Below are 142,187 nucleotides of genomic sequence, written 5' to 3'. Positions count from 1 at the left end.
AGTTCCTCTCTTTTACAGACGAACACCGTGCTACACCCGTCCAGGATACGGCACAACGGATACACAAGCGCAGACATGCAGTAGGGACCCGTTTCAAGAATTCTATTCAGATTAAGACCCTGTGTAAACCTTTTTTATTGTCTCTTGTCGATAACATCCCCCGGGTTTTGCTATAACCGAGAGGAGGCTGGCGTCTTGGCATGTGGCCACGCCAGAATTTTGCGCGTACCTGGACACCAGGGGCTTCTCACCAAGGGCTTTTGTTCAGCCCATTTTCATAAAGACTGAATACCTTAGGGAGTGTTCGGCGTCGCGAGTTTGGCCTTATATGCATCAGCTCCGAATCATGTCTTTGGTCAAATGTTGGGTTTGCCCGGCTCCTGCGTTTTGCTGCCTTACGTTCCGCTCTATCGGCTAAGGCGGCACCAGGAGAACTACTGCGATTGTGCCCCGGTTCGGCCAGGCGAGCACCTCAGTAGAGAAAGCCGAAAACTGACTGTCATGATATAGCGAGAGACTGGTCAACCACTCGATGACTTGCCAGAATCTTTAGGATTCCTCCGCATTAACGAAGGGTCGTTTCCCGATCAGGCACACACGTGCCCCGAATTCGGGCGAGCACGGTGCCCCTAGGGGCTATTCAGTAGCCCCACTGTCAAACTCCTATGGCTAAGTGAAAGTGATAAAGCATTATAGTCTGGTTGCCTAGTTCGCTGCGCTATCACCTCCTTTATAGGACCAAGACATTGGATCAAGTGTGAAAATGCGCCTTCTGCGAACACCCCCGAATTATATGTGTGGGGGCTGAAGCCAACAACTGCCATCTTTCAGGTTATATACACATATACATTAAACGGCCGCACAGGAGGTATTCTAATTCTTGAAAGCACAAGTATAAAAAGCTTTTATATTTCGTCAAAACATTGTTTTACAATAGTACATGTTATTCGAACATAACATCCTTCGAGCACTGCGTCTCTATTAAGCGAGCGCCCTACAGAACTTCCTCAAAATAGTGCTCGGCAGGTACTCGGCTTTCGTCCGAATCCTGGGATGCAACAGCACTGGCCTTCATCTCCGCCCAGTATGTCTTGACACGGGCAAGAGCCATCTGTGCATCCTCTATGCACGCTGACCTCTTCATTGCATCAATATGCGGCACGGCACCAAGGAACTGTTGCACCAAGCTAGAATAACTCTTCAGCTCGGGCCCTTTCGGCCATAGATGACTCACGACATGCTTCATGGCGAGTCCGGATAACCTGTTCAGCTCCGCCCATGCGGCCAAACGATAGGATACCGAAAGTGGGCGCTCTGGATTGTGGAACTGCGACCAAAAAAATTCTTCCAATTTGTGGTCATTTAGACCCCGGAAGTGTTCGGTCGCGTCCGCGACACTCGCCGCCAAATCCAGATAAGTGTTCGCCGCACTCCACTTCTGGTCCAACGGAGCATACTTAGGATCCCCGAACTTCATCCGCAGCATATAGGGCTTTCCAGCCGTGATATCTCCGGCCTGACATAGCTCCTCCTTCATAGCTCTCATGGCAGAGCGAGTGTCCTTGGCCTCGGCAGTGACCTTTTTTAGGTCCTTCTGTGCCACCCTATCTTCTTTTTCAAGAAGCCTCCAACGGTCGGCGGCATTCTTCAATTTTACAGCCATCTCGGCCATTTCCTTCTTGCTATGGTAGTGAGCAGCCTGTTCGGCTTTTAACTCTTCAGTCACCATTAAGGCAGCCGCATCGCTTTTCCTGGCTTGCTCCTTGGCTCGGGCAAGTTCCGCCCGAAGGTTCTCCATGGCAGCGGCACCATCTGCATTCAGCACACATGTTATAAGGTACGAGCATCAAAGCTTCTCTTACCAGATGTCTTCGGAGATATTACATACCTTGTGCATCGTCCAGCCGCTCATTGACAAGCGCGATGTCGGCATCGGCAACGTTAAGTTTCTGCTTTAGCTTGGCAAATTCATCAGTCCGGCTAGCCACCGAACACCTGGCCACCTATATAGGAAAGGCGACATATTATACCTGGGATTATGATCCTCTGTGCGCCGTCATTTTTGACAACGCACAGAGTCTTAGGGGCTACTATCTATACAGGGCGCATTTTATATATGCGGATTTGTCAAAAGGTACATCATTTCGCGTACCTCAAAACCTGTCAGTAAACTCCTGGCGGCCTCGTGCAATCCGCTTTCCGTGGATGAAATCCTTCAAATCACCGTGTTCATCAACACATGGTGTTCTTCTGAGATAGACGCTCGCCCGAGCAGATCCTTCAGCTCCTCCGACCGTGCATCGGACGGTGCCGGACTCGTCCGAAGACCTTTTTCGAGGTCCGGATTCGGAGAAACCCTCCGAGACGACACCTCGGGGTCGCCCGCCTCGCAAGAGGTACAGCTGGGGGAGGCATTCCGCTTTCCATCATCTCCGGATGAAGATCCCCTGAAGATGAGCTCTGCTGAGAAGGGTTGAGACCCGAACTGCAAGGTAAAATTTCGGTTATCTTCCTCAGAAATAAAACAGGGATGTCACTCATTTTAAAACCCCTCTCTTTACTTACGGCTCGGTGGAGAGCTGATCCCCTTGGGGGCGCAATGCGGCCGGGGCACCCTCCGGCGCCGGACCCTCTGACGAAGATTTCCTCCCCCGCTTTGAGGCCATCACCTCCGGGTCTTCAGAGGCGGTCCTTTTCTTTCCCTGGTTAGGGGAATTCTCGATTCCTCCTTTCCTGGCAGCCTCCTTCGCGGAGGCGGTAGCTTCTTGGTTCCCCTCTTCGCCTTCTTTCGAAGGTGCAACCTCCAGCATCTTGGTTAACACGGGATCCGGCATGGTCTCGGGGAGGGGGGCCGGACACCTGATAAGCTTTGCTTTCGCTATCCACTCCTGTTTGAAGGATAGCTCTTTTAAGGGCAATTTTATGATAAACATATGGGTAGCGTGTCCGGGTACAGGGCTACTTACTTGAGTGTCTGGGCGATTGGAGCTCAGACCTGCGTCCTCGGACGAGTCCGGACACATTTCTTGTGATCCGAAGAACAATTTATACATCTCCATGGGCGTCGTGCCCATAAAATGTTGGAGGACTCGCGGTCCTTCCGGATTCAATTCCCACAGACGAAGGGGGCGACGTTTGCAAAGCAGTATGCGACGAATCAGCATAACCTGCGCCACCACGGCCAAATTGATATCTCTTTCTAGGAGATCTCGAATGCGGCCCTGCAGCAAGGGCACGTCCTTGGACGGCCCCCAGTTAAGCCCTTTATTGACCCATGACGCTAGCCGTGGTGGGGGACCCGAGTGAAAAGCAGGTGGCGCCACCCATGTGGTGCCCCTGGGAGCTGTGATGTAAAACCACTCTTGTTGCCATAAGCCGAACTCCTCTTGAATATAGCCCTCGGGCCATGGAGCATCGGCAATCTTGCTTATCATAGCACCTCCGCACTCAGCATGCTGCCCCTCGATTATCTTCGGTTCTACCTTGAAGGTCTTAAGCCACAGTCCGAAGTGAGGAGTAATATGGAGTAAGGCCTCACACACAACAATGAACGATGAGATTTGGAGGATGGACTCCGGAGCTAAGTAGTGAAATTCCAGCCCGTAATAAAACATGACCCCCTCACGAAGGGATCGATCGGGAAGCCTAGCCCCCAAAGGAAGTGAGATGTGAACACCACGCTCTCACCGGGCTGGGGAGTGGGAATAGCCTGCCCTTGAGCAGGCAGCCTATGCGAGATTTCGCCGGTTAGGTACCTGGCATCTCTCAGCTTTCGCACGTCTTCTTTCGTAACGGAGGAAGGCATCCACCGGCCTTGGAGGTCGGAGCCAGACATCATCGAAGGTCCGAAGCGCCTGAATCTGGAGCTTTGGGTGTTGGAAGTCGAGGCGAGAGGCGGATTTGATGGGATTGAAAGAAAGGAGTCGAGCATTGGTCTCTTTATAAAGAGGTTGAATACCAAGAGCCCTCCCTGTGACCGTTTGGGACTCACTTTCAATTAAGAAGCCATACCAATGGCACGGTTGGGTTACCCAAGCCCGTATTGATGAGAATCCCGGAATAAGGGGACATGATCTCTGCTTTGACAAGACGTGCCAAGGAAACCGCCTTGCTAAACACGCTGAGGTGGGACAGTAAAACGATTCAAATAAAGGCTTGGCCGTGGCGTGATGTCACACTACGGAATACGTCAGCAGATTAGATTTGTGTAAATATTATTCCCTCTACGGTGGTATGTGGAACTTATTTTGCAGAGCCGGACACTATCCTTGTGTTTGAACATCTTCTATGAAGTATTCGGAGGAGGAACCCGCCTTGCAATGCCGAAGACAATTCGCGCGCCGGACTCGTCGTCATTGAAGCCTGGTTCAGGGGCTACTGAGGGAGTCCTGGATTAGGGGGTGTCCGGATGGCCGGACTATGACCTTTGGCCGGACTCCCGGACTATGAAGATACAAGATTGAAGACTTCGTCCCGAGTCCGGATGGGACTTTCCTTGGCATGGAAGGCAAGCTTGGCGATACGGATATGTAGATCTCCTCCCATTGTAACCGACTCTGTGTAACCCTAACCCTCTCTGGTGTCTATATAAACCGGAGGGTTTTAGTCCATAGGACAACAACAATCATACCATAGGCTAGCTTCTAGGGTTTAGCCTCTCTGATCTCGTGGTAGATCTACTCTTGTAACACACATCATCAATATTAATCAAGCAGGAGTAGGGTTTTACCTCCATCGAGAGGGCCCGAACCTGGGTAAAAACATCATGTCCCTTGTCTCCTGTTACCATCCGCCTAGACGCACAGTTCGGGACCCCCTACCCGAGATCCGCCGGTTTTGACACTGACAAGCACCGACGACTAGAATAGTGTGTGAACATGAATGTAAAGTCGGTGAGAAATACGTACTCCCCCAAGCTTAGGCTTTTGGCCTAAGTTGGTCTAATGCCAAGGGTAGCCTGGCTGATATCCGTAGTTGTAACTGGGGTCGTACTGAGATGCAGCAGCAAATGCCTCCTAAGCTGCGGCATGTTGGTGAGACACCTCCGCTCTCCCCTCGTGTTCAGCTGCTTCCTCCCTGGTAACAACATATCTTCCTTTTGCCTGGTAATCAAAAAGGAAAGGAGTAGGAAGAGTAACATGGACAGCGCTACGTCTGTCAAAGATTAGTCGATACTGGAGGAATTGTTCATTCCTCTTAAGAAAATGATGTTGGACCATAGTCATAATCTAAATAAGCAGGAGGCAACATCATATCCCCCTATCGTGGGGCTATACCAAGATAATTTGCCACACGGGTCGCATAAATTCCTCCAAATAAATCTCCAGCTCTACCGTTACTATGCAACCTACGTGCAACTATTGCCCCCAAGTTATAATCTTTATAACCTAACACAGCAATCTTGAGGACACAAAGATCAGGCACACACATATGACATGCTTCATCTTTACCGTTAATGCATCTACTAATGAAGAGAGCAAAATAATGTATAGCAGGAAAATGAATGCTCCCTATGGTAGCTTGTGCAATATCCCTAGATTCTCCCACAATAATACTAGCAAGGAAATCTCTAAATTCAGATTTGTGGGGATTATTAATATTGCCCCACTGTGGAAGTTTGCAAGCAGTTGTAAAATCCTCCAAGTCCATGGTATAAGATGTATCATAGATATCAAATAGGACACTAGGAGAATTACGTGTACATTTATATTTAAACCTTCGCACAAATGAATCAGTCAATTGATAGTACTGAGGACACTTATCTTGTAAGAAGTCGTCCAGATCAGCATTACGCACATAAGCGTCAAATTCCTCCTTCAAGCCTGCTTCGACCATAAAATCGTCGGATGGCCACTCACAAGCTCGTACTTCTACGTCCCTCGGTAGTTCAACGTCTTGCTCACATATAGCAATCCTGGGTCCTTTCTTTACTGAGGAACCACCTTGGTACATTCTCCTAGACATAATTATTTTTCTGAAAAATTTCTGAAATTTTAGTAACTTCGAAATAAAAGTGAATGAAACTAAACAAGATTGATAGCAACTACTCCTACAAGTGCCTAGAGCCTATATCATGCATTAGAATTACTTGGAACCTCATAATATTGACATGCAAGCTCAAGAACAGGGTCACCTATGAAGCAAAAATTTGCAATGAATAAAGCACTAGAACAAAAACTAATTGGACCAATGGAGGAGTCACATACCAAGAAACAATCTCCCAAAGCAGTTTTGTGAATGGAGTTTTGAGCAAGGAGATCAAAAATCGCAGCAAAATGAGCTAGAACTCGTGCTTGAGCTGGATGGGGATTTTTTTGGGAAGAAGATGGAGTGGGTGGGTGCTGGCATAAGTGTAGGGGGCCACCACGGGCCCACGAGACAGGGGGGCGCACCCAGGGGGTGTGGGCGCGCCCTCCACTCTCGTGGTCTGGAGCTTGCCCCTCCTGTAGTGATTTCAGTGCCTAAAATCCTCAAATATTCCATAAAAGATCATACTAAATTTTCAGCGCATTTGGAGCACTTTTATTTTCGGGATATTTTTTATTGCACGGATAATTCAGAAAATAGACGGATAATACTATTTTTGCTTATTTATTCTAAATAATAGAAAGTAAAAAGAGGGTACAGAAGGTTGTGCCTTCTAGTTTCATCCATCTCATGATCATCAAAATGAATCCACTAACAAGGTTGATCAAGTCTTGTTAACAAACTCATTCCGAATAACACGGAACCAGAGAAATTTCGAATAATACTAAGTTACCTCAACTGGGATATGAACAGCCCCAACAATAAGAATATCATACTTTTTCTTGGCAGTAGGGAGAGGAAATTCAAAACCTCCAATAATAATAGTTGGAACCTTTCCAATAGAATTGATGCTATGAACTTGAGATTGTTTCCTCGGAAAGTGTACTGTATGCTCATTACCATTAACATGAAAAGTGACATTGCCTTTGTTGCAATCAATAACAGCCCTTGAAGTATTCAAAAAGGGTCTACCAAGGATAATCGACATACTATCGTCCTCGGGAATATCAAGAATAACAAAGTCCGTTAAGATAGTGAGATTTGCAACCACAACAGGCACATCCTCACAAATACCGACAGGTATAGCAGTTAATTTATCAGCCATTTACAAAGATATTTCAGTAGGTGTCAACTTATTCAATTCAAGTCTACGATATAAAGAGAGAGGCATAACACTAACACCGGCTCCAAGATCACATGAAGCAGTTCTAACATAATTTCTTTTAATGGAACATGGTATAGTTGGTACCCCCGGATCTCCAAGTTTCTTTGGTATTCCACCCTTAAAAGTGTAATTAGCAAGCATGGTGGAAATTTCAGCTTCCGGTATCTTTCTTTTGTTTGTAATGATATCCTTCATAAATTAGGGGTTTACTTTAAGCATATCAGTTAAGCGCATACGTAAGAAGATAGGTCTAATCATTTCAGCAAAGCGCTCCAAATCCTCATCATCCTTTGTCTTGGATGGTTTAGGAGGAAAGGGCATGGGTTTCTGAACCCATGGTTCTCTTTCTCTACCGTGCTTCCTAGCAACAAAATCTCTCTTATTATAACATTGATTCTTTGATTGTGGGTTATCAAGATCAACAGTAGGTTCAGTTTCTACTTCATTATTTTTGCTAGGTTGAGCATCAACATGAACATTATCATTAACATTATCACTAGGTTCATGTTCATCACCTGATTGTGTTTTAGCATCAGAGATAGAAATATCATTGGTGTTGGGGAGGGCCGGATTACACTCACAAGGAGTCCTGTATAAGAGCCCATGAAGATGAAGGATATGGCGCTTTAACTATGGAGGCTTAGAGGCCCAAAGCCCAGTGGCGGATTAGGACCCATAGTAGTAAGACGCCATAGATGTATAACTTGTATTGTAAGTTAGGGAAAGGAAGAAACCGAGCCGGACACTTGTATGAGCCGGCCTCGGGATTCTATAGACCGGTCGGGCGTCAACCTATGTATATAAAGGGACGACCCGGCGGCGGTTCAGGGACAAGAAACAACAGCTCGAGAGATAGGTAAAGCGGATTTGCTCCCTGCTCATCGAGATCAATCAATCCCACAACAACTGGATCGTAGGCTTTTACCTTCACCACAAGGGGCCGAACCAGTATAAACTCCACGTGTCCTTTGTTCCGGTTTAACCCCTTCAAGCTAATCTCGTTGCGATGGATCCACGACTAAGTCCTTTTGCTAGGACATCTGACGTGATAATTCCACGACAGTTAGCGCCCATCGTGGGGCTATCGCACGATGGTTTCGAGTTCTTGAAGGGCAGCTTCGAGGGACTCAAGGGATACGCGGTTGGCCGGATGACCAAGAGTCGTCGTAGCAAGCTCTACATCGATGACGCAGGGTGGGGCCCCGACGCCAGCTCAATTGAGTACAGGTACCGGGTCCCCTTTGGAGGAATTCACGTCTTCATCAGCAAGATCGGCTAACCGGGCCCTGAGCCGGACATCTGCACCGACCTCGTCGAGACGGCTCAGCGTGCAAACCCTACCCGGGTTCAGCCTGCCATGAAGCGGGCGTTCGTAGGATTCATCCATGGTACCGAATCTAAACTGGTATCTGATGGTGAGATGGCTATCTACTCCGGTGGTGGATCATCTACCGGAGAGACTGAGTCGTTGTATCAAGTTCAGGATGGCCTGTTTGGGGGTTATTCCGATGGCAGCGGTATTCCAGACTCCTTTGAACTGCCAAACCGGGTTGCAATCTTCATGGTTGGTACACAGCTCGCACCTCAATCTTCAACAGTGGCGGCGATGATTTCCAAATCGGTAGCCAGGGCAGGAGGCCCCGCGTGCCGGCCAGCTCAAGTTCTGTCTGGTTTATTGGATGCCTGGACGACGTTGCTGACTACGACAGTTACCCCGGTGACTCAAGATCACCATAATGCGGAGATCACAAAGCTGCGGGATCAGATAACTCGGGCCAAGGAGGATTTGGCAGCTGAGGAAACTAGGATGGCTAAGGAACGGGTCGCTTTAGATGCCCAGTCACAGAGGATTCAGGCCGAGAATTATCGACTCCTACTGGATCAGAATGCTTCGAATGAGGTATTGAGGAGGAGGCATCAGTCCTGCCTGCCGCCGGATTACAATGTGATGAATCTCTTCAATACGCCAGGAGCGGGGACTAGCAATCTGGTAGCGGTAAACCAGATTGTAGTGCCTAGGACCGGAGCGCCGGATCAACCACGGGTGATGGGCCTGCCTCGACAAACAGATAATCCGCCGCAGTACATGACACCCCCGCCAGGTCACTTCTCCACCCCTTTGGACAACATGATCGCTGTGGCATCTTGTTTGGAAGCTATTCCAATGGAGGGTGAGTCTCCAGCGGTGGTTGAGACGCGGCGGGCCAGGGATCTTCTTCAGACTGCCATGGTGCAGAAACAGGCTTATTCATATAGCCGAGACAGGATTCACTCAACCCCTCGCCCGAGCAAGAGCTACAGCAGGCACATTGATGAACCGGCTGTGTCAAGCAGTGCGCGGAACCGCGACGCCCCTCGAGGGCCTAATCCGGTGCGTGGTGGTGCAAATGCTTAGGACATGGTGGATAATGGCAAAGCACGAAGGGAGGCAGAGTTAGCGGCACGGTACGCGGGTCATCATCAGCCCGCCCCGGTTCAGCCAGCGGCGTCAGTAGAACGAGGACTTGCTTTCAGCTCCTGGTGAGTGTCGTGTATCACCCTGGCTCTACGCAATGTGCGGTTACCCAAGGATTTCAAGGGCCCGCGTAAGGTGCCTAACTACACCGCCGATTTACCCCCTGAGTCATGGGTTGAGAGCTACGAGATGGCTATGGAGATGCTGGATGTAGATGAAGCGGCGTGTGCAAAGTACTTCACCATGATGTTGGAAGTAACAGCTCGCACTTGGTTAAAGAGCCTGCCCGCTAACTCCATTGGTTCATGGGATGAGTTGAAGGCCCGGTTTATAGCAAACTTCAAAGATACATGCAAGCAACCCATGTCAAGTGTGGATTTGGCTGCTTGTGTCCAAGGGGAAAACGAATCAACAACTCATTGGGTGCGTCGGGTTTTGGAAATTCTGCATTCATCGGACCGTATCAGGGCTGATTCGGCAATCCTAACATTGGAGGGCAATTGCCAGTTTAAGTCACTGAAGATGAAATTGGGACGGCTCAAACGCCACAACAATGACATGGGAACACTTATGGCAGCCTTGGTTAAGTATGCTGATTCTGATAATACCAAGGATCCCGATTCTGACGAAGAGAAGCCGGAGAAGGGAAAGAAGAACGGTGGTGCAAAGGGACAGCAGCATAACCAGGCGGGATATGGGAACAATGGTAAGCGTAAAGCAGACAATTCGGATTTTTTGGCTAACACCAATGTGCAGGGCAATGCGCAGCGTCGTAAGGGTAAACCGCCCCAGCATGGTGGAGGCATGAATTTGGAGCGCCTGTTAAACCAGCCCTGCCCAAAGCACGGGACGAAGGAGGTTCCGGCCACGCACCTCTGGAAGGATTGCTTCATTATGAAGGAGTTCAAAAACTCTGATCTCTTCCGGTACGATCAGGGTCCGTCTGGCGGTTCAGGTCCAGGATCTCACGGGCCGGGTTACGGCGGCGGCGGTTCAAATTCAGGATTTCAGAATAATCAGGGCAACCAGAAAAACCAAGGTGGTCACAACCAGCAGAATAATCAGGGGAATCAGCAGCAATCAGGTTTTCAGAGTCACCCGAAGCAGTTGAACGGCGGGCAGTATCACGTTTTTACCACTAGCTCGTGCAAGTGAGACCAGAAGCTTCACATGAGGGCAGTTAACACTGTTGAACCGGTAGTACCCCGTTAATTGTGTTGATCCAAGCAGCCCATTGTGTGGAGCAGAGAAGATCATCTTCCCTGGTTTGATAATCCGGGTCATCTGGCTTTAGTGGTAGCACCTCAGGTGGGGGGTTATAAGTTCACCAAGGTACTCACGGATGGAGGGAGCAGCATAAACATCCTATATTATGAAACCTTCTGTCGCATGGGATTGACGGATAAGAATCTTAAACCGTCAAACATTGCTTTTCACAGTGTAGTACCAGGTAAATCAGCATATCCGGTTGGCAAGATAGCTTTGGAGGTTGTGTTTGGTGATGAGCATGATTCCAGGTCAAAAACTTTGACCTTTGAAGTGGTGAAAATCCAGAGCCCATATCACGCCCTGTTTGGACGGCCGGCTTACGCAAAGTTCATGGCAAGGCCCTATTATATTTTTTACAGCTCAAAATGTCGGGTCATAAGGGGACCATCACGGTGCATGGGAGTCGTAAGATATCTTTGGACTGTGAAGAGGGTGATGCGGCCTATGCTGAGTCAGTTTGCGCAATAGAAGAGTTGAAGTTCTACAAGGACAATGTTGATCCGACAGATATGACTCCTCTGAAAAAGCCCACCATAGAGCATGACCCGACCCTGAAGTTTAAATTGGCTGATGAGACTAAGTTGGTAGATTTTGTTCCTGGCGATTCATCCAAATAGTTTAGTATCAGCAATACTCTGGATCCGAAATAGGAAGGCACGCTCATCGAGTTCATCCGTGAGAACCGGGACATCTTTGCATGGAAACCTTCTGACATGCCTAGTGTACCGAGGGAACTCGCTGAGCACAATATCAATATTGATCCTAAGTTTAAACCGGTCAAGCAGTTTCTCCGCCGCTTCAATGAAGAAAGGCGCAAGGCTATTGGTGAGGAGGTAGCCCGGCTCTTGGCAGCTGGGTTTATAATTGAGGTTTTTCATCCGGAGTGGCTGGCTAATCCAGTACTAGTGCTTAAGAAGAATGGCACTTGGCGCATGTGTGTGGATTACACAGACTTGAACAAGGCTTGTCCGACTGATCCTTTTTCTCTCCCTCGTATTGATCAGATCATTGATGCTACGGTGGGTTGTGAGCGTTTGAGTTTCTTGGATGCTTATTCTGGTTATCATCAGATCAAGATGGTAGTTAAGGACTAGGAGAAGACAGCCTTCATCACTCCCTTTGGAGCCTTCTGCTATGTATCTATGCCCTTTGGGCTCAAGAGTGCCCAGGCGACTTATCAGCGATGTGTGCAAAATTGTCTTCATACTCAGATTGGGCGCAATGTTCATGCTTATGTGGACAATATTGTGGTGAAATCCAGGAAAAAGGAGACATTGATAGATGACCTCAAGGAGACCTTTGACAATCTTCGGGTTTATAAGATGATGCTCAATCCAGACAAGTGCGTTTTCGGTGTTCCGGCAGGCAAGCTCTTAGGTTTTCTGGTATCTAACAGGGGCATTGAGGCTAATCCGGAAAAGATCAAGGCTATTATTTCTCTGGCTAAACCGGCGTGTATCAATGATGTTCAACATCTGGCGGGTCGTATTGCGGCTTTGAGCTGGTTTATCAGCAGGTTGGGAGAGAAGGCGATCCCTCTGTATCAAATGTTGAAGAAGACAGACATTTTTGTCTGGAGTGATGCTACTAATGCAGCGTTTGAGGACTTAAAGAAGCAGTTGGCTGAACCGCCGGTTCTTGCTGCTCCGGTCGATAAGGAGCCGCTGTTGTTATACGTGGATGCCAATGCCCGAGCTGTCATCCTAGCTATTGTGGAGGAGCGCAAGGAGGCTGGGAAGGAATATCCAGTTCAAAGGCCGGTTTATTATATCAGCGAAGTGCTCATTGAGTCGAAGCAAAGATATCCACATTGGCATAAGCTGGTGTATGGGGTTTTCATGGCAAGTCGGAAGCTTAAACAGTACTTTCAGGGCCATCCCATCACAGTGGTCAGTTCCGCTCCTTTGGGGGATATAATCCAGAACAGGGAGGCAACTAGCCGGGTTGCTAAGTGGGCTATTGAGCTTGGACCACACGGTTTGAAATATATGCCTCGAACAGCTATCAAGTCCCAGGCTCTTGTGGATTTCATCAATGACTGGACAGAGTTGCAGGCACCGGAAGACAAACCGGATAGCACATACTGGACTATTCAATTTGATGGGTCCAGGCAATTGGAGGGCTCGGGGGCTGGAGTTGTCCTTACCCCCCCTCGAGGTGATAAAATTTGTTATGTTCTCCGCTTAATGTTTCCTTGTACTAACAATTCAGCTGAGTACGAGGCCTTACTCCATGGTCTTCGAGTGGCTAAGGAAATGAACTTAAGCCGGGTACGATGCTTTGGGGACTCCGATCTGGTGGCTCAGCAAGTTTCAGGTACTTGGGATTCCAAGGATCCACTCATGGCGGCTTACCGACGAGAGGTGGATATTGTTGCTGGTCATTTCAAGGGTTATCAGGTTGAGCACATTGATCGGCGCAAAAATGAAGCAGCTGATGCTTTAAGCCGGCTGGGATCTCAACGTAAACTGGTGCCACCCAATACCTTTCTGGATGTCTTGCATAACCCGTCAGTTAAGTTGCCTACAGAGGAGGACCTGGCTATTCCTGATCTGGAGGCACAATTGGTGGCCGCTTTACATATTATTCCGGATTGGACGGTTCCATATTTGGCGTATATGAACTGGGGCGAGTTGCCAGAAGATGCAGTTTTGGCCAGGCAGATAATCCAGCGATCTAAGTCAATGGTTATTCACAATGGCGAGTTACACCACGGTAGTGTCTCAGGTGTGTTCTAGCATTGTGTTTCTCCTGAAGAAGGCCGTGAGATTCTACGTGAGATCCACGAAGGAGACTGTGGTCACCACGCCGGTTCAAAATCCTTGGTTGCTAAAGCTTTTCGTCATGGCTTATATTGGCTGGCGGCTCATGCTGATGATGAGTACTTGGTGAGGCGGTGCAACGGTTATCAGAAGTTCTCACGACGAGCTCATGTTCCGGCTCAGGATCTAAGGATGATTCCAATCACTTGGCCATTTGCTACTTGGGGGCTTGATATGGTAGGGCCTTTTAAGCGCTCCAAAGATAAGAAGACCCACCTGTTGGTGGCGGTTGACAAGTTTACTAAATGGGTTGAAGCGGAGCCAGTAAGCAAGTGTGACGCAGCCACGGCGGTTCAATTCATCAAGAAGGTGATCTTCCATTTTGGTTTTCCACACAGCATCATCATAGATAATGGCACGAACCTCTCCAAAGGCGAGATGGAGGACTTCTGTTAACGAGAGCACATCTGGCTTGATGTGTCGTCCGTGGCTCACCCCCAGTCTAATGGTCAAGCTGAGAGAGCTAATCAGGAAATCTTGAAGGGTATCAAGCCCCGGATTATGGTTCCTTTGAAGCGAACGCTGGGTTGTTGGGTGGAGGAATTGCCATCTGTGTTGTGGAGCATAAACACCACCCCAAATTGATCTACGGGTTATGCACCTTTCTTCATGGTTTATGGGGCAGAGGCGGTACTCCCAAGTGATATTCGTCATGACTCGCCCCGAGTTGCCAATTATGTTGAAGCGGACAATGAGCAAGCACGTCAAGAAGCACTAGACCTGTTAGATGAAAAACAGGACATGGCGTTGGCTCGTTTGGTGGTTTATCAGCAAGACCTGCGGCATTATCACAGCCGCCGGGTTAAAACAAGAACCTTTCAAGAAGGCGACTTAGTGCTCTGGCTCATCCAGGATCAGACCGATATGCACAAGTTATCCCCACCTTGGGAAGGGCCCTTTGTGGTCATCAAGAATCTGCACAACAGATCATACTACCTCATCGACGTTCGAGAGCACAAAGACTCACGCAAATTGGAGGAGGAGACTCGTCGGCCGTGGAATATAGCTCATCTTGGGCCTTACTACACCTGAGCCATAGGATCCCATTATGTACATATTTTGACAATTTATATATTATGATCAATATAATAAACCAGCATCCTTGCTACAAGCAGGGCCTCTGCCGTTCTTCCAATATTTCTTGGTTACAAGGGGGCTTCTGCTTATAAAGTGACGTCCTATTTGTCCATTAAACCGGCTATCATGCCACAACAAAGCTTGGGAGCTTCACACCCAAGGGGAAAAAGAGAGTTTTGTTGCTAAGCACAGCTCAAACATAGGCACCCATTGAGCACAGCTCACAAAATTACTTGGGGGCTCTTTGTGCAAAGCAACAAAGAGTTTGAAAGGACCCTTGTAATAGGCTATCAAGCCACGGCTTGGAAGCCTGGTGTATTCACCTAAAACCCCGGGTTAACCTGCCTTCATCAAGTAAGCCACTCATGTCCAGGTAATCCTGGTATGACCCGCCGAACGTTTGACAAGTCAATCTTATACAGACCCTGAACTTGTCGAAGTTAAAACGACGATTGGTTAATTGGAGGCCCGTCTTAAAAGGCTTTGTCAAATGGTTTAACTCAGTGGCCTGGAAGCCCATGAAAAGCCTCGAATTTGGGCCTGGCAGCCCTTGAAAAGCCTCGACTACAAATTTTTATTTGATTTTGTTTTTGCAAAGTTTTCTCTCCTTTGATAAGGTTTTGAGTTAAACCGGCATCTCTTGACCCGGCCTGACTATAAGTCATTACATCAACCCGGTGTTTCTTAACCCGGCATAGCTTTCAACTATCAGTTGTTAGCACATAATCAATTATGAACCAGCATTTCTTAGCCCGGTCTGGCATTGACTATAAGTCGCCAGGATGATCATCCGATGTTTATCATAACCCGGCATGGCTTATTATGCACCAGCACAACATGGTGGGAGTTATCAACACTCAAGATTTGGGTTATCACCCTTAGTACGCAAGTTGGTAAGCCAACAATGTGATTCAATATCACAAGTATGATATATTTCATATTTTATTACTTTACAGCCTTAGTTATAAAAACTCTGGTTCTGTATTGGGTATTATAACCCGTCCGGCGGTAAACCGCCAGGGCACATTTAAGTTTCTCAAATTCAGAAAGCAGGATTTTATGAAAGCACTAAGGCACATGAGCAAGCATAGCAACAATCATGACGGACTACACAGTGTCATGTAGCAGTGCACGATGGCAGAAGATCAAAGTATTTCAACTAGCCTATTACAAGGCGCTTTGATGCCCAAAAGAATAATTGTTTTTTGCCCAGAACGCAATCTGCGGAAATAAAGCCGGCTGTCGGATTATGATTCGTCGCTAGGTTGACGTGAAGTTGATGGCTCATCTCGCGTCGGTTCAACCTCCTCCTCCCCACCCAGTGGCTGGAAATCCATGGTGGCCCAGTCAATCTCGGTTAAAGCTTGGAAGACAGCTTCGTTGCTTATAACATTGGACGGTTCAACGTCAGGGGCATAAGTGTGCTTACGGATTGGCGGGATAAGATTCTGCACTTCATTTACAGATGCCTCAATCCGCTTGTTGTCTGCATCATAGTTGGACCGGTAGACAGACAAGTCAACTTCGTCCGCCAATTTGCTGGCAAGCAGGCGCATCTCTTTTGTCAAGGCTTTGAGGGCCTCATTGTCAAATTCTAACCCGTATTCTTGTTGGCTAGGATAGCCATCTCCAATGTCTACTGGGTCAATATCAGCTATCCAAGCCTTGTCCCGAGTCAGTGTAGATAAAGCGCCAGCCCTTGCAGCAGATCTCTTCATCTATTCTAGCTGAGCAGGAGTCATCGATAACTTGGCCAACGTATCCTTGATTAAATTTGGCGGCAGTTTGTTGTATGAGGCTGCGGAGATGACTCGTTGGGAGCCGGTATACAGTTGTTCTATCAAGGTATAGGCTGCTTTCAACTTCTTGCGCATATCCGAGCCTAGATATGCAACACGACTACCTACAACGGTTTAAGAAATTGCTGTTAAACCGGCAGTGTCAAAAATGTTTACTAAAAGTTGAAGAAGAGTACTTACCAAATACAGCAGAAGTCATCGCGTTGATTTGCCGCTTTAAGCCACTCGGCTCTTCTGCTACCGGTTTAAGTGCCACTTCAGCATCTTCTGCCCGTTTCAGCAAAGCGGCTTTTTCAGTTTCCCATCCTGCCCGCTCGTTTTTAAAGCCATCCTTCAAGTGCTCCATGGCTGTTAAAGCGCCTTTCAGTTCATCCTTCGCCTTGGATGTTTCGGCTTGCTGGGACTTGATGTTTTCTTGGAGATCGGCGATTTGAGAATTTTTGCTGGTTAAATCAGCCTACAACACACAGAACAAGTAAAATTGGTAATATTTTTTCAAAGTCCCTAGCACATAACAAGTTATGCACTTGGCACTTGGGGGCTAATGCGGATTGCTTCTTCATAACTATTATTTGAAGTCCCAATACAAGTATTCATCTTGGCACTTGGGGGATAATGCCTAATTGATCAGATCAACCGGGTGTGGAGGAATTCAACAAAGTTAAGCTTTACAACAGGAAGTCCCGGTTCATCTTGGAAAGATAAACCGGCCCTTGGAAGTTATACAGTGGAAATTTTTCTTATCAAAGTCCCGGTTCATCTTGAAGAGATAAACCGGCCCTTGGGAGCTACACTGGAGTTGATATAAAGCAAAAGGGAAGAACTCTATAAAATGTTCAAACATAAGTTACCTCATAGCGCTCCTTCATCAAGTTGACTAAACCGGCTTCATAGTCATGACTTGTGTACACGCAGTTTAGAAATCCAGAATGGAGTTCCTGAGCATTGAGGTTAACACAGCTGGATAAATCTGTTTTCCACTTGCCTTTACCCATAGCAGCAAATTCTTCCTTGGCACTATGCTTGGATAAGGCGACCGGGTTGCCAGGAACAGTATGACCAGTACCAATAATGACAACATCAACATCACCACCTTTGGCTGGGCTTGGCGGATTGTCAGTATTCCTGGCTGGGCTTGGCAGATCATCTTCATCCTTGGCTGGGCTTGGCGGATCAGTAGGCTGGTTCATGACATTTCTCTCGTCTGGTTCAGCAAAAGTATCTTGAACCGGAGGTACTGGATCTTCTTGGACAGTATCGACATTCGGATCATGAGGTTCAGAGGTTCTCTCCGGTTCACGGGTCTGATTATCATCAGTTGGAATAGTCAGCTTAGCTTTCTTGCTAAGTCTGGATTTGGCACTAAAAAGAATAAAGTACAGATATTAGTACAGTAAAACCGGAGCAACATATAAAAGTAAGTCTATTATGCTTACCCAAGAACGGTTCTGAGTGGAGGCATTTGTGTGGTTGATGAATCGCCAGAGGATAAATTGGAAGTTCCCTGATAATTCGAATCAGACGGATTAAGAGGGTATCTGAAGTAACCCGCCAAGGGATAAGATGTATTAGAAGTACAAGGGACCTCTGGACCGTGTTTTCGAACTGGGGTATCTGGTAAACCAGAGGAAGTAACTTGTTGGCCACTATGCCGGGTTGTGCAACGAGCTTAATGTTGAAGTCTTCAAAGAAAAGTGTGGATCCAAATGAGCAAGAGGGTGTGAACCTTTTACTTTCCGGACTACGCGGGAAAGTTTTTGTATTGGCACATGATCTCAATCGGAGGAAAGGGAGATTACCTCTACGTGGTCAGCACGACTGGCTTCCGCATCATCCTGATAATGATCATTGTCAATAAGATGCATGAAAAATGAACCAAGGGAGTCAAGTTCTACCTATGGTTCCGAGTCATCAACATCTTCGGTGGATCAAAGGACTCGGCGGTTTTCTTCTTTGCTGGCCTCTTTGTGACCTTGGTCTTGTTACGAGGTGCTCTCACCGGTTTGTCTTGTGGTTTTGTCGATTTGTCTTGAGTTTTTCTCTTCCAGAATGGATCTTTGTCCTGCAAGGATAAACAGAAGGCTATAAAAAATGTTAAAAGGGGGACGAATTAAAGCAAAAAGATAAATTCTTATAGCTGGCGGTTTGTTGGAGGCATAAAAGGGACGCAACCCAGTCTTGCTGCACTCAGATATCGGTTCATCTAACATCTTTTTGACAGACTCAGTGATCTCATCATCAGTCAGTTGTATATCAGTGTGCCGTTGAGGATCCTTGGTATCCCCAGAATATTCACACATTAATCCGGTGCGACGGCTTAAGGGCAAGATACTCCATGAAACCCAGCAATGGACAAGGTCAATACCGGTTAAACCATTTGCCATAAGAGCCCGGAGCTTAGACAGTTGTGGTGCATATGCTGATCGTTCTCTGGCACTAAGCCATTGAGGCAGTGGATGTTCATTGCTGAGCCGGTAAGCACGATAACCCGACAGAGGATTTTCATCATCAGGAGCAGTGTTCCAGCAGTAGAACCACGTCTGGTTCCACTCCTTGGGGTGGCTCTGATGTTTGGCATGAGGAAAATTGACTTCTTTTCTTTTTTGAATCGATACTCCGCCAAGCTCTGTATTGGGGTCGTCGGTGAACTCAGTACAGCGGTTCAAGTGAAAGAATGATATGTCTCCGTCGTATCTATAATTTTTTATTGTTCCATGCCAATATTCTTCAACTTTCATATACTTTTGGCAACTTTTTATACTATTTTTGGGACTAACATATTGATTCAGTGCCCCGTGCCAGTTCCTGTCTGTTGCATGTTTTATGTTTCGCAGAAACCGCATATCAAATAGAGTCCAAACGGGATAAAAACGGATAGAGAATTATTTTGGAATATTTGTGATTTTTGGGAAGTACAATCAACGCGAGACGGTGCCCGAGGTGGCCACGAGATAGGGGCCCACACCCACTCCAGGTGGGCGCGCCCCCACCCTCCTGGGCCACTCGTAAGGCATTTGATGCCCTTCTTTGGCCGCAAGAAAGCTATTTTTTGGAAAAAGATTTGGGCGAAGGTTTCAATCCAATCGGATTTACGGATCTCTGGATATAAAAGAAACGGTGCCAGGGCAGAATTCCAGAACGCAGAAACAGAGAGATAGATCCAATCTTGGAGGGGCTCTTGCCCCTCCCAAGCCATGGGAGCCAAGGACCATAGGGTAAACCCTTCTGCCATCTAGGAAGGAGGTCAAGGAAAAAGAAGAAGAAGAGGGCCTCTCTCCCCCTTGGTTCCGGTGGCGCCGGAGCGCTGCCGGGGGCCATCATCATCACCGCGATCTTCACCAACACCTTCATCATCTTCACCAACATCTCCATCACCTTCCCCCATCTATATCCAGCGGTCCACTCTCCCGCAACCCGCTGTACCCTCTACTTGAACATGGTATTTTATGCTTCATATTATTATCCAATGATGTGTTGCCATCCTATGATGTCTCAGTAGATTTTCATTGTCCTATCGGTGATTGATGAATTGCTATGATTGGTTTAATTTTCTTGTGGTTATGTTGCTGTCCTATTGTGCCCTTCGTGTCGCGCAAGCGTGAGGGATTCCCGCTGTAGGGTGTTGCAATACGTTCATGATTCTTTTATGGTGGGTTGCTTGAGTGACAGAAGCATAAACCCGAGTAAGGGGATTATTGCGTATGGGATAAAGGGGACTTGATACTTTAATGCTATGGTTGGGTTTTACCTTAATGAATCTTTAGTAGTTGCGGACGTTTGCTAGAGTTCCAACCATTAGTGCATATGATCCAAGTAGATAAAGTATGTTAGCTTATGCCTCTCCCACATAAAACTTGCTATCAGTCTAGTAAAGTAGTCAATTGCTTAGGGGCAATTTCACAACTCCTACCACCACTTTTCCACAGTCGCTATATTTACTTTATTGCATCTTTATCTAAACATCCCCTACTTTTTATTTACGCGTTCTTTATTATCTTGCAAACCTATCCTATCACACCTACAAAGTACTTCTAGTTTCATACTTGTTCTAGGTAAAGCGAACGCCAAGCGTGCATAGAGTCGTATCAGTGGCCGATAGGACTTGAGAGAGTATTTATTCTACCTTTAGATCCTCATTGGGTTCGACACTCTTACTTATCGAAAGAGGCTACAACTATCTCGTATACTTGCGGGTTATCAAGACCTTTTTCTGGCGCCGTTGCCGGGGAGTCAAAGCGTGGGATGAATATTCTCGTATGTGCTTGTTTGCTTTATCACTAAGTAATTTTTATTTATTGTTCTTAGTTTTTTTCTATCTTTAGTTATGGGTAGGAAACGCAAAATACCAAAAAGTTTAGTTGTACCTACTACACCAATGGTTGAAGAACCACTCAAAATCTATCACACTACTGAAGCTTTTTACTTGGATCATCTTCGATCCCTTTGTGCTCGTGCTGAAACCCCCACTAGCTTAGTTGAGGGCAAATCTTTAGATGAGCATGCTTGTTATGTGCGACACCGTATATCTGAAAAAGGGAAACTTTTACTGGATCAAATTCATCGTTTGCAATGCTATGCTTGGAATTTATGTGAAATATATGATGTTACTTGTTGTTCTGAAAACCCTAAGAAACACCTTCCCTACCAATGTGAGTTTATTTATAATGGAATCGTATCTTTGTATGCTAAGGGTGCTTATAATTACTATGATGTTCAACAAATTGAAGAATTTGTTGCTTTTAAGGGTGCTTATGAAATTGCTTCTTTGATTGAAAAGTATGATGCTACTCTCTACAAATCTGAAAATTTTGCCATACTTGAATATTGTTATTATAATTATGCTTCTAATGCCTATGTTAAACTATATATTGAGAAATTCTCCGCTGTCCAAGAAGAGACTAATGTTTTGTAGGAAGCTATGGAAGAAGAAATTGATGAAACTATGAGCTCATTGGATGAAAAAGATGATGAGGAGAGCAAAGAACAAAAGGAGGAAGTGCGGATTGATCACCCGTGCCCACCTTCTAATGAGAGTAACTCTTGAACTCATACATTGTTTAATTCCCCTTCGTGCTTACTGAAGGATGATTGCTATGATGATTACTATGATGATTGTTATGATGATTGCTATGATCCCGTTGATTCACTTGAAATATCCCTTTTTGATGATGCTTGCTATGCTTGTGGCCAAGATGCCAATATGAATTATGCTTATGGAGATGAACTTGCTATAGTTCCTTATGTTAAACATGAAATTGTTGCTATTGCACCCATGCATGATAGTCCTATTATCTTTTTGAATTCTCCCGACTACACTGTATCGGAGAAGTTTTGCGCTTAGTAAGGATTATATTGATGGGTTGCATTTTACCATTGCACATGATACTTTTGATGAATGTAATATGCATGTGCTTGCTGCTCCTACTTGCAATTATTATGAGAGAGGAACTATATCTCCACCTCTCTATGTTTCCAATACGATAAAATTGCAAGAAACTGCTTATACTATGCATTGGCCTTTACTTGGTGTGCATGAATTGTTCTTTTATCACATGTCGATGCATAGGAAGAGGGTTAGACTTCGTCATTACATGATATATCTTACTTTGTGCTCACTACTAAATTACAAATCATTGTTAATTAAAATTGGCTTTGATATACCTTGGGATCCGGGTAGATTCATTACTTGAGCACTAAATGGTAGCTTAATGGCTTTAAAGAAAGCACTGCCAGGGAGACAACCCGGAAGTTTTAGAGATTCATTTATTTATGTTGAGTTCTTTTATATAGTCTAAAAACAACAAAAAAATAAAGAGGGGAACCGAAAACTTTTCAAAAAGGAAAGTGAAAGTGAGAAAGACAAGCATTGTTGAAGTGGGAGCTAGCCTTGAACTTTGTTCATGCTCACGGAAACTTTGCAAATCTTGATTACAGAAACTTTTCATCAAAAATAATTATCCCCTTGTACAATTCCATTGTATTATAAAAATAATGTGCCAAGGTTTGCTTTTAGGATGTTTACAATGCTTGTTGGTTTGTACGGTGCAGGACAGAAACTTTGGTTGTAGTGCGCGATTTTACATTTTTTATCTGGAACGTCAATTGGTTCCGATTCTTTTTGCACTGCCTTTCTAGACAACTTTTTTATTTTTCCTAATTTTGGTAGAATTTGTGGGGTACCAGAAGTATGGTGGATCTTCAGATTGCTACAGACGGTTCTGTTTTTGACAGATTCTGTTTTTGATGCATAGTTTGCTTGTTTTGATGAAACTATCAATTTACATCAGTGGATTTAATCCATGAAAAAGTTATATTACAGTAAACACAATGCAAAAACAAAAGATGAATTGGTTTGCAACAGTACTTAGAGTAGTGATTTGCTTTATTATACTAACGGATCTTACCGAGTTTTCTGTTGAAGTTTTGTGTGGATGAAGTGTCTAATCGAGGAGGTCTCAATATGAGGAAAAGGAAGAGAGGCAAGAACTCAAGCTTGGGGATGCCCGAGGCACCCCAAGTAAATATTCAAGGAGACTCAAGCGTCTAAGCTTGGGGATACCCTGGAAGGCATCCCCTCTTTCTTCAACAAGTATCGATATGTTTTCGTATTCGTTTCATTCGTGCGATATGTGCAAGTCTTCGAGTGTCTTTTGCATTTAGTTTTCACTTTTCTTTTATGCACCATGCTGGTATGATATATTCCTTGGTTGATTTATAGAATGCTCATTGCACTTCACTTAAATCTTTTGAGTATGCCTTTATAGAATGCTTCATGTGCTTCACTTATATCATTTGAAGTTTGGATTGCCTGTTTCTCTTTACTTAGAAAACCACCATTTGTAGAATGCTCTTTTGCTTCACTTATATTTGTTAGAGTGTGGGCATATCTTTTGTAGAAAGAATTAAACTCTCTTGCTTCACTTACATCGATTTAGAGAGATGACAGGAATTGGTCATTCACATGGTTAGTCATAAAATCCTACATAATATTTGTGGATCACTGAATATGATATGTTTGATTCCTTGCAATAGTTTTGCGATACTGAGAGGATAATATGTGGGAGGTACTAGTAGATGGTTGTGTTTAGTAAGGATATTGGTGTTAAGGTTTGTGATTCCCGAAGCATGCACATATGGTCTATTAACTATGTAACCAAATTGGCGCGCATTGTATTTTGATTGTTTATCTTTGCGTGAAGGTCGGGGGTGCACGATGGTTAACTCCTACCAACCTCCCCCCTAGGAGCATGCGCGTAGTACTTTGTTTCAAATGCTAATAAAATTTTGCAATAAGTATGTGAGTTCTTTATGACTAATGTTGAGTCCATGGATTATACGCGCTTTTACTTTTCCATCATTGCTAGCCTCTTCGGTACCGTGCATTGCCCTTTCTCACCTCGAGAGTTGGTGCAAACTTAGCCGGTGCATCCAAACCCCGTGATGTGATACGCTCTATCACACATAAGCCTCATTATATCTTCCTCAAAACAGCCACCATACCTACCTGTTATGGCATTTTCATAGCCATTCCGAGATATATTGCCATGCAACTTCCATCATCATCATATACATGACTTGAGCATTCATTGTCATATTGCTTTGCATGATCGTAAGATAGCTAGCATGATGTTTTCATGGCTTGTCCGTTTTTTGATGTCATTGCTATGCTAGATCATTGCACATCCCGGCACACCGCCGGAAGCATTCATATAAAGTCATATCTTTGTTCTGGTATCGAGTTGTAATGTTGAGTTGTAAGTAAATAAAAGTGTGATGATCATCATTATAGAGCATTGCCCCATGAAAAAAATGAAAAAGAAAAAAAAGGGAAAGGCCAAATAAGCCTAAATAAAAAAGAGGGCCAAAGAAGCCCACCGAAAAAAAGAAAAAAGAAGAAAAAAATTTTAAAAAGGAAAAGAAAAGGGGCAATGTTACTATCCTTTTTCCACACTTGTGCTTCAAAGTAGCACCATGTTCTTCATATAGATTGTCTCCTATGTTGTCACTTTCATATACTAGTGGGAATTTTCATTATATAACTTGGCTTGTATATTCCAACGATGGGCTTCCTCAAATGCCCTAGGTCTTCATGAGCAAGCAAGTTGGATGCACACCCACTTAGTTTCTTTTGTTGAGGTTTCATACATTTATAGCTCTTAGTGCATCCGTTGCATGGCAATCCCTACTCCTCACATTGACATCAATTGATGGGCATCTCCATAGCCCGTTGATTAGCCGCGTCGATGTGAGACTTTCTCCCTTTTTGTCTTCTCCACATAACCTCCATCATTATATTCTATTCCACCTATAGTGCTATATCCATGGCTTGCACTCATGTATTGCGCGAGGGTTGAAAAAGCCGAAGCGCGTTAAAAAGTATGAACCAATTGCTCAGCTTCTCATTGGGGTTGTGCATGATGGGAGTATTTTGTGTGATGAAAATGAATCATGGCCAAACTATATGATTTTGTAGGGATAATCTTGCTTTGGCCTTGTTGTTTTGAAAAGACATGATTGCTTTATTGGTACGCTCGAAGTATTATTGTTTTTATGTCAAATGATAGACTATTGCTTTGAATCACTCGTGTCTTAATATTCATGCCATGATTAGACATATGATCAAGATTATGCTAGCTAGCATTCCACATCAAAAATTATCTTTTTTATCATTTACCTACTCGAGGACGAGCAGGAATTAAGCTTGGGGATATTGATACGTCTCTGTCGTATCTATAATTTTGATTGTTCCATGCCAATATTCTTCAACTTTCATATACTTTTGGCAACTTTTTATACTATTTTTGGGACTAACATATTGATTCAGTGCCCCGTGCCAGTTCCTGTCTATTGCATGTTTTATCTTTCGTAGAAACCCCATATCAAACGAGTCCAAACGGGATAAAAACGGATGGAGAATTATTTTGGAATATTTGTGATTTTTGGGAAGTAAAATCAACGCGAGACGGTGCCCGAGGTGGCCATGAGATAGGGCCCACGCCCACTCCAGGTGGGCACGCCCCCACCCTCCTAGGCCACTCGTAAGGTGGTTGATGCCCTTCTTTGGCCGCAAGAAAGCTAATTTTTGGAAAAAGATCTGGGTGAAGGTTTCAATCCAATCGGAGTTACGGATCTCCGGATATAAAAGAAACGGTGACAGGGCAGAATTCCAGAACGCAGAAACAGAGAGATAGATCCAATCTCGGAGGGGCTCTCGCCCCTCCCAAGCCATGGGAGCCAAGGAACAGAGGGGAAACCCTTCTCCCATCTAGGGAGGAGGTCAAGGAAGAAGAAGAAGAAGAAGAAGAAGGGGGCCTCTCTCCCCCTTGCTTCCGGTGGCGCCGGAGCGCTGCCGGGGCCATCATCATCACCGCGATCTTCACCAACACCTCCATCATCTTCACCAACATCTCCATCACCTTCCCCCATCTATATCAAGCGGTCCACTCTCCTGCAACCCGTTGTACCCTCTGCTTGAACATGGTGTTTTATGCTTCATATTATGATCCAATGATGTGTTGCCATCCTATGATGTCTGAGTAGATTTTCGTTGTCCTATCAGTGATTGATGAATTGCTATGATTGGTTTAATTTGCTTGTGGTTATGTTGCTGTCCTATTGTGCCCTCCATGTCGCACAAGCGTGAGGGATTCCCGCTGTAGGGTGTTGCAATACATTCATGATTCTTTTATGGTGGGTTGCTTGAGTGACAGAAGCATAAACCCGAGTAAGGGGATTGTTGCGTATGGGATAAAGGGGACTTGATACTTTAATGCTATGGTTGGGTTTTACCTTAATGGATCTTTAGTAGTTGCGGACGCTTGCTAGAGTTCCAACCATAAGTGCATATGATCCAAGTAGAGAAAGTATGTCAGCTTATGCCCCTCCCACATAAAACTTGCTATCGGGTCTAGTAAAGTAGTCAATTTCTTAGGGGCAATTTCACAACTCCTACCACCACTTTTCCACACTCGCTATATTTACTTTATTGCACCTTTATCTAAAAAGCCCCTACTTTTTATTTACACATTCTTTATTATCTTGCAAACCTATCATATCACACCTACAAAGTACTTCTAGTTTCATACTTGTTCTAGGTAAAGCGAACGTCAAGCGTGCGTACAGTCGTATCAGTGGCTGATAGGACTTGAGAGAGTATTTGTTCTACCTTTAGCTCCTCGTTGGGTTCGACACTCTTACTTATCGAAAGAGGCTACAACTATCCCGTATACTTGCGGGTTATCAAAGAAGTCTCTGAACAATTCAACAGTTGGTTCTTCTTGCAGGTAAACTTCACAAAACACTTGGAAGTTACAAATGTTGGACACAGAGTTTGGTCCAATATCTTGAGGATGGAGTTGGAAGCTGGCAAGCACATCACGGAAAATTTTTGATCCGGGAGGGCTAAACCCTCGGTCCAGATGCCGCATAAACACAACTACTTCTCCATCTTGAGGTTCAGGAGGACTTTTAGTACCCGGGACTCTCCAATGAATGATCTCTTTCTTTGCTAAAGCGCCAGTCACAACATACCCAGTAAGTTGCTCTTCTGTAATCCGGGATGGAACCCAATTGCAAGAGGAGAACTGTTTGGCCATTTTTGATGACAATCTGTAAAGGAAGTTCAAATGTCGGTTCACGGTTCAAGATTGATATGCATAAACCGGTGTCAAACCGGGGGATTTAATTAGAGCATGTGTGCATGTTAAACCGGATACTGATGTTCAAGTAAAGATGAAGGTTTACGTGAGGGCCAATGGTGCCTAGCGGATTATCATTTTCTAAAGCTTAAACCGCCTATAGTGGTATGGAAGAAAACAGATCTGAAAATTGCTAAGTGCTACGCAAACAGGTTTCACAAGCTAAGATTATCATTATGGATCTAGCGCACTTCAGGAAAAGGAAAAATATCAAAGATCTAAAATGGCAACAGCAGCATAGCAAAGGTTCAGATGGGATCTGTTCATGAAAGAGGGGATACTATGGCGAGGCAAAATAAAACTATAGCTTCGGCCGCAAAGGGAAGATATCAAGTTTGTCTAGATTCGATGAGATAGTAAGGGAAAGCAAACGAACAACGATGAACACTGATGAACACCTTCGAAGGTATGAAACCCTAATGCAGATATAGGGTTGAAGAACGAAGGCTTACCGGCTTCACAGGAGCGGCGGAGAAGTGCTGCAGTTTTCTGGTACGATCAGGTTGATGCAGGGCCAGTGGCGGTGCAGAGCTTGAAAGTCGAGGGCGGCGGCGGAGCTGTAGGGTTCGGGAGTCACGAGGAGGAAGAAGAAGCACGGAAGGGGAAAAGAAAAAGACCTTCCGGTCATATTTATAAGGCGAATGGATAAGTAAGGCAAGCGCGGGAATCGAGGAGCCCGAAACGGAGAAGGGGCATAGCTGTCGCCTCGGTCTTCGGAGATCAATTAATAAAAGGGAAATCTTTATGAGTTTTTTACGCAGATGACGTCACAGCAGTTTACGGTGATCTCAGAAGATGATGTCATGGCAGTTTACAAGGTCAACACGAAGATGTTCAAATCAGAATTTCTCTAAGTTGAAGATTGACATGAACAGGTTCAAACCAATCTGGGCCCTAATGTTGGGGATATGACTACTGAGTGTAAACCATCCAGGAGGGGCCGCATTACACTCACAAGAAGTCATGTATAAGAGCCCATGAAGATGAAGGATATGGCGCTTTAACTATGGAGGCTTAGAGGCCCAGAGCCCAATGGCGGATTAGGGCCCATAGTAGTAAACCGCCATAGATGTATAACTTGTATTGTAAGTTAGGGAAAGGAAGAAACCAAGCCGGACACTTGTATGAGCCGGCCTCGGGATTCATTAGACCGGCCGGGCGTCAACCTATGTATATAAAGGGACGACCCGGCGGCGGTTCAGGGACAAGAAACAACAGCTCGAGAGATAGGTAAAGCGGATTCGCTCCCTGCTCATCGAGATCAATCAATCCCACAACAACTGGATCGTAGGCTTTTACCTTCACCGCAAGGGGCCGAACCAGTATAAACTCCCCGTGTCCTTTGTTTCGGTTTAATCCCTTCAAGCTAATCTCGTTGCGATGGCTCCACGACTAAGTTCTTTCGCTAGGACATCTGACGTGATAATTCCACGACAGTTGGGATTCTCAGGTGTGTCTACAATAGGTTCACTAGAAGCATGCAAAGTCCTATCGTCTTTCTTTTTCTTCTTTTTGGAAGAACTAGGTGCCTCTAAATTATTTCTCTGAGAATCCTGCTCGATTCTCTTAGGTTGGCCTTCAGGATACGAAGGTTCCTGAGTCATTCTACCAGTTCTAGTAGCCACTCTAACAGCAAAATCAGGTTTATTATTTAATTCATCAAGCAAATCATTTTGATCTTTAAGAACTTGCTCAGCTTGAGTAGCAACCATAGACTCATATTTGCTAACGAGTTTAAGTTCACCTTTAACTCTAGCCATATAATCACTCACACGTCCTATCTCGAAAGCATTATTTTTTAATTCTCTACCAACATAAGCATTAAAACTTTCTTGTCTAGCCATAAAGTCATCAAATTCATCTAAACATGGGCTATGAAATTTAGTAGAGGGAATTTCAACTTTATCATATCTATAGAGAGAATTTACCTTTACTACCTGTGTCGGGTTATCAGGACAATGTGGTTCTTCGACAGGTGGTATATTAAGACCATGTATTTCTTCAATAGGTGGTAAATTCTTAACATCTTCAGCTTTTATACCTTTTTCTTTCATTGATTTCTTTGCCTCTTGCATATCTTTAGGACTGAGAAATAGAACACCTCTCTTCTTCGGGGTGGGTTTAGGAATAAGCTCAGGAGTTGGCTCAATTGGTTCAGGGATTGCCTCAGGAATTGGCTCAGGAAGAGTCCAATTATTTTCATTAGTCAACATATTATTCAATAGTAATTCAGCTTCGTCGACTGTTCTTTCTCTGAAAACACAACCAGCACAACTATCCAAGTAGTCCTTGGAAGCATCGGTTAGTCCATTATAAAAGATACCAAGTATTTCATTTTTCTTAAGAGGATGATCAGGCAAAGCATTAAGTAATCGGGGAAGCCTCCCACAAGCTTGTGGGAGACTCTCTTCTTCGATTTGCACAAAATTATATATTTCCCGCAAGGCAGCTTGTTTCTTATGAGCAGGGAAATATTTAGCAGAGAAGTAATAAATCATATCCTGGGGACTACGCACACAACCAGGAGCAAGAGAATTAAACCAAGTCTTAGCATCACCCTTTAATGAGAACGGAAATATCTTAAGGATATAGTAATAGCGAGATTTATCATCATTAGTAAACAGGGTGGCTATATCATTCAACTTGGTAAGATGTGCCACAACAGTTTCAGATTCAAGGCCATAAAAAGGATCAGATTCAACCAAAGTAATAATCTCAGGATCAACAGAGAATTCATAATCCTTATCAGTAACACAGATAGGTGAAGTAGCAAAAGAAGGGTCAGGTTTCATTCTAGCATTAAGAGATTGCTGCTTCCATTTAGCTAATAATTTTTTAAGATCATATCTATCTTTACAAGCAAAGATAGCTTTAGCAGCTTCCTCATTCATAACATAACCCTTAGGAACAACAGGTAATTCATAATCAGGGGGAGAACTTTCATCATCACTATCATCAATAATAGCATCTTCAATAATTTCATTCTCTCTAACCCTAGCAAGTTGTTCATCAAGAAATTCACCTAATGGCACAGTAGTATCACACACAGAAGTAGTTTCATCATAAGTATCATGCATAGCAGAAGTGGCATCATCAATAACAATGGGACATATCAGAATTCATAGTAGTAGTAGGTTTAGGTGTCGCAAGCTTACTAATAACAGAAGGAGAATCTAGTGCAGAGCTAGATGGCAGTTCCTTACCTCCCCTCGTAGTTGAGGGCAAAATCTTAGTTCTTTCGTCTTTCAAGTTCCTCATAATGATCAGCAGATATAAATCCCAAGTGACTCAAAGAATAGAGCTATGCTCCCTGGCAACGGCGCCAGAAATTAGTCTTGATAACCCCAAGTGTAGGGGATCGCAACAGCTTTCGAGGGTAAAGTATTCAACCCAAATTTATTGATTCGACACAAGGGGAGCCAAAGAATATTATGAGTATTAGCAGTTGAGTTGTCAATTCAACCACACCTAGATAACTTAGTATCTGCAGAAAAGTATTTAGTAGCAAAGTAGTATGATAGTAAAGGTAGCAGTGGCAAAAGTAAAGATAATAGTTTTCTAGTAACTGTAACAGTAGCAACGGAAAAGTAAATAAGTGAAGCACAATATGTGAAAAGCTCGTAGGCATTGGATCAGTGATGGATAATTATGTCGGATGTGATTCCTCGTGCAATAGCTATAACATAGGGTGACACAGAACTAGCTCCAATTCATCAATGTAATGTAGGCATGTATTCCGAATATAGTCATACGTGCTTATGGAAAAGAACTTGCATGACATCTTTTGTCCTACCCTCCTGTGGCAGCGGGGTCCTAGTGGAAACTAAGGGATATTAAGGCCCCCTTTTAATAGAGAACCGGAACAAAGCATTAGCACATAGTGAATACATGAACTCCTCAAACTACGGTCATCACCGAGAAGTATCCCGATTATTGTCACTTCGGGGTTGTCGGATCATAACACATAATAGGTGACTATAGACTTGCAAGATAGGATCAAGAACACACATATATTCATGAAAACATAATAGGTTCAGAGCTGAAATCATGGCACTCGGGCCCTAGTGACAAGCATTAAGCATAGCAAAGTCATAGCAACATCAATCTCAGAACATAGTGGATACTAGGGATCAAACCCTAACAAAACTAACTTGATTACATGGTAAATCTCATCCAACCCATCACCGTCCAGCAAGCCTACGATGGAATTACTCACGCACGGCGGTGAGCATCATGAAATTGGTGATGGAGGATGGTTGATGATGACGACAGCGACGAATCCCCCTCTTCGGAGCCCCGAACGGACTCCAGATAAGCCCTCCCGAGAGAGATTAGGGCTTGGCGGCGGCTCCGTATCGTAAAATGCAATGAAACTTCCTCTTTGATTTTTTTCTACGTGATACGGAATATATGAAGTTGGAGTTGAGGTCGGCGGAGCCTCAGGAGGCCCACGAGACAGGAGGGCGCGCCGAGGGGGTGGACAGGGTGTGGGCCCCCTGGTCTTGATTCTTTCGCCGATATTTTTTACGAAACTTGCCTCCGAGGATTTTCAGGACATTCCGAGAACTTTTGCTTTCTACACATAAAATAACATCATGGCAGTTCTACTGAAAACAGCATCAGTCTGGTTAGTTTCATTCAAACCATGCAAGTTAGAGTCCAAAACAAGGGCAAAAGTGTTTGGAAAAGTAGATACGTTGGAGACGCATCAAGCCCCTGGACTTGTCCATAGAGAGAGTCGCCGCGAAGGAGAGGAGGAGGGGAGGGGGAGGATTGGATTTGACTAGACGGCAAATGGGGGCACTGTGTCTACGCAAGTCAGCGGCGGAAGCCGGAAACCCTAGCAAGGGGGGAGCGGAACCGCGAGGGGCCCATAAATAGCCAAACCGAGCCAAACCCACTTGGGCCTGGCGGGCCACCTGGGCTGGGGAGGGGGGAAGGATACAGGCAAGCGGGAGCCGCACCGAGCCCACAAGAGGAAGGGTGAATCATCAACTAACAACAAAACAGGACGAGTGGGCTGGATAGCCAGATTAGGACCAGGAGGCCCAACAGGCCCAGCGGCCAGCCCACCACGTGACCCACTAGTCAGTGGGTGGGAGACCAGATCTAGGACAGGCGCCGCCGTCTCCACGACGCATCCAGACGCCGCCGCCGCCGGAGACAACGAACCAGAGGCAGAGGGAGGGGAGGAAGGGCAAACCACACCCGGAGCGGCACCTAGGATACCAGATCGGGGCGAGGCAAGGGAAAACTTACCAGACTTGCGACGACGGCGAGAGACCCGAACCCAGCCAGCGCCAGACGACGGGGACGGCACCGGCCGGCTCCGGCCCCCAGGCGCAAACTTGCGAGAGCGGGGCGCAATGGAGGGAGAGGAGGCCCGCACAGGAAGGACCGGCGAGGGCGAGCACAAGGCTGCCTCGTCCGACGAGCAATCCTCATCGTAGTCGAGGGTCCAAAAGCGAGAGCCAAACGATGCCGGGGGGAACAGAGCCCGCGGCACCGGCGAGCGGACCGAGGGAGAGGAACCAGCCTTGGGGGAGGGGGACAGACCAGGGCCCGGGACGCCAGCGGAGGAGCAAGGGACGGCGGCGAAGGGACAGGGGAGGGGGGAGAGAGGAGCGGGAGGGAGAGAGAGGAGAGCCATCGCATAGCAGGAATCCCGGGGAGAAGGCTTTACTGCAATCCAAACTGGATCAAAGGTAATTAGATAGTTGCAACAACACTACGAGGTGGCGTTGTCGGTTGAGTGCAACACACAGTGGTGGGAAAGCACCAGTGGAAAGCGAGGGCACCACAGGGCAGCAGGCCCGGCCAGAAATCCCTAGCCAGCTCAGCCGAAAAAGCTACTAGGGTTCATCGTCCACAACTTGGTCATTAGGGGAACTTTTTCATTTCGCTCATTTTGGGTTGAAGGAGCACAAAGGGGTATTATAGTCATTTGCTTTGTGTGTATATTACAAAAACCAATTGAAAGTATTGTGTTTGAGTGAAAAGGGTGAATTCTCAAACTTCCAATGTAAGTTGCGGAAAAAAGAAAATTACAAATAAATGAGTGAAAAATCATCCGGTCCAAAGTAAGTCGGGGCAAAAAAATGGGAGTACATAGAATTCATCTAGATGAGATATAATTTGGTCTCATTCACTTTGAAAACAAGAACAGATACAACCCACGTCAGCACACACGCATCTTATAGCATCACATCCAATGGCTATAAGAGCATCTCCAATAGATGGTCCAAATGTAAAAGTAACTAACTTTTGGACCGTCTGAGGCAAAAAATGCAGCTCCAACAGACGGTCCATATGTAAAAAAAAATTGGACCACGGCCTCCTCATGATGTAAAATGCAACACCTCGTGGTGCAAATATACATCACGAGATGCATCTGGTCCAAAACCAGCCGCCGCCCGCGAATGCCCAACCGCCGCTTCATTTCCTTTCCCGCCCGCCCGCTCGCGACCTCCCGCCGTCCGCCGTCACCCCGCCGCCGCCCCGCCACACACCGCCAGCATCAGATCTGGCCCCGCCCCGCCGCCCGCCCCTGTTTCCACGCCACCCCGCCACCCTCCCGCCGCAGATCCGATCCGTCCCGTGCTTCGCCGCCTCGTCCACCACCGTAGCTCCGCCCGGCCCCGGCCCGCCCGCCGTAGCTCCAACCCGCCCCGTGCGTCGCCGCCTCGTCCGCCCGCTCCGTCCGCCGTCCCTCAGCTCCGCCCCGTCCGGCGCCGTTCGCCACCGCCCTGCAGCTCTGCCTCGCCCGGCTCCGTCTGCCACCGCTCCGCAGCCTCGCCCCGCTCCGTCTGTCGCCCCTCAGCTCTGCCCCGCCCTGCTCCGTCCGCCACTGCTCTGGCCGGACGCCGCCGCCGCTCCACCGCTCTCACCGCTCTCCGATGGCGCCGAAGAAGACGCCGAAGGGCAAGTCCGGCTTCTTTGGCGTGAGGCAGAAGCCCTCCGGTAACTGGGGAGTGGAGTTCTCCGATGCCGGGAGGCGTTGGTGGATCGGCACGTACCCCTCCGCCCACGAGGCCGCGTGTGCCTACGACGTGGCGGTGTGGCGTGCCGGGAGGCCTCGGGTGCACCTCAACTTCCCAGAGATCGAGAGTCGGGTGGAAACGGAGATGCTTGTGCCGCAGGGCATCAAGATGAAGGAGATCACGACGAAGAAGAAGACGACGAAGAAGCCGTCGGTTGTCGTCAATGCCGACGAGACCGACGAGGAGGCGATGGCGAGGTTTGCTCGGGAGCATCCGGTGTACGTCCAGGCCGAGCTGGAGCACTACTGGAAGCGTGAGGCGGAGCAGAAGAAGAAGGAGGACGAGGCCGGTCCCTCGACGGTGATCCCCATCGAGTCCTCTTCCGAGGAGGACTGGGCAGACTTCTCGGAGGAGGAGGAGGAGGAGGGGTGCGACGACCCGGAGAAGGACGAGTTCTGGGAGCAGTTCCGCAGCTCCGACGATGAGGAGTAGTTTATCTATTAGTTTGAATAAGTAGTAGTTGAAGTTCATGTATGAAACTATGTTGAATTTGATGTTTGAACTATGTTGAATGGACTAGTAGTTTGTCGTTTTAAGAAATTTACATCTTCATTTTGAACTATCTATTGGAGTTGCTCTTTTGGACAATCAATTTGGATCATCTGTTGGAGTTGAGCTTTTTTCGGAGCTCCAAAACGCATTTTTTTGCGGTCCAAATTTTACATCTTTGATTTTGGACCGCCAAATTTTGGACCATCTATTGAAGATGCTCTAAAAGGTGAATGAGACAAAATTATATCTCATCTACTCCTAGATGAGTTCTAGCAAAACTGAAAAAAAATATCAAATTTCCCCTCAAAGCACGATGCCACATGCTACACGTTACCCAATCCACCACAAGCCAAACACATACTCAAGTTAGATGCGAGAGACCATCTCATACCCACCTGATCTCTTCCTCTGCCAAGGAAGCGAGGCGCCGGCTCCAAGCCGTTGCTGGAAGAACAAGAGGGACGCCAGCAACGCCGCTCCGCACAATATAACCACATCCCACGCGACGCCAAAGAGATCGCCGCGAGGGCTCGCGTATATGTCAGAGGGGCTCATACTCGGCACGTAGACCCGCCTCCTGACCACATCATACACGTGAGGCGCCACGCGGATCAGGGTGCCACCCATGTAAAACCACCGCGAAATCGCTCGGACTTTGGAGCCTGACAAGGACTCGTTCAGGATGACCTGAGGGAGCAGGAAGCCGTCCAGCATCAGCCCCGCGTACCACACGACGTCGTCCCACGGCATGGCCGCCTCTCCACCGATGTGGCCCTCCCTTGAGGTGCGGATGTTGATCGCGTGGACGGCCGCGGCCATGACTCCTCCCAGCAGGTACAGCGGCAGGCACACCTTCAGCACAGCCCTCTCCGAGACGGACGTCGTTGCGGGCTCGCTCTGGCCGGCGGCCGGTCTCAGCCGACCAGCCAGCGCCAGGTGAAGAAGGCGCAGATGCAGCACGAAGGCGACCAGCGCAGGCACACTCATCATCACCTGATTCAGCTCGAGCCAGCCGCTCGTCGAGTCAAGAAAGTACTGGCTCCTCCTGCTCATGAAGATGACCTCGAAGCTGAGCACCAGAGGGGCAAGGTGCCCCAGGGCGAGGACGGCGAGCATGGTGATCGACGTCGCCGCAGCGGCCTCGGGGTTCTTCTTGGCGTGCAGGATCTGCAGGGCGGCGAAGATGCACGACAGCATCGTGGAGGCCACGAGCATGATGCTCTCCATGTCCATCCTCGATACCGCCTCCGACAGTTGCTCTGTGTACATCCCGTACAAGGTGATGTTCATCGTCTCGAAGAAGAGACGGTCGGACCTGTCTCTGAGGCTGCTGATCGCTCCGCCGCCCCCGAGCCCCTCGAGGTCGAGGGAGGCGAACTGCACGGTGACCAGTATCTGGCAGTCCGTCGAGCCGTTGCGCCGTTGACAGCCAGCCATGCTCAGGATGCCCCTCTTGGGATCATACACACCCTCTGCTGAGATCGAGATTCGCCGTTCTTCCTCCGGCCTGTAGGAGTAGGACATATTCTTAGTTGGACGGACCCAATTGTCTGCTGCAGCATCACAGTGTAGATCGTAGCTGATTCTCAGTAGATCGTGCTCCGTGTCACCCACCGCAGATCCGGGGAGGGAATCGTCGGCGGACAACCCATCCTCGTTTACAATCACCGAACCAATCGCGACCGGGTAAGCTTCTCCCCGCCTCCCCGTGTTTGCCACGAAGAAATGGAGCCTGAAGTCATGGTAAGCAGAGTTGCTCGGGACCGGGAACGATCCTCTGATCTTCTCCTTGTTGATCTTCAGATAATGCTTCTTGGCCACATCAAGCATCGTGTCGTTGTAGCTGTACCTCACGTCCGAGAGGTTTCTTCTGCGGTCGTGGATGCTGAAGGCCGACATCACGTCGGTCCTCCCATGAGCCGGGTTCCGGAGCGCGCCGGCCACGACGCTCCGCTCGAGGATCGTCCACTCGGCCGGGAGCCAGAAGCTCAGCTCGATCCCGCACTCCCGCACCGCCAGAGTTGACGGCGTTGGCACGGAGCGCGACACCCGGCATGCTCTGAGGCAGAGCATGTCCCGAGCCGAGTCCCAGTGCCCGTCGGCCACGACCGCCTCCTCGTCCACCAGGAATTCAAGCCGACGCCCCTCGTCCCCGGTGTCGTTGGAGAACACCACGTACGCGCGCACGGCGCCGTCCGGCGTGCACTTCATCCTGTTGACGTGCATCCGCGGAAGCTTGGCCGGGGAGCCGCCGTGCTGATCCTGCAACCTGTACGAGGTCACGAGCCGCTCTTTCAGGTCGTCGCACACGAAGCTGCCGCCGTCGAGCTCCTGGGGCGAGCCCCTGGCCGGCCGCACCGGTGGGCTGCAGGTGGGGCGCTCGCCGTACTCGTAGTCGTCGCCTTCGGCGTACGCGAGCAGCTGGATGGCCCCGAAGCCGGAGGAGCCATCTAAACTGCCGTCCACGAAGGGATCGGCGAGGCTGGGAGGACTGGGGACGCGGAGGTGGAGGGCGACGTCCGCGTACTGCTTCACAGATCCGTCGGCGGCGGGTTCAGTGCCCGTCCCGACCATGCAGAGCTGGAGAGAGGCGGAGGAGTAGTAACCGTCGAGGACGAAAGAGATATACGCGGGGATGGTGTAATTACCGCGGTTTCCATGGCTCCGGTGGTACTCTCCGAAGCGGGGGCCGGCGAGGGTGAGGGTGGCGGTGAGGTGGAGGAGAGCCGGGTCGGTGGTGCGGACGGCGCGGTCGGGGAACAGGGAAAATGAGCGGTAGCTGCCGTGGAGGTGATCGTCGGGGGAGAAGAGGCTGCCCTCGCCGCCGGAGAAGTAGCCGTCGTATATCTGGAAGGAGCGGGCGAGCGAAAGGGCGTCGTCGGCGTCGGTGTGGCGGTCCGGAGCGGGTGCCGGAGTGGGGCAGATGGAGGAGTAGGAGCGGGTGGAAACAGCGGCGGAGAAGGTGGCGGTGGACAGAAGGAGAAGCAAGATGAGGTGGCGAGTGGACAGGCTAGGATTCTTCAGTGGTGGTGGTGGTGGTGGTGGCGCCATCTTTGGTAGACGGAGCTGGTTAGCCGGGGAGGAAGGAGGTCACTCATATCGCGTTTATATTCACTCCAGTGTTTACTAGTGGCTGCTGCTGTTGCAAGATGGAACGTGGAATGGCTTGACTTTCCGATCTGAATCCTCTGATGGCTGTCTGATGATCTGATCTGATCGTGTCCTGAATCCTGAATCCTGATGAGTTCCCGTGCTCGAGGTCAACCCTTTCCGTCTTCATTGACCGAACATGTGGACTGATGGTGCCAACCAACAACGCGTCCCAACTCCCACGTCCAGACATAGTAGTGCATTTTGTAGACGAGATGACTAGATGCCCTGTCACTGGGTGATCCTGGACAAGCTTTGTCAGCATTCAGCAACGCCGTCGGAGTTGCAGCCGCAGGTCTGTCGTCGGAGCAACAAATGGACTTGGGAGGCGGAGCCCGTCTCCTGGTGACCCAAGACCGTCCGTCCGTCCGTCCATCTTTGGTGATTCCATCCGACGGCGGGCGTATTATCAGCTTGCTGTCTCTGCAATACCTACTCATGATTTTGCTGGTTTTCTTCATCTCTGTTGAAGACGAAGCTCGCATTTGAGAGAGCTTGCAAACTTGCCCGATGATGAGCAACCTGACAAGCCTCGTGCTGGGTGATTGGTGCATGGCTGTTCACTTTTACCCACTGTACCGCATTCTGCACAGGTCGCCCAAACTGAAGGAGCTAAGTTTGAAGCTTGATATGTTAATGCTTACTAGATCGGTAACGCGGCTTGGCGCGAGGGTGCCGGTCCCTATGTTATGGTCATGTAGGTAATGCAAGCGCGAGGGTGCCGGTCCCTATGTTGTGGTCATGTAGGTAATGCTCAAGTTAGTAGTAATCTTAACATACTTACTCAAACACGATATAACAAAATAAAAAAAGAAGAAAATTTCACATATTGTATTAGGAAAACATTATATAGTACAACAACACCATGAGATTATCATAAGGCAAAATCAAGTTTAGCGCGTTCATGAGATAGCGAGAGCCTGAATGTTTACAAAATCCACATACGTCAACAACGACATAATATAATTAAAATAGAAAACTTTACATATAGGCCATTTCATTATTTATAAGAGATAAACAAAACATATAGTGCCATATCAGAACATTCAGTACCATGACAAAATAAAGGTGATTAATATACATGTCAGAACTGAGATTCTCCAAATCCCATGTCTCAGTCGTGAAATAAATTCTTCATCAAATTTGAAGTACTACAATGGGCAAATAATCACTGTCCATGTGAGGTACTACATGCCTTCGTTTTGATCCATATGAACTGAATTTCTCTATTAAATACTCACAGTTCATATCAGTGTCCAACCTTGAAAGCAAAAGGTTTCAGTTCTCATCGAAACCACCCCATTAATAATTCAATACATCAGTTCTATCTTCACTTTGTCATACTAAGTAAGTACTAAGACCCTTATACGTATGTAAGGATAACTTGCATCAACCGCTACTGCAAGCCACATGGCGGCTGGCTGGAGACCCCATCTAGTTCCAGCGGCAACCTGCAAGTCAATAAAATGGGAGGAGCAGCTCTATGAGAAAGGTGAACCTCGATCAGCGACGTGAGTAGCAAGGTGCGCCCCTCCCAAAAATTTCACATGTTGCTTAGGTCTGGATAATATTTTAGAACGTAGATGCAATCCGACAGGGAGGCCACAAGAAAACTATCTATATCTATCCTTGCAAAAATCTATTATAAGCTTCGGTGCACTTAGAGAATTGAGGATCTTTCTTAAAATTACATAGCAACTGACAAACATATAACATCAAATGAAAATCCGATTCCCCGATTCATCAATCCAAACAAACATGTGGACTGGTAATCAAACAGTAGCTAGAATCACAATAATTTGTTGTCAAGACATAAAAGTAACTACCAGTTTCCAAAACCCCACTATGTGTTAGTAAACATATGGTTGTCACATAAGAGTATTTTCGGCACAAGGAAATAAAAAATATTTACGATTGTGTCGTTATGACCACATCAATACAAGTTATACAACAGATATTCCAACCCCAATGGGGAATTCACAAACAATTTTCCCATAAAAGGTAAGTATGGGTAAAAACAAAAGAATTCATGGTTGCTTCAATTGTTCAATTGTTTAAAAGAAAACAAAAGACGCAAGGAATTTTATGGAGCCCTTGATCGGGGTTGAAACTTTTAAGCCTCGTGTTCCCAAGCAATTTTTAAAACCTTTAAGAAACTATCAGCTAGAGAGTAATACCTACACTGGCCAATGATGATACGGTTTCCTTCCTTGACCTTGAAGCAAGGAGATCAGTAGTGTGCCTTGGCGCGAGGGTCCCGGTCCCAACGTCGTGTCCAAGCATATAAAGATCAAACAGTTGGCATGCAATGATCCAGCGTGCAGAGAAAATATTTGCATCCATGCGATAAGATATATATCACACTTGAGTTGTTATGATTACTTAGGAATTTGGGTTCTTACTTTTCCTGTAGAGGCCTTATATCCTGAATAGTTCAGTTTAGCATTCCAAAAGGCTTACGATTGTGCAAAACTTACACAGCTAAAGGGATCATATAAGCACAAACCAACACGAGATGCAAACAAACAAAGGCATGATGATTGAGCCTCAAAAAAATGATATAGAACCATACAAAACTCATTCAATCTAAGCAAATGGCAACCATAAATGCTTTGTTTAAGCGCTTGAGCAATACGCATCTTAAGCAATAAGTGTGGGAGTGAGAGAGAGACTGTGCTCATGTACGTATCCTAAGCAATCGTTCTAATTTTAATCTGTCAATGAGTTTTATATGGTCCATCCTAAGCAATCAGTCTGGCCATATTAACCAGAGCTAGTATCAATTTCAAGAATATTTTTTAAACAACAGGTGGTCATGTGCACTGTTAATTCTAAGATGCCTTATGGTGTCTAGAAATTCATGCGCTTTGATCAAATAGAGATAATATTGCAAGGCAAAACATGAGGCAATGATTGCAAAACTTAACCAGAAGGTTTACTGCAGAAGGAATAGCAAGACAAATATATGGTGAATAGGCGTATCTCGCATGTCATACATTACACAACAATATGTAATAACCTTCTGATTAATCACAGTGTCGATATATGGCTAATGATCATCTAACACAGAGTAGCAACATGTGATAGAAACAGGAAACTCTTTGATGCCGAGTGTCCTGAGAGCCACTACAACCAAATTTCTGTAAATGTCTTCTTCAATTAGAAGACCACCATAAGTATTGTGTATCAGTTAATCAATATTTAACCTAAGTTACATGTCCCGCAAAACAAAATCTTAGTTACATAAACTTATTTAACTTAACTGCAATAGATACACACATGTGATTTCTGGTGATCGTTGAACCTAGTTCAAAATGGTACATTTCACAAAGTCAGTACCGCAGTAATTCTCATTAGGCAAGTAAGTGCAACTGAAATCATCCCTCGGGTACTAAAAGGTATAGCAAGGGCAATGTGACCATTTCCCATCAGCACTACCAACTCTGAGTATTGGACCCGAGCAAAAACATGACTTTCCCTCCCTCTCTCTCCCTCTCTCTCTTTCCCCCTCTCCCTCTCCCTCTCACTCTCAACCAAATATTTATTCTAATCCATTGCACACAATACAAAATTACTAACGACCGTCGGATCCAGGACATGTAGGTGGGTCAATGCTTCAAGGATTAATGGCTTGTGGTAGTGCTACCTTAAAAAAATGAGACAAAATGAACTGCAGGAGTGACGGCCATTCCTATAGTCCAAATCACAATGATTCCACTTAAAGAAATATGATACTCAAAGCTCACAGTTTGTGCTATCTAATCTGTGAGATTCTCCCAGTGAAAACTGCATAACTTCAAAGTAAATGAAAAATATCACTAAATGTGTGCTTGAAAAATGACAAAGCTCACAGATTTAGTTTAGATTTACCTAAACTAAATGTGTGCTTGAAAACTTAAAGTAAATGAAAAATATCACTAATAATACTACCATATGACTTCTTGATCAAAATAAAAAAGAATGGACAAAATATAAGAAGATTCATGTACCAAACAGAATTGGGGGTCTCCTAGTCCCACGTCAAACATTCAGTCATAAAATGTATTATTTATCAGGTTTCCAATATCATAAGGGGTTAACAATCAAACTGTCAATGTAAGTTACTGCATGCCTTTCTTTTGCTTTATATGAACTGAATTTTTTTATGAAATACTCGCAGTTCATAACAATCTCAAACCTTAAAAGTGAAAGGTTTCAGTTCTCATTCAACCACTTGCTTAGTCATCCACCACATATAAGTTACGTTTCTGAACAATCGAACACGAAACAGAGAAGAGGGAGGAGGAGCGAGCTGTGGTGAGCTAGTTGTACCTGCTTGAGCTGGCCCCTCCTCTCGGAGAGGACGACGATCTGGTCATTGAGCATCTTCCATGGTGTTGTCCTTCAAGCGGATCTTGATGATGTTGATGGCTTACTTCCTGCTGCCAGCCAAGTGACACCCCTTCAATGCTGAAAAAGTACATGGAAAAGCAATTACAAAAATATAGTAAGAATAAAAAGAACTTCCTAAGTGTTATCTTCATAACCAGCAAGAGAACTGAAATGTTCCACTTTCATGAAGCTGAGAAAATTTAAAAAGTACAGCAAAGGCATAAATGGAGCATGACTCTGAGCAAAATGTACAAAAATACAGAAAATCTATTAGGTGGCAACCATGTGGACCGAGGAAGTAACTAAGGGACTAATTGAACAAAAAACAATTTAAAGGGGAACCAACAAAGTAATCAAATAAAGAACAAATTATCACATCACTAAATGTGTGCTTGAAAAATGACAAAGCTCACAGATTTAGTTTAGATTTACCTAAACTAAATGTGTGCTTGAAAACTTAAAGTAAATGAAAAATATCACTAATAATACTACCATATGACTTCTTGATCAAAATAAAAAAGAATGGACAAAATATAAGAAGATTCATGTACCAAACAGAACTGGGGGTCTCCTAGTCCCACGTCAAACATTCAGTCATAAAATGTATTATTTATCAGGTTTCCAATATCATAAGGGGTTAACAATCACACTGTCAATGTAAGTTACTGCATGCCTTTCTTTTGCTTTATATGAACTGAAAAAAATTTATGAAATACTCGCAGTTCATAACAATCTCAAACCTTAAAAGTGAAAGGTTTCAGTTCTCATTCAACCACTTGCTTAGTCATCCACCACATATAAGTTACGTTTCTGAACAATCGAACACGAAACAGAGAAGAGGGAGGAGGAGCGAGCTGTGGGTGAGCTAGTTGTACCTGCTTGAGCTGGCCCCTCCTCTCGGAGAGGACGACGATCTGGTCATTGAGCATCTTCCATGGTGTTGTCCTTCAAGCGGATCTTGATGATGTTGATGGCTTACTTCCTGCTGCCAGCCAAGTGGCACCCCTTCAATGCTGAAAAAGTACATGGAAAAGCAATTACAAAAATATAGTAAGAATAAAAAGAGCTTCCGAACTGTTATCTTCATAACCAGCAAGAGAACTGAAATGTTCCACTTTCATGAAGCTGAGAAAATTTAAAAAGTACAGCAAAGGCATAAATGGAGCATGACCCTGAGCAAAATGTACAAAAATACAGAAAATCTATTAGGTGGCAACCATGTGGACCGAGGAAGTAACTAAGGGACTAATTGAACAAAAAACAATTTAAAGGGGAACCAACAAAGTAATCAAATAAAGAACAAATTATCACATCACTAAATGTGTGCTTGAAAAATGACAAAGCTCACAGATTTAGTTTAGATTTACCTAAACTAAATGTGTACTTGAAAACTTAAAGTAAATGACAAATATCACTAATAATACTACCATATGACTTCTTGATCAAAATAAAAAAGAATGGACAAAATATAAGAAGATTCATGTACCAAACAGAACTGGGGGTCTCCTAGTCCCACGTCAAACATTCGGTCATAAAATGTATTATTTATCAGGTTTCCAATATCATAAGGGGTTAAAATCACACTGTCAATGTAAGTTACTGCATGCCTTTCTTTTGCTTTATATGAACTGAATTTTTTTTATGAAATACTCGCAGTTCATAACAATCTCAAACCTTAAAAGTGAAAGGTTTCAGTTCTCATTCAACCACTTGCTTAGTCATCCACCACATATAAGTTACGTTTCTGAACAATCGAACACGAAACAGAGAAGAGGGAGGAGGGGCGAGCTGTGGTGAGCTAGTTGTACCTGCTTGAGCTGGCCCCTCCTCTCGGAGAGGACGACGATCTGGTCATTGAGCATCTTCCATGGTGTTGTCCTTCAAGCGGATCTTGATGATGTTGATGGCTTACTTCCTGCTGCCAGCCAAGTGGCACCCCTTCAATGCTGAAAAAGTACATGGAAAAGCAATTACAAAAATATAGTAAGAATAAAAAGAACTTCCTAAGTGTTATCTTCATAACCAGCAAGAGAACTGAAATGTTCCACTTTCATGAAGCTGAGAAAATTTAAAAAGTACAGCAAAGGCATAAATGGAGCATGACCCTGAGCAAAATGTACAAAAATACAGAAAATCTATTAGGTGGCAACCATGTGGACCGAGGAAGTAACTAAGGGACTAATTGAACAAAAAACAATTTAAAGGGGAACCAACAAAGTAATCAAATAAAGAACAAACTATCACATCAAGATGCTAACAATACATTTAGGGAACACTACAATAGTATAGAGGACACTTAATATTTAGGGAACTAAGAGAGTGGAAGATCTGAGGCGGCAAGGAATCATGGGATCCTATCTTTCCCTCTATACTTTTGTAGAACCAAACTGTAGCAAGAGATAAGCATATCTTGGGATTACTTGGTAGAAAAAAGTACAGGAATGCACTGATTGTCACTATAAGTATGGCCATGTAAGGTTCATCATTATCTTCTTATTCTGGTAGTGATCCTAAAACAATCATTATATTAAGCATGGCTGATAATATGTTCCTATAACAGGTAGCAACATAAATGACTCAGCATTCGGTACATGAGAGCTAAAGCAAACTTACAACAACATCTTGCATGATTTTAGCAGCCTCATCGATCTTTTGCTGCTCCTCTTTGATTTCAGCAACTTCCTATAAACTGGGAGTACAAGAGAAAAAAAATTATGGTGCATGACTGATCTTGCTCCCTGTTGACCGATTTCATATGTGTGGTATAAATAAAGAAAGAAAATATTATAGTTTGCACTGAAAAAGTACATTAGAAACAAAGCATGATAATATGCACAAACCCTAAGGAGGGCTAAACATGGGAGGATATATATCTAGATGTTAATTGCTCATCGTAGCGCATTCTTGGACAAAGAGCTCTCGTTAACAATAACATAAATATTCTCGAGGAAATGCTACTACTCTTGCAAGGAGAAAAAACATGTGAAACAATAGCGCAACCAAGTGTACCTTGAGAGGGGCTAGTGCTTCGGAAGGATGCAATAGGGATGTCGATGTTTCATATTGTGCTCATCCACCTGCAATATACATGAACCTGAATTACATAATGCAGAGAAACAAAATCGTAATTAGGCCACCCATATATTTCTCAAAGACATGGTAGACTCGTGTAGTGGGTCTCAACCTGGAGAAATTATCAAGCACCCAACTTTTAAGATGCAACCTCGTGTCAGAAAATGCTTTCATAATAGTATGGTGGTCAGGAAATCTTTAACAGAAATTGCTTCGATATTAGTCTGGCTTGGAATCTTACCAGATGAGTGGAGATTCATGTACGTGGAACTTTATATACATCTACACAATCATAAGAATTCTCAATTAACCTGTCATGCCACAAAAGATGTTTAATTAGGTGCTAAATATATGTATCATCAACTGCCAATTGTGAGCCACAAGCCAAGTAAAAGGAAAAGGCTGACAATTATAACCACCAAATAGGTGCAAGCATTTCTAGCCATAAAGCGAATGATAATAACCAGGATAGTTGACAAATCACAATAGACAAAGTAAGGGAATATTAACAACCAGAAACTTGTGGGATTCACCACCACCATCGCTCCAGAGGCCCCAATAACTAAGCTATAAAGGCTCAGGACATGAACTGATCAGTTCCAACCCGCAGCTCAGTGATCTCCATCAAACTGATGGGGTACTACCACGAGGAAATCGAAGCAAGTGGGTTACAACTAACAATAGGAAGTCGAGCGTAATAGCAAGCACTGGAGCAACCGAGGCACGAACCCGCGAAGGCATGCACACACCCCATTGGGCCCGCATCCCCCGAAGAGCTATTCGTTACCACTCATGATGCCTCATAATGCATTGTCTATGCACTTCAGTGGGAACCCAACATAACATGTGTCAGTTGTTGAAACAAAAAATGCACCAAAAGATGTTCAACTTGAGCACCTTCTTTCTATAACATGGCATATACTCCTACAGAACACTGATTTGCAGTCAGTCAAAGAATGACACACAACACATAACTAACTACAAGGCTAGCAGCAACATTTGTTCCTGAAACAGATCGAAACACATCAGAGAGAGAGAGAGGAGAGGTGGCGGTGGCAGATCTGGCCGCCGCCTGGGGAGAGGCCGACGGTAGGGGGAGGGAGAGGGTGCGGTGGTTGGGGCAGGGACGACGACGTGGGGCAGGAGGAAGCCGCGACCGCGCGGGAGGGAGAGGCGGCTTGGTCTCCAGTACAAGCGGCCCGCTTCGCTCGGCCTCCTCCCGGCGATGGTGATGGCCAGTAGTGGCAATGGCGATGACGGCGGAACAGAGACCGGGGAGGGGAGGGGAGTGGCAGCTGGAAAGGGAGGGGAGGAGCGAGCACGGGAAGGCACGGGGATGGGGCGGCTAGGGTTCTAGAACGGGGGCGGGTGTGCGAGGAGGAGGCAGCGGCTAGGTGGGCTCGATGTGCGCGATCTCGACGTCAGCGCCGTCCTCCTCGCGCTCCGGCTCAAGCTCGGCCATGGCCGCCACCGCGCCCCGGCTCAAGCTCGGCCATGGCCGCCACCGCGCCCCGGCTCAAGCTCGGCCATGGCCGCCACTGCGCCAGGATCTGGATCCGGAGCGCCCTTCGACCCCTCGGTGCGCGCTGCTTGCCGCCGAGTCTCATGGGAGTGGTCGCCGCCCCGCCGTCTTCGGATCCGGCCGCCGCCGCCATCTCTATTCTTGCCCCAGGGCTGGGGGGCTCTGTTGCGGCGCATCTGGACGGTGCCGGAGCAGTGGATGGATGTCGATGGCGTGGTTCGAGGCGGTGGGTTGCGGTGGCGGCGGCGGCGACGATGTGGGCGGGAGGAGAGGAGGCGCGCGGGAGGAGAGGGAGGCGCGGGTGCGGGAGGAGGAGGCGCGTGGGAGGGGAGAGGAGGCCGCGGCTAGGGTTAAACACAGAGCGCCCCTCTTTTATACCCCCCCCCCCCTACACGAAATGACCGAAATGCCCCGGTGGGGGCATGGTATTTACATTTTAGTGCCATTACTATTCATTCCAGCAGTATCCATCTCAGATCCGACGGCGCAGGTCATCTGAGAGCTTGATCCGACGGCCCAGATCCGATCAAGCAACCAGATCCGACGGCCATGAATGCCAAATGGTTGTGGTGCGGGATGAGGAGCTTCTATTCTTATCTATGGTTGTGGTGCGGGATGAGGAGCTTCTATTCTTATCTATGGATGGATTACTCCTACTCCCTCCATTCGATGAAAAGTGTACATGGACGCGACTAACTTCCAGTCGACCGGACGTTAGCGACAGATCCGCATGATTCCCCTTGATGGCTGAAACAACGCTCCACCCGCTATTCCTGTTCTCCCCCGATTGATTTACTGCACGATAATTAAAAACGCGATTTTTTTGCCAACCTATGTCGGGGTGGAAAAAACAAGCCCAACTACCATCACACCAACCTAGTTTGTTGTTCATTAGGTGAAAACGAAAGTCTTTTAAACTCCTTCTTACAACTGTCATAAGAAAAACGAAAGCTATTTTTCTGAAAAAAAATCAACTTCGTCAATGAAAGTTATCGGGGGTATATTTCATCATGCCCTCCCTCCCCCACCCCCCACCCCGGTTGTCAAAATTATTAGGACCGGGGTACATAAGTTATCAGGTCTGTGAGACGTGTGAGTTCCCATGCTATTAACATGAAAGTTACAATGGGTATATTTTATCACCCCCTCCCCCGCCAAAGTTACCAGGACCGGGGTACATAAGTTATCATGTCTGCAAATGTGTGGGTTACCATGCAATTCACACAAATGTTATCGGACCCCCCCCCCTCGGCCGCCAAAGTTATCAGGACAGGGGTACATAAGTTATCAGGTCTGCAATGTGTGAATTACCATGCTATTCACAAAAAAGTTACTGGGGGTATATTTGATCAAACCCCCCCCCCCGGTTGGTGAAGTTACCAGAACCTTGGTGCATATGTTGGGAACGCAGTAATTTCAAAAAAAATCCTACGCACACGCAAGATCATGGTGATGCATAGCAACGAGAGGGGAGAGTGTTGTCCACGTACTCTAGTAGATCGAAAGCGGAAGCGTTAGCACAACGCGGTTGATGTAGTCGTACGTCTTCACGGCCCGACCGATCAAGCACCGAAAGCACGGCACCTCCGAGTTCTTGCACACGTTCAGCTCGATGACATCCCTCGAACTCCGATCCAACCGAGTGTCGAGGGAGAGTTCCGTCAGCACGACAGCGTGGTGACGATGATGATGTTCTACCGACGCAGGGCTTCGCCTAAGCACCGCTACGATATTATCGAGGTGGACAATGGTGGAGGGGGGCACCGCACGCGGCTAAGAGATCCAAGGAATCAATTGTTGTGTCTATGGGGTGCCCCCCTCCTCCGTATATAAAGAAGGAGAGGAGGGGGCGGCCAGGAGGAGGAGGTGCGCCCAAGGGGGGAGTCCTACTCCCACCGGGAGTAGGACTCCTCCTTTTCCTACTTGGAGAGGGAGAGGGAAGGATGAGGAAGGAGGGAGGAAGGAAAGGGGGGGGCGGGCCCCCTCCCAATTCGGATTGGGCTTGGGGGGGCGCCCCCTCCCTTGCTCCTTTCCCCTCCTTTTCACTAAAGCCCATTAAGGCCCATATACCTCCCGGGGGGTTCTGATAACCACCCGGTGCTCCGGTATTATCCCGATCTCACCCGTAACCATTCCGGTGTCCAAATATAGTCGTCCAATATATCGATCATTACGTCTCGGCCATTTCGAGACTCCTCGTCAAGTTCGTGATCACATCCGGGACTCTGAACTATCTTCGGTACATCAAAACACATAAACTCATAATATAACTGTCATCTAACTTTAAGCGTGCGAACCCTACGGGTTCGAGAACTATGTAGACATGACCGAGACACGTCTCCAGTCAATAACCAATAGCGGAACCTGGATGCTCATATTGGCTCCCACATATTCTACGAAGATCTTTATCGGTCAAACCGCATAACAACATACGTTGTTCCCTTTGTCATCGGTATGTTACTTGCCCGAGATTCGATCGTCAGTATCTCAATACCTAGTTCAATCTCGTTACCTGAAAGTCTCTTTACTCATTCCGTAATACATCATCCCGCAACTAACTAATTAGTTGCAATTTTTGCAAGGCTTATAGTGATGTGCATTACCGAGTGGGCCCAGAGATACCTCTCCGACAATCGGAGTGACAAATCCTAATCTAGAAATACGCCAACTCAACAAGTACCTTTGGAGACACCTGTAGAGCACCTTTACAATCACCCAGTTACGTTGTGACGTTTGGTAGCACACAAAGTGTTCCTCCGGTAAACGGGAGTTGCATAATCTCATAGTCACAGGAACATGTATAAGTCATGAAGAAAGCAGTAGCAACATACTAAACGATCAAGTGCTAAGCTAACGGAATGGGTCAAGTCAATCACATCATTCTCCTAATGATGTGATCCCGTTAATCAAATGACAACTCTTTGTCCATGGCTAGGAAACATAACCATCTTTGCTAAACGAGCTAGTCAAGTAGAGGCATACTAGTGACACTTAGTTTGTCTATGTATTCACACGTGTATCATGTTTCCGGTTAATACAATTCTAGCATGAATAATAAACATTCATCATGATATAAGGAAATAAATAATAACTTTATTATTGCCTCTAGGGCATATTTCCTTCAGTCTCCCACTTGCACTAGAGTCAATAATCTAGATTACACAGTAATGATTCTAACACCCATGGAGCCTTGGTGCTGATCATGTTTTGCTCGTGGAAGAGGCTTAGTCAATGGGTCTGTAACATTCAGATCCGTATGTATCTTGCAAATCTCTATGTCTCCCACTTGGACTTGGTCCCGGATGGAATTGAAGCGTCTCTTGATGTGCTTGGTTCTCTTGTGATATCTGGATTCCTTTGCCAAGGCAATTGCACCAGTATTGTCACAAAAGATTTTCATTGGACCCGATGCACTAGGTATGACACCTAGATCGGATATGAACTCCTTCATCCAGACTCCTTCATTTGCTGCTTCCGAAGCAGTTATGTACTCCGCTTCACATGTAGATCCTGCCACGACGCTTTGTTTAGAACTGCACCAACTGACAGCTCCACCGTTCAATATAAACACGTATCCGGTTTGCGATTTAGAATCGTCCGGATCAGTGTGAAAGCTTGCATCAATGTAACCATTTACGACTAGCTCTTTGTCACCTCCATAAACGAGAAACATATCCTTAGTCCTTTTCAGGTATTTCAGTATGTTCTTGACTGTTGTCCAGTGATCCACTCCTGGATTACTTTGGTACCTCCCTGCTAAACTAATAGCAAGGCACACATCAGGTCTGGTACACAGCATTGCATATATGATAGAGCCTATGGGTAAAGCATAGGGAACTTCTTTCATTTTCTCTCTATCTTCTGCAGAGGTCGGGCATTGAGTCTGACTCAATTTCACACCATGTATAACAGCAAGACCCTTTCTTTGCTTGATCCATTTTGAACTTTTTCAAAACTTTATCAAGGTATGTACTTTGTGAAAGTCCAATTAAGTGTCTTGATCTATCTCTATAGATCTTGATACCCAATATGTAAGCAGCTTCACCGAGGTCTTTCATTGAAAAACTTTTATTCAAGTATCCTTTTATGCTATCCAGAAATTCTATATCATTTCGAATCAATAATATGTCGTCCACATATAGTATTAGAAATGCTACAGAGCTCCCACTCACTTTCTTGTAAATACAGGCTTCTCCAAAAGTCTGTATAAAACCATATGCTTTGATCAAACTATCAAAGCGTTTATTCCAACTCCGAGAGGCTTGCACCAGTCCATAAATGGATCGCTGGAGCTTGCACACTTTGTTAGCATCCTTTGGATCGACAAAACCTTCCGGTTGCATCATATACAACTCTTCTTCCAGAAATCCATTCAGGAATGCAGTTTTGACATCCATTTGCCAAATTTCATAATCATAAAATGCGGCAATTGCTAACATGATTCGGACAGACTTAAGCATCGCTACGGGTGAGAAAGTCTCATCGTAGTCAACCCCTTGAACTTGTCGAAAACCTTTCGCAACAAGTCGAGCTTTGTAGATAGTAACATTACCATCAGCGTCAGTCTTCTTCTTGAAGATCCATTTATTCTCAATGGCCTGCCGATCATTGGGCAAGTCAACCAAAGTCCACACTTTGTTCTCATACATGGATCCCATCTCAGATTTCATGGCCTCAAGCCATTTTGCGGAATCTGGGCTCATCATCGCTTCCTCATAGTTCGTAGGCTCACCATGGTCAAGTAACATGACCTCCAGAATAGGATTACCGTACCACTCGGGTGCGGATCTTACTCTAGTTGACCTACAAGGTTCGGTAGTAACTTGATCTGAAGTTTCATGATCAATATCATCAGCTTCCTCACTAATTGGTGTATTCGTCATAGGAACCGGTTTCTCTGATGAACTATTTTCCAATAAGGGAGTAGGTACAGTTACCTCATCAAGTTCTACTTTCCTCCCACTCACTTCTTTCGAGAGAAACTCTTTCTCTAGAAACGATCCATTCTTGGCAACGAATGTCTTGCCTTCGGATCTGTGATAGAAGGTTTACCCAACAGTCTCCTTTGGGTATCCTATGAAGACACATTTCTCTGATTTGGGTTCGAGCTTATCAGGTTGAAGCTTTTTCACATAAGCATCGCAGCCCCAAACTTTAAGAAACGACAACTTTGTTTTCTTGCCAAACCACAGTTCATAAGGCGTCGTCTCAACGGATTTTGATGGTGCCCTATTTAACGTGAATGCGGCCGTCTCTAAAGCATAACCCCAGAATGATAGCGGTAAATCAGTAAGAGACATCATAGATCGCACCATATCTAGTAAAGTACGATTACGACGTTCGGACACACCATTACGATGTGGTGTTCCGGGTGGCCTGAGTTGCGAAACTATTCCGCATTGCTTCAAATGTAATCCAAACTCGTAACTCAAATATTCTCCTCCACGATCAGATCCTAGAAACTTTATTTTCTTGTTACGATGATTTTCAACTTCACTCTGAAATTCTTTGAACTTTTCAAGTGTTTCAGACTTATGTTTCATTAAGTAGATATACCCCTATCTGCTCAAATCATCTGTGAAGGTGAGAAAATATCAATACCCGTCGCGAGCCTCAACATTCATTGGACCACATACATCAGTATGTATGATTTCCAATAAATCAGTTGCTCGCTCCATAGTTCCGGAGAACGGCGTTTTAGTCATCTTGCCCATGAGGCATGGTTCGCAAGTACCAAGTGATTCATAATCAAGTGATTCCAAAAGTCCATCAGTATGGAGTTTCTTCATGCGCTTTACACCAATATGACCTAAATGGCAGTGCCACAAATAAGTTGCACTATCATTATCAACTCTGCATCTTTTGGCTTCAACATTATGAATATGTGTATCACTACTATCAAGATTCATCAAAAATAGACCACTCTTTAAGGGTGCATGACCATAAAAGATATTACTCATATAAATAGAACAACCATTATTCTCAGATTTAAATGAATAACCGTCTTGCATCAAACAAGATCCAGATATAATGTTCATGCTCAACGCTGGCACCAAATAACAATTATTTAGGTCTAAAACTAATCCCGAAGGTAGATGTAGAGGTAGCGTGCCGACGGTGATCACATCGACTTTGGAACCATTTCCCACGCGCATCGTCACCTCGTCCTTAGCCAGTGACCGCTTAATCTGTAGTCCCTGTTTCGAGTTGCAAATATTAGCAACAGAACCAGTATCAAATACTCAGGTGCTACTGCGAGCTCTGGTAAGGTACACGTCAATAACGTGTATATCACATATACCTTTGTTCACCTTGCCATCCTTCTTATCCGCCAAATACTTGGGGCACTTTCGCTTCCAGTGACCAGTCTGCTTGCAGTAGAAGCACTCAGTCTCAGGCTTAGGTCCAGACTTGGGTTTCTTCTCTTGAGCAACAACTTGTTTGCCGTTCTTCTTGAAGTTCCCCTTCTTCTTCCCTTTGCCTTTTTTTCTTGAAACAGGTGGTCTTATTGACCATCAACACTTGATGCTCCTTCTTGATTTCTACCTCCGCAACCTTTAGCATTGCGAAGAGCTCGGGAATTGTCTTATCCATCCCTTGCATATTATAGTTCATCACGAAGCTCTTGTAGCTTGGTGGAAGTGGTTGGAGAATTCTGTCAATGACGCAATCATCCGAAAGGTTAACTCCCAGTTGAATCAAGTGGTTGTTATACCCAGACATTCTGAGTATATGCTCACTGACAGAACTATTCTCCTCCATCTTGCAGTTGTAGAACTTACTAGAGACTTCATATCTCTCAATCTGGGCATTTGCTTGAAATATTAACTTCAACTCCTGGAACATCTCATATGCTCCATGACGTTTAAAACGTCGTTGAAGTCCCGGTTCTAAGCCGTAAAGCATGGCACACTGAACTATCGAGTAGTCATTAGCTTTGCTCTGCCAAACGTTCACAACGTCTGCAGTTGCATCTGCAGCAGGCCTGGCACCCAGCGATGCTTCTAGGACGTAATTCTTCTGTGTAGCAATGAGGATAATCCTCAAGTTACGGACCCAGTCCGTGTAATTGCTACCATCATATTTCAACTTTGCTTTCTCAAGGAACGCATTAAAATTCAACGGAACAACAGCACGAGCCATCTATCTACAACAACATAGACATGCAAAATACTATCAGGTACTAAGTTCATGATAAATTTAAGTTCAATTAATCATGTTACTTAAGAACTTCCACTTAGATAGACATCCCTCTAATCATCTAAGTGATCACGTCATCCAAATCAACTAAACCATAACCGATCATCACGTGAAATGGAGTAGTTTTCAATGGTGAACATCATTATGTTGATCATATCTACTATATGATTCACGCTCGACCTTTCAGTCTCAGTGTTCCGAGGCCATATCTGCATATGCTAGGCTCGTCAAGTTTAACCTGAGTATTCTGCGTGTGCAAAACTGGCTTGCACCCGTTGTAGATGGACGTAGAGCTTATCACACCCGATCATCACGTGGTGTCTGGGCACGACAAACTTTGGCAACGGTGCATACTCAGGGAGAACACTTTTATCTTGAAATTTAGTGAGAGATCATCTTATAATGCTACCGTCAATCAAAGCAAGATATGATGCATAAAGGATAAACATCACATGCAATCAATATAAGTGATATGATATGGCCATCATCATCTTGTGCTTGTGATCTCCATCTTCGAAGCACTGTCATGATCACCATCGTCACCGGCCCGACACCTTGATCTCCATCGTAGCATCGTTGTCGTCTCACCAACTATTGCTTCTACGACTATCGCTAGCGCTTAGTGATAAAGTAAAGCAATTACAGGGCGATTGCATTGCATACAATAAAGCGACAACCATATGGCTCCTGCCAGTTGCCGATAACTCGGTTACAAAACATGATCATCTCCTACAATAAAATATAGCATCACGTCTTGACCATATCACATCACAACATGCCTTGCAAAAACAAGTTAGATGTCCTCTACTTTGTTGTTGCAAGTTTTACGTGGCTGCTACGGGCTGAGCAAGAACCGTTTTTACCTACGCATCAAAACCACAATGATAGTTCCTCAAGTTAGTGTTGTTTTAACCTTCTCAAGGACCGGGCGTAGCCACACTCGGTTCAACTAAAGTTGGAGAAACTGACACCCGCCAGCCACCTATGTGCAAAGCACGTCGGTAGAACCAGTCTCGCGTAAGCGTACGCGTAATGTCGGTCCGGGCCGCTTCATCCAACAATACTGCCGAACCAAAGTATGACATGCGGGTAAGCAGTATGACTTGTATCGCCCACAAGTCATTTGTGTTCTACTCGTGCCTATAACATCAACGCATAAAACCTAGGCTCAGATGCCACTGTAGGGAACACAATAATTTCAAAAAATTTCCTACGCACACGCAAGATCATGGTGATGCATAGCGACAAGAGGGGAGAGTGTTGTCCATGTACCCTCATAGACCGAAAGCGGAAGCGTTAGCACAACGCGGTTGATGTAGTCATACGCCTTCATGGTCCGACCGATCAAGCACCAAAAGCACGGCACCTTCGAGTTCTTGCACACGTTCAGCTCGATGACGTCCCTCGAACTCAGATCCAGCCGAGTGTCGAGGGAGAGTTCCCTCAGCACGACGGTGTGATGACGATGATGATGTTCTACCGACGTAGGGCTTCGCCTAAGCACTGCTACGATATTATCGAGGTGGACTATGGTGCAGGGGGGCACCGCACACGGCTAAGAGATCCAAGGGATCAATTGTTGTGTCTATGGGGTGCCCCCCTCCTCCGTATATAAAGAAGGAGAGGAGGGGGCCGGCCAGGAGGAGGAGGCGCGCCCAAGGGGGGAGTCCTACTCCCACTGGGAGTAGGACTCCTCCCTCCCACTGGGAGTAGGACTCCTCCTTTTCCTACTTGGAGAGGGAGAGGGAAGGAAGAGGAAGGAGGGAGGAAGGAAAGGGGGCCCCGGCCCCCCTCCCAATTCGGATTGGGCTTGGGGGGCGCCCCCTCCCTTGCTCCTTTCCCCTCCTTTCCACTAAAGCCAATTAAGGCCCATATACCTCCCGGGGGGTTCCGATAACCTCCCGGTGCTTCGGTATTATCCCGATCTCACCTGGAACCATTACAATGTCCAAATATAGTCGTCCAATATATCGATCTTTACGTCTCGACCATTTCGAGACTCCTCGTCATGTCCGTGATCACATCCGGGACTCCAAACTATCTTCGGTACATCAAAACACATAAACTCATAATATAACTGTCTCTAACTTTAAGCATGCGGACCCTACGGGTTCAAGAACTATGTAGACATGATCGAGACACGTCTCCGGTCAATAACCAATAGCGGAACCTGGATGCTCATATTGGCTCCCATATATTCTACGAAGATCTTTATCGGTCAAACCGCATAACAACATACATTGTTCCCTTTGTCATCGGTATGTTACTTGCCCGAGATTCGATCGTCGGTATCTTAATACCTAGTTCAATCTCATTACCGACAAGTCTCTTTACTCGTTCCGTAATACATCATCCCGCAACTAACTAATTAGTGGCAATGCTTGCAAGGCTTATAGTGATGTGCATTACCGAGTGGGCCCAGAGATACCTCTCCGACAATCGGAGTGACAAATCCTAATCTCGAAATACGCCAACTCAACAAGTACCTTTGGAGACACCTGTAGAGCACCTTTATAATCACCCAGTTATGTTGTGACGTTTGGTAGCACACAAAGTGTTCCTCCGGTAAACGGGAGTTGCATAATCTCATAGTCACAGGAACATGTATAAGTCATGAAGAAAGCAGTAGCAACATACTAAACGATCAAGTGCTAAGCTAACGGAATGGGTCAAGTCAATCACATCATTCTCCTAATGATGTGATCCCGTTAATCAAATGACAACTCTTTGTCCATGCTAGGAAACATAACCATCTTTGATAAATGAGCTAGTCAAGTAGAGGCATACTAGTGACACTTAGTTTGTCTATGTATTCACACATGTATCATGTTTCCGGTTAATACTAAACATTCATCATGATATAACAAAATAAATAATAACTTTATTATTGTCTCTAGGGCATATTTCCTTCAGCATAAGTTATCAGGTATGTGATGTGTGAGTTACCATGATATTCACTAGATCGGCAACGCGCCTTAGCGCGAGGGTGCCGGTCCAACTGGCATGGCAAATAGCGGAAGGTCAAATCACATGATGCATTAGTAGGAATGCAAGTTTAGCACATGTAATAGAACAACCGATTTTCTGGTTCATAGAAAAGAACAAACATTTCAGGAGCATAACATCATCAAGTTTAACAAAGTCATGAGATTATAAAAACTAACCGGCCGCAGAAGTAAGGCAACATCAAGTTGAATGCATCCATGATATTACAAAAGCTAATTAGTTGACATTAAGTTCATAGTACAAGTAGGAACATTAGAGAGCAAAAGCCAACACAGTGGCAGTGGATGCACTAAAACTACGAAGCCATAGTTAGGCGTACTGATAGATAGCTTTGGTTTAACTACCGCCATGAGTGCCATTCCATATGAATCTGATGTGAATAGTTTGTAATATAGATGACTGTCGGATTTAGGGTTCCGGCAGACCCTTGAGGTTCGAACACTGGGGTGCACGCGGAGGTTTCGCCTTCTACCTACCCGTTCCTCGCCGAATCGCTAGGATCTAAACTACGAGAAGAACAACACAAGAGACACAGGGTTTATACTGGTTCAGGCCACCATTGTGGTGTAATACCCTACTCCAGTGTGTGGCGTGGTGGAATGCCTCTTGGGCTGATGATGAACAATACAAGGAAGAACAGCCTCGCGAGGGTCTGTTCTTGTGGTGGCGTTGTTCCTTTGATTCTAGATGCCTATCTTATCTCCAGATTCCTCTCTGGATCCCGGTCTCGGTCTCGGTCTCCGTCCCGGTCTCTCTACCCTGTGGGTGGCTAGTCCTATTTATAGGCGAAGGCACTGGGCCTCTTCCCAAATATTGAGCGGGAAGGGCGCCAACAATTGGCCATTTTGAAGGGGAACATCTAGTACACTTATCCTGACTAAAGTTGGTCCTCGCCTGTCAAAGGCTCCGGCGGTGATGCCGACTTGGGCTCCACGGTGACCTCCATCCTGCCGTTGGACTGGTCTTGGTCTTGTTGCACCGAAATGGATGCCTTTGCTTGATGCTCTCGCCTGCGCTTGCTCCCCTTGCACCAAAGAGGAAAGAAGGACACTGCGCGGGCTGGCGCCTGGATGGCGCCCTTGGTCATCATGGCTTGCATCACGGGCACCTCGCGAGGTACCCTGCCTTGAACTCTCCGCCTCCTCGTGAGCCAGCCTGACGAGGCCGTGCCTGAGGAAGCTCCTTGTCACCCGCCCCGCGAGGCTTGGCCCCTCGCGAGGGTCTTGAGCTTGTGTTGATGAAGATGGGCCATGTTGGGCCCCCTTTGAGACACGCCACAGGCCGCAGGCAGGCAAGTCTGGGGACCCCCGTTCCCAGAACGCTGACAGTAGCCCCCGGGCCCAAGGCGCGCCCGGACTTGGCCGAGCAGAGAGGCGAAAGGGCAAGTGCGAAGCGTCGCGGGCCCTAACAGCCTGCGGCCTTGGGCGCCGCGTGGCGGTTGATTGGACGCGGGTGGCACTGTTCCCCCATGCCTCCTCATTTGGTGCCAGGCTAGGCGGACTTGCAGTTGTACACAACCACTCCCCTTTCCGTTGCTCGTGCGCCCTCTGTCCTTCCTCCTTTCAAACTCCAGCTTCTGCTTCGAAGCCAATCTCGAACCTTTCCTTCCCACTTCCGTCGCCAAGGCTCCGACGAAGAAGGGGAGAGGGAAGGGACCCATGCCTTCGCCTTCCTCACCGCTGTCGGCGGGCCCCGCCGTGGACTGGTCGATCATAGTCAATCGAGAGGGCTTGGGCAAGGTTAGTTCGGCTCTGGCCACCATCTTCAATGAATGCGGGAGGATGACGGCCTGGCCCGCGTCTCGGTTCTCCATCGACAGGATAATCACCGAGGTCCCCTATTTCGTCGACGCCCTGTGGGCGGGGCTAATTCCCCCCTTTTCGGATTTCTTCAACGTCGTGCTCTCCCATTATCAGATCGACATGATGCATCTGGGTCCTGACTCCATTACTCTTCTGGCAGTCTTCGCCTTCGTTTGCGAGGCTATGGTAGGCATCATCCCTTCGGTCGCCCTGTTGTGCCACTTCTTCGCTCCGCACCTTGTCGACCCCGCCCAATGCTCGGGATGCGCGAGCTTCATCGCTGCACCCGAGTCGGTGGCCTCAGGGATTGACTTTGGTCTCCCTCCGCCCGCGCTTGGGTTCCGCGAGCGATGGCTGTATGTGGAAGTGGGGGTGCCCAGCCCCCTGCTGTCGAAGCCGACTTCGCCTGCTGTCCCCAATTCGGGCTGGGGCCAGGAGATGCTCACAAGCCCCCAGCTCTTCTTCGTCTGGTGTTGCTTCGAGTGCTTGAGATCGCTTGACGTGACGGCGCCCAAGGTGGTGAAGGAGTTCCTACTACGCCGGGTCGCCCCTCTCCAGCGCCACTCTCGCCGAATGTGGGCCTTCAACGGGCGCGGCGATCGTATGAGGCTCCAGGAAGAGGACCTGACGCCTGAAGCATTGAGGAAGGTACTCTTGGTTCTGACTGGGGACCCCAACCCAGGCAGCATCCAGCAAGGGGGGGCCTTGCTGTAACTCTGTTCGGGTAGGAGAGACTTCGTGAATCAGATGCCCGTTTTTGACGAATGGGGACCGCGCCCCGTCGGCCTCCAGGGGCCTCGCGAGAATCCAGTGACAGTGTCCGCCCTTTCAATTGGTCGAGGTGGTTCTTCCTCAAGTGGCGGAGCAGGGAGGCATGAGCCTCCGGAGGCCGAGGGTGCCCCCGCCGGGGCGACAGCGCCGGGTAGCGCTCAAGAGGGAGCGTCCCCTGAGGCCCGTGCTGCCGAGGCTGAGGGCGGCGAGCAGCCGCCTGCTGCACCCGGGGCCGAGGCCTTCGAGGCCCCGGCCGCTTTTCTTGGCGTGGCGACCGGCGGCGCGCATCAGGCAGACACCCCTGACGCGGGTCGTCTTGATGTTTCCTCCTCGTCGCAGGCTGACCCCTGTGCTCAACTCTTGGGCTGCTTCCGCATGGACTTTGAGGCCCTTCGGAAGAGAAGGGAGGCCCTGGGCGACGATTACCCTTGTCGCCTGCTGAAGCGTAGAAAGTACTTCGCCATCGATGAGTGAGCCTTCTCCCTTCCCAGCTCCATATTCTTCTGCTGCCCTTCCTGAACCTTGCTCCGCAGGGCCCTTCCTCCCGAGCTCACGGAGATGACTGAGGAGCCATCCCACTGCTTCCGCCTTCTCCACCGTCTCCGGTCGCTCCGAGCAGTAGAGCCCTTGTGGTGAGGTCGGTCGAAGAGACGAATCACCCCAAGGCGCAACGCGGCCCCGCGTGCCTCGTGACCTTCCTTCACGAGCCTTCTCGGGGCCTAGCCAGCCTGACGTGGGCTTCTCGTCTGGTCGTGGACAGTGATTGGCTGGGGTACTCCCAGCGCTCTTTAATTGGGGGTGGACTGGCCCCAGGTCGGGCTCTTGGCGAGGCGCGCCCGGTCGCCTCAAGGGCGCTAGCCCCCAGCCCCCTGCCCGGAGGGGGAGCGCTAATCAGTGCCCCCCGGCGCTTGCTTGGGGCGGATGATGGCGTGGAAGACGTACTTGAGCGCGCTCGGGAGCGTCGCGCTCTTCGCCATGGGTTCCTTCGGAGGGCGGCTGACGCGGTGAGCCTGCTTGGTGAAGAGCTTGCTGATGAAGACGCGCGCCTTGGGGCCGAGGGCCTGCGCTTGGTCGCGGAGAGGCGCGAGCTGGAGGCGGTAGTCACCCTCGCGCGCCGCCAACGCGATCTTGACGATGAGGAGGCCAAGGCGTCGCTGGCGGCCTCTCGGGTGGCCCGTTCCCGGGCCGTCGAGGGAGCCCGGGAAGCTGACCAGCGGCGAGAGGCGACGGAAGAGCGGGCACGGGAACTCCTGGCCCGGTGCCGTTCACTGGAGGAGCAGGTGGAGCTGCGCGAGGCGGCCCTCGCGTCGATGAAGGTGACTTCCGGTGACCCAGCGGAGCTCCAGAAGCGTGAGGAAGCGCTGATGCTGGAAGCTGCCGAACGCGCACGTGAGTATGAACGCCTAGAGACAAGGGAGCGCTTGGTGACACGAGAGGAGAATGATGTCGCTGCGCGGGAAACCCGTGTCTTGGAGGAGATCGGACGTCGGGCGGCAACGGCGCGCTCGAACCTCGAGCGCGAGTTCGAGGAGAGGCTGGCGTTGATCCGGACCGAGGCTGAAGGTAGGACCACCGCCCTGAGGACCAAGCTGGAGGAAGCGACACGGCGGGTTGATGCCTTGCGGGCCGCACTTGAGGTGGCGCAGGGGGAGTCGACTACTTCTCGTGCCGAGGTGCTTCTTCTTCGCCAACGGCTGGACGAGGCTGAGGCTATTGCGCTCCAGAATGCGGGCGAGATACGTCAGCGGCAGCTCCTGGAACATGAGCATGCCCCCATGCTCACCATGCTTCGGGAGAGAGACAACACGGCCTTGGGCAACATCTGCGAAGCGGCCGTTGGCGCGCCGCACGCAATCAACTACGCCGGCAACCTTCAGTTCTTCACCGACATCGTGACGCAGCTGGAGGCGCGGTCGGTCAGGGCCAACAGGTTGGTGGAGGAAAAGAGCTGCGCCCTGCTCGGGCGCACCTTCTCCCGTGTCTTCAGCCATCTCCGGAACATGGATCCTCACTTCGACTTTGACACCGCCATCGCCCCAGTTCCCCAGGCCGTCCGGGGTGACCTGGCGGTCTGGGTGGAAGACAACGTGGACGCTCTTGTCAGGGCCATCGATTCAGACGATGATGACGCGATCGTGGCCGCCAACGAGGGCGGCGTGGTGAACGGACCTGACGCCGCCGGCGACAACGCAGAGGGCGACGGCGAGGCCAGCGACGCCAGCGACAGTTCGGGTGGTGCTCCTGAGGATGCATCGGGGGATTTATCCGACTGACCGCACATTGCTCCTGTTTCCTTACCCTGCATGAATAGAACTCAGGCTTTCGACCTGACTATTGTAAGAGCATTTTGAGAGGGGGTGCCCCTTATGTAAAGCTTATGTCCAGCGTACTACTGGGTTCTATGTCGCCCACATGCCCGCGCCAAGTGGTGGGCTAGGTGAAGAACCGGCTGGCTATTTTACCTTTGTCCCGTGCGGGTCCTGAGATAATACGTGGGAGGTTGTGGTGTCTCGAATGCCTCTTGATCGAATCCGTAGGATCTGCAGTGAAAAAACCTCCTGAGAGGATATGACGGCAGCAGTCTAGGCTGCGCACAAGCTAGGCCAGACCGGGCTCGCGAGGGGCTCACGAGGGGAGGCAGCTGAGGCGAGGTCGTAACTGAAACGCGAGAGATTGCTCGAACGAGACTAAGCACCCCTTCCCCAAACACCCGCAAATCTCAAATTTGAATCCAACTTAAATCTAGCGGGGGAAAGCAACAACCAAGGGAAAAGCAATGAAGGCAGAAAAGGCCGCGTCCGGCACCTAGTCTAGTCTTGGACGTCTTCTCACCAGCGCGGAGCTAAGTGTTGCCACTGGGCGTGGGAGGGAGCCCCAGGGCCTGAGGCCGGCACCCTTGAGACTCCGGGGCGTGTACAGCCCCACTCATTATTACGTGAGAGTGTCACGAGGCGGCGAGCTTCACAGGCGTTGGGCCTTCTTCACAGGTATCGGCCTTGCTTCATATCATCAGACGAGAGCCCCACCTTGCGCCACACTCTAGTGCCATCAACGATGACCGGAAACCAGGACGCCGCCGATGGGGTAGAGCGGTCGCCAGCGGTTCCCCCGACGACCACGGGTCCTCCGCCAGGGGCAAGCCCTGAGGCGCCTCCCCAGCGGAGGGCCTACCTCCTGGGAACGCCTTGCTCCAAACGCCGTGGTGGTGATGTCGGATCCCGGCCCCTCCCCTGCAGCCCCCGATGCCCTCCTCCTGAGGAGTAGGAGGCTGCGGGAGCGGGGCAGCTGCTCGCTGTGGCGACCTGCATCTCCTGCGACCCATGATTAGCGTATGCCTGCTCCTGAGGAATTAGCTGTACCCGATAATCGTCGCTTCTAGTGTGGCCGGTGGGGCCGTCCCGGGACTCCTGGAAGAGCTTAGCTTCTGGTGCCTCGTCCCCCCAGCTTGGGCTGAGGAGCGAGCCTTGTTCGCCCTCGCGCGGGTGCCCTTGGTCCAACATGCGGGGCACGTACTCTTCGGGGACCGCCACCCCGAAGGCCACGTCATAATGCTCCGCGCGCCATGCGGCTCTGCTTGATGTGCCAACCTGGGGGTGGTAGCGCGGTGGCCCACTGGGGCCGTGGGTTGCGACGAGTCCTTCTTCGCCAGCGGGGAGCGGAGTCAGTGCAGCCGCTGGCCCGGTGCCGACGGCTTCATTGGTGCCGGGGTAGCCTTGGAGCCCACAGGTGCGCGTGGGGCCCCCGTGCGGGCTGCTCTGGGCCTGAGACGGGAGTTGAGTGCAGAAGGGGTGAGCCCCCGAGGCGGCGAAGCCCAGGAGCTCTGCCACCGGCTCTAGCAGCACGTCGCGGCCGCCTTCCATCAGCCTGCATTGCAGCAGCTCTCGGGCCACCGTGAGCGCGGCCCTTGAGTTCGCCTGCTCCCGGCGAGTGTACGGCGTCGTGGTCGCGGCGTGGTTGGAGGCTCTTGCTGCCGATCGCGTTTGTCGTGGTGTGAGAGCTGTCGGGGTCTGCCCACGTCGCCCACGGCCCGCAGCGCCCTGCGGGCCGCGAGCTGCCTGGGGCGAGCGGCTCTGCGCTAGTGGGCCAAGCTGTCCAGGGGCAGGGTTGCCCGCTTGGTCGCCGTACATGGTGATGACGATGCGGCGGGACACGAAGTGGCGGAAGGTGGATCCCGGCGCACCCCTACCTGGCGTGACAAATGTCGGATTTAGGGTTCTGGCAGACCCTTGAGGTTCGAACACTGGGGTGCGCGCGGAGGTTTCACCTTCTACCTACCTGTTCCTCGCCGAATCGCTAGGATCTAAACTACAAGAAGAACAACACAAGAGACACAGGGTTTATACTGGTTCAGGCCACCATTGTGGTGTAATACCCTACTCCAGTGTGTGGCGTGGTGGATTGCCTCTTGGGCTGATGATGAACAATACAAGGAAGAACAGCCTCGCGAGGGTCTGTTCTTGTGGTGGCGTTGTCCCTTTGATTCTAGATGCCTATCTTATCTCCAGATTCCTCTCTGGATCCCGGTCTCGGTCTCGGTCTCCGTCCCTGTCTCTCTACCCTGTGGGTGGCTAGTCCTATTTATAGGTGAAGGCACTGGGCCTCTTCCCAAATATTGAGCGGGAAGGGCGCCAACAATTGGCCATTTTGAAGGGGAACATCTAGTACACTTATCCTGACTAAAGTTGGTCCTAGCCTGTCAAAGGCTCTGGTGGTGACGCTGACTTGGGCTCCACGGTGACCGCCATCCTGCCGTTGGACTGGTCTTGGTCTTGTTGCACTGAAATGGATGCCTTTGCTTGATGCTCTCGCCTGCGCTTGCTCCCCTTGCACCAAAGAGGAAAGAAGGACACTGCGCGGGCTGGCGCCTGGCTGGCGCCCTTGGTCGTCATGGCTTGCATCACGGGCACCTCGCGAGGTACCCCGCCTTGAACTCTCCGCCCCCTCGTGAGCTAGCCTGACGAGGCCGTGCCTGAGGAAGCTCCTTGTCGCCCGCCCCGCGAGGTTTGGCCCCTTGCGAGGGTCTTGAGCTTGTGTTGATGAAGATGGGCCGTGCTGGGCCCCCTTTGAGCCACGCCGCAGGCCGCAGGCAGGCAAGTCTGGGGACCCCATTCCCAGAACGCCGACAATGACCACATGATGGTTTTGTATAGAAAATACACTTGTGATTTCCTCCTAAAGCGTATGGACAGGACAGTGAGCAATAATTTCCCCTTATAATCTTGAAGGCGAAGATCTTTATCTGAATATGTTAATTCTTTTATTCCTGCCGCCTTGACAATGTGTGACCAATTGGTGTTGTGGCCCTCTTCTGTGTAGGAAAATATTCCAGAGCAGACATGGAAATGAGCTCGGGATGGCAAATAATTAGTGTATTTATGGGTGACATTGGCAAACATGACTTCATCTCTTAATCATGAAATACAAAACTTTGTTGATCTGGTTATAAAACACGATTTATAAAGAAGAGTATGCCTACCTTTCAATTTGAGACCTCTTGAGCAAATATATTAATGGCATCAGTATGAGAATTCCACATCTTTAGAAATTGCAATGACGGTGATGCCTACAGCACATGAACTAAATTATAGTGGTAGAATAGGAGCAGTGTATTTCTGTTAATAAGGAGACTAATTTGTGTTAAATGTGATAAATACTTGTTGTTAATAAATAACAGTCCTCATACTCGAAAAGAATTCTAATGTCTTCCACTAAAATTATCACTAAGGCTAGGTTGAGATACAAATTTTGAAGAAGTACATGATATAACAGAAATACAAAACATGATATGAACCATTAATTTCTGATGTCGGTGGAAGACACTAATTTAGAAGATACGAGCTAAAACACATTCACTTCTCGTTGATATAATATGCTAAGGCATAACACCTAAAACTATTATGAGGAAAAAAATATTACGGCTCCAAAAATGAATAACAAAGAGAGCATTACTTTCCACATACCACAAAAGAAGAGCATTACTTTGCCAGACCACACAAACACACATTTGTGATACGGTTTGGTTACCTAATCATCACCGGATGCCTGGAAAAAAGATTCCTGACCGTGACACCTTTTGGAGCCTTTTCATATTGTGACAACTCTTGTAGGGGACTAACAACCAACCGGAAGATAAAACCAACATAACCACCTGTAGACAACGCGTACATAAAACTGGGACCATATTGGTGATTGAGAGGAAGTGTACATAAATAGAAGACATATTTTATCACTAAGTTGCATTAAACAGTTTAGCAAAACAAAAATACATTTGGGGCATATCCATATCGAACTTGAAAGGGACAGAAGTAGTAATCCAAGTGTAGAAATATGGGGCACATGATATCTTTTTAGTCCTCGGCTGAAAAGTGCATCGAGACCAACAAGAAAAGGGGAAAGCAAAGCAAGGGGTGGAATAAGCAGTACGACAATGAAAGCTCCATCAGATATCCAGTAGTACTGTACAAACATAAGCAAGGTACTGGTAAAATCACCCAAAAGTATAGAACACAAATAAGCAACTACAATGTTTCTGAAATGACAAAGCAAGGTCACAGTTAAGATAAATAGGTAACAATCATTGTCATGTACATCATCAACATTTATGTGCTTGTAGAAAGGGTCTAGTGGTTGCTTACCACATAACCAATAGGCCTGCAATTTTGCAAGAGCAACGACATTGGGAATAAATAATCTATTTTGTTGTCCAGTGACTTCATTGTTTCTTCGTTTATGACCCCAGCAGTCACTCCACCTTCAATCGATTTCTTGAAACTCCATAGCTTGCACAAGGCTGATCATGAATTGCCTGCTTGGAATCCAACAGTGGAACTACAAAATCCTTCCTATAGAATTAGAAACACAATGGTCATTTAAAAGCATGATAAATGTTGCTGTAAGACATGCTTATTTTAGTCGGCATTTATTTTCATACCTTGAGCACTCACCCAAGTCTGGGGCATGGACATGATGGTGATGAGTCGTGTAGAAGTTTCCGATCACTGCCAAAATACTACCTAACTTTTAATAACCAGAAGCAGAGGCATGTATTTCGACAAAATAGTGGTTAATGGATGGACATATTACGATGCTATCAGACAACATATATTTTTTAGTTTGACATAAAAGCACATTTCCAGTTCACCATGAAGCAAATTAAGGTATGCCTTGCTGCCGCGCAACAAATGAGACAGGAATGCTACTGTGAACACAGGTTATATATGTGAAAATCAATAATCTCTATTTTAGAAACACCACTCCTAACTGGAGCATAAAACATGACAGTAGAAGCATGAGCCTCCAATGCTTCTGAATTTTCTTTTAAACTCCACTTCTAAGCTTTTTAGTCTACTGTGATTATCACTTTGATCGATATACACACGTCAACTTCTTAAATAATAGAACTGGACAACTGCCATGCCATCCAACATCACCATGACAATTAAGGTGTGGCTCTACATTTTTTGTTGACAGAAATACAAAAGGAATGAAACATAAAAGGCCGTATGGCCACAATAAAGCATACCAGAGGAATAACTTTGCATACCTAGTCCATATGGTAATGATAGATCCACACATTGATTCTTCACCGCCGCTTGGTCGCTGTACAATCTGTGGACACCGATCGCCAGCTTCTACTCAAATCCTCTAACGCCCTGCAACCAGATATATTAACTCTCCAAACTGTCAGAGTCGCTTCCTCCTCCACTAAAATGAGTAGTGTTGTTGTGTACAAAAATTATTAATTTCAAAAGGGAGAATATAGTGAAATCAAAGCTTCTCTGAATTGTGATGTCAATAATCTATTGTGGGAGATAGTCTATAAATATCACAACAAAGACAGTCTGTGATGAAGTTTCTCTTAAATGTTATTTTCCATGAAAGTGAACATATAATTCCTCGGATAGAGAGATATGATGAGATTCTCGAAGAACACAGTGATAGAAGCACCAAACTCACCACTAAATATGCCAATTTAGCATGCACAAAAAACAGAATGATAACCTCGGAAGGACAAAAAAACAGGCCAATAAACTTGGGATAGAAAAAACAGGTCAACTAACTTGGAAGGAGACCTATCATGATGCAGGCACAAATATCTCTCAGTAGTGAAGTCTTGTTGCTATTTTATAAGATAACAACACATAACCTATCAGATTTCCTTATCGGTAAATGTCTGTTTCTATAGTTAATTTTGAACTTAGCTCGGTCAAAACAGATATTGCATTTGTTACTCCTTTTGTAACAGCTTACTTGGTGGCAGAAATTACAAGTAACCCTGGCAGAGCCTCTACACCATCTTTGTCACCCAAGAAAATGCATATATCCAAAAGTACATAAAAGTAACCATATGTAGAATACATGTTTACCTTCTCCAAAGTCTGACCTTAACTTTTACTGATTGTCACTTTCCTGTAGTGTGAAGGGCCATTTGGAAACAGACGAATTGAGCAATATCCATGGTAATTGGCACACATACACACGTTGTTCTTCGTTATTTCTTGTCGCAATCTCTGCATTGTAAACCGGTTCACCTACAGTTAGAAATACATCCCCTGAAAGTCAATATCAAGCATTAAGATTCTAAAATGCAAACACAAACAGTATCAGTAGATGCATATTGTCATAAATACCATCCTGACCCAAAAGTTATAAAGCACAAATTGCCAGCTCTATTTGTCATAATCCATAGCATAGATCAATATGAAGAAAAACTGGAAGAAAAGATGTAGCAACCTGAATAGTTGAGTGAGCATTTGACAACTGAAGAATATAAGATATGCCAGGGATCTCCATCTTGTCAACTCCATGGAGAAAAGCATGCGTCATCAGCACGCACAAAAGAAGAAGGAGCCTCTGAAAAATGAAACGACCATGGGGATGGGGGTGCTGCCTTGCTTACCCGCGCTAGGAGCCGTCCAGGCGGAGGTACACGACCTCGTCGTTGGCCAAGCTCGGCTGTACCACACCGGAGCAGACGAACGCGGCCATGGCGAGCGCTCTTCCGTCGAGCTTGACCATGTGAGGGGCGCCGTCATCGCGTTGGTGGTCGTCCTCGTAGACAAAAACTAAACTGAAATCAGAACTATATGCAATAAGTAAAACTAAACTGAATGTAATACTCGGCTAATTCAGGTCCAATAACATAGATGTGTTAACTGGCAAACACTACTCATCAGGTCCAATACTCGGCTTATTTCTGTCCCTTTTCAATATCAAGAATGATTATTAAGTAACCAGGTACTTCTGCTGATTATTATGCACATAATCTTGCCACTACTCAAAGGCTGCTACCAAATTGATATCATCGATAGTAAAACAATTAAAAGCATCTTCCCAGAAGTGACATAAGATAGATGCTGAAGATTCGCACTCACCTAAGATGAACCGTAGCATGCATACATATGCTCCATTCAAATCCTTCAAAGACTCAAATTCTGCACAGACCAAGATGAAAAGGTCCAAATCAGCTCACCCACATCACCAATATAGCATCAGACAATATAGTTCCAGCAATCATTCATGTGATTCATCTTTTCCAAACCACTAATCACACAAAAGTTCATGAAAGTATGGGTACACCACCATCCCGACATCCATCACTAACATGTCCTCATCTATCAAAAATAAATGGAGGTGAAACAATAATCAACTAAATATACAAAAATTTACTGATGTCCAGGGATTGAAGTACAACATGGAGTGGAGGAGAAGTTTGGGAGGAGGGAGGAGGGACCTGGGCGACGACGTCTGGTTCGTCCTTGCAGGAGGCGGCAACGGCCTTCTTGGTGCGCAGGATCTAGCTGAAGGAAGCGCCTGCGACGAGTCGTCCGCACGTGAGGCCGCTAGGCCCCACGAGGCAGGGAGCCTACGGAGGAGGGAGCCGCCGGCGCCGACACCGTGGAGGGAGAGGGCCATGGGCCCCACGAGGAGGGGGCCTACAGAGTAGGGAGCCGCCGGCGCCGGCGCCGCTGAGCGAAAGGCCCGTGGCCATTCCTCTCTGGCTGCTCGCGCTCGCCTGGTAGGAGCACCAAGAGAACGGGGAGGAGAAGACACGACGGCGCGAGGGCGAGCAGAGGCGGCGGCGAGGGCGAGCAGAGGCGGCGGAGGCCCCCATCCTCCCCGCTGCGGTTGACCCACGACGCCCACGCCTTCGGCAACCGCACGACCCAGGGCCGGGGCGGGGCGTTCGGGTGTGGGCGGCGCCAGATCGGAGGGGCGGAAGGAGGACGCCGGACGAAGGTAGGGAAGGATGAGAGGGAGGTGCTGGTGGGGAGGAGGAGGCGGCGCGAGCGGGAGAGGAGGCCGGGCGGCGGCATGGGGGAAGGAGGAGGCCGGGCGGCGGCGGGGAAGAAGGAGGCCGGGCGGCGGCGGGGAAGGAGGAGAGGAGGCGCATGGGAGGGAAGGGGAGAGGTGTTGGGTTTCGTAGTAATTTCAAAATTTTTCCTACGCGCACACAGGATCATGTGATGCATAGCAACGAGAGGAGAGTGTTGTCTACGTACCCAACGCAGACCGACTGCGGAAGCAATGACACGACGTAGAGGAAGTAGTCGTACGTCTTCACGATCCAACCGATCAAGCACCGAAACTACGGCACCTCCGAGTTCGAGCACACGTTCAGCTCGATGACGATCCCCGGACTCCGATCCAGCAAAGTGTCGGGGAAGAGTTTCGTCAGCACGACGGCGTGGTGACGATCTTGATGAACTACAGCAGCAGGGCTTCGCCTAAACTCCGCTACAGTATTATCGAGGAATATGGTGGCAGGGGGCACCGCACACGGCTAAGGAATCGATCACGTGGATCAACTTGTGTCAACTTGTGTGTTTAGAGGTGCCCCTGCCTCCGTATATAAAGGAGGAGAGGAGGGGAGGCTGGCCGGCCAAAGAGGGAGGCGCAGGAGAGTCCTACTCCCTCTGGGAGTAGGATTCCTCCCCCCAATCCTAGTCCAACTAGGATTCCTCGGAGGGGAAGGGAGAGAGGGGGGCCGGCCACCTTCTCCTAGTCCTAATAGGACTAGGGGAGGGGAAAGAGGCGCAACCACCTTGGGCTGCCCCTTTCTCCTTTCCACTAAGGCCCATGATGGCCCATATGGCTCCCGGGGGGTTCCGGTAACCTCCCGGTAACCCGATAAAATCCCGATTTCACCCGGAACACTTCCGATGTCCAAACATAGGCTTCCAATATATCAATCTTTACGTCTCGACCATTTCGAGACTCCTCGTCATGTCCGTGATCACATCCGGGACTCCGAACAACCTTCGGTACATCAAAATGCATAAACTCATAATATAACTGTCATCGTAACCTTAAGCGTGCGGACCCTACGGGTTCGAGAACAATGTAGACATGACCGAGACATGTCTCTGGTCAATAACCAATAGCGGGACCTGGATGCCCATATTGGCTCCTACATATTCTACGAAGATCTTTATCGGTCAGACCGCATAACAACATACGTTGTTCCCTTTGTCATCGGTATGTTACTTGCCCGAGATTCGATCGTCGGTATCCAATACCTAGTTCAATCTCGTTAACGGCAAGTCTCTTTACTCGTTCCGTAATACATCATCTCACAACTAACATATTAGTTGTAATGCTTGCAAGGCTTATGTGATGTGTATTACCGAGAGGGCCCAGAGATACCTCTCCGACAATCGGAGTGACAAATCCTAATCTCGAAATACGCCAACCCAACATCGACCATTGGAGACACCTGTAGTACTCCTTTATAATCACCCATTTACGTTGTGACGTTTGGTAGTACCCAAAGTGTTCCTCCGGTAAACGGGAGTTGCATAATCTCATAGTCGTAGGAACATGTATAAGTCATGAAGAAAGCAATAGCAACATACTAAACGATCAGGTGCTAAGCTAATGGAATGGGTCATGTCAATCAGATCATTCTACTAATGATGTGACCTCGTTAATCAAATAACAACTCATTGTTCATGGTTAGGAAACATAACCATCTTTGATTAACGAGCTAGTCAAGTAGAGGCATACTAGTGACACTATGTTTGTCTATGTATTCACACATGTATTATGTTTCCGGAAAATACAATTCTAGCATGAATAATAAACATTTATCATGATTATAAGGAAATAAATAATAACTTTATTATTGCCTCTAGGGCATATTTCCTTCAGTCTCCCACTTGCACTAGAGTCAATAATCTAGATTACACTGTAATGAATCTAACACCCATGGAGCTTTGGTGCTGATCATGTTTTGCTCGTGGAAGAGTCTTAGTCAACGGGTCTGCAATATTCAGATCCGTATGTATCTTGCAAATCTCTATGTCTCCCACCTGGACTAGATCCCGGATGGAGTTGAAGCGTCTCTTGATGTGTTTGGTCCTTTTGTGAAATCTGGATTCCTTTGCCAAGGCAATTGCACCAGTATTGTCACAAAAGATTTTCATTGGATCCGATGCACTAGGTATGACACCTAGATCGGATATGAACTCCTTCATCCAGACTCCTTCATTTGCTGCTTCCGAAGCAGCTATGTATTCCGCTTCACATGTAGATCCCGCTACGACGCTTTGTTTAGAACTGCACCAACTGACAGCTCCACCGTTTAATGTAAACACGTATCCGGTTTGCGATTTAGAATCGTCCGGATCAGTGTCAAAGCTTGCATCAACGTAACCTTTTACGATGAGCTCTTTGTCACTTCCATATACGAGAAACATATCCTTAGTCCTTTTCAGGTATTTCAGGATGTTCTTGACCGCTGTCCAGTGATCCATTCCTGGATTACTTTGGTACCTCCCTGCTAAACTTATAGCAAGGCACACATCAGGTCTGGTACACAGCATTGCATACATGATAGAGCCTATGGCTGATGCATAGGGAACATCTTTCATATTCTCTCTATCTTCTGCAGTGGTCGGGCATTGAGTCTTACTCAATTTCACAGCTTGTAACACAGGCAAGAACCCTTTCTTTGCTTGATCCATTTTGAATTTCTTCAAAATTTTGTCAAGGTATGTGCTTTGTGAAAGTCCAATTAAGCGTCTTGATCTGTCTCTATAGATCTTAATGCCTAATATGTAAGCAGCTTCACCGAGGTCTTTCATTGAAAAACTTTTATTCAAGTATCCCTTTATGCTATCCAGAAATTCTATATCATTTCCAATCAGTAATATGTCATCCACATATAATATCAGAAATGCTACAGAGCTCCCACTCACTTTCTTGTAAATACAGGCTTCTCCAAAAGTCTGTATAAAACCAAATGCTTTGATCACACTATCAAAACGTTTATTCCAACTCCGAGAGGCTTGCACCAGTCCATAAATGGATCGCTGGAGCTTGCACACTTTGTTAGCTCCCTTTGGATCGACAAAACCTTCTGGTTGCATCATATACAACTCTTCTTCCAGGAATCCATTCAGGAATGCAGTTTTGACATCCATTTGCCAAATTTCATAATCATAAAATGCGGCAATTGCTAACATGATTCGGACGGACTTAAGCATCGCTACGGGTGAGAAGGTCTCATCGTAGTCAATTCCTTGAACTTGCCGAAAACCTTTTGCGACAAGTCGAGCTTTGTAGACAGTAACATTACCATCAGCATCAGTCTTCTTCTTAAAGATCCATTTATTCTCAATCGCTTGCCGATCATCGGGCAAGTCAACCAAAGTCCATACTTTGTTCTCACACATGGATCCCATCTCAGATTTCATGGCTTCTAGCCACTTTGCGGAATCTGGGCTCACCATCGCTTCTTCATAGTTCGTAGGTTCATCATGATCTAGTAGCATGACCTCCAGAACAGGATTACCGTACCACTCTGGTGCGGATCTTACTCTGGTTGATCTACGAAGTTCAGTAGTATCTTGATCTGAAGTTTCATGATCATTATCATTGGCTTCCTCACTAACTGGTGTAGGTGTCACTGAAACAGTTTTCTGTGATGAACTACTTTCCAGTAAGGGAGCAGGTACAGTTACCTCGTCAAGTTCTACTTTCCTCCCACTCACTTCTTTCGAGAGAAACTCCTTCTCTAGAAATGATCCATTCTTAGCAACAAATGTTTTGCCTTCGGATCTGTGATAGAAGGTGTACCCAACAGTTTCCTTTGGGTATCCTATGAATACACATTTCTCCGATTTGGGTTCGAGCTTATCAGGTTGAAGTTTTTTCACATAAGCATCGCAGCCCCAAACTTTAAGAAACGACAACTTTGGTTTCTTGCCAAACCATAGTTCATAAGGCGTCGTCTCAACGGATTTTGATGGTGCCCTATTTAACGTGAATGCGGCCGTCTCTAAAGCATATCCCCAAAATGATAGCGGTAAATCTGTAAGAGACATCATAGATCGCACCATATCTAGTAAAGTACGATTACGACGTTCGGACACACCATTACGCTGTGGTGTTCCGGGGGGCATGAGTTGCGAAACTATTCCACAGTTTTTCAAATGTACACCAAACTCGTAACTCAAATATTCTCCTCCACGATCAGATCGTAGAAACTTTATTTTCTTGTTACGATGATTTTCAACTTCACTCTGAAATTCTTTGAACTTTTCAAATGTTTCAGACTTATGCTTCATTAAGTAGATATATCCATATCTGCTCAAATCATCTGTGAAGGTGAGAAAATAACGATATCCGCCACGAGCCTCAATATTCATCGGACCACATACATCGGTATGTATGATTTCCAACAAATCTGTTGCTCTCTCCATAGTACCGGAGAACGGTGTTTTAGTCATCTTGCCCATGAGGCACGGTTCGCAAGTACCAAGTGATTCATAATCAAGTGGTTCCAAAAGTCCATTAGTATGGAGTTTCTTCATGCGTTTTACACCGATATGACCTAAACGACAGTGCCACAAATAAGTTGCACTTTCATTATCAACTCTGTATCTTTTGGTTTCAACATTATGAATATGTGTATTACTACTATCGAGATTTAGTAAGAATAGACCACTCTTCAAGGGTGCATGACCATAAAAGATATTACTCATATAAATAGAACAACCATTATTCTCTGATTTAAATGAATAACCGTCTCGCATTAAACAAGATCCAGATATAATGTTCATGCTCAATGCTGGCACCAAATAACAATTATTTAGGTCTAATATTAATCCCGAAGGTAGATGTAGAGGTAGCGTGCCGACCGCGATCACATCGACTTTGGAACCGTTTCCCACGCGCATCGTCACCTCGTCCTTTGCCAGTGCCGGCTTATTCTGTAGTCCCTGTTTCGAGTTGCAAATATTAGCAACAGAACCAGTATCAAATACCCAGGTGCTACTGCGAGCATTGGTAAGGTACACATCAATAACATGTATATCACATATACCTTTGTTCACCTTGCCATCCTTCTTATCCGCCAAATACTTGGGGCAGTTCCGCTTCCAGTGACCAGTCTGCTTGCAGTAGAAGCACTCAGTTTCAGGCTTAGGTCTAGACTTGGGTTTCTTCTCTTGAGCAGCAACTTGCTTGCCGTTCTTTTTGAAGTTCCCCTTTTTCTTCCCTTTGCCCTTTTTCTTGAAACTAGTGGTCTTGTTAACCATCAACACTTGATGCTCCTTCTTGATTTCTACCTCCGCAGCTTTTAGCATTGCGAAGAGCTCGGGAATAGTCTTGTTCATCCCTTGCATATTATAGTTCATCACGAAGCTCTTGTAGCTTGGTGGCAGTGATTGGAGAATTCTGTCAATGACGCAATCATCTGGAAGATTAACTCCCAATTGAATCAAGTGATTATTATACCCAGACATTTTGAGTATATGCTCACTGACAGAACTGTTCTCTTCCATCTTGCAGCTATAGAACTTATTGGAGACTTCATATCTCTCAATCCGGGCATTTGCTTGAAATATTAACTTCAACTCCTGGAACATCTCATATGCTCCATGACGTTCAAAACGTCGTTGAAGTCCCGATTCTAAGCCGTAAAGCATGGCACACTGAACTATCGAGTAGTCATTAGCTTTGCTCTGCCAGACGTTCATAACATCTGGCGTTGCTCCAGCAGCAGGCCTGGCACCCAGCGGTGCTTCCAGGACGTAATTCTTCTGTGCAGCAATGAGGATAATCCTCAAGTTACGGACCCAGTCCGTGTAATTGCTACCATCATCTTTCAACTTTGCTTTCTCAAGGAACGCATTAAAATTTAACGGAACAACAGCACGAGCCATCTATCTACAATCAACATAAACAAGCAAGATACTATCAGGGACTAAGTTCATGATAAATTTTAAGTTCAATTAATCATATTATTAAAGAACTCCCACTTAGATAGACATCCCTCTAATCCTCTAAGTGATCACGTGATCCAAATCAACTAAACCATGTCCGATCATCACGTGAGATGGAGTAGTTTCATCGGTGAACATCATTATGTTGATCATATCTACTATATGATTCACGCTCGACCTTTCGGTCTCCGTGTTCCGAGGCCATATCTGCATATGCTAGGCTCGTCAAGTTTAACCTGAGTATTCTGCGTGCGCAACTGTTTTGCACCCGTTGTATTTGAACGTAGAGCCTATCACACCCGATCATCACGTGGTGTCTCAGCACGAAGAACTTTTGCAACGGTGCATACTCAGGGAGAACACTTCTTGATAATTTAGTGAGAGATCATCTTATAATGCTACCGTCAATCAAAGCAAGATAAGATGCATAAAAAGATAAACATCACATGCAATCAATATAAGTGATATGATATGGCCATCATTATCTTGTGCTTGTGATCTCCATCTCCGAAGCACCGTCATGATCACCATCGTCACCGGCGCGACACCTTGATCTCCATCGTAGCATCGTTGTCGTCTCGCCAATCTTATGCTTCCACGACTATCACTACCGTTTAGTAATAAAGTAAAGCATTACATCGCGATTGCATTGCATACAATAAAGCGACAACCATATGGCTCCTGCCAGTTGCCGATAACTTGGTTACAAAACATGATCATCTCATACAATAAAATTCAGCATCATGCCTTGACCATATCACATCACAACATGTCCTGCAAAAACAAGTTAGACGTCCTCTACTTTGTTGTTGCATGTTTTACGTGGCTGCTACGGGCTTAAGTAAGAACCAATCTCACCTACGCATCAAAACCACAACGATAGTTTGTCAAATAGACTCCGTTTTAACCTTCGCAAGGACCGGGCGTAGCCATACTTGGTTCAACTAAAGTTGGAGAGGCAGTCGCCCGCAAGCCATCTCTGTGCAAAGCACGTCGAGGGAACCGGTCTCGCGTAAGCGTACGCGTAAGGTTGGTCCGGGTCGTCTCGTCCAACAATACCGCTGAACCAAAATATGACATGCTGGTAGGCAGTATGACTTGTATCGTCCACAACTCACTTGTGTTCTACTCGTGCATATAACATCAACATCATTAACCTAGGCTCGGATGCCACTGTTGGGTTTCGTAGTAATTTCAAAAAATTTCCTACGCGCACACAGGATCATGTGATGCATAGCAACGAGAGGAGAGTGTTGTCTACGTATCCAACGCAGACCGACTGCGGAAGCAATGACACGACGTAGAGGAAGTAGTCGTACGTCTTCACGATCCAACCGATCAAGCACCGAAACTACGACACCTCCGAGTTCGAGCACACGTTCAGCTCGATGACGATCCCCGGACTCCGATCCAGCAAAGTGTCGGGGAAGAGTTTCGTCAGCACGACGGCGTGGTGACGATCTTGATGAACTACAGCAGCAGGGCTTCGCCTAAACTCCGCTACAGTATTATCGAGGAATATGGTGGCAGGGGGCACCGCACACGGCTAAGGAATCGATCACGTGGATCAACTTGTGTCAACTTGTGTGTTTAGAGGTGCCCCTGCCTCCGTATATAAAGGAGGAGAGGAGGGGAGGCTGGCCGGCCAAAGAGGGAGGCGCAGGAGAGTCCTACTCCCTCTGGGAGTAGGATTCCTCCCCCAATCCTAGTCCAACTAGGATTCCTCGGAGGGGAAGGGAGAGAGGGGGGCCGGCCACCTTCTCCTAGTCCTAATAGGACTAGGGGAGGGGAAAGAGGCGCAGCCACCTTGGGCTGCCCCTTTCTCCTTTCCACTAAGGCCCATGATGGCCCATATGGCTCCCGGGGGGTTCCGGTAACCTCCCGGTAACCCGGTAAAATCCCGATTTCACCCGGAACACTTCCGATGTCCAAACATAGGCTTCCAATATATCAATCTTTACGTCTCGACCATTTCGAGACTCCTCGTCATGTCCGTGATCACATCCGGGACTCCGAACAACCTTCGGTACATCAAAATGCATAAACTCATAATATAACTGTCATCGTAACCTTAAGCGTGCGGACCCTACGGGTTCGAGAACAATGTAGACATGACCGAGACATGTCTCTGGTCAATAACCAATAGCGGGACCTGGATGCCCATATTGGCTCCTACATATTCTACGAAGATCTTTATCGGTCAGACCGCATAACAACATACGTTGTTCCCTTTGTCATCGGTATGTTACTTGCCCGAGATTCGATCGTCGGTATCCAATACCTAGTTCAATCTCGTTAACGGCAAGTCTCTTTACTCGTTCCGTAATACATCATCTCACAACTAACATATTAGTTGTAATGCTTGCAAGGCTTATGTGATGTGTATTACCGAGAGGGCCCAGAGATACCTCTCCGACAATCGGAGTGACAAATCCTAATCTCGAAATACGCCAACCCAACATCGACCATTGGAGACACCTGTAGTACTCCTTTATAATCACCCATTTACGTTGTGACGTTTGGTAGTACCCAAAGTGTTCGTCCGGTAAACGGGAGTTGCATAATCTCATAGTCGTAGGAACATGTATAAGTCATGAAGAAAGCAATAGCAACATACTAAACGATCAGGTGCTAAGCTAATGGAATGGGTCATGTCAATCAGATCATTCTACTAATGATGTGACCTCGTTAATCAAATAACAACTCATTGTTCATGGTTAGGAAACATAACCATCTTTGATTAACGAGCTAGTCAAGTAGAGGCATACTAGTGACACTCTGTTTGTCTATGTATTCACACATGTATTATGTTTCCGGAAAATACAATTCTAGCATGAATAATAAACATTTATCATGATTATAAGGAAATAAATAATAACTTTATTATTGCCTCTAGGGCATATTTCCTTCAAGAGGAGGCGTGCGGGAGGGGCCGGCTAGGGTTGTCTCCACGGAAGCCGACCCTTTTATACCCCCAGGAAGCAAAATGACGAAAATGCCCTCGGCAGGGCAGCGTAATTACACGCGGTGGCACGAACGAGATGGTAACTATTCATTCCAGCAGTAACTTTTTTTATCCGACGGACGAGGTCGTTCCAGGGGTCGATCCGACGGCCCAGATCCGATCAAGCCACCCGATCCAACGGCCAGGAAGCCCAAATCAGTGAGGAGCCGGGAGGAGAGCTTCTATTCTTATTTCTGGATACAAAAAAGTTATCGAGTGTATGTTTACATTAGTTTTTTTGGGGGTCAAAAAAGCTTCCATGATATTTGTACATAACCTATCAGGTTTGTGGTGCATATAATTATCAGCCTCATTACAGAGAATTTACCGAGACATGACAAACTGATAAAAAAGATCGTTGTTTGAATTCTATAGGAGTGAAACATTTATTTCTCTAGAAAAAATTCATCACTACAAAAAAAAGACAAGTGGAGTACAAAACATGTTGCATCGACCCTTTAAAAAAATTGAAGCAAATGATTTTGTCTTGTCGTCAAAGGTCTTGTGGTCTTTCTTTATCGCTCTCATTTATTAAGGTAGAAATACCAATTAATCTGCAAATGAAACAGAATAGATAGTCATCTCAACTGGTAGCGCATCGTGGCCACAACCAACTGGTGTGTATTCAAATCCTAGTAGGGACACTATTTTTTTGGAGCTCTTTTTACATGCTAGAGCAGAAGCGGATCGGAGGGTTCGCAAATCGTTCACGCCCGTCGACTGGAAAATAGCTTTTTCGATAGAAATTTTAAAATAAATTATAAAGTGAAATAAAAAACGCATTGGGAAGATACAAGACATCATCTCTCTCCTTTTTAATTACCCAACCCCTAATGAGCTAAGTGTATGTAGAAATTAAGGAGACCATGTGTAGAATGTTATTGGTCTTGATTACCGTGTGATGAGAGAACAACATTTTTTTGTACATTAAAGTGCACTGGGAAGATAGAAGTACACTTTTTTGTGGACAAATTTTAAAGTCAAACGTACACTCTTCACCGGACGGAGGGAGTATGTCTAGTTTGGTTGCCAATTATTTGCTAGAACAACTTATCATATTGAATCGACCCAATACTTGTCTGTTATACTAGGTGATCATATCGTCTGAAATCATCTGTTATAACACGAAGTGTTAGCATGTGTTTTAGTTCCTCAGACCATGAGAGTGTCTCGATCACTTCCTATCAGGCAGTGGGCTTTGGGGTTGCTCAAACGTCATATGTAACAAGGTGATCATAACGACAACTTTCAAGCTCACCGGAAAGTTTGACAAGTGACCGGACAGCTTGAGGGTGGGATCTGCTCCTCCAACGATGGAGAGATATTCTTAGTTCCCTCTTGGTGTGAAGGCATCCATTATTGTCTGGCCAGCCACAGGTGACTACGTCACAGGGATGTTGTAACACGTCAACAAGAAAGAAGAACAAAATCGGTAATGGGAGCAACGGTATAGTGAGCATGGTGATGACTCAAGAGGATACCGATGCACACCGGATTTTGTAAAGTATTGCGAAGCGAAGGGAACATCACATGATAACCAAAGGTTCACTCGAAAATCATTCATGTAGTCATAGGGACCAATATGGATGTCCACGGTTCCGCTATCGGTCACTGAACGAAGGGGTTTTGTTCATGTCTATGGTTACCGAACCTATGGGGTCACGATCTTAAAGTAATCATGATATATTGAGAGTTAGTAGGACGGGAGTGATGAGAATATATTTGTGAAATTGTTTCATTAATATTCGGAATAGTTCCGAGAGGTTTCGGAAGCGTTTCGGGGTCATCGAAAGGGTTTCGGTGAATATCGGGTATTACCGATTAATATATATAGGTGGAAAATGTTTCCGGAGATTTTAAATTATATATATTATGCTTTCAAAATGTTTAGAACAAAAATATATTTAATTTAATATCAACGGGCCAAATAAGGCCAAGAGGTGGAGAAGGAGTTGGGCCACAAGGGCCCAACAAGGGAGGAGTCCCCCCTTTCCTAAGGGGGGGGGGGGATCCTATTACCCCCCTTCCCTTGGCCAGCGCCCCAAAGGGGCTCTTTCCCCTTTGGTGGCAGCCCCCTACCCCCCAATCATATATACTACAGGATTTCCACCCTATGAGATACAAGTTTTGGAGCCTCCTCTAATTGATCTAGTGCATGTTCTAGTTGGTCCTAGTTGACTAATTAAAGCGAACCCTAGCCACCTTTAATCCTCATAATTAGAAGCCCCGTGTGGTTCTAATCTTCTCCCTCCTCGACGGCTCGCTGCGCCGCCTCCGGCTGCGGCCGCATCGCCGACGCCTCGACCGAGTCATCGGGCACCACCACCGCTGTACCACCTCCCCGACTGTTAGGTCAGTACATCTGCAGTTTCTACCAGCGGAAATCAGAGTGCAGAACCCTAGCTATTTCTAGACGAACCAGTTTAAGAGGTCAGCAGAAGTAGCTAATCACTTGTGCGTGTGCACGCCAGATGCAGTATTTGCAGAATGGTGCCATTGGTGTTACCTAGAGATTGCTAGCTCTTGCGTAATTTGGTCAATCTCTGGATTATTTGCAAAGATACTAAAGTGAGTGCATGAACTGTTAAGTTATTTTACAGATTTATGTGAAATAACATTATGATCACCACATTCCCCTTTTTGTAGCCAGATGAAGTGGGCACAAAATTCTGTTTGTTGCAAACTGACTACCATACTCTGCAACTACCACCATTTTTGCTACTACTGTTGAGCTTATGTTTAACTGTCGTCAATCATTGACTGCTGTAATTCAAAGTGAAATGTTTTGAAGAATACAAAAATACTTTGTGAAGCTATAGCAGTGATTATTGGATTATTTCAATATCTTAGACAACATAATTGCTTAGCAAAATTCCTATTAGTGCGTTGAAGTCATTCTCCCCCTACCTCTTTCTTTTCAGTGCAAGAATCAATATTTCCATTCAAGTAACGGAATGTTGCTACTTGCTAACCCAGTCCAGATTTATTTTGCTTAGAAGTTTGCTCGGAAGAAATGCCATAGACACAAATGTAGAAGGATGTTGGCATTTACAGCTGAAATTTTCCACAGAATTTTGCTCGAGGCTGCATATGTTTTTTCCTTTCCTAGACTGTATCCTTTTACACAAGGTCGCATTGTGTGATTGCCAGTACAGTTGCTTCAAGATTGAAACAGTCTCGTGTATGGAATCATCTCATCTCATCGTGTGTATCTAGGATTTCTTCAATGTGTATATCTGTGATTTTGATTATATATGCATTCGCTTTGCCTTTTGTTGATTTATGCAGCCATCCTGTTTGATAAAATGTCGGCACCAGCATCCATTCCCTGTGGTTCCAAGAGTGTGCGAGGCAACGACAACGGTGTCGACAGGCTCAGCAGCCTGTCCGACGATCTGCTCCACCACGTGATGTCCTTCCTGCCGACGCCGGAGGTCGTGCGCACAAGTCTTCTCTCACCAAGGTGGCGCAATCTCTGGAGCTCTGTTCCATTTATCCACATCAACAACAAAGACTTCGTGGTTAAAAATGATGTGGGCATTGCTTGCTTTGATAACCACAAGCTGGAGAACTTCGTGGACCACTTGCTGCTCTTGCGTGACGGCACTGTTTCCTTGGATGAGGTCCGGGTCGTCATCACGACTCGCAGTAGTAAGAAGAGTTCTGTGTGGATTCGTCATGCCATCAAGCACAAAGTTCGTCTCCTTCATATTTCTGGATTTCACCACCATCTGATTTTGGATAGCACAGCAATGTTTCCTTCTCTGTACCTCAAAAGAATCAGGCTCTGGTATGTCCGTTTGAACGATTGGTTCGATAAGCCGCTGAATTATGACTGGCCTGTGCTCGAACATCTAGAGTTGGAGTGTTGCATTCTCGATACAAGGAGGATCTCATCGAGCTCACTCAAGGTTCTACATATCATCGACTGCATCATTGGCAATGATCTCCTGATTGGTGCTAGGAAGCTTACCCATCTCTCTGTCATTGACCCAGAATGTCGTCGTGGTGCTATAGTTACCTGGGATCTGTCTTCTCTAGTGTCAGCTTCGCTTAGTCTAGGGTCTGAGTTTCATTATGATGATAACACAGAAGTAGATCATCATCTACTTGATGGCCTTTCACATGCCACAACATTGGAGTTGCATGCACCGTTACCTGAGGTACTGATGGGTTATTTTCCTTTTCATATTCGTAGGTGAATATATTTGCATGCCGAATTAGTCGCTTCTTAGTTTTAATGTCAGACACAATCTACTTTTTGAAGTGATTATGTACTGTTTACTATATGTTGGCAAGCTAGCATGGAAATATTGTATCATTAACTATTCAGCTTGCTCTGTTTTCAACTCCTTAACATGATCATATTGCTTGTGAAGCTCACATTCGAGAGGGGTTTGCAAGCATGCCCGATGTTCAGCAATCTGACGAGCTTGGTGCTGGGTGATTGGTGCATGGCTGCTGACTTCTACCCACTGTTCCGTATTGTCCATCGCTCGCCCATGCTGAAAGAGCTAACTGTTAAGCTCAAGATGGTAATACTTCTCCCAGATATGTATGTCTAGCTGGCACTGCTTTGCTACAGCATCAGAATGATCAAAGTTGATACTCCCGTGTGGTTTTGACATGCCGCAGGAGCACTGTGAAACACGCAAGGAGGTTGAATCTGCTTCATTACCATCAAGGCGAGCACCGGCAATCAGGGGCTATCCTCGTATCGAGAGAATCAAGATATGCTGCAGCAAAGATGATCCTAGGATCGGTACGTTGGTGCAGGCGCTGCTACCGATCTTCATCCCAGACGGGAAAATCAATATCGAGGGTTACTAATCATGTTTGTGTTAAGGCCTTGTTTTCGGACCTGTCCCCCTCTTGCCACATTTGGTTAGTGCTAAGTTTGTCAAGAGCCGCGCTTTACCCTTTTCTAGACGCCGACATTAACTGGAGAGGGGGGAGCTGATATTCTTCTTCTGTTTGGCTAAATCTGTCCAGACATTACACATTCTTGTGTTTACACTTAAGTTAATCATGTTTCAGATCTGGGGTACGTGTGTTGAGGCATTCTGGCACAGAAATTTGACTAACATGAATCATGTGACACCCTTTAGATCATGGTACAAATTTTGAAATAGTGGTTTAAGTGGTTTAATTGCAATTCCTACTTTTAGGAATTACTTTGTAATTTTTTGGATCTTCATCCAAAACATTGTATTTGTAGTTACAAGTATTTCTAAAAAGATAAAAATAAAAGGCGGTATCAAATAATTGATATAAATCGTTTTAATGCATCCTGCCTTAGACACTTAGGTGATAAGGCGCCGGTGGTGCTCGCCTTAGGTCGCCTTACCTCCTTATATAACACTTGATTTGTCACTAGCCATGACTTGCTAAGAGCAACTCTAAAAGATTCCCTAAACAGAGAGCTTTAGAATGGCTTCTCCTTCAAAGGTTTTGAAGCCCTCCACTTTCTCAGATTCTCTAAAACTATAACCTTTTATATACTCCCTATGTCCCATAATATAAGAACGTTTTCCAAACTATGTTAGTTTGAAAAACGTTCTTATATTATGGAACGGAGGAAGTAGTTCTTATGTCGCATGGACCTCACTTGTCAGCGGGTTACACATTTAGGCCCTCTTTAATTCGCAGGATTCTCAAAAGGCAGGAATAGAATGAATACACGACTGGAGTGGTATGCTCATTTGAATTTGAATCCTACAGGACTAGTGTAGAGTGTTTGATGCCACAAAAAAAATCTAAAAAGAGGTAGGAGTGGCGGATATTGTTTTTGGCTCTAGGGAGTATATGCTCATGCGCGCCAAAAATATATTTTGCCAAGTTCAAATTTGTTTGAATATATATATATATATATATATATAATTTTTAGGGGGAGGGGGGGGGAGCTTAAGCATGTTGACATGTGCAACCTGGTGCATGTAGCTCCCGCTTGCACAGGGTCCAGAGAAAGGTCCGACCACTTTGGGTCTATAGTACGCAGCCTTTTCCTACATTTCTGTAAGAGGCTGTTTCCAGGACTTGAACCCATGACCTCATGGTCACAAGGCAGCAGCTTTACCACTGCGCCAAGGCTCCCCTTCAAGCATGTTGACATGTGCAAAAACAAAAAAAAACAAGTTGAACAACAAATGTTATCTTAAAAAACGAAGCGACGCTATCCCGTTTTGCATGAAAATTGACAAGTACGCTTGTTACACTAACATGAACATCTAAAAAATATCAGCATTTTTAGAATTTATTAAGGTAGAAATACCAATTAATCTGCAAATGAAACAGAATAGATAGTCATCTCAACTGGTAGCGCATCGTGGCCACAACCAACTGGTGTGTATTCAAATCCTAGTAGGGACACTATTTTTTTGGAGCTCTTTTTACGTGCTAGAGCAGAAGCGGATCGGAGGGTTCGCAAATCGTTCACGCCCGTCGACTGGAAAATAGCTTTTTCGATAGAAATTTTAAAATAAATTATAAAGTGAAATAAAAAACGCATTGGGAAGATACAAGACATCATCTCTCTCCTTTTTAATTACCCAACCCCTAATGAGCTAAGTGTATGTAGAAATTAAGGAGACCATGTGTAGAATGTTATTGGTCTTGATTATCGTGTGATGAGAGAACAACATTTTTTTGTACATTAAAGTGCACTGGGAAGATAGAAGTACACTTTTTTGTGGACAAATTTTAAAGTCAAACGTACACTCTTCACCGGACGGAGGGAGTATGTCTAGTTTGGTTGCCAATTATTTGCTAGAACAACTTATCATATTGAATCGACCCAATACTTGTCTGTTATACTAGGTGATCATATCGTCTGAAATCATCTGTTATAACACGAAGTGTTAGCATGTGTTTTAGTTCCTCAGACCATGAGAGTGTCTCGATCACTTCCTATCAGGCAGTGGGCTTTGGGGTTGCTCAAACGTCATATGTAACAAGGTGATCATAACGACAACTTTCAAGCTCACCGGAAAGTTTGACAAGTGACCGGACAGCTTGAGGGTGGGATCTGCTCCTCCAACGATGGAGAGATATTCTTAGTTCCCTCTTGGTGTGAAGGCATCCATTATTGTCTGGCCAGCCACAGGTGACTACGTCACAGGGATGTTGTAACACGTCAACAAGAAAGAAGAACAAAATCGGTAATGGGAGCAACGGTATAGTGAGCATGGTGATGACTCAAGAGGATACCGATGCACACCAGATTTTGTAAAGTATTGCGAAGCGAAGGGAACATCACATGATAACCAAAGGTTCACTCGAAAATCATTCATGTAGTCATAGGGACCAATATGGATGTCCACGGTTCCGCTATCGGTCACTGAACGAAGGGGTTTTGTTCATGTCTATGGTTACCGAACCTATGGGGTCACGATCTTAAAGTAATCATGATATATTGAGAGTTAGTAGGATGGGAGTGATGAGAATATATTTGTGAAATTGTTTCATTAATATTCGGAATAGTTCCGAGAGGTTTCGGAAGCGTTTCGGGGTCATCGAAAGGGTTTCGGTGAATATCGGGTATTACCGATTAATATATATAGGTGGAAAATGTTTCCGGAGATTTTAAATTATATATATTATGCTTTGGAAATGTTTAGAACAAAAATATATTTAATTTAATATCAACGGGCCAAATAAGGCCAAGAGGTGGAGAAGGAGTTGGGCCACAAGGGCCCAACAAGGGAGGAGTCCCCCCTTTCCTAAGGGGGGGGGGGGGGATCCTATTACCCCCCTTCCCTTGGCCAGCGCCCCAAAGGGGCTCTTTCCCCCTTGGTGGCAGCCCCCTACCCCCCAATCATATATACTACAGGATTTCCACCCTATGAGATACAAGTTTTGGAGCCTCCTCTAATTGATCTAGTGCATGTTCTAGTTGGTCCTAGTTGACTAATTAAAGCGAACCCTAGCCACCTTTAATCCTCATAATTAGAAGCCCCGTGTGGTTCTAATCTTCTCCCTCCTCGACGGCTCGCTGCGCCGCCTCCGGCTGCGGCCGCATCGCCGACGCCTCGACCGAGTCATCGGGCACCACCACCGCTGTACCACCTCCCCGACTGTTAGGTCAGTACATCTGCAGTTTCTACCAGCGGAAATCGGAGTGCAGAACCCTAGCTATTTCTAGACGAACCAGTTTAAGAGGTCAGCAGAAGTAGCTAATCACTTGTGCGTGTGCACGCCAGATGCAGTATTTGCAGAATGGTGCCATTGGTGTTACCTAGAGATTGCTAGCTCTTGCGTAATTTGGTCAATCTTTGGATTATTTGCAAAGATACTAAAGTGAGTGCATGAACTGTTAAGTTATTTTACAGATTTATGTGAAATAACATTATGATCACCACATTCCCCTTTTTGTAGCCAGATGAAGTGGGCACAAAATTCTGTTTGTTGCAAACTGACTACCATACTCTGCAACTACCACCATTTTTGCTACTACTGTTGAGCTTATGTTTAACTGTCGTCAATCATTGACTGCTGTAATTCAAAGTGAAATGTTTTGAAGAATACAAAAATACTTTGTGAAGCTATAGCAGTGATTATTGGATTATTTCAATATCTTAGACAACATAATTGCTTAGCAAAATTCCTATTAGTGCGTTGAAGTCATTCTCCCCCTACCTCTTTCTTTTCAGTGCAAGAATCAATATTTCCATTCAAGTAACGGAATGTTGCTACTTGCTAACCCAGTCCAGATTTATTTTGCTTAGAAGTTTGCTCGGAAGAAATGCCATAGACACAAATGTAGAAGGATGTTGGCATTTACAGCTGAAATTTTCCACAGAATTTTGCTCGAGGCTGCATATGTTTTTTCTTTCCTAGACTGTATCCTTTTACACAAGGTCGCATTGTGTGATTGCCAGTACAGTTGCTTCAAGATTGAAACAGTCTCGTGTATGGAATCATCTCATCTCATCGTGTGTATCTAGGATTTCTTCAATGTGTATATCTGTGATTTTGATTATATATGCATTCGCTTTGCCTTTTGTTGATTTATGCAGCCATCCTGTTTGATAAAATGTCGGCACCAGCATCCATTCCCTGTGGTTCCAAGAGTGTGCGAGGCAACGACAACGGTGTCGACAGGCTCAGCAGCCTGTCCGACGATCTGCTCCACCACGTGATGTCCTTCCTGCCGACGCCGGAGGTCGTGCGCACAAGTCTTCTCTCACCAAGGTGGCGCAATCTCTGGAGCTCTGTTCCATTTATCCACATCAACAACAAAGACTTCGTGGTTAAAAATGATGTGGGCATTGCTTGCTTTGATAACCACAAGCTGGAGAACTTCGTGGACCACTTGCTGCTCTTGCGTGACGGCACTGTTTCCTTGGATGAGGTCCGGGTCGTCATCACGACTCGCAGTAGTAAGAAGAGTTCTGTGTGGATTCGTCATGCCATCAAGCACAAAGTTCGTCTCCTTCATATTTCTGGATTTCACCACCATCTGATTTTGGATAGCACAGCAATGTTTCCTTCTCTGTACCTCAAAAGAATCAGGCTCTGGTATGTCCGTTTGAACGATTGGTTCAATAAGCCGCTGAATTATGACTGGCCTGTGCTCGAACATCTAGAGTTGGAGTGTTGCATTCTCGATACAAGGAGGATCTCATCGAGCTCACTCAAGGTTCTACATATCATCGACTGCATCATTGGCAATGATCTCCTGATTGGTGCTAGGAAGCTTACCCATCTCTCTGTCATTGACCCAGAATGTCGTCGTGGTGCTATAGTTACCTGGGATCTGTCTTCTCTAGTGTCAGCTTCGCTTAGTCTAGGGTCTGAGTTTCATTATGATGATAACACAGAAGTAGATCATCATCTACTTGATGGCCTTTCACATGCCACAACATTGGAGTTGCATGCACCGTTACCTGAGGTACTGATGGGTTATTTTCCTTTTCATATTCGTAGGTGAATATATTTGCATGCCGAATTAGTCGCTTCTTAGTTTTAAAGTCAGACACAATCTACTTTTTGAAGTGATTATGTACTCTTTACTATATGTTGGCAAGCTAGCATGGAAATATTGTATCATTAACTATTCAGCTTGCTCTATTTTCAACTCCTTAACATGATCATATTGCTTGTGAAGCTCACATTCGAGAGGGGTTTGCAAGCATGCCCGATGTTTAGCAATCTGACGAGCTTGGTGCTGGGTGATTGGTGCATGGCTGCTGACTTCTACCCACTGTTCCGTATTGTCCATCGCTCGCCCATGCTGAAAGAGCTAACTGTTAAGCTCAAGATGGTAATACTTCTCCCAGATATGTATGTCTAGCTGGCACTGCTTTGCTACAGCATCAGAATGATCAAAGCTGATACTCCCGTGTGGTTTTGACACGCCGCAGGAGCACTGTGAAACACGCAAGGAGGTTGAATCTGCTTCATTACCATCAAGGCGAGCACCGGCAATCAGGGGCTATCCTCGTATCGAGAGAATCAAGATATGCTGCAGCAAAGATGATCCTAGGATCGGTACGTTGGTGCAGGCGCTGCTACCGATCTTCATCCCAGACGGGAAAATCAGTATCGAGGGTTACTAATCATGTTTGTGTTAAGGCCTTGTTTTCGGACCTGTCCCCCTCTTGCCACATTTGGTTAGTGCTAAGTTTGTCAAGAGCTGCGCTTTACCCTTTTCTAGACGCCGACATTAACTGGAGAGGGGGGAGCTGATATTCTTCTTCTGTTTGGCTAAATCTGTCCAGACATTACACATTCTTGTGTTTACACTTAAGTTAATCATGTTTCAGATCTGGGGTACGTGTGTTGAGGCATTCTGGCACAGAAATTTGACTAACATGAATCATGTGACACCCTTTAGATCATGGTACAAATTTTGAAATAGTGGTTTAAGTGGTTTAATTGCAATTCCTACTTTTAGGAATTACTTTGTAATTTTTTGGATCTTCATCCAAAACATTGTATTTGTAGTTACAAGTATTTCTAAAAAAGATAAAAATAAAAGGCGGTATCAAATAATTGATATAAATCGTTTTAAGGCATCCTGCCTTAGACACTTAGGTGATAAGGCGCCGGTGGTGCTCGCCTTAGGTCGCCTTACCTCCTTATATAACACTTGATTTGTCACTAGCCATGACTTGCTAAGAGCAACTCTAAAAGATTCCCTAAACAGAGAGCTTTAGAATGGCTTCTCCTTCAAAGGTTTTGAAGCCCTCCACTTTCTCAGATTCTCTAAAACTATAACCTTTTATATACTCCCTATGTCCCATAATATAAGAACGTTTTCCAAACTATGTTAGTTTGAAAAACGTTCTTATATTATGGAACGGAGGAAGTAGTTCTTATGTCGCATGGACCTCACTTGTCAGCGGGTTACACATTTAGGCCCTCTTTAATTCGCAGGATTCTCAAAAGGCAGGAATAGAATGAATACACGACTGGAGTGGTATGCTCATTTGAATTTGAATCCTACAGGACTAGTGTAGAGTGTTTGATGCCACAAAAAAAATCTAAAAAGAGGTAGGAGTGGCGGATATTGTTTTTGGCTCTAGGGAGTATATGCTCATGCGCGCCAAAAATATATTTTGCCAAGTTCAAATTTGTTTGAATATATATATATATAATTTTTAGGGGGAGGGGGGGGGGGAGCTTAAGCATGTTGACATGTGCAACCTGGTGCATGTAGCTCCCGCTTGCGCAGGGTCCAGAGAAAGGTCCGACCACTTTGGGTCTATAGTACGCAGCCTTTCCCTACATTTCTGTAAGAGGCTGTTTCCAGGACTTGAACCCATGACCTAATGGTCACAAGGCAGCAGCTTTACCACTGCGCCAAGGCTCCCCTTCAAGCATGTTGACATGTGAAAAAAAAAAAAAAAAACAAGTTGAACAACAAATGTTATCTTAAAAAACGAAGCGACGCTATCCCGTTTTGCATGAAAATTGACAAGCACGCTTGTTACACTAACATGAACATCTAAAAAATATCAGCATTTTTAGAATTTATTAAGGTAGAAATACCAATTAATCTGCAAATGAAACAGAATAGATAGTCATCTCAACTGGTAGCGCATCGTGGCCACAACCAACTGGTGTGTATTCAAATCCTAGTAGGGACACTATTTTTTTGGAGCTCTTTTTACGTGCTAGAGCAGAAGCGGATCGGAGGGTTCGCAAATCGTTCACGCCCGTCGACTGGAAAATAGCTTTTTCGATAGAAATTTTAAAATAAATTATAAAGTGAAATAAAAAACGCATTGGGAAGATACAAGACATCATCTCTCTCCTTTTTAATTACCCAACCCCTAATGAGCTAAGTGTATGTAGAAATTAAGGAGACCATGTGTAGAATGTTATTGGTCTTGATTATCGTGTGATGAGAGAACAACATTTTTTGTACATTAAAGTGCACTAGGAAGATAGAAGTACACTTTTTTGTGGACAAATTTTAAAGTCAAACGTACACTCTTCACCGGGCGGAGGGAGTATGTCTAGTTTGGTTGCCAATTATTTGCTAGAACAACTTATCATATTGAATCGACCCAATACTTGTCTGTTATACTAGGTGATCATATCGTCTGAAATCATCTGTTATAACACGAAGTGTTAGCATGTGTTTTAGTTCCTCAGACCATGAGAGTGTCTCGATCACTTCCTATCAGGCAGTGGGCTTTGGGGTTGCTCAAACGTCATATGTAACAAGGTGATCATAACGACAACTTTCAAGCTCACCGGAAAGTTTGACAAGTGACCGGACAGCTTGAGGGTGGGATCTGCTCCTCCAACGATGGAGAGATATTCTTAGTTCCCTCTTGGTGTGAAGGCATCCATTATTGTTTGGCCAGCCACAGGTGACTACGTCACAGGGATGTTGTAACACGTCAACAAGAAAGAAGAACAAAATCGGTAATGGGAGCAACGGTATAGTGAGCATGGTGATGACTCAAGAGGATACCGATGCACACCAGATTTTGTAAAGTATTGCGAAGCGAAGGGAACATCACATGATAACCAAAGGTTCACTCGAAAATCATTCATGTAGTCATAGGGACCAATATGGATGTCCACGGTTCCGCTATCGGTCACTGAACGAAGGGGTTTTGTTCATGTCTATGGTTACCGAACCTATGGGGTCACGATCTTAAAGTAATCATGATATATTGAGAGTTAGTAGGATGGGAGTGATGAGAATATATTTGTGAAATTGTTTCATTAATATTCGGAATAGTTCCGAGAGGTTTCGGAAGCGTTTCGGGGTCATCGAAAGGGTTTCGGTGAATATCGGGTATTACCGATTAATATATATAGGTGGAAAATGTTTCCGGAGATTTTAAATTATATATATTATGCTTTGGAAATGTTTAGAACAAAAATATATTTAATTTAATATCAACGGGCCAAATAAGGCCAAGAGGTGGAGAAGGAGTTGGGCCACAAGGGCCCAACAAGGGAGGAGTCCCCCCTTTCCTAAGGGGGGGGGATCCTATTACCCCCCTTCCCTTGGCCAGCGCCCCAAAGGGGCTCTTTCCCCCTTGGTGGCAGCCCCCTACCCCCAATCATATATACTACAGGATTTTCACCCTATGAGATACAAGTTTTGGAGCCTCCTCTAATTGATCTAGTGCATGTTCTAGTTGGTCCTAGTTGACTAATTAAAGCGAACCCTAGCCACCTTTAATCCTCATAATTAGAAGCCCCGTGTGGTTCTAATCTTCTCCCTCTAATTCTCCGGCGACGATTAGCTCTGGACGGCGAAGCGCTGCTGCAATCAAGTAGAGAGATCGTGCTTTTGGTCTTCTGTTCGAGGGATCATTCATGGGCGGTTCGCAGGATCGTCATCAACATTTGAGGGACTTCAAGTACAATCTACACCGACTCGTCTACTTCCGGTGCACTCCTCGAGTCGGTAATGATCATTGATCACAACCTGTTATGCATCTTCATATTGTTCTTGGGTGTTCGTAGGGCGAATTTTTGTTTTGTTTTCTACACGTTTCCCAACAGACCTGGCCTTCGGGCTCAAAACTTAGGCCCAGGCCCGGCCTGTGGGCAAGACCGGGTCGGGTTATGTCGACCGGGCCGGGTTTCCATGGCCAGTTATAATTGTATTGGGACATGTCCTCCTGTAAGTTCCTCCGTAACCCTAGGCCTGTAAGTGTAACATTTTTGTTTTGGTCGTGTATTGGTCTTTTTTCATTTATTGATTCCTCTTGATTTTTCTGAAGTTGATCAAGCAATTTTACTTGAAATTGTTACTCTATTGGAGTTTAGAAACACTTTTTCTAGACTGAACATAATGATTCTTGGTTGATTTTTCTTTCCCGACAAATTGGCCTTTGGTACGTTGAGATCTCTTGGAACTACTTCAAGATTTCAATCATGGCAAGCTGGATATACACGTAGCTCTCACAAAAACAAAAACAAAAGAAGTTAATACTCCATCCATTCCAAAATGATTGAAGTTCTAGGATTTTTTTAAGTCAACTTTTTAAAAATTGACCAAGTCTATATAATAATCCGCAAACATCTGTGAAATCAAATATATATATATATATAGGACTCCTTTTCTGTACTCCTAGGAGTATGTACTCCCATCCTCAATATACATCATATACGTATTAATTATACCTCTTTATCATTCTCAATATACTTCATTAAATATTTTAAGATACCTCAATATGAGTTTTGTTGAAAAAATATCATCTGGGACGTACTTTTTGTAATATACCTTTTTCACGTACAAACACATCAGTATATACGTAAACATTTAGAAATATGTAGACTCACATGAATTTTTCCATGAAACTCATTTTGGGGTATCTAATAATTACTAATGAAGTATATTAAAAATAATAAAGAGGTATAGAAAACTCATTTATGTGGTATATGAGGAGCGGGAGTACGTACTCCCAGAAGTACACAACCATTTTCCTATATATATATATGTATATATATATATATATATATATAAGAAAAATTCGTTTCATAATGAATCTAGTGAAGTAAATTTGGTTTCGTAGATGTTGGTAAATTTTGTTATAGACTTGGTCAAACATAATGAAATTTGACTCAGGACAATCTTAGAACATTAATTATGTTGAAATCGAGAGAGTATATACACAGTTTAAACTATGGTGCTGTTATTATTCTTCCATTGTCTTGATTTTTTTTCTTTTGAGGGGATTCCAGTGTCTTAAAATTGGAATGCCCTAACACATATTTTCTTAACACATATTTTCTTATGGGACCTCATATTTGGCCAGAAAATGCCATGTCACTCTGAAAAACTGTCATTCCACACAACTAAAAATGCCATAAAAATCGTTCGAAATGCCATTTGAGCGAACGTTCATCAGGTAACATTACCGTTTTCTTATTGGCCTAGATTTTTTATTATGCGCTTCGTCGGCCAGACCATATTGGGCCCAATTATTGTCGCTGACCCAGTGCCTCAGTAGAAGGGCAGCCTAGCCCTCAAAAAAAAAAAGTAGAAGGGCAGCCAGTCGCCGCCGTAGCACGCGAATGAAGTGAGTGAGAGCGAGACAACAGTTGCTTCTCGCGGCTGCGCCGCGCCGCCGCCCTCCTCGACGGCTCGCTGCGCCGCCTCCGGCTGCGGCCGCATCGCCGACGCCTCGACCGAGTCATCGGGCACCACCACCGCTGTACCACCTCCCCGACTGTTAGGTCAGTACATCTGCAGTTTCTACCAGCGGAAATCGGAGTGCAGAACCCTAGCTATTTCTAGACGAACCAGTTTAAGAGGTCAGCAGAAGTAGCTAATCACTTGTGCGTGTGCACGCCAGATGCAGTATTTGCAGAATGGTGCCATTGGTGTTACCTAGAGATTGCTAGCTCTTGCGTAATTTGGTCAATCTTTGGATTATTTGCAAAGATACTAAAGTGAGTGCATGAACTGTTAAGTTATTTTACAGATTTATGTGAAATAACATTATGATCACCACATTCCCCTTTTTGTAGCCAGATGAAGTGGGCACAAAATTCTGTTTGTTGCAAACTGACTACCATACTCTGCAACTACCACCATTTTTGCTACTACTGTTGAGCTTATGTTTAACTGTCGTCAATCATTGACTGCTGTAATTCAAAGTGAAATGTTTTGAAGAATACAAAAATACTTTGTGAAGCTATAGCAGTGATTATTGGATTATTTCAATATCTTAGACAACATAATTGCTTAGCAAAATTCCTATTAGTGCGTTGAAGTCATTCTCCCCCTACCTCTTTCTTTTCAGTGCAAGAATCAATATTTCCATTCAAGTAACGGAATGTTGCTACTTGCTAACCCAGTCCAGATTTATTTTGCTTAGAAGTTTGCTCGGAAGAAATGCCATAGACACAAATGTAGAAGGATGTTGGCATTTACAGCTGAAATTTTCCACAGAATTTTGCTCGAGGCTGCATATGTTTTTCCTTTCCTAGACTGTATCCTTTTACACAAGGTCGCATTGTGTGATTGCCAGTACAGTTGCTTCAAGATTGAAACAGTCTCGTGTATGGAATCATCTCATCTCATCGTGTGTATCTAGGATTTCTTCAATGTGTATATCTGTGATTTTGATTATATATGCATTCGCTTTGCCTTTTGTTGATTTATGCAGCCATCCTGTTTGATAAAATGTCGGCACCAGCATCCATTCCCTGTGGTTCCAAGAGTGTGCGAGGCAACGACAACGGTATCGACAGGCTCAGCAGCCTGTCCGACGATCTGCTCCACCACGTGATGTCCTTCCTGCCGACGCCGGAGGTCGTGCGCACAAGTCTTCTCTCACCAAGGTGGCGCAATCTCTGGAGCTCTGTTCCATTTATCCACATCAACAACAAAGACTTCGTGGTTAAAAATGATGTGGGCATTGCTTGCTTTGATAACCACAAGCTGGAGAACTTCGTGGACCACTTGCTGCTCTTGCGTGACGGCACTGTTTCCTTGGATGAGGTCCGGGTCGTCATCACGACTCGCAGTAGTAAGAAGAGTTCTGTGTGGATTCGTCATGCCATCAAGCACAAAGTTCGTCTCCTTCATATTTCTGGATTTCACCACCATCTGATTTTGGATAGCACAGCAATGTTTCCTTCTCTGTACCTCAAAAGAATCAGGCTCTGGTATGTCCGTTTGAACGATTGGTTCGATAAGCCGCTGAATTATGACTGGCCTGTGCTCGAACATCTAGAGTTGGAGTGTTGCATTCTCGATACAAGGAGGATCTCATCGAGCTCACTCAAGGTTCTACATATCATCGACTGCATCATTGGCAATGATCTCCTGATTGGTGCTAGGAAGCTTACCCATCTCTCTGTCATTGACCCAGAATGTCGTCGTGGTGCTATAGTTACCTGGGATCTGTCTTCTCTAGTGTCAGCTTCGCTTAGTCTAGGGTCTGAGTTTCATTATGATGATAACACAGAAGTAGATCATCATCTACTTGATGGCCTTTCACATGCCACAACATTGGAGTTGCATGCACCGTTACCTGAGGTACTGATGGGTTATTTTCCTTTTCATATTCGTAGGTGAATATATTTGCATGCCGAATTAGTCGCTTCTTAGTTTTAAAGTCAGACACAATCTACTTTTTGAAGTGATTATGTACTCTTTACTATATGTTGGCAAGCTAGCATGGAAATATTGTATCATTAACTATTCAGCTTGCTCTATTTTCAACTCCTTAACATGATCATATTGCTTGTGAAGCTCACATTCGAGAGGGGTTTGCAAGCATGCCCGATGTTTAGCAATCTGACGAGCTTGGTGCTGGGTGATTGGTGCATGGCTGCTGACTTCTACCCACTGTTCCGTATTGTCCATCGCCCGCCCATGCTGAAAGAGCTAACTGTTAAGCTCAAGATGGTAATACTTCTCCCAGATATGTATGTCTAGCTGGCACTGCTTTGCTACAGCATCAGAATGATCAAAGCTGATACTCCCGTGTGGTTTTGACACGCCGCAGGAGCACTGTGAAACACGCAAGGAGGTTGAATCTGCTTCATTACCATCAAGGCAAGCACCGGCAATCAGGGGCTATCCTCGTATCGAGAGAATCAAGATATGCTGCAGCAAAGATGATCCTAGGATCGGTACGTTGGTGCAGGCGCTGCTACCGATCTTCATCCCAGACGGGAAAATCAGTATCGAGGGTTACTAATCATGTTTGTGTTAAGGCCTTGTTTTCGGACCTGTCCCCCTCTTGCCACATTTGGTTAGTGCTAAGTTTGTCAAGAGCTGCGCTTTACCCTTTTCTAGACGCCGACATTAACTGGAGAGGGGGGAGCTGATATTCTTCTTCTGTTTGGCTAAATCTGTCCAGACATTACACATTCTTGTGTTTACACTTAAGTTAATCATGTTTCAGATCTGGGGTACGTGTGTTGAGGCATTCTGGCACAGAAATTTGACTAACATGAATCATGTGACACCCTTTAGATCATGGTACAAATTTTGAAATAGTGGTTTAAGTGGTTTAATTGCAATTCCTACTTTTAGGAATTACTTTGTAATTTTTTGGATCTTCATCCAAAACATTGTATTTGTAGTTACAAGTATTTCTAAAAAAGATAAAAATAAAAGGCGGTATCAAATAATTGATATAAATCGTTTTAAGGCATCCTGCCTTAGACACTTAGGTGATAAGGCGCCGGTGGTGCTCGCCTTAGGTCGCCTTACCTCCTTATATAACACTTGATTTGTCACTAGCCATGACTTGCTAAGAGCAACTCTAAAAGATTCCCTAAACAGAGAGCTTTAGAATGGCTTCTCCTTCAAAGGTTTTGAAGCCCTCCACTTTCTCAGATTCTCTAAAACTATAACCTTTTATATACTCCCTATGTCCCATAATATAAGAACGTTTTCCAAACTATGTTAGTTTGAAAAACGTTCTTATATTATGGAACGGAGGAAGTAGTTCTTATGTCGCATGGACCTCACTTGTCAGCGGGTTACACATTTAGGCCCTCTTTAATTCGCAGGATTCTCAAAAGGCAGGAATAGAATGAATACACGACTGGAGTGGTATGCTCATTTGAATTTGAATCCTACAGGACTAGTGTAGAGTGTTTGATGCCACAAAAAAAATCTAAAAAGAGGTAGGAGTGGCGGATATTGTTTTTGGCTCTAGGGAGTATATGCTCATGCGCGCCAAAAATATATTTTGCCAAGTTCAAATTTGTTTGAATATATATATATATATAATTTTTAGGGGGAGGGGGGGGGGGGGCTTAAGCATGTTGACATGTGCAACCTGGTGCATGTAGCTCCCGCTTGCGCAGGGTCCAGAGAAAGGTCCGACCACTTTGGGTCTATAGTACGCAGCCTTTCCCTACATTTCTGTAAGAGGCTGTTTCCAGGACTTGAACCCATGACCTCATGGTCACAAGGCAGCAGCTTTACCACTGCGCCAAGGCTCCCCTTCAAGCATGTTGACATGTGCAAAAACAAAAAAAAAACAAGTTGAACAACAAATGTTATCTTAAAAAACGAAGCGACGCTATCCCGTTTTGCATGAAAATTGACAAGCACGCTTGTTACACTAACATGAACATCTAAAAAATATCAGCATTTTTAGAATTTATTAAGGTAGAAATACCAATTAATCTGCAAATGAAACAGAATAGATAGTCATCTCAACTGGTAGCGCATCGTGGCCACAACCAACTGGTGTGTATTCAAATCCTAGTAGGGACACTATTTTTTTGGAGCTCTTTTTACGTGCTAGAGCAGAAGCGGATCGGAGGGTTCGCAAATCGTTCACGCCCGTCGACTGGAAAATAGCTTTTTCGATAGAAATTTTAAAATAAATTATAAAGTGAAATAAAAAACGCATTGGGAAGATACAAGACATCATCTCTCTCCTTTTTAATTACCCACCCCCTAATGAGCTAAGTGTATGTAGAAATTAAGGAGACCATGTGTAGAATGTTATTGGTCTTGATTATCGTGTGATGAGAGAACAACATTTTTTTATACATTAAAGTGCACTGGGAAGATAGAAGTACACTTTTTTGTGGACAAATTTTAAAGTCAAACGTACACTCTTCACCGGACGGAGGGAGTATGTCTAGTTTGGTTGCCAATTATTTGCTAGAACAACTTATCATATTGAATCGACCCAATACTTGTGTTATACTAGGTGATCATATCGTCTGAAATCATCTGTTATAACACGAAGTGTTAGCATGTGTTTTAGTTCCTCAGACCATGAGAGTGTCTCGATCACTTCCTATCAGGCAGTGGGCTTTGGGGTTGCTCAAACGTCATATGTAACAAGGTGATCATAACGACAACTTTCAAGCTCACCGGAAAGTTTGACAAGTGACCGGACAGCTTGAGGGTGGGATTTGCTCCTCCAACGATAGAGAGATATTCTTAGTTCCCTCTTGGTGTGAAGGCATCCATTATTGTCTGGCCAGCCACAGGTGACTACGTCACAGGGATGTTGTAACACGTCAACAAGAAAGAAGAACAAAATCGGTAATGGGAGCAACGGTATAGTGAGCATGGTGATGACTCAAGAGGATACCGATGCACACCGGATTTTGTAAAGTATTGCGAAGCGAAGGGAACATCACATGATAACCAAAGGTTCACTCGAAAATCATTCATGTAGTCATAGGGACCAATATGGATGTCCACGGTTCCGCTATCGGTCACTGAACGAAGGGGTTTTGTTCATGTCTATGGTTACCGAACCTATGGGGTCACGATCTTAAAGTAATCATGATATATTGAGAGCTAGTAGGATGGGAGTGATGAGAATATATTTGTGAAATTGTTTCATTAATATTCGGAATAGTTCCGAGAGGTTTCGGAAGCGTTTCGGGGTCATCGAAAGGGTTTCGGTGAATATCGGGTATTACCGATTAATATATATAGGTGGAAAATGTTTCCGGAGATTTTAAATTATATATATTATGCTTTGAAAATGTTTAGAACAAAAATATATTTAATTTAATATCAACGGGCCAAATAAGGCCAAGAGGTGGAGAAGGAGTTGGGCCACAAGGGCCCAACAAGGGAGGAGTCCCCCCTTTCCTAAGGGGGGGGGGGATCCTATTACCCCCTTCCCTTGGCCAGCGCCCCAAAGGGGCTCTTTCCCCCTTGGTGGCAGCCCCCTACCCCCCAATCATATATACTACAGGATTTCCACCCTATGAGATACAAGTTTTGGAGCCTCCTCTAATTGATCTAGTGCATGTTCTAGTTGGTCCTAGTTGACTAATTAAAGCGAACCCTAGCCACCTTTAATCCTCATAATTAGAAGCCCCGTGTGGTTCTAATCTTCTCCCTCTAATTCTCCGGCGACGATTAGCTCTGGACGGCGAAGCGCTGCTGCAATCAAGTAGAGAGATCGTGCTTTTGGTCTTCTGTTCGAGGGATCATTCATGGGCGGTTCGCAGGATCGTCATCAACATTTGAGGGACTTCAAGTACAATCTACACCGACTCGTCTACTTCCGGTGCACTCCTCGAGTCGGTAATGATCATTGATCACAACCTGTTATGCATCTTCATATTGTTCTTGGGTGTTCGTAGGGCGAATTTTTGTTTTGTTTTCTACACGTTTCCCAACAGACCTGGCCTTCGGGCTCAAAACTTAGGCCCAGGCCCGGCCTGTGGGCAAGACCGGGTCGGGTTATGTCGACCGGGCCGGGTTTTCCATGGCCAGTTATAATTGTATTGGGACATGTCCTCCTGTAAGTTCCTCCGTAACCCTAGGCCTGTAAGTGTAACATTTTTGTTTTGGTCGTGTATTGGTCTTTTTTTCATTTATTGATTCCTCTTGATTTTTCTGAAGTTGATCAAGCAATTTTACTTGAAATTGTTACTCTATTGGAGTTTAGAAACACTTTTTCTAGACGGAACATAATGATTCTTGGTTGATTTTTCTTTCCCGACAAATTGGCCTTTGGTACGTTGAGATCTCTTGGAACTACTTCAAGATTTCAATCATGGCAAGCTGGATATACACGTAGCTCTCACAAAAACAAAAACAAAAGAAGTTAATACTCCATCCATTCCAAAATGATTGAAGTTCTAGGATTTTTTTAAGTCAACTTTTTAAAAATTGACCAAGTCTATATAATAATCCGCAAACATCTGTGAAATCAAATATATATATATATATATATATATAGGACTCCTTTTCTGTACTCCTAGGAGTATGTACTCCCATCCTCAATATACATCATATACGTATTAATTATACCTCTTTATCATTCTCAATATACTTCATTAAATATTTTAAGATACCTCAATATGAGTTTTGTTGAAAAAATATCATCTGGGACGTACTTTTTGTAATATACCTTTTTCACGTACAAACACATCAGTATATACGTAAACATTTAGAAATATGTAGACTCACATGAATTTTTCCATGAAACTCATTTTGGGGTATCTAATAATTACTAATGAAGTATATTAAAAATAATAAAGAGGTATAGAAAACTCATTTATGTGGTATATGAGGAGCGGGAGTACGTACTCCCAGAAGTACACAACCATTTTCCTATATATATATATATATATATATATATATATATATATATATATATATATATATATATATAAGAAAAATTCGTTTCATAATGAATCTAGTGAAGTAAATTTGGTTTCGTAGATGTTGGTAAATTTTGTTATAGACTTGGTCAAACATAATGAAATTTGACTCAGGACAATCTTAGAACATTAATTATGTTGAAATCGAGAGAGTATATACACAGTTTAAACTATGGTGCTGTTATTATTCTTCCATTGTCTTGATTTTTTTTCTTTTGAGGGGATTCCAGTGTCTTAAAATTGGAATGCCCTAACACATATTTTCTTAACACATATTTTCTGATGGGACCTCATATTTGGCCAAAAAATGCCATGTCACTCTGAAAAACTGTCATTCCACACAACTAAAAATGCCATAAAAATCGTTCGAAATGCCATTTGAGCGAACGTTCATCAGGTAACATTACCGTTTTCTTATTGGGCTAGATTTTTTATTATGCGCTTCGTCGGCCAGACCATATTGGGCCCAATTATTGTCGCTGACCCAGTGCCTCAGTAGAAGGGCAGCCTAGCCCTCAAAAAAAAAAGTAGAAGGGCAGCCAGTCGCCGCCGTAGCACGCGAATGAAGTGAGTGAGAGCGAGACAACAGTTGCTTCTCGCGGCTGCGCCGCGCCGCCGCCCTCCTCGACGGCTCGCTGCGCCGCCTCCGGCTGCGGCCGCATCGCCGACGCCTCGACCGAGTCATCGGGCACCACCACCGCTGTACCACCTCCCCGACTGTTAGGTCAGTACATCTGCAGTTTCTACCAGCGGAAATCGGAGTGCAGAACCCTAGCTATTTCTAGACGAACCAGTTTAAGAGGTCAGCAGAAGTAGCTAATCACTTGTGCGTGTGCACGCCAGATGCAGTATTTGCAGAATGGTGCCATTGGTGTTACCTAGAGATTGCTAGCTCTTGCGTAATTTGGTCAATCTTTGGATTATTTGCAAAGATACTAAAGTGAGTGCATGAACTGTTAAGTTATTTTACAGATTTATGTGAAATAACATTATGATCACCACATTCCCCTTTTTGTAGCCAGATGAAGTGGGCACAAAATTCTGTTTGTTGCAAACTGACTACCATACTCTGCAACTACCACCATTTTTGCTACTACTGTTGAGCTTATGTTTAACTGTCGTCAATCATTGACTGCTGTAATTCAAAGTGAAATGTTTTGAAGAATACAAAAATACTTTGTGAAGCTATAGCAGTGATTATTGGATTATTTCAATATCTTAGACAACATAATTGCTTAGCAAAATTCCTATTAGTGCGTTGAAGTCATTCTCCCCCTACCTCTTTCTTTTCAGTGCAAGAATCAATATTTCCATTCAAGTAACGGAATGTTGCTACTTGCTAACCCAGTCCAGATTTATTTTGCTTAGAAGTTTGCTCGGAAGAAATGCCATAGACACAAATGTAGAAGGATGTTGGCATTTACAGCTGAAATTTTCCACAGAATTTTGCTCGAGGCTGCATATGTTTTTTCCTTTCCTAGACTGTATCCTTTTACACAAGGTCGCATTGTGTGATTGCCAGTACAGTTGCTTCAAGATTGAAACAGTCTCGTGTATGGAATCATCTCATCTCATCGTGTGTATCTAGGATTTCTTCAATGTGTATATCTGTGATTTTGATTATATATGCATTCGCTTTGCCTTTTGTTGATTTATGCAGCCATCCTGTTTGATAAAATGTCGGCACCAGCATCCATTCCCTGTGGTTCCAAGAGTGTGCGAGGCAACGACAACGGTGTCGACAGGCTCAGCAGCCTGTCCGACGATCTGCTCCACCACGTGATGTCCTTCCTGCCGACGCCGGAGGTCGTGCGCACAAGTCTTCTCTCACCAAGGTGGCGCAATCTCTGGAGCTCTGTTCCATTTATCCACATCAACAACAAAGACTTCGTGGTTAAAAATGATGTGGGCATTGCTTGCTTTGATAACCACAAGCTGGAGAACTTCGTGGACCACTTGCTGCTCTTGCGTGACGGCACTGTTTCCTTGGATGAGGTCCGGGTCGTCATCACGACTCGCAGTAGTAAGAAGAGTTCTGTGTGGATTCGTCATGCCATCAAGCACAAAGTTCGTCTCCTTCATATTTCTGGATTTCACCACCATCTGATTTTGGATAGCACAGCAATGTTTCCTTCTCTGTACCTCAAAAGAATCAGGCTCTGGTATGTCCGTTTGAACGATTGGTTCGATAAGCCGCTGAATTATGACTGGCCTGTGCTCGAACATCTAGAGTTGGAGTGTTGCATTCTCGATACAAGGAGGATCTCATCGAGCTCACTCAAGGTTCTACATATCATCGACTGCATCATTGGCAATGATCTCCTGATTGGTGCTAGGAAGCTTACCCATCTCTCTGTCATTGACCCAGAATGTCGTCGTGGTGCTATAGTTACCTGGGATCTGTCTTCTCTAGTGTCAGCTTCGCTTAGTCTAGGGTCTGAGTTTCATTATGATGATAACACAGAAGTAGATCATCATCTACTTGATGGCCTTTCACATGCCACAACATTGGAGTTGCATGCACCGTTACCTGAGGTACTGATGGGTTATTTTCCTTTTCATATTCGTAGGTGAATATATTTGCATGCCGAATTAGTCGCTTCTTAGTTTTAATGTCAGACACAATCTACTTTTTGAAGTGATTATGTACTGTTTACTATATGTTGGCAAGCTAGCATGGAAATATTGTATCATTAACTATTCAGCTTGCTCTGTTTTCAACTCCTTAACATGATCATATTGCTTGTGAAGCTCACATTCGAGAGGGGTTTGCAAGCATGCCCGATGTTCAGCAATCTGACGAGCTTGGTGCTGGGTGATTGGTGCATGGCTGCTGACTTCTACCCACTGTTCCGTATTGTCCATCGCTCGCCCATGCTGAAAGAGCTAACTGTTAAGCTCAAGATGGTAATACTTCTCCCAGATATGTATGTCTAGCTGGCACTGCTTTGCTACAGCATCAGAATGATCAAAGTTGATACTCCCGTGTGGTTTTGACATGCCGCAGGAGCACTGTGAAACACGCAAGGAGGTTGAATCTGCTTCATTACCATCAAGGCGAGCACCGGCAATCAGGGGCTATCCTCGTATCGAGAGAATCAAGATATGCTGCAGCAAAGATGATCCTAGGATCGGTACGTTGGTGCAGGCGCTGCTACCGATCTTCATCCCAGACGGGAAAATCAATATCGAGGGTTACTAATCATGTTTGTGTTAAGGCCTTGTTTTCGGACCTGTCCCCCTCTTGCCACATTTGGTTAGTGCTAAGTTTGTCAAGAGCCGCGCTTTACCCTTTTCTAGACGCCGACATTAACTGGAGAGGGGGGAGCTGATATTCTTCTTCTGTTTGGCTAAATCTGTCCAGACATTACACATTCTTGTGTTTACACTTAAGTTAATCATGTTTCAGATCTGGGGTACGTGTGTTGAGGCATTCTGGCACAGAAATTTGACTAACATGAATCATGTGACACCCTTTAGATCATGGTACAAATTTTGAAATAGTGGTTTAAGTGGTTTAATTGCAATTCCTACTTTTAGGAATTACTTTGTAATTTTTGGATCTTCATCCAAAACATTGTATTTGTAGTTACAAGTATTTCTAAAAAAGATAAAAATAAAAGGCGGTATCAAATAATTGATATAAATCGTTTTAATGCATCCTGCCTTAGACACTTAGGTGATAAGGCGCCGGTGGTGCTCGCCTTAGGTCGCCTTACCTCCTTATATAACACTTGATTTGTCACTAGCCATGACTTGCTAAGAGCAACTCTAAAAGATTCCCTAAACAGAGAGCTTTAGAATGGCTTCTCCTTCAAAGGTTTTGAAGCCCTCCACTTTCTCAGATTCTCTAAAACTATAACCTTTTATATACTCCCTATGTCCCATAATATAAGAACGTTTTCCAAACTATGTTAGTTTGAAAAACGTTCTTATATTATGGAACGGAGGAAGTAGTTCTTATGTCGCATGGACCTCACTTGTCAGCGGGTTACACATTTAGGCCCTCTTTAATTCGCAGGATTCTCAAAAGGCAGGAATAGAATGAATACACGACTGGAGTGGTATGCTCATTTGAATTTGAATCCTACAGGACTAGTGTAGAGTGTTTGATGCCACAAAAAAAAATCTAAAAAGAGGTAGGAGTGGCGGATATTGTTTTTGGCTCTAGGGAGTATATGCTCATGCGCGCCAAAAATATATTTTGCCAAGTTCAAATTTGTTTGAATATATATATATATATATATAATTTTTAGGGGGAGGGGGGGGGGGGGGGGGAGCTTAAGCATGTTGACATGTGCAACCTGGTGCATGTAGCTCCCGCTTGCACAGGGTCCAGAGAAAGGTCCGACCACTTTGGGTCTATAGTACGCAGCCTTTTCCTACATTTCTGTAAGAGGCTGTTTCCAGGACTTGAACCCATGACCTCATGGTCACAAGGCAGCAGCTTTACCACTGCGCCAAGGCTCCCCTTCAAGCATGTTGACATGTGCAAAAACAAAAAAAAACAAGTTGAACAACAAATGTTATCTTAAAAAACGAAGCGACGCTATCCCGTTTTGCATGAAAATTGACAAGCACGCTTGTTACACTAACATGAACATCTAAAAAATATCAGCATTTTTAGAATTTATTTTCTATTTGTTTTAAATTTATTGTTCATCAGGAATATATCATGTGCTTTCTGGAGCCAAAACTTCGTCCGTTGAAGTGGATGCTAGATTTCCAATGAATCATAGCACACATGATTTCTTTGAAAAAAAATATCTATAGGAATCAATCCTATGAATCAAACGACTAGCATACGGAAAATTCCTAAGGATTTCAACCCTTCAAAAATCCTATGAAATTCCTTTGAATCAAAGGAGCCCTTACTTTTAATATTTTTATTCTACCTTGTCACTTCCCAATTGTGTCGTCCTGGTCGCATCGACTGGCTCTCATATCACTTATTCATGTCCTTCGACCACCCTACAATGATTGCTCTCGTCGGAAGGTCGCACCCATGAGGCGAGGCTAGCCCCACTGTCCAGACAACCTCTTGGACTTTGCATCACCATTGTAGTTGTCATCTTCCTCGAGCTTGACCACAACACCGACCATGATTATGTGTGTGCATTACTGTCGGCAAGAGGACACAGAGGGACGGGGGAGTAATGTCGGAACCCGGGAGGACAAGGATAGGTGTCTATGTGGCCGGGTGCAGGGCGACGAGTACGTGGCGGCAATGCCTCACGTGGGTGATTCCAAGGGCGTGCGATGCCAAAGGAAAAAGGGGTCTTGGTCACTAGCAGGCTGCAGAGGTGGATGGAGGAGACGTGGCGATGATGCGCCTGGATGATCGGGCGGGAGCTGAAAATTTCCTAATGTCAAAAACTGTCTATAACTGCGGCGGATTTTGTCCCACACGCTCTGATGTGGTAGGGAGCTTTCGGGCGCTTGGAGCAACTTTAGCAGAGTCGCTATATCGAGCCGATCGACATAATAATTGTTGATATGCTGATTTTGATTCAAAATGACACTTTAGTAGACTCATCATATGGCCCCGTGTCGCCATAATTAATATAGACACTCCATATCCAGCGGGTTAGCCTCCATATTTGGAGGCTATGGTTGTTGGTTTGTTAATGGTATCCTACCACTTATGCCCCTACCAATGCGGCAATCGCATTTCCATCGGGAAGAGCACTGATTAATGACCGTTGTCATATTGCACACATGTTTCCTACCCACCCGCGGAAATCATCCCCCGTTTTCTGCTGGAGCGTGCCCCTTCGCAGTTATTATAACCCCAATCACCGTTGCCACCACGCTCACCCTCTAAGCCGATCACCACCTCGCCCCTTTCTTCGCACTCCCCAATTGCTGCCACAACCACGAGCATCAACTATGTCAGTACGGCGACACCCTCCCCCGGACCGTTCGTCGGCGATACCGAAGAGGGTCGCGTTGAGAGAAAGTTCTAGGAGAGGGTATGACATTACTCTGAGTGGGTCGAGAACGACACATGCCGTAAGCCTGAATCAGCCGTTGGCCGCGCCCGCCTCCCGCCAACCCTCATGTACTTCGATCACATCTGGGCGGCCGTTTGCCTAGAAATGGAAGCCACGTTCACGACGGCCTAAAAAATGTGATTGTATCCATCATCGAGGATGCACATGCATTCGTCCACCGCGTGAACGCGGAAGTCAAGGTACTTGAAGCCTCCCTCGCCTGCAAGCTCACTTCCAAGAGGAGGAAGAGTCTGTAGTTGAATTAGTAGAGAATTGTAGTTTTAAGGTTGTTCTAATCCTAGTTGTAATCCTTCTTAAAATCCATGTTGAAATCCTCATTCAAAAACTTCTATAGTTGGGAATCGTCCCCGCCCTAGACGTTGTGCTCGTGCTAGCGGTCGTCCAAGTGCTTGTCTCGTGCTCAGGTTTAACTAAATGTTGGTGGTTTAACTGAATATGTATTTAAGATCAAAAAAATGATGTCACATTGATGAGTGGATCCCACGATATAGAGGCAACCATTATGGAAACTCCGAGTTTGTGCATCACCTCAGCAGCCTCCACTCTCCATATCCATATAGAACACACTACATATGTGATATGAAGGCTGCCAATATAGTGACTATGCTAAGTTGCTCTTAATAGCTATAAAAGAGTATCCATATAAAGTGTGCTTTATATGTGATATGGGGGTTGTCAATGTAGTGACTCTGCTACCATGGCAGAGCTATGGTTGGGTCGAACTAGGCTATGGCCCGTCAAGCCCAATGAAAATTCAGTGAAGAGTAATGCTAAATTTGGGTTAGAGTTCAGAGGTATTCCTTGACATGGCCCGTTCTCCTAGATAAGTGTCTGTAGCTCAGCCACTGTCTAGTAAGTTGCTCTTAATAGTTGTAAAGATTATTCATATAGAGCGTGCTTCATATGTGATATGGAGACTGTCAATATAGTGACTATGCTAAGTTGATCTCAATAGTTGTAAACGTTATTAGTATAACGTGAGTTAGTACGAAACCATAAAAATAGTTGAGATTATATCGGATTAATGATGGTAGACACAGACTTACTACAATGCGTAAAAAAATCTCAAGCATGCAACATTATAGTACAAAATAGTACTCCCTTCAACTTATAATATAAAAACGTTTTTAAAACTAGATTATGGGACCGAGGGAATAGCAACTACTTCCTCTGTCCCATAATATAGGATGTTTTTTGACACTAGTGTAGTGTCAAAAAAAATGTCAAAAAACGTCTTACATTGTGGGACGGAGGGAGTATTACATAGGCAACACGAGACTATTATTCCCTCTATTTAACGGATAAGACATGCACACATTTTAAATTCAATTTTGACCATGAATTAGATCAATAATATATTGTGATCTAAAAATTGCGACACTTCGAATACGAATTCAAGCGTATAATTTTGGTTACTCACCTTTATTGGTCCAATTTACGATTAAATTTTAATTTCTAATGCATACGCGCTTTAATCATCGCGTCGCAGCAATTTCGCGATAATGCACTCAATCAATCAAGAAAAGGAAAGAAAAGGAAAGAAAAATGGAAGCGGCGACAGCGAGACAACGGTCCGAGGTCGACTCTTCCATTCACGGGGCACCGGCCACCCGGCGGCGTGTCATCTCGGCGAAGCCATCGCCATTCACAGAGCCACCTAACCCACCAGTCCACCACCCTCTCCCCCCACGTATCACTCACTGACGTCCGGGCTCTACCAACACTTGTCCCCACATGTCAGCCGCACCAAACCATCCTTGCCCGGTCCCTCCGCGCAGGCTGCTGCCACCTCACGCCGCTCTCGCCAGTCGCCACCCTCCTATCTCCTGCATCGAAAAGGAAAAGCTTCCCTCGCCTCCCCCAGCCAGACCCGAAGAATCCCGGGGGCGAAGAAGGAAAAATATCGCACCTCCCCCGCCGCCGATCGAAGCTCGTGCCTTCCCCCGCCGATCAGCGCCTCCGGTTCCGGATCCCCGCGCGCATCCACCTCGCCGACTCTCGAGCCCAGGCAAGGCAAGCCCCTGCTCTATCCACTCCCAGTCTCCCCCCTGATTGATTCCGCGTGGTGTTCTCGCGGCTGCTCTGTTCGTCCTGCGCGCGCGCAAGCAACCGAAACCTCCGCTGGTTTCTTCTGGGTAGACGATGATTTGGCGGCACGCGAGAACTCGACTGAGCCCAAGACCGAGCCCGGTCGGTACTTGGTAGGTAGGATTAGGTGGGGTCTTGGCTTAGGTTAGCCCAGGGACTTTGCCTGTGCCTAGATTCTTTATATTCGTTAATTAATTGTTGCTGTCAAGTACGCTCTCGTTGTTTGCTGCCGCGCGCCCTGGCCCGTGCCGCCACTGCAGATTTCCTCACTGTTCATTTCAGATTCAGTCTTTGCGTACCGCGCTGTCTTGTGATTAGCTGATTGACTGATGATTACGACGATGATGAAATACTGAGAGAGTGAGAGCCATGCTCTTCTCGTGTGAAATAGAATGACACTCTAGTGAGTTGTGACTGAGTGACTCTGAATGCGGTAGCTAGCGGCGAGCATAGTTTGGTTCTGGCACTACTTGCAGAATGTTATAGTGCTCTGAAGCAGGTACCAAAGCTTGAGGTCTCATCTGACAGACAACTATGGTTCATTTTCAGGTGCTACTACTGTTTGGTCATTTGAGTTGTGGGCACTGAGTGAAGTGCTGGCATGGGAGGCGTGTTTGGACGCCAGGACACCAGCAGGAGGGGCTCGCATGGCATGAAGCTAGAGTCGAAGATGGTGGAGTCCATGAAGCAGAGAGCGGCGCATGGAACTTCGGTCAAGTCGTTCAATAGTATTATCATGAAGTTCCCAAAAATCGACGAGGGCTTGAGAAAATGCAAGACTATCTTTGAGCAATTCGGTGAGCCCTGCCCCACTCGCTCTTTGTGTGCTAGTCATTTTTCTTGTCCTTGTAAGTTCGTAGGTAGCGAATTGCGATAGTGGTCTTATTTGCTATGTTTTGAAGTGATAATGAAGGAGGAGCGGATCAATAATTTGTTGATATCTCTTGTTTCACTTAATAAACTGTCGAGTTCAAGTGATGTTTTACAGTGCAGCAGTGTCTATGCGGAAGAATGCTGCACTCTGACAAATATTAACCGACTTGTGCAAACAAGCATAATTACTTTAGGCATTTTCTTCCTTTTTGTGTAACTAACAGATCCAGAACTTGCGTCCTACCTTTCTCAGATGAAGATTCCAATGGTGAAATTGATAAAGAAGAGCTGAAGAATTGCTTTCAGAAGCTGGAAATCTCATTCACAGAGGAGGAGATAAGTGATCTCTTTGAAGCCTGCGACATAAATGAAGATATGGGCATGAAGTACAATGAGTTCATTGTCTTTCTGTGCCTTGTTTATCTTCTCAATGATCCGGCTGCGTCAGAAGCAGTATCCTTCATTCGTTATACACTGTTTCACATTAGAAGGAATCATGGCTTAAATATGATTGGATTAACAATATTTCTTAGATGGTATTCACAAACTTCTGCAGTCATTTCCTGTCTTAGGTCTCGTACACTAATTACGCAGGAGTTTTACCATTTCCTTAACTGAAAACACAGAAGACAAAGATGGGATTAGGAGATCTTGAGTCAACTTTTGAGACCTTGGTTGATGCATTTGTCTTCTTGGATAAGAATAAGGATGGGTATGTGAGTAAGGATGAGATGATTCAAGCAATAAATGAGAGCATACCAGGGGAACGCTCTGCTGGCCGTATAGCCATGAAAAGATTTGGTTAGTTCACATACTTCATAGTAGCACGCCGCTTATATATATATATATTTGTGAATCACCACATCTTTTTCTCATACCAAAGGTAAAAAAAGATCTGACACACAATGTCTCTTCAAATGAATTATTTCCATTGACTGGACATATGCCTACTCAATAAAATGACTAGCTCTCTAATCTCCGTTTGCCCTTTTTCTTACTTTCACTCTACACTCATGAGTCATCATCTAGATGAAGAAAACTAAATATGCACAGGAAGATGCTTGACACTGCTACCAGTACCACCCTCTGAATGTAGCTACTTGATGTCACCTTTTAACAGCATCATCTGTGAGCAAACTCTCTGCTTCATTGTGAATGTTTTGCCATCTCTGCAGCTGCGGAATCCAAAACTGATAATCTGCACTGTTAGTCTAGAAGCTGCATCTTCTTATTCGGTAACTAATGTATATCCATTTTTTTTCACATGGCACCAGAGGAGATGGATTGGGACAAGAATGGGATGGTTACCTTCAAGGAATTTCTGTTTGCATTCACTCGCTGGGTAGGGATAGGCGAAAACGAGGACGACGATGAATGAACGATGTGCAAGCGACAGCTGAAGAACATGGCTGACTATAAATTGGTTGCATGGTGGTTTTATCTTCTTTGATGTTCGTAATAGAATGACTGACATGTCTGAACACCTGTATCAACAGTGTCTGTAACAGCTTCGCCTCCATTGCACAAATTATGTTCTGTCGTAAACAAAAGAGACCGCCCCGTGCTGATTTGTTCTTGCGTAGCTTATACTTGTTGGTATACATCATCCTATATTCATGCCTATTTTGACAACAGATTGTGAAATCAGTTTAACGACCTGATACCGAGCCCAAAATCACGTACAACCCGAAGCCCAATAACAGCAGTTTCACGATGATGAAAAAGCTCCAGATCGTTAACATCACAGTCTGTTAAAATAGCATGGAGCCTCTGATAGAATAAACACAAGTTCTTTTTTTTTTTAGATTTGCCAACACTTTATTGATCCATAGAAATGTTCAAAGGAATAAACACAAGTGGTGCAATACAACACACCATCGAAGGCATGGTACACATCATCTACTCTGTTCTATTGACCAATAGCTCTACCGACTGATAGATACAGCTAGCGAACCCTGATCAAACATCACTACCCGGGCCATTGGTAAAGCCATCTTCAATGGCATCCAAAGCCGCCGATGAACCAGATCGCCCTGTGCCGGATGAGAACACCGAGCTCAGCTGCAAATCAGAACCCGAGCTCGATTCCGGAATGATGTGAGGAAGTGCGAACTCGCTGTTTCCGTGGCCAAGGCTGTTGCTGACACGAGCCCTCTTGCTATCTCTGGGGCTGTTTAGGAGGTAACCGGCACCACAACTGGAATCCGGTGTCGAAAACTCACGGTCCAAGGAGAGGCAGTCGTCATGTGAAGAAAGAGCCTTGAGCAGCTCATCTGTTCCTTCCAGGTCACCACTTGCAGTCACGGCATTGTCCCGGAATGGGGGCTCTGAGGTCAGGACTGGGGTCGATGGCTCAGTCTTGCTGAAATCATGGTGGAGCTCCTCCTCGGCCAGGGCGAGGGCGTTCGGCTTACCTGATTCGCACAGCACACCGCTCAGGCGCTGCTGCTCCTCCATGATCTTCTGGAGATACTTGCCTTGGGCTTCTATTCTGAGCTGTAGCTGCCTTTGTACCTGCAAATATGTTTTGCTGAAGCAGTGAGTGAGAGTGACATAGTTTCCTGCAATTGGAAGGCAAAGACAGAAGCTTCACATGACACTGCTTCACTGCCTGAAAAATTATGCATGACCAGACCAGTTTCACAACTGTGCTTCCTACAGCAGTTTCGCTGAGACTGAATCAAGAGCTAATGTGAGATGATTATTGACACAGGATTATGTCATCCAACAAATATAATGTTTGCAAAGTCAGAACGACTAGTGTTTACTTAAGTTTTATGGCAGACATGTGACCCTGTTTGGTTCAGCTTGTATCGATGGATTCTGCTGCCGCGCAGCAGAATCTGAACCAAAGGGCGAACCCAGCAGAATCCGATTCCAGAAATCCGCTGCCAAAATCTGAACCAAAAGCGGAAGCAGCCCAGGACGTGCTTTCCAAAATCTGATTCCGCTGCGGGCCAAAATCTGAAAAAGCTGTATCAGCTGGTTTGCCAAATGACCTACATCTTTTTCACATCAGATTTTTCACAGCTGTTTTTCCACAGCAGATTTTTCACAGCTGCTTTTAGAAATACACAGCCGAACCAAACAGGGCCGATGTCACACAATCTCAGCTGATTTATGTAGTGATGATGTATTTCAACTTCAACTTACTTTAGGTTAGGGATGGTGTGTTTCAACTTCAACTCATTTTTGCAGTAACAATGTGTTTCAGCTTATTTTGAGCCAGACAAAGAAATTTGTACGCATGATAAGTCAAAATATATACTTTGCCATTTCAGAATGTACAACATTGAGCAAGTCCTTTTTATGTTTTGGGGTAACGTACAGTAAGGGGAATGTGCTGCTGTAAATATTTGGCAATCACATGCTAAAGGAGTATGCATGTCAATGGGCTTAATATGATAAATTAACCAGATTCAATGCAGAAAACAGTACTATTTCCATGGAAAAGCTTAGTATTTAGTATTCTGTGCAAATGTTCAGCGTCCATGGAAAAGCTTAGTATTCCGTATGGCATTGTTTTACTGCCAGCCGTGCCAGAATGAGCCATTCACAGAGTGCTCAGTAGAACATGAATCTAAGTCACAGATTCAGAGCCCATAATGTATCTACTTACCTCTAATTGTTCATGCAGCCGCTTCTGCACCTCCATCTGCAACTTTAGAACCTCGCTTGTTTCCATTCCCCTGTTGTTGAAAGGTATGCTTTATCAAGATTCAGGAAACAGAAGAACCTTCAAGTTGACTACCAGTCTACCAGAAAGTTCCACAGTCGATAATTTGAGAGTATAAGCATCAGATGGATTAGACTCAGGTAAAATATATAAATTGAAGTCTACATTTTAGATAACTACATTTGTATGCCACATATATCAGCCTTTTGCGACACATACATGCAAAAAGTGAACTTACGGGGAGCTTTCGATTCCTGCAAGCAGATTTCCTAAATCTTTCTTCTCCAACTTGTCACCTACAATACAAAAATTGTATCATGCTGCATTCGAACTCTCGCAAGCTAAATCAAACCTTTTTGTTCTACAATTACCCACCGCTAGCTGTGGGGTCTGGGATGTACTTTGCAAGCCGATATTTCTGAAGAAACAGAAAACTCAATCAGTAAATGCAGGGGTAAGTTCATAAGAATATTATGCCGAAGTGCTAAGTATCTCAGGGTTCAGTTACCTGCAGATGACTTTTGACATGATAAATGGTCAACCCTTGAACACCCATTGTTCTAAGAATTCCCTTTGGAGTAGCCCCTGAAAGCACAACGGCATCAGTGCCTAAATCTAAATGTATGGGTTCATGAAATATTTTGATACCAACATATATCATGTTTGGCTGCTCCATTAACTAACTAGAACAAACCTGTGTCGAGAGTCAGCAATGCACCCCAAGAATTTAAATATTAAACAGGGATCATACATATCAGTTGCGGTTAAGATGAAGGGAAGTAGGAAGGAAGAAATAAGCTAATGACAGTCCAACAAGCTAAGGATCTATATAACATATTAAAGAGAAAAGCAAACTAAAATGGAATCGGAACTTACTGTCGGGTCCACCAAGTCGTGTTACAGCCTCAAGAAAACATCCATGAAGCTCATCTGTCCACCGTAAACGCTGTCTGGTGGCAAAGCTGTTGTTTGAGCTATTTCCACCAATATTGGACGCCGCATTATTGGCAGTTGGTCCGATTTGTTGATCATGAGAAATCGGATTGCTGTGAGCTGATCCAGTGCTCGGAAATGGCTTTGGTTCATACATCTGGCATCCTCTGAAGAAAGAACGTCAACTAGGTAACCACGTTGTTAGATTTCCGCCACGGCAAGTAGATTATGCAGGGAGAGTACAAGAAATCTAGTCGCTTCGTTGATGTTCTTGAACAATCACTTGGCTAGGAATGCAGTCCACCCATAAGTGGAGGTTGGATCCCGTTTCTTGTTTTTATTAAGGAAGGACTCGGAGTTGTTCATTTGGCCTATTTACTGACAAATGTATTTCATGAGATATTGAACCCCTCGGCCAAGATCTAGCGCCATAAACAAGATTAAAAAAAAGTACACTACGTAGTGATGATGGGGAAAGGCATGCAATTTTTCATGTACCATTGCAATTCGAGAAAGAAATGCCGGATGGAGATCTACATTTTCCCTAGTTTCACAGCACAAGACAACAGCCAGACGGTCGGTGGTTCGGCCCCAGCACAGCAGGTACCTAAACCTAACTGAAACCTACACTGGGAAGTAGAGACCAGAAGAACTAGTACGATTCCCAAGAACTCGGCGAGGAAAGAGACCGCGCACCTGAATCAAGACCCACCCAACCCTCCCGCAGGATGGATAGCTCGGCGGATGGCGCAGACGGGCCGCGAGGATCCCCGTGCCCCGATGGTTCCCGCAGATTGGGAGATTTTTTCTGTGTCACCCCCTTCCTCCTGGGAGCAGAGATTTGGATGGGTTCAGGTCGCCCTGGGCAGCGGGTGCCCTTTACATGGCGCTATGGCTTTCTCCACCTGACGCGTGTGGCGGAAGTTTTTTTTTTTTGAGGGGTGCACCGTGCACCTTAGGCTGGTCATAGTGGGGAGTAACTTAGGATGCGTTTGGTTGAAGGTATCGTATGAATGGGTTGGGACCGTTCAATTTTTTTGGGATTGAACCATTCAATTCATGTGTTTGGCTGAATATAAGTGGTGAACTAATTATTTAGGACGGGACCATCAGTCATACTCACATAGTCATGCATGCAAAAGGTGGCCATTTGATTCGACCGATTTGGTTGGGTGGAACGGTTCAGCATCTTCAAGGCATATTCTCTTTTTTTGGCTCGAACCATTCATGTGCTTTATAACCAAACATGTCTATTTTTTGAACGATCCCAACCTATTCATGACCGCTCTTGCAACCAAACGCACCCTTAGACTAGTAACATACATATGTTACTAGTCCATGGGAGTAACTTCAGCAGTAACGTCGAGTCCAACTCAGCAAATTTAATTATGTGGCAGTGAGTTAATGAGGAAAGAGGTAGTTATAGTAACTTAGCTAGTTACTGTAACATCACATGTCCCAATGCAATATGAGTCTATAACCTAATAAATGAAGCTTTGCATGTTATCACACTTATGTTACTTTCCACTATGAAGGTTGTAACATAGTCTAGGGATATGTGTATGTTACTAGTGTATGTTACTCACCATTGTGGCTAGGAAGTGTCATAGGTGTAGTAATATACATGTCTTCATTTATTGCTTTGCAGACTCATTTTGTATTGAGAACCGCTATGTTATGGTAACATATTATGTTACTCTATTTGCCTCTCTCCTCTTTAATTACATGACACATCATCTTTTTTGCTTATGTGGCATCTATGTTACTACTTATGTTACTCCCACTATGACTAGCCTTATAGACTGTGCACCTTATAGATTTTTTTTGGCGTAGCCAGACCAATAAGCGAGGGTGGTCCATCAATAGGAATATTTACATAAGCTTATTTATTTTGAAAGAAATACTTTTTTACTACACTATATACAAGCTATGGCGAAATTCCAGGATGGTCCATGGACCACCCTGGCCACCCCCTAGCTACGCCACTGCTGGAAAATTATCTTTATTTTTTCTTCATTTCCAATAAACCTCGTTTTATGTTCTCCTAAATCCAAATGCTAAAAAGCTGACGTCACATTTTTTGCATTTTGCGGTGAAGGCTGTAATCCAAGGCCGAGTAGGTGGCTTCGTCGAGCTTTCAGCAGTCGAGGCGATCAGGCGAGTGCGAACATGGGACTTGGAACCTGAGCCGGCTCGGGAACACGAGCATGTTGTCGGTGGGGATGTTGTCATAGACGCTGGTGAGATTTGCTCGATTTCTCCCCCAAAAGATTACGTTCGCCTGAAAATGCAGTGGACGGTGGATTTTGCAGTCATGGCAATTTATGCAGTGGATTTGCCATGAAAATGCAGTGGACAACGGCCGGTGAAAATGCAGTGGACAGTGGACAATGTATGTAAGCATGTTATAAAGAACATATAAGTTTATTGAAAATGTTTTGTATTTTTTTGGTCCATGGCCATTTTAAGGCAAAATAGATCTATAGGCCCATTTTGCCATGTAGCATGGTCCTTGATCTGGCCGTTAACGTGTTTTGGAACTGTTGACGAAGATCTTGCCGAAGGATATTTCGATCGGATAGAATCCGGTCGTGCGCGTCCATACCAGTCTACGCAGCTCCATGAGGGCGCGACGTGAAGCTCAATTGTTTGTTGACAATATGGGACATGTCGTTATCTCGACTTCCATGGCATAGACAACGTTGGAGAAAGTCATGGTGGTTGAGATCGAGGATCAGTAAGGCAGATGGGGCCTTGGAGGTGATAGAGTCAGCCAGATGTTTGATAACTTTCAGAAGCACCAGTGACAAGTGGGGATGGCAACGCTTGAGGATTTCATTTTTGGTGGTGCTCCTTGGCGTGCCGAGTCGTGCATTTTAGGGTGAAAACCGAAGGTCCAACCTTTATTGGTTATGCCTGGCAATTGCCTCGCTGGAAGTATTGTTTTAAGAGCTCAAACATTCTATAGGGTGAAAACTTATGATTTTGGATTGGGCGACGGCGGCGCGTGTGGAATGTTTCCTTTTTTAAGGCGTTGTTTTTGGAGACCTTTTATGTTTTTCGGGTGTTTTCTTTGGTGGTCGTTAGTGTGTTGCTGTTAAGAGCATCTCTAGCAGACCCCGCAAAAGCGGTCAAACCCGTAAAAGTTCGCGTTTTTAGTTTCGTGGTGTCAAAAAAGTCCCGAATAGACCCTGCAAAAGCGGTCAAAACCATAAAAATTTGCAGGCCCCTGAGGATCCATCCCCACGACCCTTTATTTTGCAAATTTGGAGACAAAATATAAGGGGGACTGAAAACCGGTCAACACGGTCTCCGGTGACCTCCCACCACGGAACTCACCGGAATCTCACCGAAAACTCGCCGTTTACCGCTGCTGCAATGTCGGCTTGCAGAGTAGATCACAGGAGCAGCGGCTGGAGACTCGAGCAGCTACCCGGCCACGGACGAGCTTGCTAGTCCTTGATCCAGCCGGCCATGGACGAGCTAGCTAGCTCCCGGGTCCATCCCGCCATGGTCGAGCTAGCTAACTCGTGGATCCATCCGGCAACAGAGGAGCTGGCTCCTGGATTAATTCGGTGACTATGGTGGACGACGGGAGCTGACTATGAACACAGGCGAGAGGAAGAAGAAGACACGGGAAAGAATATATGTGAATATTCTTTTTAACAGGTCCATTATGCGGGGTCTGCATCTGCAGCCATCTGCGCCGGCCCACAAAGCCGTTTTTCTGCGAACTGCAAATGCGTTTTGCGGGCTGGCGGGATGCGGGGTCTGCTAGAGATGCTCTAAGAGGAGTTGATCACTGTGGCAAGGCCTTTGTTTTTTTCCTTTATTTTTTCTTTTCTTTTCGGGTTGTGTGCATTCTGGATGCCTTTGAGACATTTTGTTGGTGCAGAGGTCGGTTGTAATTGGTATCTTCATGATATCAATATATTCCTTTAAAAAAAGAAATCATTAGATTGAAATGTTGCCAATTTCTTAAAAATTGAAACATGGTGATGCGGAGCATCCTACGGTCTTCTCCTTGTACACCTTCATAGCACCTCAAGCCCCAAGTGCACCTACTGGACTTAAGGTGAACCCACTCCTCTTCGAGATTTACATGAATATATCCATTGGACTTGGTTGCTACCTCACCATGGAACATTGTGCATCATTAGGTACGAGGGCAACCGCCACCAAGCAGCTAGGAAGCTTCCCGGAGGACAAGGAGAAGGACCCCAAGACCCAAGAGCTGACCGGAAGCGTCAAGATGAAGAAAAGGAAGCATGCAGAAATTGCACTACCGGACAGTCCGGTCGCACTAAAATTGCACTACCGGACAGTCCGGTCCCCATAGCGGACAATCCGATGGCACACGAAAATGTGTCTGTCCTCACCGGACTGTCCGGTCCTTACCACTGGACTGTCCGGTAGGCCCAATTTCACTATGAATTGGGCTAAAAAGCCTGTGTTATCACCGAGGCCCGTACCCTTTCGCCCCTAGACTATATATTCCGTGCTCCTCTCAGTTTTTAGGGTTAGCTAATATTAGAACTAGACATTAGAGCTTAGCTCATGTGTCTCCCCTTGTGGGTTTCCTCTTGAGGGAGAAGACTCCATGGAGTTCAAGGCCTCCATTGGAGAAGATCCTTAGGGATTCAAGACCCCCTTGAGGGAAGGATCTATCTAGATCATCAAGACCTCATATCCTTTGGATTTGGGATGAACTTTATCTTGTATCTTTCCCTTTGTTGTTCTTGTATCTTTGTGGATCTTGTGTGATTGTGAGTCTAGTGGATGTGTGATTGGACTTGTTCTTGAGTGTTTTCTTCTTGTGATTTCCCCTCTTGTTCTTCGTGTTCTTCGCGTTCTTCGTGGATTCCCCTCCAATTCGTGAAAGATCTATGCTTAGGGTCTCCACCCTACAACATCTTGGTATCATGAGCCACATTGATCACGAATTTGGAGTCTCCCTCACCGTTTTCTAGCCTTGTTTTGCTTGATTTCGTCCTAAAATCCGAAAATCCCCACCAAAAATAGCCCCAATTTTTTTTGTGATTTGTTGGTTTGAGGATGTTTTGTTGATTTTGATCCATGGATTCGTTGTATTATGAGTGGATCTAACTTCCCCACAAGTTTCCCCACCTTCCATCCACGAAATCTCCTCAATTTGGACCCCAAAATCATCCATTTCCGCCTAAAATTTCGAGTTCGTCCTTTCCCAGCCCGCACCGGACTGTCCGCAACTCCGTTGCGGACTGTCCGCTCGCATCAGGACCAAAATCGCTCTCAGACCAGACTGTCCGCTCCCCATACCGGACTTTCCGCTTGAGTCAAAAGGGTTTCAGACAAAGACCGGACTGTTTGCTCAGTAGGACCGGATTGTCTGCTAGTTTAAAAACTACTTCAGCTGATTTCTTGTTTTGGCCATATCTTCCACATCCGGAGTCCGATTTTGATGTTCTTTAGCTTGTTGAGTAGCTATTGACATTCCCCATCCATCTAGATATGTTCCAACATCATTTTACTCCATCAAAATGTCGACATTTTGACATCTTTGCCTAGGCCCTCCACCATATCATCCGCAAAACCACCATAGCTTTCCGCAACCTAACCCATTTTGATCCATGTAGCATTTGTGGTTGCTTGAGTGGTGACCTGAGTCTCCTAAGGTGTTTCAGCTACTTAGGGACGGTTGATTCTTCATCAACCATCACCACCACTTCCGCATTGTCAACTCCGGAACCACCATCGCATTTTGCTACCACCATTTGACATTTGACATTTGAGATTTTGAGTTTGCGGTTTTTCTGTTTCCTAAGGTGTTTCGGCTAATTAGGAACGGTTCTACATCTAGAACACCGCCACTCATCATCGCCACGAGGTCGTCATCGACATTGACCACTTCATCATTTTGACACCCCTACCGTAAGCAAGGACGGTAACCTCAATGACATCATTGTACATCCTCCTTGCCATTGCATTGTTTAACCCCTAGCCCATTTTGCGTCACTTGCCTATCGAGACTAGCCATTTGAGTATTGCCGGCAACGTTACTTGTGAACATTAGTGATCCGCACCTTCCATTGCATAAATACCATATCATCTTGGTATCCTTATCTTGGTATCAACATATCATCTCTTGTGTCACAAGATTGTTCCTGCATATACACAATTGCTATCTTGGTTTGTGCATTTCGCAAAGTGGCCAAAGGAAAAAAAGAGAATAAGCTTTTAAGCAAAAGAGAAAGAGCAAAGAAGCTTGTAAGCAAGAGCCATATCATCATACCACATTCCACATAAGATTGTCATATCCGATCATCTTGGATCATCTTGAGAAACAATGGGAACCATACATATATAGCATACTTGGGATAGAAAGTTGATACATTTTGCATCTTATAGGTTGTGCACAAGTGTCATATCCACCTATAGAGCAATCATGCTAGCATCTCTCTTGAGTTGTGCAACACGAGCGTTTTCCGTGGATTCCACATTTTGTGCTCACTACTTGGTTGCATGACCACAGTTATCTATCCGTGTGTGCGTTTCCGTGTGCCATTCATTGCTAATGGTCTATGCTACGTCTTTAGCTTGCGTTGATTTTCCTTGAAGAGGAAAGGGTGATGCAGCAATAGTAGCGTAAGTATTTTCCTCGATTTTTGAGAACCAAGGTATCAATCCAGTAGGAGGCTCCTCAAAAGTCCCACGCATCTACACAAACAAACAACGAACTCGCAACCAACGCAATAAAGGGGTTGTCAATCCCTTCACGGCCACTTGCGAAAGTGAGATCTGATAGAGATAGTATGATAAGATAAATACATTTTTTGGTATTGTATAACGGTGGGCGAACAAATTACTGTTGAGCAATTGATAGAAAAGCGAATAATTATGAGATTATCTAGGCATGATCATGTATATAGGCATTACATCCTCAATAAGTAGACCGACTCATGTCTGCTACTATTACTCCACACATCGACTGCTATCCAGCATGCATCTAGAGTATTAAGTTCATAAGAACAGAGTAACGCATTAAGAAAGATGACATGATGTAGAGGGATAAATTCAAGCAATATGATATAAACCCCATCTTTTTATCCTCGATGGCAACAATACAATACGTGCCTTGCAACCCTTTCTGTTAGTGGGTAAGGACACCGCAAGATTGAACCCAAAGCTAAGCACTTCTCCCATGGCAAGAAATATCAATCTAGTTGTCACATCCCTGGTCCTGTTATGCACTAGGCTAGACCCTCATGTGAGCATCATGTTTTAATCCAAATGAAATTTGAATTGAGGATTTTTCAAAAGCCTCAGAAGACCTCTAAAAATAACCAACATTTAAATCTCATCAAATGAGTCCAAAGAAATGTTCCTATTACTCTGTGAAAATATTGGTAAGAGGTAAAATTCAAACCAATGTTTTTTGGAATCACAGAATTATTTATTTTTGGGCCTTTGACTTAAACCAATGACATATTTGAGTTGAATTTATTTCTATTATATAAGAAATAAAGTTCAAATATTTTTGTAAGTTGCCTGTGACCTTGGACTAGTTCCTGAGCTCACATACAATTTACAGAAAGTTTTAGAAAAATGATTTGATATTTTAAATCAAATCAAAACCAATTGCAGAAAATAGAAAAGAGAAAGGAGAGAGAGAGAGAGAAACCTACCTGGCCCAGCTCCTCCAGCCACTTACCTGGCGCCACCAACCGGCCCAGCACGGCCCAACCCACCGCCGCTTCCCCCTCCCCTGTCGTCTTCCTCCCTGCCAGGAGGACGGGCACGCGCCCGGCGCACGCGACCACGCGCCCCGGCCACCTCCTCCCTGCCTGGCTGCCTCCTCCTCCCCCTGGACGTCTCCCGCAACGCCACGGAGATGCCGAACCCCCTCGACCTCTCTATCACTCTCCCCGTGGCCCTCCTCTCCTCTGCTTCCTCTCTCTCACTCGCCTGAACGCAGCCGTCGCCGCCGACGAGCTCCCTCGCGGCCACCGCCACCCCCTCTCCTCTCCGACGCGCTCCCGAGCTTCGCAGTGCCTCCCTCGTCCTCCCCGTCGGCTCACGCGACCGGAGAAGCCCCGAAGCGCCGCCCCGACGCTTTTCCCCTCCTCGGACCCGCCGGTCGCCGTCGCCCGATTCGTCGGCTCCGGACCTTCCCCGAGCACGCCGAGGCCACCTATGCACTCGCGGTGAGCCCCTCTTCCTCTTCCCTCTTCTCTCAAGCTCGCGCTCGTTCCCTAGCTTCTTTTTCCACCGCGGCCGAGAGCTTCTCGCCGCCGGCCATGGCGTGGCCGTGGCCACAGCCACCGCAGCTCGTTCCCGAGCCCACCGTCGTGCTCACCGCGATCTCAGGAGCCCGTAGCACGCCCCAGCTCCTCCTGCCGTGCTCCCTAACGCCAAACCCGCAGGTGCCCGAACTCCGGCCGCCGCCGTCGTCATGATTGCCGTCGCCTCCGGCCACCCTAGCTTCTCCCGTTTGCCCTGTTAGATGCGCGTGATCCTGAGCATCCCGTAGAGCCCCTCCGCCGCTCTTTTGGTCGCCGGAGGAGCGTTTCCGACGCCCTCCCCTGTTGCTAGCGTCGCCGGCGACGAGCCGCGGGTCAACTCCGGCGAGTTGACCTGGGTTTGACCAAGCTGACGTGGCTGGCTTAATTAGCCACTAACCACCGCACCGTGTCACAGACAGCCGGGCCCCACCGCCTAACTAACCGGCTAACTAAAATATATTAAGTTTAATCTAATTACAGTGGCCCCACGCGTCAGTTTTAACCACGCTGACGTGGCCGTTGACTGGGCCCACACGTCAGCGGCACTAACCAGCCCCAGTCACTGACCAGTGGACCCCACTGGTCAGGTTTGACCAGCAGCAGCGTCTGTTGACCTGCTGACATCATAGTGACGTCATGCTGACACAGTATTTGTTTCTGGGATTTTAATAAATCAGAAATGATTTATTATTTTCAGAAAATGCCCTAAACTTCTAAAAATCATATAAAATCAACCGTAGCTCAGAATGAAATAATTTATATATGAAAAATTATCAGAAAAATTCAAGGAATCCATCTGTACCATTTTCATGCATGTTAGAACAACTTATAGCTGCTGTTTAGCACAAATGATATAAATGGCATTTAAATATCCACATATGGAGTTTGAATTTGAATCTTGTATTCAAACCAACTTCATTTAATCTGTTGCTAGTTGCATTAGCTCAAACCACAACATATTGCCATGTCATGATCATGCATCATATTGTGCATTGCATTGATTGTGTTTCTTCTTTGTTTGTCGGTGTTTGTCCCCTCTCGGTAGACGATGTTCCGACGTTGTGATCGCTGACACTAATGAAGACTCAATGCTATCTTCAGAAGTGCCAGGCAAGCAAAACCCCCTTGTTCATTCCGATACAATCCCACTCTCTCGCTCCTGCTCTCTTTTACTGCATTAGGACAAACAACGATTTAACTGTTACTTGCTGCGGTAGCTGAACCCCTTTTATCCTTTGCATGACCTGTCATTGCCACAGTAAATAGATGAAACCCACTAGCATGAGTAGGAGTTGTTTGAGCCCTGTTGTGCCTACTCATTCATGCTTGTTTGTCATGCCTGCTATTGCTTAGAGTTGTGTCAGGTCTGATTCATCCGGGATGAATCAGAGGTGGGTGAACATGTCCTACGGTGTGTGAGCTAAGCGTGTGAACACGATTTGGTAAAGGTAGCGGTGAGAGGCCATGTAGGAGTACATGGTGGGTTGTCTCATTGCAGCCGTCCTCAGGAACTGAGTTCTGTGTTTGTGATCCATGATTCAGCTACTACCACGCATTGGGCCCGAAACCAATGGACCCTCTCGGCTTCTTGATCACCCTTGTCCTCTGTCCAGGAGTTGCAAGTAGTTTCTGGTGTTTGTAGTATGCTGGAGGCCGTGGGCAGCGCTGACCGCAGGGGTGGGCTGTGATGCAGTAGGCACGTGGCACGGTGTACCGGGCGCCCGTTTGGTGTCTCGGGAACCCTGTTCACATCGTTTGGGGCTGTGAGCGAAACCCCGGCCGGATCTCCTCATGGATGGAACCCGAATAGGCGATAAACCTGGACTAGAGACTTGAGTGTTTAGGTAGGCCGTGGCCGACACCCACGTTGGGCTTCCGCTTGAAGGTTGCCGAGTACATGTCATGTAAACGACGGTAAGTGGTGAGAGCGTGTGTGAAGAAGTACACCCCTGCAGGGTTAACATCATCTATTCGAATAGCCGTGTCCGCGGAAAAGGACTTCTGGGTTGCCTGTACAGTTCATAGACAAGTGAAAGTGGATACTTTAAAATGCGCAAGATAAGCGTGAGTGCTATGGATGGCGTTCTCGTAGGGAGACGGGAGCGGATCCATAGTGGTGTATTGATATGGTGAATATGTGGACTCGTGTGCGCCACCTCAAAAGAGTTACTTGCAGTCGTAGTTCAGGATAGCCACCGAGTCAAAGCTGGCTTGCTGCAGTTAAACCCCCACCATCCCTTTGTTGATAATGATGCATATGTAGTTAGTTCTGATGTAAGTCTTGCTGGGTACATTTGTACTCACGTTTGCCTATTTTATGTTTTTGCAGAGAGACTTCGGTCTCGCTACTAGTTTCGCGTGGACTTAGATGTTTAGCTTGATACCTCAGCTACGATCTTGTGCCCTCGGCAGGATCTGGTAGATAGTCCGGCTTCTCGGCCTTTTTCATTTATAGATGTCTGTACTCAGACATGATAGCTTCCGCTTGTGCTTTGATTTGTATGCTCTGAATGTCGGGTCATGAGACCCCTGTTTGTAATATCTCGCTCCTCGGAGCCTAATGAATAAATACTTGAGTTGTAGAGTCATGTTGTGATGCCATGTTGTATTTGCACATATCGAGCATATTGTGTGTATGTTATTGAAATGCTTGGTATGTGTGTGATCTGACTATCTAGTTGTTTATTCTTAGTAGCCTCTCTTACCGGGAAATGTCTCCTAGTGTTTCCACTGAGCCTTGGTAGCCCGCTACTGCTCCGGAACACTTAGGCTGGCCGGCATGTGTCCTTCTTCGTTCCTGTGTCTGTCCCTTCGGGGAAATGTCACGCATTGAGTACCGGAGCCCTGTTAGCCCGCTACAGCCCTGTTTACCGGAGTCCTGCTAGCCCAGTGCTACAGCCCGGACCCACTTGCTGATGACCGACATGTTCGATGCTGGGTCATGGATGCCTGTCCCTGTAAGTCTGTGCCACTTTGGGTTTACGACTAGTCATGTCAGCCCGGGCTCCTTATCATATGGATGCTAGCGACATCGTCATATACGTGAGCCAAAAGGCGCAAACGGTCCCGGGCAAAGGTAAGGCGACACCCGTGGAATACCGTGCGTGAGGCCGCATGGTGATATGAGGTGTTACAGGCTAGATCGATGTGACATTGAGTCGGGGTCCTGACAGTGTTGGTATCAGAGCCTGACTGCCTGTAGGACCAAGCCAAACTGGTCGAAGTTGAGTCTAGAAATTCTTTAGTTATATAAGGGAATTGATTGTGGGATGGAACGTAAGGCTCTTTTTACTCCTTATACCTCATGGCTATCTGATCTGAGTCATCCTCTTCTCTTCTACGGGGATTAAGAACTAGGCCTTCTCATATATCTATCAGGATCACGTGTTACTAATCCTTAGACTTATAGGATTGCTGGTTTCAAGCCTCAGTCCAGTTCCTACTACTTCTGTGTGATAACTGATGATCTCGAAATCTTGATATTGTGCTTCTGAGTGGCTATGCCACCATTTTTGTAGCATGTCTCAAATCCTTTTAAGCATTTACAGCCGTTATGCTGTCCGAGTCATCCCAGGTTTCTAAACAATCTGATGCACTTGCAAATCCTTTCCCTCTGGTTTTTATGTTCCTTTGGGCCAGGTAAATCACACTAAACGCTGAGTTGAGGTATTCTATTGCCTCGACATATATGTTGGAGTTATTATTATGACCTAGGTGTTTTAGGGGATCATGTAGTGATCTAGCCATGATCTGTGTTCCCACTGTGATGCTTCTGGCCTTTATTCTCGAAAGCATCCCGTGATGCTACTTAGTAGTAGGTATTCTATTCCTGGGTTCTTGAACCCGAGATTCACTCTACTTACTTCATGTTGATAGTGTTTGCTAGTTCCTTTAGGTTATTAGTAACCTTGCGATAGTCCTCGAGGTCCGTGGTATTTCCTTCTTCCAAATACCATGAACCATTCAGGCAGAAGTTATTTGAACCAAAAGATCACAATCAGAGTACTCTTGAGGAGTTCTCCATTCATAAATCGTGACTCTGCCAGTCCTACCTCTCTACATGGGTTATCCGGAAGAAACATATTGAACTTGGTTCGACATACTAATCTATGCATCCACAACTCAGAAAATTATATGTTCTTTGAGTTGTCCCTCTTAGTTGTCTTCTGACCCTCGTCTATCATTTGATAGTCAAGAGTATGCGTGCATTCCTATTACTCTTGTGGTCCGTCAAGCCATTCTATTCCGGAATGACTAGGAGAAACAAACTCCAGTACCTTGTCCATTTCCAGGATTGGGTCAAAGCAGTCATACTCCGCAGATCAAATTGCTAATCTTGCTTTTGCTCTGTTCTACCTTGGAGTATTACCATCTTTATATCAAGAATGTCATGGAAATTGCACACCATCCTATGAACTCTTGGTACAGTGATACTTCTTGCCATCATTGTTCATTCCTCGGTTTCCGTGTTTTTGTAACCGGAATGCCGACAAGTGAATCGTGGTGTGTGAAATCAATACTGCTAGCAACTCCGTTGCCTGGTAGTTAAATGGACGATAACCTCATTCTTAGCGTGTTGATTATTGAATCGTCACCCTAAGGTTGATTGTGCTACCTAGTCCTTATTTCCGGTGCACCCCTCGATCAATGAGTTAGGATTGTGCTGATCCCTCGTTCTTGTGATCATATCGTCCTGTCATGGAAAGCAAGATTGTTCTCGAGCTTAGTAACATACCGGTGGTTCGTGATTTTCCGAATTCCTTCTCGGAAGTATCACCAGGTTGTCCCCTGACTGTTATGTTGAGCTCGTGAGCAAGTTGGTTTTCCAATAAACCACTTTTTTCTCCAAGAATCTGTGTTGGATACCCCTGAGCTAGTCTGTTAAGCCAAACAACAACTTGGAGAGTTGGAAGATAAAAGCTTACCTGACTTAGTTCATTTCAAAGGGATGTCCTTTGTATGTGTGTGTTGAAGAAAGTTGATATTTCATCGACTGACCCTCGTGATCAGTTAATGGACCTATCATCTTGTCCAACCTTTGATTTGGGTGTGGGCTATCCTCAAATCAAGTCAGAACCAACGATGTTCGTAATGTTGTCTTACTCGTGGTTTTTCCTCGAGCATACACCATTATATTCTTTGGTCTGACCAATGCTATCACCCTGTTCACTTAACTATGGAATTACTTTTAAAAGGAAACCCGGATGATTTGTTGTTGAGCCCATTGACAACATCCTTATCTCCTCCATGATTTTGTTGAACATTAAGCTAGTGTTGGAAACTTTTGAAAGCATTTCTTCATGCTAGTTCATGAAGCATATGTTCGGATGTAAGAAGTGACTTCCTCCAGTTCATGTGCATTTGATGCAAGTTGCCGCCGTGGATTCGAGAAAGTCAATGTTGTTTCCTTTGGAATCATCCCAAATCAGTCATGCATACGTGCGAAGTATTCTGTGGTTCGGAGACTTGCAACCTCCATTCTATATGTGTCCCTAGCACACCAAGCCACTGATTGATTTGTTCAAGGTTAATAAGTTCTAAGTGCTAGTCCCGAAGGTACCAGACGGATTTGTACAAAACTTTGATATCCTCGCTGATGGTTCCCCCTCCTGAACTCGGTAGTGTTTTATTATAAGACTACTTTGTGGTGATGCTTGTCTTGGACAACGTGTTCACATGTTGTAGCAGAACCAGCTCATGTTTTGGAGCTTGCTATCGTAATTCATTTCCCGAGAATCTTGCAACGTCATCTCGTCGATTTGTGTTGCAAACTTTCATATTTCTTCCTAGACTCGATGAGTCTGGAATATCCTGACACCAACCAGATCTAAATCTCAGGCAGATGTGATGGTTGGAACATTTCCCAAGAACTATAATATTGGTCTCGCGATAACCGGTAAAGTGGATGTCGTGGCCAACACACCCCGCCGGAAGACCTATTGTTGTAGTATCTTGATTGAAGAAGTAAGCCACCTACCCATAAGGATCTCGTAGAACTTATTCTAGTAGTTGTTCCTTATGGATTTTTGTGTTTCCGAAGTCCGACCTTTACTTGATGTTCTAGATACCAGACCATTTCAAGGAATGGGATACGCTAGTACATCAAGGAGAACATTAGAAGCGGAGTGCTAAATGTCTCTCGGTTGATCGTCTAGATTTGCCCCTTGGCCTCGCTAAGATGAAATCTGAGAAGGTGTTATCTTCTTTTGCATCTGCATCGTCCATCAGTATTCATCGTGGTAGTACGTTGTGTTGCCAGGATCCTTGACACGGATGTTGGTAAAACCCTGATGATTATGGAAATGCTCAAGTTCTTGAGAGCACGCGCAAGTGCTAGGTTTGATCGTCGGCATTAACTGCATAGTGCTCTCAGTTTCCTCAGCAATTCTATGACCTTTTCAAACAGTGAATTCACTCTCTACTGTTGGGTTCTTCCCCAGTTACCAGAATCATTCCCAGCATTTGCATTTTGTTCCCAGCTTGCACCGCCAATGTGCCATTCTACCATGGGTCCCTTCCATTTCCGGTGGTAGGCAAGTTCATCCATTACGTTGTCTTCAACAAGGTAATCCACATCATCCATACTAGTCCAAGTATGCCATTCTACCGAACCCCTCTAAACGATCGTTCGAGAATTTCCCTAAGTTGGTATAAAGAGTTTCAATGATCTCTGAATCAAAGGTAATTCTTTTTGCCACTTAAGGGGGATATATTCTACGAGTCACCTCCTCTAAGATGTCTCGTTATGGTTTCATGTCAACTTAACTCCTCGCTGCGCTGACAACCGTTCACCACCTTCCTAAGTGTGGAATTGTAGTCTACCTGGTAAACCTCCGTCATTTGTTCCACTCCATTCCGCTAGAGGTGTGCTTCGTCTCTCAGCTCAAGAGATGTTGCTATGTCTCATTCCGTGAGTTAATCCTGAGTTGTTCGACCTTCGAGAATAACGATTCTTTTAGGGTCTTTCCTTCCTCTCGTTGTCATGATAGTTGGAGTTCTCAGAGCAAGACTTCGAGACAATGATGGTGAACGAATCAACGTTCATTTGAAGTGCAACCTGGATCGTGAAGATTGTGCTAGTTTGCGTTCCCCCTTCACCTTACCCTACGCTCGAATCTCGGGACGAGATTTTTGTTTAGTGGGGGTGAGTTGTCACATCCCTGGTCCTGTTATGCACTAGGCTAGACCCTCATGTGAGCATCATGTTTTAATTCAAATGAAATTTGAATTGAGGATTTTTCAAAAGCCTCAGAAGACCTCTAAAAATAACCAACATTTAAATCTCATCAAATGAGTCCAAAGAAATGTTCCTGTTACTCTGTGAAAATATTGGTAAGAGGTAAAATTCAAACCAATGTTTTTTGGAATCACAGAATTATTTATTTTTGGGCCTTTGACTTAAACCAATGACATATTTGAGTTGAATTTATTTCTATTATATAAGAAATAAAGTTCAAATATTTTTGTAAGTTGCCTGTGACCTTGGACTAGTTCCTGAGCTCACATACAATTTACAGAAAGTTTTAGAAAAATGATTTGATATTTTAAATCAAATCAAAACCAATTGCAGAAAATAGAAACGAGAAAGGAGAGAGAGAGAAACCTACCTGGCCCAGCTCCTCCAGCCACTTACCTGGCGCCACCAACCGGCCCAGCACGACCCAGCCCACCGCCGCTTCCCCCTCCCCTGTCGTCTTCCTCCCTGCCAGGAGGACGGGCATGCGCCCGGCGCGCGCGGCCACGCGCCCCGGCCACCTCCTCCCCCTGGACGTCTCCCGCAACGCCACGGAGATGCCGAACCCCCTCAACCTCTCTATCACTCTCCCCGTGGCCCTCCTCTCCTCTGCTTCCTCTCTCTCACTCGCCTGAACGCAGCCGTCGCCGCCGACAAGCTCCCTCGCGGCCACCGCCACCCCCTCTCCTCTCCGACGCGCTCCCGAGCTCCGCAGTGCCTCCCTCGTCCTCCCCGTCGGCTCACGCGACCGGAGAAGCCCCGAAGCGCCGCCCTGACGCTTTTCCCCTCCTCGGACCCGCCGGTCGCCGTCGCCCGATTCGTCGGCTCCGGACCTTCCCTGAGCACACCGAGGCCACCTATGCACTCGCGGTGAGCCCCTCTTCCTCTTCCCTCTTCTCTCAAGCTCGCGCTCGTTCCCTAGCTTCTTTTTCCACCGCGGCCGAGAGCTTCTCGCCGCCGGCCATGGCGTGGCCGTGGCCACAGTCACCGTAGATCGTTCCCGAGCCCACCGTCGTGCTCACCGCGATCTCAGGAGCCCGTAGCACGCCCCAGCTCCTCCTGCCGTGCTCCCTAACGCCAAACCCGCAGGTGCCCGAACTCCGGCCGCCGCCGTCGTCATGATTGCCGTCGCCTCCGGCCACCCTAGCTTCTCCCGTTTGCCCTGTTAGATGCGCGTGAGCCTGGGCATCCCGTAGAGCCCCTCCGCTGCTCTTTTGGTCGCCGGAGGAGCGTTTCCGACGCCCTCCGCCGTTGCTAGCGTCGCCGGCGACGAGCCGCGGGTCAACTCCGGCGAGTTGACCTGGGTTTGACCAAGCTGACGTGGCTGGCTTAATTAGCCACTAACCACCGCACCGTGTCACAGACAGCCGGGCCCCACCGCCTAACTAACCGGCTAACTAAAATAGATTAAGTTTAATCTAATTACAGTGGCCCCATGCGTCAGTTTTGACCGCGCTGACGTGGCCGTTGACTGGGCCCACATGTCAGCGACACTAACCAGCCCCAGTCACTGACCAGTGGACCCCACTGGTCAGGTTTGACCAGCAGCAGCGTCTGTTGACCTGCTGACATCATAGTGACGTCATGATGACACAGTATTTGTTTCTGGGATTTTAATAAATCAGAAATGATTTATTATTTTCAGAAAATGCCCTAAACTTCTAAAAATCATATAAAATCAACCGTAGCTCAGAATGAAATAATTTATATATGAAAAATTATCAGAAAAATTCAAGGAATCCATCTGTACCATTTTCATGCATGTTAGAACAACTTATAGCTGCTGTTTAGCACAAATGATATAAATGGCATTTAAATATCCACATATGGAGTTTGAATTTGAATCTTGTATTCAAACCAACTTCATTTAATCTGTTGCTAGTTGCATTAGCTCAAACCACAACATATTGCCATGTCATGATCATGCATCATATTGTGCATTGCATTGATTGTGTTTCTTCTTTGTTTGTCGGTGTTTGTCCCCTCTCGGTAGACGATGTTCCGACGTTGTGATCGCTGACACTAATGAAGACTCAATGCTATCTTCAGAAGTGCCAGGCAAGCAAAACCCCCTTGTTCATTCCGATACAATCCCACTCTCTCGCTCCTGCTCTCTTTTACTGCATTAGGACAAACAACGATTCAACTGTTACTTGCTGCGGTAGCTGAACCCCTTTTATCCTTTGCATGACCTGTCATTGCCACAGTAAATAGATGAAACCCACTAGCATGAGTAGGAGTTGTTTGAGCCCTGTTGTGCCTACTCATTCATGCTTGTTTGTCATGCCTGCTATTGCTTAGAGTTGTGTCAGGTCTGATTCATCCGGGATGAATCAGAGGTGGGTGAACATGTCCTACGGTGTGTGAGCTAAGCGTGTGAACACGATTTGGTAAAGGTAGCGGTGAGAGGCCATGTAGGAGTACATGGTGGGTTGTCTCATTGCAGCCGTCCTCAGGAACTGAGTTCTGTGTTTGTGATCCATGATTCAGCTACTACCACGCATTGGGCCCGAAACCAATGGACCCTCTCGGCTTCTTGATCACCCTTGTCCTCTGTCCAGGAGTTGCAAGTAGTTTCTGGTGTTTGTAGTATGCTGGAGGCCGTGGGCAGCACTGACCGGAGGGGTGGGCTGTGATGCGGTAGGCACGTGGCACGGTGTACCGGGCGCCCGTTTGGTGTCTCGGGAACCCTGTTCACATCGTTTGGGGCTGTGAGCGAAACCCCGGCCGGATCTCCTCATGGATGGAACCCGAATAGGCGATAAACCTGGACTAGAGACTTGAGTGTTTAGGTAGGCCGTGGCCGACACCCACGTTGGGCTTCCGCTTGAAGGTTGCCGAGTACATGTCATGTAAACGACGGTAAGTGGTGAGAGCGTGTGTGAAGAAGTACACCCCTGCAGGGTTAACATCATCTACTCGAATAGCCGTGTCCGCGGAAAAGGACTTCTGGGTTGCCTGTACAGTTCATAGACAAGTGAAAGTGGATACTTTAAAATGCGCAAGATAAGCGTGAGTGCTATGGATGGCGTTCTCGTAGGGAGACGTGAGCAGATCCATAGTGGTGTATTGATATGGTGAATATGTGGACTCGTGTGCGCCACCTCAAAAGAGTTACTTGCAGTCGTAGTTCAGGATAGCCACCGAGTCAAAGCTGGCTTGCTGCAGTTAAACCCCCACCATCCCTTTGTTGATAATGATGCATATGTAGTTAGTTCTGATGTAAGTCTTGCTGGGTACATTTGTACTCACGTTTGCCTATTTTATGTTTTTGCAGAGAGACTTCGGTCTCTCTAGTAGTTCTGTGTGGACTTCGATGTTTAGCTTGATACCTCAGCTACGATCTTGTGCCCTCGGCAGGATCTGGTAGATAGTCCGGCTTCTCAGCCTTTTTCATTTATAGATGTCTGTACTCAGACATGATAGCTTCCGCTTGTGCTTTGATTTGTATGCTCTGAATGTCGGGTCATGAGACCCCTGTTTGTAATATCTCGCTCCTCGGAGCCTAATGAATAAATACTTGAGTTGTAGAGTCATGTTGTGATGCCATGTTGTATTTGCACATATCGAGCATATTGTGTGTATGTTATTGAAATGCTTGGTATGTGTGGGATCTGACTATCTAGTTGTTTATTCTTAGTTGCCTCTCTTACCGGGAAATGTCTCCTAGTGTTTCCACTGAGCCTTGGTAGCCCACTACTGCTCCGGAACACTTAGGCTGGCCGGCATGTGTCCTTCTTCGTTCTTGTGTCTGTCCCTTCGGGGAAATGTCACGCATTGAGTATCGGAGCCCTGTTAGCCCGCTACAGCCCGGTTTACCGGAGTCCTGGTAGCCCAGTGCTACAGCCCGGACCCACTTGCTGATGACCGACGCGTTCGATGCTGGGTCATGGATGCCTGCCCCTGTAAGTCTGTGCCACTTTGGGTTTACGACTAGTCATGTCAGCCCGGGCTCCTTATCATATGGATGCTAGCGACATCATCATATACGTGAGCCAAAAGGCGCAAATGGTCCCGGGCAAAGGTAAGGCGACACCCATGGAATACCGTGCGTGAGGCCGCAAGGTGATATGAGGTTTTACAGGCTAGATCGATGTGACATTGAGTCGGGGTCCTGACACTAGTAGGCCAACCTAAACTGATAATTCAAAGAGACTTGCAAAGATAACTCAATCATACATAAAAAAATTCAGAGAAGATTCAAATATTTCTCATAGATAAACTTGATCATAAACCCACAATTCATCGGATCTCGACAAACACACCGCAAAAAGAGTTTACATCGAATAGATCTCCACAAGAGAGGGGGAGAACATTGTATTGAGATTCAAAAAGAGAGAAGAAGCCATCTAGCTAATAACTATGGACCCGAAGGTCTGTGGTAAACTACTCACAACTCATCGGAGGGGCTATGTGTTGATGTAGAAGCCCTCCATGGTCGATTCCCCCTCTGGCGGAGCACCGGCGAAGGCTCCAAGATGGGATCTCACGGATACAGAAGGTTACGACGGTGGAAATTGTGTTTCGGTGGCTCCCTGGATGTTTTCGGGGTACGTAGGTATATATAGGAGGAAGAAGTACGTCAGTGGCCGCTCGAGGGGCCCAGGAGACAGGGGGTGCGCCCAGGAGGGGTGGGCGCGCCCTCCTATCTCCTAGCCGCCTCGATTGCTTCTTGACTTGCACTCCAAGTCCTCTGGATCACGTTCGTTCCAAAAATCACGCTCCTGAAGGTTTCATTCCGTTTGGACTCCATTTGATATTCCTTTTCTTCGAAATACTGAAATAGGCAAAATAAACAGCAATACGGGCTGGGCCTCCGGTTAGTAGGTTAGTCTCAAAAATGATATAAATGTGTAAAATAAAGCCCATAAACATCCAAAAGGGGTAATATAATAGCATGGAATAATCAAAATTATAGATACGTTGGAGACGTATCAAGCATCCCCAAGCTTAATTCCTGCTCGTCCTCGAGTAGATAAATGATAAAAACAGATTTTTAATGTGGAATGCGACCTAGCATAATTCTCAATGTAATTTTCTTTATTGTGGCATGAATGTTCAAATCCAAATGATTCAAAATAAACATTCATATTGATAAAAAAATAGTAACACTTCAAGCATACTAATCAAAACAATCATGTTTTCTCAAAATAACATGGCTAAATAAAGTTCATCCCTACAAAATCATATAGTTAGGCTATGCTTCATTTTCGTCACACAAAGATGTTCCCAAATTCTACACCCCCGATGACAAGCCAAGAAATTGTTTCATACTTAAATAATCTCAAACTTTTTCAACCTTCACGTAATACATGAGCGTGAGCCATGGATATAGCACTATGGGTAGAATAGAATATGATGATGGGGATTGTGTGGAGAAGACAAAAAAGGAGAAAGTCTCACATTGACGAGGATAATCAACGGGCTATGGAGATGCCCATCAATTGATGTCAACATGAGGAGTAGGGATTGCCATGCAACAGATGCACTAGAGCTATAAATGAATGCTCAACAAAAGAAAACTAGTGGGTGTGCATCCAACTTGCTTGCTCGCGAAGACCTAGGGCATTTGAGGAAGCCCATCGTAGGAATATACAAGCCAAGTTCTATAATGAAAAATTCCCACTAGTATATGAAAGTGATAACAAATGAGACTCATTATATGAAAAATATGGTGCTACTTTGAAGCACAAGATATGAGACTCACTACATGAAGAACATGGTGCTACTTTGAAGCACAAGTGTGGAAAAAGAGATAGTAACATTGCCCCTTTTATTTTTTTTATTTTTTTATTTTTTTTCTTTGGCCTTTCTTTTTTTTGGGCCTTTTTTTGGGCAATGCTCTAATAATGATGATCATCACACTTTCATTTATTACAACATATGAATTACAACTCGAAACTAGAACAAGATATGACTCTATATGAATGCCTCCGGTGGTGTACCAGGATGGTGCAATGAATCAAGAGTGACATGTATGAAAAATTATGCATGGTGGCTTTGTCACAAATATGATGTCAACTACATGATCATGCAATGGCAATACGACAAAAGTAATGTATGTCATGATGATAAACGGAACGGTGGAAAGTTGCATGGCAATATATCTCGGAATGGCTATGGAAATGCCATAATAGGTAGGTATGGTGGCTGTTTTGAGGAATATATAGGGAGGTGTATGTGTGATAGAGCGTATCATATCACGGGGTTTGGATGCACCGGCGAAGTTTGCACCAACTCTCAAGGTGAGAAAGGGCAATGCACGGTACCGAAGAGGCTAGCAATGGTGGAAAGGTAAAAGTGCGTATAATCCATGGACTCAACATTAGTCAAAAGAACTCATATACTTATTGCAAAAATTTAGAAGTCATCAAAAATCAAGCACTATGCGCATGCTCCTAGAGGGATAGATTGGTAGCAAAATACCATCGCTCGTCCCTGACCGCCACTCATAAGGATGCACAAGCCAGTACACTTCATGTTTCAAATTTGTTACACAACTTTAACCATACGTGCATGCTACGAGACTTGCTAACTTCAACACAAGCATTCTTTAAATTCATAATCACCCAACTAGCATGACTTTAATATCACTACCTCCATATCTCAAAACAATTATCAAGTATCAAATTGATCATAGCATCCAATTCACTTCCTATGATAGTTTTTATTATACCCAACTTGGATGCCTACCATTCTAGGACCAATTTGTAACCATAGCAAATACCATGCTGTTCTAAAAGACTCTCAAAATAATATAAGTGAAGCATGAGAGACTAGCAATTTCTAAAAAATTAAGCCACCGCCGTGCTCTAAAAGATATAAGTGAAGCACTAGAGCAAAAACTATCAAGCTCAAAAGATATAAGTGAAGCACATAGCATATTCTAATAAATTCAGTCAAGTAGGCTTCTCCCAAAAGGTGTGTACAACAAGGATGATTGTGGTAAACTAAAAAGCAAAGACTAATATAAGCAAAACACATATCATGTGGCGAATAAAAATATAGCTCCAAGTAAAGTTACCAATGAACGAAGACGAAAGAGGGGATGCCTTCCCGGGGCATCCCCAAGCTTAGGCTTTTGGCTATTCTTGAATATGTTGGGTTGCCTTGGGCATCCCCAAGCTTAGGCTCTTTCCACTCTTTATTCCATAGTCCATCAAAGCTTTACCCAAAACTTGAAAACTTCACAACACAAAACTCAACAGGAAATCTTATAAGCTCCGTTAGTGAAAGAAAACAAAATCACCACATAAGGTACTGTAATGAACTCATTCTTTATTTATTTTGGTGTTAAACCTACTGTATTCCAAGTTCTCTATGGTTCATACCACTTAATACTAGCCATAGATGCATAAAAATAAGCAAACAACACACGAAAAAATGAATCTGTCAAAAACATAACAGTCTGTAGCAATCTGTAACTAATGCAAACTTCTGGAACTCTAAAAATCCTACTAAAATAGGAAGTCCTGGAAAATTTGTTTATTGATCATCAGCAAAAAGAATAAATGCAAAAGCACGTTTCTGTGATTTATTGAATTTTTTCTCGTGAGTGCAAAGTTTCTGTTTTTCAGCAGAATCAAATCAACTATCATCATAGGTTTTACTTGTCACAAACACTAATTAAGACATAAAAACACATCTAAACAGAAGGTAGATGCAAAAATTATTACTAAACAGGAACAAAAACAAAAAACACAAAGAAAAATTGGGTTGCCTCCCAACTAGCGTTATCGTTTAACGCCCCTAGTTAGGCATAAAAGCGAAGATAGATCTAAGTAGTGCCATCTTTAATTTTCAGTTTTTTAGCGGAGTCATGCTCGAATCCGGGAGGTTCTTTACGTTTCCCTTCATACTCGGAAATTTTTAGATCTAAAGAATCCAACCGCTTATTGCTAAGAGTAATCAACATATTCATGCGGTGAAGATTTCCGCTAACACTTTTAAGAGGCTCAAGAGACTTTTGTAAAAAAATTGTTACTTCACAAATCTTTCCAAACACTTGTATTTCTTCTTGGGTAGGATGTGATCCTCCCTTTTGAGGTAGTGTTCCCACTATTCCCTCTATAATTTCATGAGCAATACTAGGATCAATTTCAATAAAATTTCCCTTGGCAATGCAATCCAAGAGTTGTCTATGCGTCATATTTAGCCCAACATAAAAATTGTGAAGAAGAATTCTAAAGTTCACCTCTAGGGTGCACTTGCAATAAGATTCCATCATCCTATACCAAGCATCTTTTAAGTTTTCTCCTTGCCTTTGCTTGAAGTGAAGAACTTCAAACTCGGGAGACATAGGAGCGGATAAGGAACTAGCCATAATGACAAGGTAAATGATCTAACACAAGAGCAAACAGAAAAAGGCAAGCGAAAAAGAGAGAGAGAGGTTGGAAAAGAGAGGGCAAATAAAATGGCAAGGGTGAATTGGGGGAGAGGAAAACAAGAGGCAAATGGCAAATAATGTAAATGCGAGGGAGATGAGTTTGTGATGGGTACTTGGTATGTCTTGACTTGAGCGAAGACCCCCCGGCAACGGCGCCAGAAATCCTTCTTGCTACGTTTTGAGCTTGCGTTGGTTTTCCTTGAAGACGAAAGGGTGATGCAGCAATAGTAGCGTAAGTATTTCCCTCAGTTTTTGAGAACCAAGGTATCAATCCAGTAGGAGGCTCCTCAAAAGTCCCACGCACCTAAACAAACAAACAACAAACTCGCAACCAACGCAATAAAGGGGTTGTCAATCCCTTCACGGCCACTTGCGAAAGTGAGATCTGATAGAGATAGTATGATAAGATAATTTTTTTTTGGTATTTTATGATATAGATGCAAAAAGTAAAGATGCAAATAAAAGTAGATTGAAAGCTTATATGATAAAAGATAGACCCGGGGGCCATAGGTTTCACTAGAGGCTTCTCTCAAGATAGCATAAGTATTACGGTGGGTGAACAAATTACTGTTGAGCAATTGATAGAAAAGCGAATAATTATGAGATTATCTAGGCATGATCATGTATATAGGCATCACGTCCGCAATAAGTAGACCGACTCCTGCCTGCATCTACTACTATTACTCCACACATCGACCGCTATCCAGCATGCATCTAGAGTATTAAGTTCATAAGAACAGAGTAACGCATTAAGAAAGATGACATGATGTAGAGGGATAAATTCAAGCAATATGATATAAACCCCATCTTTTTATCCTCGATGGCAACAATACAATACGTGCCTTGCAACCCTTTCTGTCACTGGGTAAGGACACCGCAAGATTGAACCCAAAGCTAAGCACTTCTCCCATGGCAAGAAAGATCAATCTAGTAGGCCAACCCAAACTGATAATTCGAAGAGACTTGCAAATATAAATCAATCATACATAAAAGAATTTAGAGAAGATTCAAATATTTCTCATAGATGAACTTGATCATAAACCCACAATTCATCGGATCTCGACAAACACACCGCAAAAAGAGTTTACATCGAATAGATCTCCACAAGAGAGGGGGAGAACATTGTATTGAGATCCAAAAAGAGAGAAGAAGCCATCTAGCTAATAACTATGGACCCGAAGGTCTGTGGTAAACTACTCACAACTCATCGGAGGGGCTATGGTGTTGATGTAGAAGCCCTCCGTGGTCGATTCCCCCTCCGTCGGAGCGCCGACGAAGGCTCCAAGATGGGATCTCGCGGATACAGAATGTTAGGGCGGTGGAAATTGTGTTTCGATGGCTCCCTGGATGTTTTTGGGGTACGTAGGTATATATAGGAGGAAGAAGTACGTCGGTGGCTGCTCGAGGGGCCCAGGAGACAGGGGGCGCCCAAGAGGGGTGGGCGCGCCCTCCTATCTCCTGGCCACCTCGATTGCTTCTTGACTTGCACTCCAAGTCCTCTGGATCACGTTCGTTCCAAAAATCACGCTCCCGAAGGTTTCATGTTTGGACTCCGTTTGATATTCCTTTTTTTCGAAATACTGAAACAGGCAAAAAACAACAATACGGGCTGGGCCTCCAGTTAGTAGGTTAGTCACAAAAATGATATAAATGTGTAAAATAAAGCCCATAAACATCCAAAAGGGGTAATATAATAGCATGGAATAATCAAAAATTATAGATACGTTGGAGACGTATCAGTCTACTTGTTTCAATTGCGAATTTGTGAATCTCTTTCAACATTATTGACTCTTGCTAACATTTTGCATCAAATTTTTTGTGCGAGTATCCTCACCGAGCTCCACCATAAGATATACTTGATAGGTGTGAGTGAACATGTCTGGTACCAATTCCACTATTATTTCATTTCACATTGAGTGAAACGGGATACATCCTCAACTTTGGGAAAAGGTAACTTGGTATTGTTTATCTCATTTCCTACTCACCTCTACTCGAGTCTTGTGATGGATAGGCAAGGCATTTCACCTTCGGTCTACAACAACGACGAGTTCGATGCCACGAATAACAACTTGAACACCCAGATGCAAGCTCAAATGGAGGAGATCAAAGCCCTCATCAGGTCCTACAAGAGATCTTCCTCATCTTCGAGAAGACGCTCAAGAGCACATCCTTCCGAGCTACCATCTCCGGCAAGATCACATCGGCATCGACACCATCACCACCAAGAACGTGAAGGTCAAGAGCTCAACACCAACTACCGCTCAATGACTTCACCATCTCCATTGGCATCTTCGCCAAGCAACTTCAAGGCATCTTCGCCTACGGACATATGACATCTTTGCCAACAAGCACCCCAAGACTATGCTCAAGAGAAGCTCCCCAAGCTCAAGTCCGCGACTTCCACGAGCTACTACAAACTCGACACCGACCACATGATTCCTTTTTATGGAACTCAAGAACCTGAGGAGTATCTCAAATGGGAGCGCCTAATGGACGACTACCTCAAGCTACATCAAGTTCCTCCCAAAGATCAAGTGAAGTTCGCAACAAGAAACTTCCACGATTACGCATAAACATGGTGGCTTCACACACCTTCGGAGAGCTACGACATGAGTTGGCCCAAGATGAAGAGAGATTTGAGGCGAGAGTTCGTTCCTCCAACCTAAACGGAACAACTTCTACGCCAATTGGAGAACACCACCCAAGGATCCAAGTCCATCAATGTGTACTTCAAGGAGATGGCGATTGCCTCGCAACAAGCCGGCGTGGACGACCCCATTTCGATGAAGTTCCACTTCATGATGGGATTGCACAACGACATCTCCAAGACTATCTTCCTCGAGAACTACAAGTCCCTCGACGACAACTACATTGGTGCTCTCAAGGCGGAACAAGAACTCATGAAGGCCAAGGCTTCTCCACCCCAAGCACACTTCACAACGACCAAGCTCTACGACAAGCATGAGGCTAGTACCACCACGATGTCCAAGCCCGACGAGCTCCAAGATGATGCTCCCAAGTTCGACTTCACCGGCATCCCTCTTTTTGGCATTGATGATGCCTAGTCTACCTCGACTCTTTTTCAAGATGGTGCGGCGACAAGTATGACCACGAAGACCTTCAAGGACCAAGCTTTGAAGGTGAGCGACAAGGTGGCGAGAAAGGATGATGCTTCCATCTTAGGAGGCGAGAGTGATGATGTGCCATCTTCGG

At 45.5% G+C, this 142,187-nt stretch overlaps 9 protein-coding genes and 1 long non-coding RNA gene across 18 annotated transcripts; 6 read left to right on the top strand and 4 right to left on the bottom strand.

Moving 5' to 3' along the window:
- The first annotated feature begins 34,207 nt into the window (after nt 1–34,207).
- LOC123162893 (ethylene-responsive transcription factor 2-like) lies at nt 34,208–34,783 on the top strand. Its single transcript, XM_044580648.1, has one exon. The coding sequence runs from the start codon at nt 34,208–34,210 to the stop codon at nt 34,781–34,783; it is 576 nt and encodes a 191-aa protein (XP_044436583.1).
- Nucleotides 34,784–35,122: 339 nt separating this feature from the next.
- On the bottom strand, nt 35,123–38,199 carry LOC123163145 (uncharacterized). The gene has a single exon (XM_044580904.1). It carries the CDS (start codon nt 37,892–37,894, stop codon nt 35,210–35,212), a length of 2,685 nt encoding a protein of 894 aa, XP_044436839.1. The 5' UTR covers nt 37,895–38,199; the 3' UTR covers nt 35,123–35,209.
- Nucleotides 38,200–39,007: 808 nt separating this feature from the next.
- LOC123156672 (uncharacterized) lies at nt 39,008–46,842 on the bottom strand. Of its 4 annotated transcripts, XM_044574831.1 has the most exons (8): nt 45,678–46,842; nt 45,549–45,572; nt 45,374–45,441; nt 44,978–45,053; nt 44,173–44,310; nt 43,240–43,377; nt 42,305–42,442; nt 39,008–39,444 (listed from the first exon to the last, which is right to left on the bottom strand). In XM_044574831.1, exons 4-8 carry the CDS (start codon nt 45,007–45,009, stop codon nt 39,390–39,392), a joined length of 501 nt encoding a protein of 166 aa, XP_044430766.1. In that variant the 5' UTR covers nt 45,010–45,053; nt 45,374–45,441; nt 45,549–45,572; nt 45,678–46,842; the 3' UTR covers nt 39,008–39,389. The 4 variants fall into 4 exon arrangements, with proteins under 4 accessions (XP_044430766.1, XP_044430765.1, XP_044430763.1 ...); XM_044574830.1 differs by having other exon boundaries at nt 45,549–46,842; XM_044574828.1 differs by lacking the exon at nt 45,549–45,572.
- Nucleotides 46,843–65,761: 18,919 nt separating this feature from the next.
- Nucleotides 65,762–66,451, bottom strand: LOC123156315 (uncharacterized). Its single transcript, XR_006477974.1, has 2 exons — nt 66,373–66,451; nt 65,762–65,885 (listed from the first exon to the last, which is right to left on the bottom strand). It is a non-coding gene; the product is annotated as an uncharacterized lncRNA (long non-coding RNA).
- Nucleotides 66,452–81,224: 14,773 nt separating this feature from the next.
- Nucleotides 81,225–84,010, top strand: LOC123158196 (F-box protein At5g03100-like). Of its 2 annotated transcripts, XM_044576281.1 has the most exons (5): nt 81,238–81,322; nt 81,442–81,538; nt 82,259–83,133; nt 83,350–83,505; nt 83,606–84,010. In XM_044576281.1, the coding sequence occupies exons 3-5, from the start codon at nt 82,276–82,278 to the stop codon at nt 83,798–83,800; spliced, it is 1,209 nt and encodes a 402-aa protein (XP_044432216.1). In that variant the 5' UTR covers nt 81,238–81,322; nt 81,442–81,538; nt 82,259–82,275; the 3' UTR covers nt 83,801–84,010. The 2 variants fall into 2 exon arrangements, with proteins under 2 accessions (XP_044432217.1, XP_044432216.1); XM_044576282.1 differs by lacking the exon at nt 81,442–81,538 and having other exon boundaries at nt 81,225–81,322.
- Nucleotides 84,011–86,951: 2,941 nt separating this feature from the next.
- Nucleotides 86,952–89,736, top strand: LOC123158984 (F-box protein At5g03100). Of its 2 annotated transcripts, XM_044576791.1 has the most exons (5): nt 86,960–87,049; nt 87,169–87,265; nt 87,985–88,859; nt 89,076–89,231; nt 89,332–89,736. In XM_044576791.1, exons 3-5 carry the CDS (start codon nt 88,002–88,004, stop codon nt 89,524–89,526), a joined length of 1,209 nt encoding a protein of 402 aa, XP_044432726.1. In that variant the 5' UTR covers nt 86,960–87,049; nt 87,169–87,265; nt 87,985–88,001; the 3' UTR covers nt 89,527–89,736. The 2 variants fall into 2 exon arrangements, with proteins under 2 accessions (XP_044432727.1, XP_044432726.1); XM_044576792.1 differs by lacking the exon at nt 87,169–87,265 and having other exon boundaries at nt 86,952–87,049.
- A 4,692-nt stretch (nt 89,737–94,428) lies between these two features.
- Nucleotides 94,429–97,311, top strand: LOC123158527 (F-box protein At5g03100). Its single transcript, XM_044576475.1, has 4 exons — nt 94,429–94,624; nt 95,560–96,434; nt 96,651–96,806; nt 96,907–97,311. Exons 2-4 carry the CDS (start codon nt 95,577–95,579, stop codon nt 97,099–97,101), a joined length of 1,209 nt encoding a protein of 402 aa, XP_044432410.1. The 5' UTR covers nt 94,429–94,624; nt 95,560–95,576; the 3' UTR covers nt 97,102–97,311.
- Nucleotides 97,312–102,026: 4,715 nt separating this feature from the next.
- Nucleotides 102,027–104,921, top strand: LOC123155850 (F-box protein At5g03100-like). Of its 2 annotated transcripts, XM_044573997.1 has the most exons (5): nt 102,027–102,233; nt 102,353–102,449; nt 103,170–104,044; nt 104,261–104,416; nt 104,517–104,921. In XM_044573997.1, the coding sequence occupies exons 3-5, from the start codon at nt 103,187–103,189 to the stop codon at nt 104,709–104,711; spliced, it is 1,209 nt and encodes a 402-aa protein (XP_044429932.1). In that variant the 5' UTR covers nt 102,027–102,233; nt 102,353–102,449; nt 103,170–103,186; the 3' UTR covers nt 104,712–104,921. The 2 variants fall into 2 exon arrangements, with proteins under 2 accessions (XP_044429932.1, XP_044429931.1); XM_044573996.1 differs by lacking the exon at nt 102,353–102,449.
- A 4,312-nt stretch (nt 104,922–109,233) lies between these two features.
- On the top strand, nt 109,234–112,118 carry LOC123155849 (probable calcium-binding protein CML21). Of its 2 annotated transcripts, none has more exons than XM_044573994.1 (5): nt 109,234–109,536; nt 110,161–110,408; nt 110,738–110,937; nt 111,111–111,285; nt 111,759–112,118. In XM_044573994.1, the coding sequence occupies exons 2-5, from the start codon at nt 110,213–110,215 to the stop codon at nt 111,860–111,862; spliced, it is 675 nt and encodes a 224-aa protein (XP_044429929.1). In that variant the 5' UTR covers nt 109,234–109,536; nt 110,161–110,212; the 3' UTR covers nt 111,863–112,118. The 2 variants fall into 2 exon arrangements, with proteins under 2 accessions (XP_044429929.1, XP_044429930.1); XM_044573995.1 differs by having other exon boundaries at nt 109,301–109,531.
- Nucleotides 112,119–112,258: 140 nt separating this feature from the next.
- On the bottom strand, nt 112,259–116,008 carry LOC123155848 (myb family transcription factor PHL7). 2 transcript variants are annotated; one of them, XM_044573993.1, is made up of 7 exons: nt 115,790–116,008; nt 115,037–115,260; nt 114,669–114,745; nt 114,536–114,578; nt 114,399–114,456; nt 114,104–114,173; nt 112,259–112,998 (listed from the first exon to the last, which is right to left on the bottom strand). In XM_044573993.1, exons 2-7 carry the CDS (start codon nt 115,248–115,250, stop codon nt 112,444–112,446), a joined length of 1,017 nt encoding a protein of 338 aa, XP_044429928.1. In that variant the 5' UTR covers nt 115,251–115,260; nt 115,790–116,008; the 3' UTR covers nt 112,259–112,443. The 2 variants fall into 2 exon arrangements, with proteins under 2 accessions (XP_044429928.1, XP_044429927.1); XM_044573992.1 differs by lacking the exon at nt 115,790–116,008 and having other exon boundaries at nt 115,037–115,767.
- Between the last annotated feature and the right edge of the window lie 26,179 nt (nt 116,009–142,187).

This window comes from Triticum aestivum, chromosome 7B (genome assembly GCF_018294505.1).
Source record: "Triticum aestivum cultivar Chinese Spring chromosome 7B, IWGSC CS RefSeq v2.1, whole genome shotgun sequence".
Taxonomy (NCBI): Eukaryota; Viridiplantae; Streptophyta; class Magnoliopsida; order Poales; family Poaceae; genus Triticum; species Triticum aestivum.
The sequence above is the reverse complement of the archived record's forward strand: the minus strand, read 5'-3'. Positions and strand labels throughout refer to the sequence as shown.

Bases quoted from the DNA above. Each gene is read 5' to 3' on its own strand.
- LOC123158196 (XM_044576282.1), top strand. From the start codon at position 82,276: ATGTCGGCACCAGCATCCATTCCCTGTGGTTCCAAGAGTGTGCGAGGC. The intron at 83,134-83,349 runs GTACTGATGGGT...TTGCTTGTGAAG, and splicing joins TGCATGCACCGTTACCTGAG to CTCACATTCGAGAGGGGTTT. The intron at 83,506-83,605 runs GTAATACTTCTC...GACATGCCGCAG, and splicing joins TAACTGTTAAGCTCAAGATG to GAGCACTGTGAAACACGCAA.
- LOC123158527 (XM_044576475.1), top strand. From the start codon at position 95,577: ATGTCGGCACCAGCATCCATTCCCTGTGGTTCCAAGAGTGTGCGAGGC. The intron at 96,435-96,650 runs GTACTGATGGGT...TTGCTTGTGAAG, and splicing joins TGCATGCACCGTTACCTGAG to CTCACATTCGAGAGGGGTTT. The intron at 96,807-96,906 runs GTAATACTTCTC...GACACGCCGCAG, and splicing joins TAACTGTTAAGCTCAAGATG to GAGCACTGTGAAACACGCAA.
- LOC123162893 (XM_044580648.1), top strand. From the start codon at position 34,208: ATGGCGCCGAAGAAGACGCCGAAGGGCAAGTCCGGCTTCTTTGGCGTG.
- LOC123155849 (XM_044573994.1), top strand. From the start codon at position 110,213: ATGGGAGGCGTGTTTGGACGCCAGGACACCAGCAGGAGGGGCTCGCAT. The intron at 110,409-110,737 runs GTGAGCCCTGCC...TACCTTTCTCAG, and splicing joins GACTATCTTTGAGCAATTCG to ATGAAGATTCCAATGGTGAA. The intron at 110,938-111,110 runs GTATCCTTCATT...CTGAAAACACAG, and splicing joins ATCCGGCTGCGTCAGAAGCA to AAGACAAAGATGGGATTAGG.
- LOC123158984 (XM_044576792.1), top strand. From the start codon at position 88,002: ATGTCGGCACCAGCATCCATTCCCTGTGGTTCCAAGAGTGTGCGAGGC. The intron at 88,860-89,075 runs GTACTGATGGGT...TTGCTTGTGAAG, and splicing joins TGCATGCACCGTTACCTGAG to CTCACATTCGAGAGGGGTTT. The intron at 89,232-89,331 runs GTAATACTTCTC...GACACGCCGCAG, and splicing joins TAACTGTTAAGCTCAAGATG to GAGCACTGTGAAACACGCAA.
- LOC123155848 (XM_044573993.1), bottom strand. From the start codon at position 115,250: ATGTATGAACCAAAGCCATTTCCGAGCACTGGATCAGCTCACAGCAAT. The intron at 114,457-114,535 runs GTGGGTAATTGT...TTTGTATTGTAG, and splicing joins CCCAGACCCCACAGCTAGCG to GTGACAAGTTGGAGAAGAAA. The intron at 112,999-114,103 runs GTAAGTAGATAC...ACATATTTGCAG, and splicing joins GGCTGCATGAACAATTAGAG to GTACAAAGGCAGCTACAGCT.
- LOC123156672 (XM_044574829.1), bottom strand. From the start codon at position 45,009: ATGAGGCTGCTAAAATCATGCAAGATGTTGTT. The intron at 44,311-44,977 runs GTAAGTTTGCTT...GTACTTTTTCAG, and splicing joins AAATCATGCAAGATGTTGTT to CATTGAAGGGGTGCCACTTG. The intron at 39,445-42,304 runs GTACAACTAGCT...ATTGACTTGCAG, and splicing joins GGAGGGGCCAGCTCAAGCAG to GTTGCCGCTGGAACTAGATG.
- LOC123155850 (XM_044573996.1), top strand. From the start codon at position 103,187: ATGTCGGCACCAGCATCCATTCCCTGTGGTTCCAAGAGTGTGCGAGGC. The intron at 104,045-104,260 runs GTACTGATGGGT...TTGCTTGTGAAG, and splicing joins TGCATGCACCGTTACCTGAG to CTCACATTCGAGAGGGGTTT. The intron at 104,417-104,516 runs GTAATACTTCTC...GACATGCCGCAG, and splicing joins TAACTGTTAAGCTCAAGATG to GAGCACTGTGAAACACGCAA.
- LOC123163145 (XM_044580904.1), bottom strand. From the start codon at position 37,894: ATGGCGCCACCACCACCACCACCACCACTGAAGAATCCTAGCCTGTCC.